At 45.7% G+C, this 144,179-nt stretch overlaps 2 protein-coding genes across 6 annotated transcripts; both read right to left on the reverse strand.

Moving 5' to 3' along the window:
• Nucleotides 1-2,085: 2,085 nt before the first annotated feature.
• LOC129812653 (phosphatidate phosphatase LPIN1-like) lies at nt 2,086-43,069 on the reverse strand. 4 transcript variants are annotated; one of them, XM_055864400.1, is made up of 22 exons: nt 42,875-43,069; nt 38,451-38,651; nt 37,901-37,996; nt 21,994-22,316; nt 18,404-18,520; nt 18,098-18,196; nt 17,506-17,617; nt 16,792-17,125; nt 16,558-16,651; nt 16,265-16,446; nt 14,849-14,942; nt 14,487-14,556; nt 13,963-14,040; nt 13,544-13,636; nt 13,284-13,351; nt 12,849-12,981; nt 11,975-12,123; nt 11,791-11,877; nt 11,045-11,197; nt 5,833-5,947; nt 5,440-5,543; nt 2,086-5,289 (listed from the first exon to the last, which is right to left on the reverse strand). In XM_055864400.1, the coding sequence occupies exons 2-22, from the start codon at nt 38,640-38,642 to the stop codon at nt 4,809-4,811; spliced, it is 3,174 nt and encodes a 1,057-aa protein (XP_055720375.1). In that variant the 5' UTR covers nt 38,643-38,651; nt 42,875-43,069; the 3' UTR covers nt 2,086-4,808. The 4 variants fall into 4 exon arrangements, with proteins under 4 accessions (XP_055720375.1, XP_055720374.1, XP_055720376.1 ...); XM_055864399.1 differs by having other exon boundaries at nt 17,506-17,620; XM_055864401.1 differs by lacking the exon at nt 13,963-14,040 and having other exon boundaries at nt 17,506-17,620.
• Nucleotides 43,070-61,742: 18,673 nt separating this feature from the next.
• On the reverse strand, nt 61,743-119,972 carry greb1 (growth regulating estrogen receptor binding 1). 2 transcript variants are annotated; one of them, XM_055864405.1, is made up of 33 exons: nt 119,730-119,972; nt 97,076-97,236; nt 96,843-96,944; nt 96,377-96,553; nt 95,301-95,483; nt 94,438-94,554; nt 91,514-91,660; nt 90,117-90,239; nt 89,733-89,855; nt 89,141-89,326; nt 88,448-88,819; nt 88,000-88,128; nt 85,944-86,153; nt 85,439-85,636; nt 84,733-84,913; nt 84,447-84,636; nt 84,098-84,234; nt 81,540-81,894; nt 78,072-78,187; nt 77,778-77,992; nt 77,190-77,583; nt 74,921-75,080; nt 74,741-74,843; nt 74,265-74,420; nt 73,798-73,934; nt 73,516-73,677; nt 72,839-73,043; nt 72,400-72,562; nt 72,022-72,258; nt 71,492-71,627; nt 70,880-71,080; nt 67,801-67,939; nt 61,743-64,117 (listed from the first exon to the last, which is right to left on the reverse strand). In XM_055864405.1, exons 2-33 carry the CDS (start codon nt 97,227-97,229, stop codon nt 63,954-63,956), a joined length of 5,772 nt encoding a protein of 1,923 aa, XP_055720380.1. In that variant the 5' UTR covers nt 97,230-97,236; nt 119,730-119,972; the 3' UTR covers nt 61,743-63,953. The 2 variants fall into 2 exon arrangements, with proteins under 2 accessions (XP_055720380.1, XP_055720379.1); XM_055864404.1 differs by having other exon boundaries at nt 96,843-96,947.
• Between the last annotated feature and the right edge of the window lie 24,207 nt (nt 119,973-144,179).

The raw sequence follows: 144,179 nt of genomic DNA on the forward strand, positions 1-144,179 counted from the left end.
ATGATGTAAATTAGCCTATCAGAAGCTTCTAAAGCCATGACATCATTTTCTGGAATTTTCTAAGCTGTTTAAAGGCAGCTTAGAAGTTTTACTTAGTGTATGTAAACTTCTGACCCACTGGAATTGTGATACAGTGAATTATAAGGGAAATAATCTGTCTGTAAACAATTGTTGGAAGAATTACTTCTGTCATGCACAAAGTAGATGTCCTAACTGACTTGCCAAAACTATAGTTTGCTAACAAGAAATGTGTGGAGTGGTTGAAAAATTTGTTTTAATGACTCCAACCTAAGTGTATGTAAACTTCCGACTTCAACTGTACGTGTTATCCAGACAGAAAAGAGAAATAGGCTAAATAACATTTCAATTCAGAGCAATAAAGACATTGAATAATTTGTTTGAGCAAACCAGAAACCTTTCAATATAGAAATTCAAACAATACTTACAATAAATTGGAAGTTTGTGCGGGACTATGGTAAATGAAGTAATCAGTCTATCTTTTCAGACTGTTAAGGGTATTTATCTGGTCAATATGTCAGTGTATTATGTCTGGAACAATGTGTTAAATGTGAAAATGTGATCGTATTATAAATTGTATTTTAATGTTTGAGGACTCTTGGAAGATTAGTCCAAGTGAGGACTAAAAGAGATCCTAATAAAATAAAATAAAGTCAAATATCTTGTCTTTGTATGCTCTATTTGCAAACTTTCAATGCATTTTTTTTTGTAAATAATAGAATTGTTCTGCATTTGGTTTTTAATATAGTGTGTCACTCATTCACATATGCAGTAAATAGATTCAAAGCCGGTTTTATTTGAAGCCAAGATTATGACAGACATTATTTTACCTAACAGTGTGATTAATCCACTGGCAGCCATTGTTGCATGCTCTTCCTCTCCTACTTCCTCACTCCTGCCTGGAACCATCATTCACTCCTGCAGTTGATCGGATAGAACCTCATTTATTTTTTTGTGTCAAAAACACCTTTCTGAGAAAATAGGTGTCCAGCACGTGATCTTTAAGACACAGTTCTTCATAGAATTGATGTTGTCCATACAGGAAAAGAGCCTACAGATTTGTCCTGTCACTTGTCAGTACATGACAGAGAAGAAGGCATAGCATACTGCAGTGGTTCCCAACCAGGGGTGCTAGGACTAATCCACAGGGGGTACTTGGGAAGAATCATGAGACCATAGGCCTACTGGTAAAATGTACATGAGGGGGTACTTCAGGGGTACTCCGAGCAGAGAAATATTCATTTGGTGGTACAGTAACCGAAAAGGGTTGGGAACCACTGGCATACTGTATATGACACAAGGCAGAGTGCTGCATGGAGAGTCTACCTGATGGGGAAATGGCGTCACCTGGCTGTCTTACAGACTAAAACTTACTGGATCAAGACTCAAGGAGCGTAATATAATAATATGATGTTTATGATAAACAGAATTGTCTGTAAATAATCTACTGATTCCCAACAACTATTGAACAAAACTAAAGAAAATAATACTTTACCCTACCGTCTCTCACACGCAGATGTTGTAGATGAGGAAACGAATAATTGGAGGTAAAACCGTTGTTGTGCAGTTCTTTTCTCTGGAGCCCCTCCGGTCCATCCCAAATCATATTTTATTGGTAGCATACACATATTTAGCAGATGTTATTGCGGGTGTAGCAAAAATGCTTGATTCATCTGACTAAACTTCAGACTGGTTTAAATAATATAACCAGTTGTGTTATTGTCATTGTAAAAATCACTTTACATGTGATCCCCGTGAGTATCGGACAGATCTGTCAGTGAGCTGATTACTGTACACGGGTTTTATATGAAAGGTGTTATAAGTATGTATTCCACTAGATGGCAGTATGTATCCAGCCTTCACAAAGCCATGGAGCAACACCATGGTAGACATGGGTAATATGGGTGTTAGTTTTGCTCTGTAGAGTGGAATCATGGTCCTGTTACTTTTCAGTCATGTGGTCAGGAAACACTCTAAAACTCAAGAAATACTACACATGCTCTCTCTGCATCTGGTTTCATATCATGTTCACTACAGGGAGGAGAAATGAGAGACATACACATCCGATCCAGCAACAATCAACTTTGCATTTATTGAGAAACTTATTTTCAATATAGTTATTGTCAGACTGGATTGTTAACCTATACAACATGACACAGTGCTAGAGTAATTGACTCTGTACATCTCAGAAACAAACTAACGAGGGCAGAGACAGCCACGGCATACTGTAAGGTAACAAGCTCATTGTTGATATAGATCTTTCACAGAAAGAATACAGTCATTTAATCTGAATATACAGTAGTACTTTAACATACTTGGAACAAATCTTGTGACAGTAAAGGGAGAACAGAGCACAATGACACAGAGGCGGCGTAAACAAAACACAACAGTGACATCACATGCCTCCATTGCATCATCCCTCCATCCGTTATCCTCCTAATACCAACACACCTCTTCGGTTGGTGGTAAATCCAACATCTCACATTAGTCGCTATGTCACAATTCTCCTGAACCATGTTAATGGATGTTTCAACCATCCCACTGGTAGTCAATTCAACCAAAGTGAATGGAAAGGTTTTGAAAGTAATCAATATGGCATATGACACAGGGACGGTGGGAACCTTCTCTCCTTCATAGTGATGCAATCAGGTTTTATAGTGGTCATCAATATGATCAATAAAAAAAAGAGAGAAATACTGTATCACAGTGTTAGTATTCATTCCGGTAATGCAGGACGTCTTGAATATCCATCCATACTACATACAGGATAACATTGGCAATTGCACAATATACATATGTTGATACACATTCCACGGTAGCCACCCGTAGAGACATACTGCCACCTCTGTTCACAGCAGAGATCTGATGGACAGAGGGACTATGTCGTCAGTGCTTTGTGCTTTAAACCCTCTGAGGAGGTTCAGAACCGTCAAGGTTGTTGTGCATTCTAATTGCTGAAATTACAAGGAACATCAGTTCAATTGAAGCTACGTGTCTAAGTTCTTTGTATCTAAGTAGTAGATTCTAGAATTCAGGAGAATGTTGATTGGTTTACTGTAGAATATCTCAATGGTTTCGCTTCAGTGGCCACTATAGTCTGTCAGTGCAAATTGTTGTTCGCCTTAAGGTCAAACTACTGTAGTCCAGCAGCCAGCCACTTACTGACAATGTTTCTGAATTCGATCGCTAAAAAAGGTTGCACTATATACAAAAGAGAATGAACATCAAAACTCTATTCAGATTTGATCACATAAACACAATATTTCAAATGAAATAAAAACCAAATCCAAGTGCGTTCACAAGCTGCTTGCTTAAAAATGTGAAATGAATTAAACATTTCATACATTTGTAGATTTCTCTCATCTCGCAGTTACACACAGAGATTAAGATGATGGACAACCAAAGCAGAGGACATATGTTTTCTACTGTCTGCACAACATTATCTGTTAACGTTAGCCAAAACAATGACACTGCACACAGAGAGAATCGGATAGGTCATCAAATCAAATTGTTTTTGTCACATGCGCCCCATATATAACAGGTGTAGATCTTACAGTTAAGGTCTACACCTGTTGTATTCAGCGCAGGTGGCAAATGCAATTTGATTTGATAACATATGTGTCACGGTCCGTGGAAACCGTGACGAGTGGAGAAACGAAGACGACTGCTGAAACGGACAACCTGAGTTTTCTTGCACTGCTTACTGTCAGAGTAACGTCAGTTTCACATGAGCCTTTTCTCAGGTGTTTGGTTACACGACCATTTAAGGACTATTGATGACTATGGGCGAGAAGCATCAACGAGAGAGACAGCCCTCCTCTGTGCCTTGTTAATAATAGTGAAGAGCTGCATCGGTTACCTGTTTCAGTTCAGTCGATCACTAACATATCTACACAGAACATGACAAAAAAACCAGAAGAATAAAAACCAAATATAGAATGCTACTTACTAGAACGGAAACGTGCTTTAAAACACATTGATTCAATGTTTTACTTAACTCTATTTCTTGTACTGCACTGTTGGTTAAGGGCTTGGAAGTAAGCATTTCACGGTAAAATTCGGCGCACGTGACAAATAACATTTATTTTGATTATATTGACAAACGTTTGGAGGTCGAACGGGTGAACTGAATTATCGCCATGCGCTATAATATTCCCAGCGCTTGTTGAGCATAATCCTGCTTTGTTCGACATTTATTATATTCGCACTTTATGTGAACGTTAGATCTGAAAGTGTCAATCGAACATGCATTGCGGTTGACTGTACCCACATTTGAGACTAAAAGTGCTAGAATCAATCAGGCAATGTTAATTGGGTGAAAGAGCTGTCATTGACGGGCTGTTCTTCACAGTGATTTCCCCCAGGTTGACTGAATCAGTGCTTCTCGTCGGAGTTGCAGCTACTACAAGTGTATGTATACAAGTAGCACCTTTTACACCTGATGAACAGTAGGTATTGTAGAGCAGAACACTGAGGAGTAGAACATAAATAGGAAAGGTGAGTACATAGAAATACCACTCAGTGCTAACATGCCTGTTGTTGTCGGAGAACACTTCCACTAGTGCATAAGTGTGCACATGGCAACCATGTTGTGTGTTAAGGTCTGCTTATGCATTGCTGTGTGTGTGTGTGTGTGTGTGTGTGTGTGTGTGTGTGTGTGTGTGTGTGTGTTTGTGTGTGTGTGTGTGTGTGTGTGTGACATTAGAGCAGAGACATGCTTCTTCCATTTGCACGGCGTCATCATCATAAAAGTGTCTCTCTCGTTCCTTCCCAGATTGCACACAGGTCACTTATGGGGTGGTCTGGTGTGGAAGTGGGTCTCCACACCTGATGCCCAGAGGATGGTCAGAGGTGTGAACCAAGGGCTGGTCAGGGGTGTGGACCAAGGGCTGGTCAGGGGTGTGAACCAGGGGCTGGTCAGGGGTGTGGACCAAGGGCTGGTCAGGGGTGTGGACCAAGGGCTGGTCAGGGGTGTGGACCAAGGGCTGGTCAGGGGTGTGAACCAGGGGCTGGTCAGGGGTGTGCACCAGGGGCTGGTCAGGGCTGTGGATCTGGGGCTGATCAGGGCTGTGGATCTGGGGCTGATCAGGGCTGTGGATCTGGGGCTGATCAGGGCTGTGGATCTGGGGCTGATCAGGGCTGTGGATCTGGGACAGCTGTTCTCTCCAGTAGGTAAACTGGCTGAAGGTGTCAGGGCAGGAGAAGTCCGAGACGTGACCTCTGATCAACAGGGGGAAGACGTGGTCCACCACCTCACACAGACGACCATACCTGGAAGGGACAGGAACAGAAACATACTTCATTTACTTTCATCGTTCGTTAGACAGAGACAGAGACAGACCGAGCTACTGAGGGAGAGAGAGACATTGACATATGAGGGAGAAAGATGGAGGGATAAAGAGACGGAGAGGTCTGACTTACGATGAGATGTTGGTCCTGGCGTGCTCCTGTATCAGCTCTCCCTTGGGGTTGACTGTGAAGATCCTGTTTAGGGGAACGCCCACCTCCTTATAGGAATACACATCCTAAACAACAACAACAACAACAACTGTAACAGTGACTGACGTACTATCCCAAAAAAACATACACAACCACAACAGAAGCAAACATAATATTCAGTTTGAAAGGAGCCTTTTGGCTGAATCTGTCACATTGGCAAAAAAGTTGATTACTGGCTGTAAGTCAGATAAGATCGTCTGCTAAATGACCAAAATGTAAATGTAAAAGGTATAGAATGTTTAAGGTCCCAGCCAAATGAATCTAAAAAGTATCCAAAGTTAACATGTACAGTGATGGAGGGAGCAGGGCTCTCACCGTGGCTCTGTTGCCGAAGGCTGCGTAGAAAGGCTCAGTGTTGGGGTGGAACAGCTGCTTGATGTCGGTCAGACACTCAATCTTAAACCTCTCAGGCTTCTTCTCTATCACCTCCCTACAGGACAGGACAAGACAGGACAGGAAGGATAGGGCAGGGATGACAGGACAAGATAGGACAGGAAGGATAGGGCAGGGATGACAGGACAAGACAGGACAGGAAGGATAGGGCAGGGATGACAGGACAAGACAGGACAGGAAGGATAGGGCAGAGATGACAGGACAAGACAGGACAGGAAGGATAGGGCAGAGATGACAGGACAAGACAGGACAGGACAGGACGACAGGTTAGGACAGGAAGGACAGGGCAGGGATGACAGGACAAGACAGGACGGATAGGGCAGAGATGACAGGACAAGACAGGACAGGAAGGATAGGGCAGGGATGACAGGACAAGACAGGACGGATAGGGCAGAGATGACAGGACAAGACAGGACGGATAGGGCAGGGATGACAGGACAAGACAGGACGGATAGGGCAGAGATGACAGGACAAGACAGGACGGATAGGGCAGGGATGACAGGACAAGACAGGACAGGAAGGATAGGGCAGGGATGACAGGACAAGACAGGACGGATAGGGCAGAGATGACAGGACAAGACAGGACAGGAAGGATAGGGCAGGGATGACAGGACAAAACAGGACAGGAAGGATAGGGCAGAGATGACAGGACAGGAAGGATAGGGCAGGGATGACAGGACAAGAGAGGACAGGAAGGATAGAGCAGGGATGACAGGACAAGACAGGACAGGAAGGATAGGGCAGGGATGACAGGACAAGACAGGACAGGAAGGATAGGGCAGGGATGACAGGACAAGACAGGACAGGAAGGATAGGGCAGAGATGACAGGACAAGACAGGACAGGAAGGATAGGGCAGAGATGACAGGACAAGACAGGAAGGACAGGACGACAGGAAGGACAAAACAGGAAAGACAGGATGACAAGACAGGACGAAAATATCAGGACAGGAAAGGAAGGACGACAGGACAGGAAGGTCAGAATGATCATTATATAATATAGGGATATCTCTTCTATATAAGCTACTGTCGTCCCGTGTGGCTCAGTTGGTTAAGCATGGTGCTCGCCACGTCAGGGTTGTGGGTTTTATCCCCATGGGGGACCAGTATGAAAATGTATGCTGTGAATAAGAGCGCCTGCTAAAATGTACTGTACATTGTTCTCTATTGTGTTGGACGCCTCTGCTGTGTTTATTTTGACGGTGACTTTTTTATTTGTATTTTTAGTTCACCTTTATTTAACCAGGTAACCTAGTTGAGAACACGTTCTCATTTGCAACTGCGACCTGGCCAAGATAAAGCAAAGCAGTTCGACACATACAACAACACAGAGTTACACATGGAATAAGCAAAACATACAGTCAATAATACAGTAGAAAAATAAGTCTCTATACAATGTGAGCAAATGAGGTGAGATAAGGGAGGTAAAGGCAAAAAAAAGGCCATGGTGGCGAAGTAAATAGAATATAGCAAGTAAAACAATGGAATGGTAGATTTGCAGTGGAAGAATGTGCAAAGTAAATAAATAAATACAGTGGGGGAAGAGGTAGCTGTTTGAGATAAATTATAGATGGGCTATGTACAGGTGCAGTGATCTGTGAGCTGCTCTGACAGCTGGTGCTTAAAGCTAGTGAGGGAGATAAGTGTTTTCAGCTTCAGAGATTTTTGCAGTCCGTTCCAGTCATTGGCAGCAGAGAACTGGAAGGAAAGACGACCAAAGTAGGAATTGGCTTTGGGGGTGACCAGTGAGATATATCTGCTGGAGCACGTGCTACGAGTGGGTGCTGCTATGGTGACCAGTGAGCTGAGATAAGGCAGGGCTTTACCTAGCAGAGACTTGTAGATAACCTGTAGCCAGTGGGTTTGGCGACGTATATGAAGTGAGGGCCAACCAACGAGAGCGTACAGGTCCCATAGTGTATGGGGCTTTGGTGACAAAACGGATGGCACTGTGATAGACTGCATCCAGTTTGTTGAGTAGAGTGTTGGAGGCTATTTTATAGATGACATCACCGAAGTCGAGGATCGGTAGGATGGTCAGTTTTACGAGGGTATGTTTGGCAGCATGAGTGAAGGATGCTTTGTTGCGGAATAGGAAGCCAATTCTAGATTTAACTTTGGATTGGAGATGCTTAATGTGAGTCTGGAAGGAGAGTTTACAGTCTAACCAGACACCTAGGTATTTGTAGTTGTCCACGTATTCTAAGTCAGAACCGCCCAGAGTAGTGATGCTGGACGGGCGAGCAGGTGCGGGCAGTGATCGGTTGAATAGCATGCATTTAGTTTTACTTGCGTTCAAGAGCAGTTGGAGGCCACGGAAGGAGAGTTGTATGGCATTGAAGCTCGTCTGGAGGTTAGTTAACACAGTGTCCAATGAGGGGCCAGAAGTATACAGAATGGTGTCGTCTGCGTAGAGGTGTATCAGAGAATCACCAGCAGCAAGAGCAACATCATTGATTTATACAGAGAAGAGAGTCGGCCCGAGGATTGAACCCTGTGGCACCCCCATAGAGACTGCCAGAGGTCCGGACAACAGGCCCTCCGATTTGACACACTGAACTCTATCAGAGAAGAAGTTGGTAAACCAGGCGAGGCAATCATTTGAGAAACCAAGGCTGTCGAGTCTGCCAATAAGAATGTGGTGATTGACAGAGTTGAAAGCCTTGGCCAGGTCGATGAATATGGCTGCGCAGTAATGTCTCTTATCGATGGCGGTTATGATGTTGTTTAGGACCTTGAGCGTGGCTGAGGTGCACCCATGACCAGCTCTGAAACCAGATTGCATAGCGGAGAAGGTACGGTGGGATTCGAAATGCTCGGTAATCTGTTTGTTAATTTGGCTTTCGAAGACCTTAGAAAGACAGGGTAGGATAGATATAGGTCTGTAGCAGTTTGGGTCTAGAGTGTCACCCCCTTTGAAGAGGGGGATGACCGCGGCAGCTTTCCAAACTTTGGGAATCTCAGACGATACGAAAGAGAGATTGAACAGGCTAGTAATAGGGGTTGCAACAATTTCGGCAGATCATTTTAGAAAGAGAGGGTCCAGATTGTCTAGCCCGGCTGATTTGTAGGGGTCCAGATTTTGCAGCTCTTTCAGAACATCAGCTATCTGGATTTGAGTGAAGGAGAAATGGTGGGGGCTTTGGCGGGTTGCTGTGGAGGGTGCCGGGCAGTTGACCGGGGTAAGGGTAGCCAGGTGGAAAGCATGGCCAGCCGTAGAGAAATGCTTATTGAAATTCTCAATTATAGTGGATTTATCGGTGGTGACAGTGTTTCCTAGCCTCAGAGCAGTGGGCAGCTGGGAGGAGCTGCTCTTATTCTCCATGGACTTTACAGTGTCCCAGAACTTTTTTGGGTTAGTACTACAGGATGCAAATTTCTGTTTGAAAAAGCTAGCCTTAGCTTTCCTAACTACCTGTGTATATTTGTTCCTAACTTCCCTGAAAAGTTGCATATCATGGGGGCTATTCGATGCTAATGCAGAACGCCACAGGATGTTTTTGTGCTGGTCAAGGGCAAACAGGTCTGGAGTGAACCAAGGACTGTATCTATTCCTAGTGCTACATTTCTTGAATGGGGCATGCTTATTTAAGATGGTGAGGAAGGCACTTTTAAAGAATAGCCAGGCATCATCTACTGACGGGATGAGGTCAATGTCATTCCAGGATACCCCGGCCACGTCGATGAGAAAGGCCTGCTCGCAGAAGTGTTTTAGGGAGAGTTTGACAGTGATGAGGGGTGGTCGTTTGGTCGCAGCCCCATTACGTATGCAGGCAATGAGACAGTGATCGCTGAGATCTTGATTGAAAACAGCAGAGGTGTATTTGGAGGGCGAGTTAGTTAGGATGACATCTGTGAGGGTGCCCGTGTTTACGGATTTGGAGTTGTACCTGGTAGGTTCATTGATAATTTGTGTGAGATTGAGGGCATCAAGCTTAGATTGTAGGATGGCCGGGGTGTTAAGCATGTCCCAGTTTAGGTCACCTAGTAGCACGAGCTCAGAAGATAGATGGGGGGCAATCAATTCACATATGGTATCGAGGGCACAGCTGGGGGCAGAGGGAGGTCTATAGCAAGCGGCAACAATGAGAGACTTGTTTCTGGAAAGGTGAATTTTTAAAAGTAGAAGCTCGAATTGTTTGGGTACAGACTTGGATAGTAAGACAGAACTCTGCAGGCTATCTTTGCAGTAGATTGCAACACCGCCCCCTTTGGCAGTTCTATCTTGGCGGAAAATGTTATAGTTAGCGATGGAGATTTCAGGGTTTTTGGTGGTTTCCCTAAGCCAGGATTCAGACACGGCTAAGACATCCGGGTTGGCAGAGTGTGCTAAAGCAGTGAATAAAACAAACTTAGGGAGTAGGCTTCTAATGCTAACATGCATGAAACCAAGGCTTTAAGGTTACAGAAGTCAACAAATGAGAGCACCTGGGGAGTGGGAATGGGGCTAGGCACTGCAGGACCTGGATTAACCTCTACATCACCAGAGGAACAGAGGAGAAGTAGGATAAGGGTACGGCTAAATGCTATACGAACTGGCCGTCTAGCACGTTCGGAACATAGATTAAAAGGAGCAGGTTTCTGGGCACGATAGCATAGATTCAAGGCATAGTGTACAGACAAAGGTAAGGTAGGATGTGAGTACATTGGAGGTAAACCTAGGCATTGAGTAATGATGAGAGAGATATAGTCTCTAGAGACGTTTAAACCAGGTGATGTCATCGCATATGTAGGAGGTGGAACAACATGGTTGGTTAAGGCATATTGAGCAGGGCTAGAGGCTCTACAGTGAAATAAGACAGTAATCACTAACCAGGACAGTAATGGACAAGGCATATTGATATTAGAGAGAGGCATGCGTAGCCAAGTGAACATATGGGTCCAGTGAGTGGTTGGGCTGACTGGGGACACGGCGATTCAGACAGTTAGCAGGCCGATGCTAACAAGCTAACAGTTAGTAGGCCGGGGATAAACAAGCTAGCAGTTAGCAGACCGGGGCTGGCAAGCTAGCAGTTAGCAGACCGGGGCTGGCAAGCTAGCAGTTAGCAGACCGGGGCTAAACAAGCTAGCAGTTAGCAGACCGGGGCTGGCAAGCTAGCAGTTAGCAGACCGTGATGATGTGTGTGCGCTCCTCACCTGTGCAGGGCCGAGAACAGGCTGCTGGGGCTGAGTAGGACAGGTCCTATAGGCAGCATGGTTCCTCTCTCGTTGACCCAGTGGAGATATTCCCTCGTCATATCAGCCATACCTATAGCCCTTGCAGAGCAGTACATGAACTTATAACCGTTCCTGAGAGAGGGAGAGAGAGAGAGAGATTACATTTTTCTACTCTCCTAGTAAGTCCTAAGAGAGAGGGAGGGAGAGGGAGAGGGAGAGGGAGAGGGAGAGGGAGAGGGAGAGGGAGAGGGAGAGAGAGATTACATTTTTCTACTCTCCTAGTAAGTCCTAAGAGAGAGGGAGGGAGAGGGAGAGGGAGAGGGAGAGGGAGAGGGAGAGGGAGAGAGAGATTACATTTTTCTACTCTCCTAGTAAGTCCTACGAGAGAGGGAGGGAGAGGGAGAGGGAGAGAGAGATTACATTTTTCTACTCTCCTAGTAAGTCCTAGGAGGGAGAGGGAGGGAGAGGGAGAGGGAGAGGGAGAGGGAGAGGGAGAGGGAGAGAGAGATTACATTTTTCTACTCTCCTAGTAAGTCCTAAGAGAGAGGGAGGAGACAGGAGTTCAACTAAATGGCTGTTTTCAGGATGGTGCAACGTACTGAACACCATGATTAAAGCTGACATGATTCATTCATCTTACATTGAGACATATTCTGAATGTGACCCCTGTTTCATTACTCTAACGGCCATCTATAGTTATGTAACTCCTGTTGTGGGAGACTCACTGGCTGACTCGGTGGTAGAGGCGGGCAATGCCCTGGTGGGTCCAATCTTTACCCAGCGTTGGCAGGATGTGGCCCAGGGTGTCAGATCTGAATGAGAGGACACGCACACACATGTAATTAGACTATCATTAACAGATATAATGTTATCACATACAACTGCCAATACAAACACACACACACTTACCTGGTGATGGTGCCGTCAATGTCTGAGATGACAATCTTGTCGTCCCAGCTCCAGAGATAGATGGTGCCCTGGCAGCGACAGGTGCCCTGGTACTGAGTGGTCACACTGAACACCACCTCATTAGGACCCTCCTTCAACTGAAGACTGGCCTGAGGACAGAAAGACTACATTACCCATACAGCCTCTACTAACGCTAACCCTGTTACTGAGTGGTTCAACGGCAGACTGGCTCGATGGGAGTTAAGACTACATTACCCATACACCCTCTACTAACTCTAATGGTGCGTTCAAGACAACGCTGCAAACTCTGAGATCCCGACTAGGAAGTCTTTCGACCTCCCACTTCAGTGCGTTCAAGCTGTCAACTCGGAAAAACATGGACACTTGAAGGAATCTTTTGTTTGCAGAGATGCTATATGCCTCTTGCTAAAGTGTTTAAAGAAGAGAGGAAATGCATTAGGTGAGAATACGTATTTTTATTTAAACGATGAAGGCTGCCATGTTTTTTGTTGACGTGATGTCAGGAATCTTCGTGTCGGAGAAGTCGGAGCTCTAGGATGATGCCCGAGTTTCCTACTTGTAATTCCAAGTTGGATGACCGTTCAAATAGATTTTTTAAAGTCGGAGCTCATTTTTTAAGTCGGAGCTCATGTTTAACTGCAGGTTTTCTTGATGGCAGAAAAACTACATTACCCATACAGCCTCTACTAACTCTAACCCTGCTACTGATTGGTTCAACTGAAGACTTGCCTGAGAATACACAGTTCAACATCACCCCATCAAAAGATGTGAGAAGTATTGTGTTTCTCACCAGCAGTTCTGAGATCAGAAGCTATCTTAACAGAGGTTAGGGGAACAGTGTTGAGTCTCTCACCAGCTGCTCTGGGGTCAGTCTGAGGGTCTTCCTGTAGAAGACACTACCAGGCGTGAGAAGAGGCTCGGGCTGGCAGGATTCTTGATTAGACGGTCTGTGTTCCTCATCGCTGGAGGAAGACTCCTCCTTCATTCTGTGTTACATCAACAGATACAACAACAGTTCAGCTATAATGTCTGATTACATGAACAGAATTTAAAAACATGTTTATAAAAAATATAGCCTATAAACCTCTAGGGGCAGTTTCCTGGACTCAAATGAATTAAAATGCTTTTTAGTCCAGGATTAGGCTTAATCTGTGTCCATGAAACCACCCCCTTTTGTGTACTTTATACGAGGATATATAAACTAAGGTATATAAATGTGTACTCAACATAGTTAATTCATATTGCACATATATCGTAAACTGTTCTGGTGTTAGAGAAGTGTCATTACCCATTGACTGAAGCCATGCTGAGAGAGGTCTCTCTCCCGTCTCCAACTCCTATCTCAGACACTGAGTCCTGGGGACAGACAACCAGACACACACTCATACAACAACCAGGACACACTAGCACATATAATATCCCCAGTCCACTAGTCAAATAGGCAAGTGTCCAGCATTGTAACTTCTGCGGAGGTTCCCAAATGGTTATGGAAGTGTGTTCAGGAGGTACGTGTGTTACAGAGGTGTGTGTGTGTGTGTGTGTGTGTACCGATTTGGAGTCGCTGTTCCTGCTGCGCCATGAGAACCACCAGCGGCCTCCTTTCTTGGGCATCTTCTCCTTCATGATGTTCTCCACCGTGGCCTGAAGCAAACGCACACAGTTCCTGACCAAAAACCCAACTCAACAAAACCACTAAAAACGCAAAAAACACAGAGATACAAAAACCCAAACGCAAAAAACGTGAAGCAAGTGTGTCCGTGTGACTGGATGATGGCGATCTAAGGAAGAGAGGCAGCAACAGAGGGAGGGAAACACAGAGACTGGGAGAGAGAGAAGAGAGAGAGAAGTAGAGGAATAACACACAAAGAGAGACAGACAGACAGACAGACATGCTATACCCAACAGACAGACAGACATGTTATATCCAACAGCCAGACAGACAGACAGCTGAAACCAAAGAGACCCACGGGGCTGGAGCCAAACAGACTGGGTAAACAGTAGGAGAAGAGGCCAAAGGCAGAGTACACATAACTCAGGCAGGAGTGCTGAAGACACACAAGACAGGGCCAAATGGGAGGTGAGATGGAGGTAGAACAAATTAAAAAAGGGAAAAACAAGGGGGGAAGAAAGACTCAAGTGTTAGGAGGAGACGTGGTTCAGGAGAACGCTTTTTAGTGTACAGGAAGTCCAAAGCGAGACAGAGGACAGAAGAATTCAGACAAAAACAACACACGTGAAGCCAGACGCAGAACCAGATTTAGCTAGATGGGTTATAGTTGGACTTCTATATTTACATTGCAAAATGATTCGCTTTTTAAGCCTCTCAGGTAAAACCACTCAGGTAGCCAAATAAAGCACACTATTTGACATTAGCACACAGTCTCATCACCAAGTCGAGTAGCCTAGATGCTATGCTAATAGCATGTTGCTAATAGCATGTTGCTAATAGCATGTTGCTAATAGCATGTTGCTAGTGTTACGGAGGTCTTACCATTGGCAGGGGCTTCTGATACACCTGCATAGCCAGCATGAGAGGGGCTGCGGTGGTCCAGTTGTAGTACCTGGAGGAGAATAGACACAAACATAAGATCACTGTTGTATCTTTAGTGTCTGCAGTTCATTTCTTATCGGTAGTACTGCATTTTTACAGTGCGCACAAAGAGTATACAGTACATACATACTTTTCCAATCAGATCAGGACAACATAGAACATCTGGATTTTGGCTAGTGGATAGGTCAGAATCAATGATATACGGAGGATTACGTCAGAAAAGCAGGAATTCCGGATTAATCGGGAACGATCACATCTTTACTGCTATGAGGTTAAAGGTTAGTTAGAGCTATTTTACGTACTTGGTTCCAATCTTGACCACCAGGTTGGGATCGTCGATGATGGAGGGGTTTTCAGTGAACTGCTGGTAAGAGATGGCTCTCTCCTGGAACTGTTCTGTAGAGACACACAGACAGGAGAGGGTTAATAGAACTGTTCTGTAGAGACACAGACAGGAGATGGTTAATATAACTGGTCTGTAGAGACACAGACAGGAGAGGGTTAATAGAACTGTTCTGTAGAGACACACAGACAGGAGAGGGTTAATAGAACTGTTATGTAGAGACACAGACAGGAGAGGGTTAATAGAACTGTTCTGTAGAGACACACAGACAGGAGAGGGTTAATAGAACTGTTATGTAGAGACACAGACAGGAGAGGGTTAATAGAACTGGTCTGTAGAGACACAGACAGGAGAGGGTTAATAGAACTGGTCTGTAGAGACACACAGACAGGAGAGGGTTAATAGAACTGGTCTGTAGAGACACACAGACACGAGAGGGTTAATAGAACTGTTATGTAGAGACACAGACAGGAGAGGGTTAATAGAACTGTTATGTAGAGACACAGACAGGAGAGGGTTAATAGAACTGTTCTGTAGAGACACACAGACAGGAGAGGGTTAATAGAACTGTTCTGTAGAGACACACAGACAGGAGAGGGTTAATAGAACTGTTCTGTAGAGACACACAGACAGGAGAGGGTTAATAGAACTGTTCTCTAGAGACACAGACAGGAGAGGGTTAATAGAACTGTTATGTAGAGACACAGACAGGGGATGGTTAATAGAACTGTTCTGTAGAGACACAGACAGGAGAGGGTTAATAGAACTGTTATGTAGAGACACAGACAGGAGAGGGTTAATAGAACTGTTCTGTAGAGACACACAGACAGGAGAGGGTTAATAGAACTGTTCTGTAGAGACACAGACAGGAGAGGGTTAATAGAACTGTTATGTAGAGACACAGACAGGAGAGGGTTACTAGAACTGTTCTGTAGAGACACACAGATAGGAGAGGGTTAATAGAACTGGTCTGTAGAGACACAGACAGGAGAGGGTTAATAGAACTGTTATGTAGAGACACACAGACAGGAGAGGGTTAATAGAACTGTTCTGTAGAGACACAGACAGGAGAGGGTTAATATAACTGTTATGTAGAGACACACAGACAGGAGAGGTTTAATATAACTGTTATGTAGAGACACAGACAGGAGAGGGTTAATATAACTGTTATGTAGAGACACAGACAGGAGAGGGTTAATAGAATTGGTCTGTAGAAATGAGCTCCCTCTCATCTGATCTCTCACCAGTTAGTGGATCTGAGAGGGCTGGATAGGTGAAAACAATGACAGCAAGTAATGGAGCTACAATATCCAGTTATACCAGTAAATCAAGCTGACAGTATTGAGATGCAGCCCATGTGTTTAACGGCCAGTACCTTTTGTGATCTCTCTGTTGTCAGTGAGACCTCCACACAGGGAGATGGCGATGTTGGGCATGTCTCCCAGCTGGTCAGAGTAGCTGTCCACACCGCTGTCCATCCCACTGCTGCCCACCGACTGAGGTGATTGGTTGGCGCTCCGGGCCCCTGTCTCCGAGCCCCCTCTCACTGAACCGTCACTAAGGAACAGTGTCATAGGTTCAGGAGTGGGGGACGAGTGTTTGTGTAGGACAGAATAGGTGTGTGTGTGTGTGTGTTATAGGTGAGAGTGTGTGTGAGGGCCGTGTTACCTTTTAGGGAAGTACAGAGCAGCCACCTCTGGCTCCAGCTCAGTGATGTCATCCAGGTAGATTCCATCCGAGCCCAGGTGGTGGCTCCTCTTGTCTGCAGGTACAGCGGCACACGTTACCATGGATACAACGATTGACATGGCATTTTCATACATTAACTTGACGTGTAGCTAATGGTGGAGACAATCACATCTACAGACGTGAACGCATGTTGAGTGACAGCTGAAGACGTACCTTTCCTCTTGGATGGGGAGTCTGTGTGTCTGACCGGGCCGCCCCCGTCATCCAGTTCTGGCAGCAACCTGGAGGCCATCAGCCCCTCCACCTCTCTACAGGCTGCCCCTACTAACTCCATGTCCCCTCCAGCCCCGGGCCCAGCCGTGTTGTTCCCAGGCTGGGGCATGTATGGGTTGAGGGATGGGGGGCCATTGTCTGGGTGGCTCTGGGTCTGGCCAGGGGGGCCACAGTCTCCGGGGATGGTCCTGAAGTGTGTGCTGTCACACACAGGGATGGAGACAGGGGACTTCATCCCAGAATCTTGCATCTGGGATGGAGGGAGGTAGGAGGGCTAGAGGTGGAGAAAGGGAAAGAGAGAGAGAGGAGAGAGTAAGGAAGAAGAAAGAAAGCACGCTACAGCAAGGACGCGGGAGGTCGGGTGTCAATAGTAGAGAAGAAGAGACAGGCAGAGAGAAGAGATAGAGGATGTGTGGTTAGCGTGAGCGCTAGGGTAAAAGCATGTCCTCCGCTGCTCTCATGGAAGATGATTAAAGTGGTTAAAGTTCCTCTGCCATCATCAGTGCTGATTCCTGGATCACTGTGTGGACTACAGCTAGACATACTGTCTCTTCCTCTTTGCGCCCCTTCATTCCTGTTCTCTATCTCTGAATCTGTCTCTTCCCCCCCTCCCTCTATGACTCTCTTTTTCTATTTCCCTCCCTCCCTCCGTACCTTGGCAGCTTGTGGCAGCTCCCCCCAGGCCCACAGAATCTCAGGGTTGTCTTTGCTTTGATTGGTCAGCTCCGAGTCACTCTTCGGAGTGGAGGGGCGGGAGCCACCGGGGCTGCTGAGTGACAGACACACAGAGAGATGTGATTGGTTGAGCCAGCACTACACTGACTCATGGACATAAACAATACAGTACAAACCCACTGGGAATTTTCTTATTGAATCAATGTTGTTTCCACGTCATTTCAACCAAACAATTATATGTGATGACGTTGAATTAACGTGGAAAACTGATTTGATTTGCAAAGAGTCATCGACGTAAGAGAATTTCCTATTGTTTTCACCTAACATTTAACCTAAATCCAATGATACGGTAACATATTTGGTTGATTTCACTTTGAATTCACATTAGTTAACAACTCAACCAAATGTGAATCAAAACTATACGTTGAACTGTGCCCAGTGGGAAGACTTTGCTGGTTTCTGTCCCATGGTTTTAGACAATATGTAGTTGGTCCAAAATTAAACGAAGGATAACTTTTAAGGCTTAATTAAGCTATACTGAAAAGTGAAATTGGATGGTGACATGACTTACCTGACAGGAGAAGGGAAGACAGACGTCTGCTGTGGACAGGAGATGGACAGACCACCGCTAGGAGGGATAGACAGAGTACGTGTCTGCTCTATTATAGCACTGGAAGGGGAGAGAAAGAGGGGGGAGGGAGACAGACGTACAGAGAGAACAACTGTCAGCCATACGCAGTTATTTTAATCTACAAAGGCATACGACAAGATGAGTCGAACCAAACTGTGTATTATTCTATTCTATTCTAGTCATGTCTGGTGTGTGTGTGTGTGTCTGTAAGTGTGTGTCTGTGTGTGTTGGGTCATAGTTATGTACCTCTGTGAGCGTGCCCAGTCTGCGTCAGAGTGTGTGTATGTTGTGTTCTGGGTGTAGTTGCTGCTCAACACACTGGCCTTAGGGCCCTGCTCTCCATTGAGCTCCCGAGAAGAGGCCCTGAGACAGCGAGAGAGAGAGAGAGAGAGAGAGAGAGAGAGAGAGAGATAGAGAGAGAGGGAGAGAGAGAGAGGGAGACAGAAAGACGTTAGCAGCAACAACACACATGCACACACAGACACACAGATGTACACACAGAGATATCATGCACAATGTTTTCTCAGGCCTCTTTTGCTGAAGATGTAAAGAAATGTATGTTGGTTTGTGTAGTGAGGTGGGTACTGGCGGCAGAGAAGTCAGGCGCAGGAGAGCGAAAACTGATTTACAGCGGTGCCGTTTAGTTTAGTTTATTAATTCGACCATTTTAAAAAACAAGCACACATAAAACTTAAAAGCCATACATGCACATGAATAAGATCATCGATGATAACACACAATAAAGTCTGGGACCTATTTCCATTGTGGTCCTCTTGAGACAAGATGGCTATACAAGATCGAACACAGTACGGCAGTGAAATAATAAAACAAAAACAGAGAAGAAGAACATCTATCTCATCATTCCAGTTACATCATAGGGGTTATTCATATAGGCACAGAGGACATCAAACATATTTTTACTTTATTTTTAAAACTGTCCAGAGAGGACGTTGTTTTTATGGGCAGAGGCATCTCATTCCATTCTGAGGCTCCAGTATAGAAGAAAGTACCTTTCCCAGCATTACTCCTGAACCTGTATAAGCACACATCAGCAACACCTGATCTGGTGCTGTGATTGTGTGCATCCCTAACACGAGGAAAGTAATCACTTAAATATCTGGGCGCAGGACCATAAATACTCCTGTAAACCAAACCTAGTCTAATCTGGGACAGCCTAGCCTCAACAGGCAGACAGTTTAGTTCCTGAAAGCAGCTCCTGCCTATGTGAGTACGTGGACTCGCCTTCAAAACTACCCTGATCAACTTATTCTGGGCTATCTGGAGCTTCCCCTTCATAAGTTTAGATAAGCCCCCAAACCAGAAAGTACTAGCGTAGTCAAAATGGCATTGAATGAGGGCAGTAGCTAGCACTTTCATGGAGTCCTTCATGGAGTTCAAGCAGCTTGAACTTTCTAGCCAAAAACTTAGTCCTGGCATTAACCTTCCCTAGCACCTTATTGGCCATGCTCACATCTCCCAAGCTTCCATCAAGGATACATCCCAAGTAGCTAACAGAGGTTTTAGTAGTCAGCACATCACCCCCTAACTCCACTCTGATTTCAGACAACCTACACAATTTAGGCCTGGATCCAAAAATAATTGCTTCAGTTTTCCCTAAATGCAGAGATAGCTTATTATCTCCAAGCCATTTGCTAATGTTAGTAAGCTCTGTGCTAAGTATGCTCTCCAACATAGTTTTCCTTTGGTGAGACACCAGAAGTGTAGAGTCATCCGCATAAAGAAAAAGATGGCAAGAACAAGCATCTTTCATATCATTAATATACAATAAAAACAGCAGAGTCCCAAGCACGCTCCCCTGCGGAACGCCACAACTCATTGGTTTTGCCTGAGACAGTGAGCCATTAACCTCTACTACTTGCTCCCTTCCTGATAAATAGGACTTTACCCAGCCTAGAGGGATACTGCTTCACCCCAGTGCCTCCAGTTTGGAGATTAGGAGACAGTGGTTAACTGTATCAAAGGCCTTCTGTAGGTCAAGCAGTACCATTCCACACAGATTTCCCTCATCAATCTCTTTCCCGATGAAGTCAGTCAAGTAAAGTAGACATCGGTGTTAATATCCATAAACCACCGTCAACAGAACAATAATATAAACGGGTCAAACAAAACCCGGTAAATATCAGCATACCGTGCATAAGCACTACAAGAAACAATTACCGACAAGGACATGGGGGGGAACAGAGGGTTAAATACACAACATGTAATTGATGGGATTGGAACCAGGTGTGAAGGAAGATAAGACAAAACCAATGGAAAATGAAAAATGGATCAGTGATGGCTAGAAGGTTGGTGACGTCGACCGCCGAACACCGCCCGAACAAGTAGAGGGACCAACTTCGGCGGAAGTCGCGGTGACAGTTTGATGTGTATGAGGATGTGAATCCAGTTGCAGCACTGGAAGTATTTGTACAAATAGTTTTTATGAGAAATATTAATATCCTAACCCTAAACCTAACCCCTAACCCTAATTGTAACCCTAACCCTAAACCTAACCCCTAACCCTAATTGTAACCCTAACCCTAATTGTAACCCTAACCCTAAACCTAACCCCTAACCCTAATTGTAACCCTAACCCTAATTGTAACCCTAACCCTAAACCTAACCCCGAAACTGAAAATAGCCTTTTTCCTTGTTGGGACCAGCGAAATGTCCCAACTGTCTGAATTGTCCTTTTCTACTATCCTTGTGATGATTTCTGATCCCCACAAGAATAGTAAAACCAAACACACACACACACACACACACACACACACACACACACACACACACACACACACACACACACACACACACACACACACACACACACACACACACACACACAACATCAGATGAATGAGAGAGAATCAAGAGGGACTGAGAGAGGCCCCATTCACCACGGTCATTACTCTACAGAGTCAGAGCGCATTGTGGGAAAAGAACGAGGCACTGGAGCGTCTCCGACACGTGGGACAGAGAGCTGGTATTCACGGAGCCTGAACACAAAAACGCACACACACAGAACACAGATAATTGGGTTCACAAAAGACAGACACTGGCCACTTCAGGCTTGTTTATCCAGTCTCAGTCTCAGCCAGCACCCAACCAGCATATGAACAGACTAACAGACTGAGTGACTGACTGCTATACCCACTGGTGCTTTACTACTCAGGGAGAGGGGCTGTTTGTGAAGTGATTTTGTTGTGAAGTGATTTTGTGTGTGTGTGCGTGCGTGCGTGCGTGCCTGTGTATAGGTGTTTGTCTGTCTGTCTGTCTCAGACCTGCATGGAACGCCTGAGAACAGTCTGCCCCTCCCTGCTGGGTCCCACACACACAGAGAGGAGCTGGCAGTGTTTCGCAGAAACCATTGTGATGCTGATCAAGCTTTTTTTTTTTACCTCTGCAGTGGAGCAAAGCTATTATGGCTCTTAACCAGAGTCTCTCTCTCTCTCTCTCTCTCTCTCACATGCACGCAAAAACACACACGCGTGCACGTTCCCATAAACCACATCTCGGAAGGATCTTTCCTCTACCAAACACACATATGCAGGATCGCAGAAAGACCAAACTGAGAATACCTCAACAAGACAGTGTAATCTTCTCTCTCCTCCCCACACAACCACTTGACTGCAGTCAGTAGCTGCTGACAGACAGCTGTGTGTCGCATAAACAAGCCTCGCCCTGCAATACTGGCAGACCGCTCCAAACAGCCCAAACGTGACCCTGTCTGTTTTCAAATGAGCGTCCTGAGAACTTCACAGGAAGTCACACGCACGCACACACAAACACACACAGCCATGCAGTGTTGATGTAAATACTGTATTTGCTGTCATCACCTGCTACCGTTGTTGTCGTGCTCTCTCTCCTCATCAGTGCTCATGTCGATGGTGAACATGTCCTCATCCTCTGAGTACTCCCCACTCTCCTCCCGTCTCCCTCCTCCGCTTTCCCGTGCCTTCCTCCTCCTTTTCCTCCTCTTCTTCATCATCATCCCTCCTTCCCCTCCTCCTCCTCCTGTGGTCTGCTGGGAGCCCAGGGTCTGGACCTGGAGGGAGGCGGGGTCAGAGAGGCGAGACACACCCCTCCCCAGCTGAGCTTCCATTAGCTCCGCCCCCTGGGACACGATAGGAGACGTCGCCAGGTATGATGGAACCACTTCCTGTTGGAGACAGGAAACAGGAAGTGAGGTCATGATGAAACGTAAATGGATTGTTAAGTAAGAATTAGCCATGGAAATGGCAATCAGGAGAAATACATGTTCATATTTGATATTAAGAATAACATTCATCTTTTCACTCCCTCCTTCTAATCTTCAGGGTACACCAGGTGACTAGGCTCTCTGCAGTAGCAGTGCGTGGGTAAAATCAATGGGGAAGCCAGGGGAAAAAAGCCATATTACAACCTATGCGTTATGATCCTTTAGTTGCTTGCTGCACTATAAGACCCCTTTCCAGTACACGACATACTGACGTCACTCACATATGTGCGCAACTCTTGGCTGCAGTAAGAAACTAATCGCTATCTGCGCCCATTTAACATAGCCTTTATGCTTTACTTCCAAAAAAAGATCACTTTTTGGGGTTCTCAGACACTTACGATGATGTTTTGATTCTTGCTCGAACAGTTGCTAAGATTACATTTGGTTGTGATCTTTGCAAAATAACAATTTTGGATGCAGCAGTTGGTAGCTAGAATGCTAACGCTCATTGACATAGGCTCTAGCCAAAGAGACATTTTACTGGTTTTAGTTGAAGTGTTTTTTAAATATAATGCATTTGCTTTGCAATGATGACACAAACATTATATTAAGCAGAACATTCCTATGAGCCTTAAAATCCAATTATAATAAGTAGTGTGAAATGCACTCGTAAGCAACATGTAAATAGAGGCTTCTTTGCTGGAGTTCTATAAGAACTCTCCCGTGTTCTACCAACTTGTGCTCATCGCCCTCATGCGCCAATCTTTGCGAACACAGAAAGGGTCTATAACCTGTTAGTTCATACGCAACCGTGATAAGCCTGAGACAAGAAGAAGACAACAGTCACAGTCGGCAGAAGACATTCAACCACACATTTGTTTCATCACAAAACCAGACAGGAACATCTGTCCGGTGAAGTCCACAAAGCATATTGCATGTAACAAACATGACCTACAGCATGGTCAAGCAAGTTAATGTTTTGGGTCAAGCAAGTGTAAACACAAACTATTAGAACCACGGAGAGTTACCACAGGTCACAAAAAAACAAGGGCTGCCTCTGCGAACGTCAGTCCAGCACCACTTGGTCTAAGCACCAGCTTGGTCTAATACAGGGACAACTTAAAGATACCAAAAACAATTTAGTCCAATCAATGTAAGCTATTTATCATGTGGCTGTTCGTATGGTACTGATTTCTACGTGTGTGTGTGTGTGTGTGCAAGTAGAAAAAAACATATTGACTCACCCTACTTGCAGAGGAATGCCAATACCTTTCTCCTCTATTTCATGTTGCCAAAACGGTCTACTCCTAGCTACATATTGACCTTCCATCCTCTCAGACCAGGGGCACATTGTATGATTTTATGGTTGGATCAGAATAACTGTTATAATCATTGGCAGGTACACCAAGTCCAAATAACCATCTCTGTCCATGGTGTATTTAGTAAAGAGAAGATTTTAGCCAGCTAGCCACCGGAGGGCAAAGACAACGAGATGGAACAATTGACGTTTTACTTTGGACTTGATGTGATTGGTGTGAAGCCAAATCCAAACTGGCTTCCCTTTACACTTTTTTCGGTGTACCAGGACCATTCACAGTTCAGCTCGCTCAGTTTAGCTCAACCCTGACTGGATATTCTTTGAAAAAATGTATCAAGGGATGCCCTTGCATTCACTGCTAGTGTCGTACTATTTTTGACCAGACAGCATCAGATAGATGCGCTACACATAATGAGACAGAGGGGTGCTGTTTCACTCAGTCTGAAGCTTTCTCCTGTGAGATACATTCAGCCACTTGCGAATTGAAGGACACAGAGAGGCTTAATGAAACACAGAGAGGCTTAATGAAACACAGAGAGGCTTAATGAAACACAGAGAGGATTAATGAAACACAGAGAGGATTAATGAAACACAGAGAGGCTTAATGAAACACAGAGAGGCTTAATGAAACACAGAGAGGCTTAATGAAACACAGAGAGGATTAATGAAACACAGAGAGGATTAATGAAACACAGAGAGGCTTAATGAAACACAGAGAGGCTTAATGAAACACAGAGAGGATTAATGAAACACAGAGAGGCTTAATGAAACACAGAGAAGATTAATGAAACACAGAGAGGCTTAATGAAACACAGAGAGGCTTAATGAAACACAGAGAGGATTAATGAAACACAGAGAGGATTCACTCAGTCTGAAGCTTTCTCCTGTGAGATACATTCAGCCACTTGCGAATTGAAGGACACAGAGAGGCTTAATGAAACACAGAGAGGCTTAATGAAACACAGAGAGGCTTAATGAAACACAGAGAGGATTAATGAAACACAGAGAGGATTAATGAAACACAGAGAGGCTTAATGAAACACAGAGAGGCTTAATGAAACACAGAGAGGCTTAATGAAACACAGAGAGGATTAATGAAACACAGAGAGGATTAATGAAACACAGAGAGGCTTAATGAAACACAGAGAGGCTTAATGAAACACAGAGAGGATTAATGAAACACAGAGAGGCTTAATGAAACACAGAGAAGATTAATGAAACACAGAGAGGCTTAATGAAACACAGAGAGGCTTAATGAAACACAGAGAGGATTAATGAAACACAGAGAGGATTAATGAAACACAGAGAGGCTTAATGAAACACAGAGAAGATTAATGAAACACAGAGAGGCTTAATGAAACACAGAGAGGATTAATGAAACACAGAGAGGCTTAATGAAACACAGAGAGGATTAATGAAACACAGAGAGGATTAATGAAACACAGAGAGGCTTAATGAAACACAGAGAAGATTAATGAAACACAGAGAGGCTTAATGAAACACAGAGAGGCTTAATGAAACACAGAGAGGCTTAATGAAACACAGAGAGGCTTAATGAAACACAGAGAGGCTTAATGAAACACAGAGAAGATTAATGAAACACAGAGAGGCTTAATGAAACACAGAGAGGCTTAATGAAACACAGAGAGGCTTAATGAAACACAGAGAGGCTTAATGAAACACAGAGAGGCTTAATGAAACACAGAGAAGATTAATGAAACACAGAGAGGCTTAATGAAACACAGAGAAGATTAATGAAACACAGAGAGGATTAATGAAACACAGAGAAGATTAATGAAACACAGAGAGGATTAATGAAACACAGAGAAGATTAATGAAACACAGAGAGGATTAATGAAACACAGAGAGGCTTAATGAAACACAGAGAAGATTAATGAAACACAGAGAGGATTAATGAAACACAGAGAAGATTAATGAAACACAGAGAGGATTAATAAATCATTTTACATGTTTTTTTAATTTTTGTATTGGTTCAGTTTTGGGGGAAGCCTGACTTCCCTTGGTATCCATGAATACACACCACTGGCTCTCTGGCCAATTAGTGACATGAATCAGCCAATTAGGTACAGATTAGCAGTTGTAGTAGGCCCTCTACGCGTGTAGTTGAATAGTCCTGATCTGCAGTAAACTAGGTTGCAGCTGCAGCACTCTGTAGTACTATGTATCATTAGAACGTCTAGCCGTGAGAGGGATCTGTGGGTTTGGGTTTAGGAACACATACAGATGGTAAAGATTTCCTCTGCTAAGGAAATACACTAGGAACACAGTGTGTGTCCACAATCTTGCATGTGTGTTTACACTTGCAATTTAAGACCCTAAGGCTACTACAATTAGCACCAAACTAACACTGCCCACAATGCATTCTATCACACACACAAGGCCACGTGCGGTCCAACGCACATGTCCACAGAGAAGCTAACAGCAGACTACATTCATGGCTGTACGGACATGGCTGTACGGACACAGTCGTATTAGCAGCTAGCGCTCTGGGCACAACATGTCAGGTTACATCCATTCCCTTAATACCCTGACCCTGAAACCTACATCACACTCAACTCATCCTACTGGAATACAATCCTGCCTCAACACCACAAAATAAAATATATGAAATAAACACCATTATTTCAACTAAAACTGTATCACGTCTCGGGCCTGTCCAATGTCTATATGGGGATTACTCCTTGGCTTATATAGAAACTTTCAACCAACTCTATATTTACGTTGATTTGATTGAGTTAAGTACATCCACCCAATCTAAACTATAGCACAATCCAAACAGGAACATGTCATTCCAAAAAAAAAAAAATGGTTAGAATATTATTATCATAATATTTTTTTTTAAATAATATAAATTCACACCAAATTCAAACATACACATATGAACAACAACTTACAGACCAGTGGAGGCTGTTGAGGGCAGGACGGCTCATAATAATGGCTGGAATGGAGCGAATGGAATATTTGATACCATTCCATAGATTTTTCTCCAGCCGTTAGCACGTGCCTGTTCTCCCAATAAAGGTGCCACCAACACACACAAACAACGATTACATACTCACACCCCCTAGTGCCTGCGTTGTTCTTTATCGCTTCCCTTAAATTGTACCAATTCGTTTGTCTCGGTCGCTCATACTATTTCAATATTTAAAGATAAATCATTTGATTTTTCCATTTTGTTAATGAAGAAGGATTCATGATTTATTTCCACGTTTTTAGTATAGATTTTTTCAAGATGAGTGATGAGAAGAGAATAGTCCAGCCCATTGGGTCTCATTACACCCACATTTTCCATGTCTTGAAATATGCAGACAAACAGATTAAAAGTAAGTTTACATTGTAATACTTCTGACAGCCAATGTTTTAGCTCTGCCCATAAATGTTGGACTTTATAGCGTTCCCAGAAAACATGGATTATTGAGTCATTGTTAGTTTTACACTTAAGACATGACTCTACCGTTGTGCTGTAGAATGTGTGAATTTTCTCTCTTGTATAATACATTCGATATATTAGTTTATACTGGATTAAGCATACATTTTCGTTATTTGTAATTGTGTTAGTTATGCTCCAACTTTCCTTCCATATTGTGCAAAAGTCAGTTCTTTTTAAGTCCTGGATCTAAAAGTTTATAGTTTTTTCTAAGAGATTGTCAGTTGGATATGCTTTCTGCAAGGTTTTGTAGATCTTCCCGATCATATGAACATCCTTTTCTGACTCAAATAAGATTCTCTCAAGGTTGCTCTGATGCCCAAAAGATTTCAAATCCAAATTTCGTCATATGTAACTTTTAAATTGCATGTATTTGAACATATCTACATTGGTCAATCCAAAATTACTTTCTAATGCTGTTATGGAAATACATGTATTTCCCATTACCAAGTTATTTACGGTTTATATGGCTTTAGTTTTCCATGTGGACCAATTTATCTGTGAATTCTGAAAAGCTATCCAAGGATTGTTCCATAGGGTTGTGTTTTTGGGGAGTGATATTGGTTCTTGTAGAATACGTTTCATTTTCTTCCATATTGTTATAGTGTTCTTAACTAGGAAGTTCCTCATGTTCTTAGCTTTACCCTTTGAAAATAGACACGTAAAAAGACTCGACTATGCGTATCTTCAATACGTATCACAGGAGTTTGGTGACACCTCAATTGGGGAGGATGGGCTCGTGGTAATGGCTGGAGTGGAATCAGTGGAATGGTATCAATTACATTAAATACATGGTTTCCATGTGTTTGATGCCATCCCATATGCTCCGTTCCAGACGTTATTATGAGCCGTCCTCCCCTTAGCAACCTCCACTAATATGTACCCATTGTTCCTCTTTAGTGCATTTACCTATGTGTCCAACTGCACCCATATAGAAACTGATATATATATATATATATATACACAACAGTATGTGGACAGCCCTTCAAATTAGTCGATTCGGTTATTTCAGTCATACCCGCTGCTGACAGGTGTATAAAATCGAGCACACAACCATGCAATCTCCATAGACAAACATAGTAGTAGAATGTCCTTACTGAAGAGCTCAGTGACTTTCAACGTGGCACCGTCATAGGTTGCCACCTTTCCAACAAGTCAGTTCGCCAAATTTCTGCCCTGCTAGAGCTGCCTCGGTCAAGTGCTGTTATTGTGAAGTGGAAACGTCTAGGAGCAACAACGCCTCAGCTGCGAAGTGGTAGGCCACACAAGCTCACAGAACGGGACCGCCGAGTGCTGAATTGTCTGGCCTCGGTTGCAACACTCACTACCGAGTTCCAAACTGCCTCTTGAAGCCATGTCAGCACAAGAACTGTTAGTTGAGAGCTTCATAAAATGGGTTTCCATAGCCGAGCAGCCGAACACAAATCAAAATCACCATGCGCAATGCCAAGCGTCGCCTGGAGTGGTGTAAAGCTCACGGCCATTGGACTCTGGAGTGATGAATCACGCTTCACCATCTGGCAGTCCGACAGACGAATTTGGGTTTGGCTGTTGGCAGGAGAACGCTACCTGCTCGAATGCATAGTGCCAACTGTAAAGTTTGGTGGAGGAGGAATAATGGTCTGGGGCTGTTTTTCATGGTTCGAGTTAGTTCATGGTTCAAACTGCTTTTTTCCCCCAGATAATTATTTTTGCAGTTTTATAATGCTATTCTACACATTTTGTCATAAGGATAATAGAAAATGCTGCAGTTTTAAAGCTTATTTCCTTAAATTCTACACTTTTTGCCATCAGGCAGGGATTTTTTTGTTTTGCTTTTTTATAGCTCATCTCATGCTTTTGTTCACATTTTGCCATGAGGCCGAGAGAAAATTGTGCAGTTTTAAAGCCCATTTTTTGCAATTCTACATATTTTGTCACGAGGCTGAGAGAAAATTGTGCAGTTTTAAAGCTAATGTCCTGCAATTCTACACATTATCATATGTGACCAATATGTCTTTTGGGGGGGGGGGGGGATTGATCAGCAGATAGATTGTGGATAGATTGTGGCTTCCATTAATGTACTTGTGCGCATTATTTCAAACCCAATATATTTTTTTGTAAATATAAACTCCCTTCTCCCTTTTTGTCTTTGAAAGATAATTTGTAAAAATCCAAATAACTTCACAGATATTTACATACTATCAATAAATACTTATTTTCCACCATAATTTGCAAATACATTCATTAAAAATCCTACTGTCACGTTCCTGACCTTATTTCCTTTATTTTGTCTTTGTTTAGTATGGTCAGGGCGTGAGTTGGGGTGGGCATTCTATGTTATGTGTTTCTATGTTGGGTTCAATGTATTAGCCTGATATGGTTCTCAATTAGGGGCAGGTGTTTTACGTTTCCTCTGATTGAGAACCATATTAAGGTAGGCTGTTCTCACTGTTTGTTTGTGGGTGATTGTTGCTGTGTCTGTGTTTGTTGCACCACACGGTACTGTTTCGTTTCGTTCGTTCTTTCCTGTTCATGCGTTCATTGTATTATGTTCTCAAGTTCAGGTCTGTTTACGTCGTTTTGTTGTTTTGTCATTTATCAAGTGTGCTTCGTGTTTGTCTTTCTTTAAATAAATCATTATGTCTTCATACCTCGCTGCATATTGGTCCGATCCTTGCTCCTCTTCAGATGAGGAGAAGAACGAACGTTACACCTACAATGTGATTTTCTGGATTTTTTTTCTCATTTTGTCTGTCATAGTTGAAGTGTACCTATGATGAAAATTACAGGCCTCTCTCATCTTTTTAAGTGGGAGAACTTGCACAATTGGTGGCTGACTAAGTACTTTTTTGCCCCACTGTAGATATTCCATTCAAGTTCAGCCGTTTCCAGCGACAATAGCAATTTACAACATTAACAATGTCTACACTGTATTTCTGATCAATTTGAAATTATTTTAATGAACATTTTCTTTAAATTTTCTTTAAAAAACAAGGACATTTCTAAGTGACCCCAAACTTTTGAACGGTAGTGTATATATATTGAAATATATTTTCCTTTATTATTTCCCCTAACCCTACCGTCCCTACACTAATTGGAGAAAACTAACGGACAACTCTTAGGCTTCTACTTCCAGTTTATACATACTATATACATTTTACAGACGCAGTATTTTTTTAAATAGTTGTCTTTTGTTTGTTTTTAGTCCCATCCTTCAGCTCCACTCAACCACTCCCATCTATCTCTAATTACCATCCAGTTCTATTTGCCATGTATTTTTCAACTGTGCTGTGATTTTGTATATTAATTTTTATATTATTAAACGATTGACTATGACTTGTTATATCACCCAGCAGTGATATTTGCAGAGTTAGCACGATGTAAATGTTGCAATTCTTCAGCTGTTCCTAAACCTGCAACCAAAAACAAGCTACATATGGACAGTACCAAAACAAATGATCTAATGATTCTGTCTCTTCGCAGCAAAATCTGCACAGCTGGGATAGTTGTATCCCCCATATTATAACATTCTATTGGCTGCAAGAATTTTGTAATGCTGCAATTAGTGGGTTGTAATAGCTGCATGTGTGACATAACTCCACCAGTCCTATTTATGACATAATTTACAAAGAGTAAAAAATATTGTTTTTTTTATCAGTTAGTATATTTGAGTTTAACCATAATATTTGTTGTAATAGTTATTCTGTCTTTTCTGATGGATTAAACTGAAATTGCAACCACATTTTTATGGCGATATTTTGGAGATGATTTCATTTTCAAATAACCAAAAGTGAGAGGTTGTAATCTGAATAATGGGAAAAAGGCCATTATGCTTTGGATTACAACTCCTTAACTGCCTTGACTTCCCTTTTGCCTGCCCCTTGTAATATAATCAACTCTGAGAGTCGTACTATCCGGCTCTTGTGTCTGTATCTGGGTCTTAGCCTTGATACATTACAGAACATGGGGTGAGATATTCCTACTAATCTGCTAGAGACCCAGTTCAGATGTAAGTATTAACTTTTGTATGACTGAAGCCTTTAGTGAGAGGTCTAATGCTTTAATATTTAATCATTTCTGCCCTCCGAATTCATATTCATTATATAAATAGGCCCGTTTAATTTTGTCTGGCTTGCCGTTCCAAATAAAATAAAATATTAATTTAAAAAACAAGTTGCTAGGTGTAGGCAAGGCCATAAGCAAATAGGTAAACTGGGATATGACTAAAGAGTTCATCAGGGTGATTTTACCACAAATAGACAGGTATTTACATACTAGCAACAAGTGAAAGTGCCCAGATAGAAATATTGTATAAATATTTTATAATTATTAGATGATGCTTACCCGACACACTTGTCTAAATTGATGGGTCATGTGAAAGAAATGCTATAACCCCCAGCCACATCTAGCTAAGTGGATGGGTCACTATTGTCTAGACATGTACACATGTTCATGAATTACAATAGATGGCTGTAATCATCCCCAGACACAACTGGCTAACTTGATGGGTCATGTAATCATCTGGTGAAGTGGAGTCTTTTGTTTAGACATGTAGCTACCTAGCTAAACAGTTAACCACAATCCGAACCTATACTACTAGCAATACAAAGCGGATCATCATAGATAGCCACCATGCATGAAATGCTGTAGTATGAATCTGCAGGTAGCTAAAGCTAACCAACTAGGTTCAATGTTAGCTAGCTAGCTAACAGTAGGCTATAACTAGCATTTGCAAATGGCTTTCTGATATACAAATAATATTACTACACAGATCATACACGTAACGTTAGCTAGCGAGCCAGCAAGCTAATATTCAATAACTAGCTAAAAGTACGCTTTAACTTGCAATGAAAATGACTTTCTGACTAAATAAAAACGTATCATATCTGAAAATGTAGCTAGACTCTTACCCATATACGATGCCTTAGGAAAGTATTCAGACCCCTTCCTTTTTCCACATTTTGTAACATTACAGCCTTATTCTAGAATGGATTAAATTAAATGTCTTCCTCATCAAGACAATACCCCATAATGACAAAGTGAAAACAGGTTTTTAGAAATTTTAGCAAATGTATAAAATATTAAACCAGAAATACCGTATTTCCATAAGTATTCAGACCCTTTGCTGTGAGACTCGAAAATGAAGTCAGGTGCATCCTGTTTCTGTTCATCATCCTTAAAAAAAAAAAAATTAAACCCTTTTTTTCACCCCAATTTCGTGGTATCCAATTGGTAATAGTTACAGTCTTCTCTCATCGCTGCAACTCCCGTATGGACTCAGGAGAGGCGAAGGTCGAGAGCCATGCGTCCTCCGAAACACAACCCAACCTAGCCGCACTGCTTCTTGACACAATGCACATCCAACCCGGAAGCCAGCCGCACCAATGTGTCGCACCAACACTGTACACCTGGCGACCTGGTCAGCGTGCACTGCGCCCGGCCCGACACAGGAGTCGCTAGTGCGCGATGAGACAAGGATATCCCTGCCCGGCCAAACCCTCCCTAACCCGGATGATGCTGGGCTAATTGTGCGCCGCCCCATGGGCCTCCCGATCGTGGCCGGCTGCGGCAGAGCCTGGGCTCGAACTCAGAGTCTCTGGTGGCACAGGTGGCGCAGTGGTCTAAGGCAGTCCCGGTGCCTTAGACCACTGCGCCACCCGGGAGGCCCCCCCGCTGATCATCATTGAGCTGTTTCTGCAACCTGTGGTAAATTCAGTTGATTGGACATGATTTGGAAAAGCACACACCTGTCTACATAAGGTCCACAGTTGACAGTGCATGTCAGAGCAAAAACCAAGCCATGAGGTCAAAGGAATTGTCTGTAGCGCTCCGATACAGGATTGTGTCGAGGCACAGATCTGGGGAAGGGTACCAAAACAGCATTTCTGCAGCATTGAAGGTCCCCAAGAACATAGTGGCCTCAATCATTCTTAAATGTAAGAAGCCAAATTGAGCAATCGGGGGAGAAGGGCCTTGGTCAGGGAGGTGACCAAGAACTTAATGGTCACTCTGACAGAGCTCCAGAGTTCCTCTGCGGAGATTGGAGAACCTTCCAGAAGGACAACCATCTCTGCAGCACTCCACCAATCAGGCCTTTATGGTAGAGTAGCCAGGTGGAAGCCACACCTCAGTAAAAGGCACATGACAGGAGTTTGCCAAAAGGCACTCAAAGGACACTCAGACCATGAGAAACAAGATTCTCTGGTCTAATGAAACCAAGATTGAACGGTTCGGCCTGAATGCCAAGTGTCACGTCTGGACCAAACCTGGTACTATCCCTACGGTGAAGCATGGTGGTGGCAGCATCATGCTGTGGGAATGTTTTTCAGCGGCAGGGACTGGGAGACTAGTCAGTATCGAGGGAAAGATGAATGGAGCAAAGTACAGAGAGATCCTTCATGAAAACCTGCTCCAGAGCGCTCAGGACCTCAGACTGGAGCAAAGGTTCACCTCCAACAGGACAACGACGCTAAGCACACAGCCAAGACAACACAGGAGTGGCTTCGGGACAAGTCTCTGAATGTCCGTGAGAGGCCCAGGCAGAGCTCTGGAGAGACCTGAAAATAGCTGTGCAGCGATGCTCCCCATCCAACCTGACAGAGCTTGAGAGGATCTGCAGAGAAGAATGGGAGAAACTCCCCAAATACAGGTGTGCAAAGCTTGTAGCGTCACACCCAAGAAGACTCGAGGCTGTAATCGCTGCCAAAGGTGATTCAACAAAGTACTGAGTAAAGTGTCTGAATACTTATGTAAATGTGATATTTCAGTTAATTTTTTTAATAATATTTTTTTCATTGTCATTATGGGTTATTGAGTGTAGATTATTAGGAGACAAAAAAAACGATTTAATCCATTTTAGAATAAGGCTGTAACGTAACAAAATGTGGAAAAAGTCAAGATTTCTGAATATTTTCTGAATGCACTTTACATAGATGAACGATTCACGGCAGACTGGAACCCCTTTAACTCAGTTTTGTTTGTACAGCTTGTTTGGCCAGCGTTGTGTCAAGGTTCACACTGACCGTGTCCAGAAAGTAGTCAATCACAATATTTTCACACTGATCTTTGTCGATAGCCCTTGTTAAATTCAGGGCAGCAATGTTTTTGAGAGCAGTAGCAACACATAGCTAATATTATATCTTTCAAAAAAAGCTGCGGTAGCAAGGATTAGCTATACTGTACATACTGAGCAGCTCCTCTTATAGACAGAAGCATGCTACATGGCAGACCAATCCAAACTCATCTCTCAGCATGTCCAGCCCATCCATTATATCAGCCAATCATGGCTAGCTGGAAGGTTCCTCGCTTTTTCAGTGGCTAAACCAAATAGGCTCATGAGTCAACAACTTTATTCGTATTTACTGATGGCATACACATTTGTTATTAAGGCACATGAAAGTTCACATGTTGCAGAAGGCATTTCTGCCACAAAAAAAAACAAACGCATTTTGATAAAAAAAATGATGTTTACGTTAAAATGCCTCTCCTGTGAAGTAGTGACATGTGACATACGCCTAGCTTCCTGAAACGGGTCACATATGCTATCTGCGGTAAATTTGGCTTGTGGGCCCCCTGATGGTCGAGGGCCCTGGGCACACGCCCTGCGTGCCCATTCGGTAATCCGGCCCTGGAGAGAGGGGGGTAGGAGGGGTAGTTTAGAGCTTGGCTAGGCGCCACTGCCAGTGCAAATGGGTTCTTTGACACTGTTATCGTTGATCCTGCCACGTTCAGATAATCTGAAAACCTAGGAGGGAGAAAGAGTAGGAGAGAGAGATAGAGCCGTACATTGATACCTCAGTGCTCTCCCCTACCACGTATACGGTAGAGACGGGGAATCAGGGGGAGGACAGACTCCTCAGCCATGTATGTGTGTGGACTGTGCATAAATAGAGTTGTTTTTCAGTGGGGCGTTGGAGGGACAGCTAAGTTTAGGAGGGAGATTATTCCCAGAGGGCTAGGAGAAACAAGAGCTTTACAGTCCAACCAAGACACACACTGTAAAATGAAGAGCCAACTGGATGTGGAAAAGATACACAGTCACTGTCAGGAAAATAGAAGCTCTACAGTGATTCTTTGTTATTAAGAAGGAACATGTTTCTGCCTGAAAGAGGGGCATAGACTAGGGCAGAGAGGAGGAGGAGAGAGGAGGGAGGAGAGAGGAGAACAGTGGAGGGAGAAGTGAGGAGGGAGGAGAGAGGAGAATAGTGGAGGGAGAAGTGAGGAGGGGGAGAAAAGAGAGGAGAAGAGTGGAGGGAGAAGTGAGGAGGGGGAGAAAAGAGAGGAGAAGAGTGGAGGGAGAAGTGAGAAGGGGGGAGAAAAGAGAGGAGAAGAGTGGAGGGAGAAGTGAGAAGGGGGGAGAAAAGAGAGGAGAATAGTGGAGGGAGAAGTGAGGAGGGGGAGAAAAGAGAGGAGAAGAGTGGAGGGAGAAGTGAGGAGGGGGAGAAAAGAGAGGAGAATAGTGGAGGGAGAAGTGAGGAGGGGGAGAAAAGAGAGGAGAAGAGTGGAGGGAGAAGTGAGGAAGGGGAGAAAAGAGAGGAGAAGAGTGGAGGGAGAAGTGAGAAGGGGGGAGAAAAGAGAGAAGAAGGGGGAGGGAGACGTGAGGAGGGGGGAGAAAAGAGAGAAGAGTGGATGGAGAAGTGAGGAGAGGGGAGAAAAGAGAGAAGAAGGGGGAGAGAGATGTGAGGAGGGGGGAGAAAAGAGAGAAGAAGGGGGAGGGAGACGTGAGGAGGGGGGAGAAAAGAGAGGAGAAGAGTGGAGGGAGAACTAACAAATGGGAGAAAAGTGAGGAGAAGAGTGGAGGGAGAAGTGAGGAGGGGGAGAAAAGAGAGGAGAAGAGTCGAGGGAGAAACGAGGAGGGGGGAGAAAAGAGAGAAGAGTGGAGGGAGAAGTGAGGAGGGGGGAGAAAACAGAGAAGAGTGGAGGGAGAGGTGAGGAGGGGGAGAAAAGAGAGGAGAAGAGTGGAGGGAGAAGTGAAGAGGGGGGAGAAAATAGAGGAGAAGAGTGGAGGGAGAAGTGAAGAGGGGGGAGAAAAGAGAGGAGAAGACTGGAGGGAGAAGTGAGGAGAAGAGAGGAGAAGAGAGGAGAGAGGAAAGGTTGTAGCAGGGAAAAGTCTGGTGAAGTGAGGAGAGGGGTGGAAAGAGACAGAAGGTGAGGAGAGAGCAGAGAGGAGAGAGGAAAAGACAGAAATAAAGAGAGGTTGTATCAGGAAAGAGGGGTGGAGGGAAATGGGACCATGGTATGGATCGGGAGTCTGACTCAGACAGTCACGACAGCCCAATTAATCTAAACCCCAGATTATGACAGCTCTGTTTTAATCCCCTTACTGGAGAAATATCATCCCTTCATCATTTCCCTCTCCTCCTCTCTCCTGCGTGATGTTATAATTAAAGGCTGGGAGCTGGGTGTAGCAGCTACTCTGAGAGCTCAGAGAGCCACATACTAGACGAATAAATAATTGACAATAAGAACACACATCTGTAGACTGTACTTCAAACAAAACGATTCAGTCTGGCATTTCCCCCTACTAATGGTTACGAATTGACTTTCAATTTGCGGATCGTAGTAAATGTCATCTATTAAAAGATTCTTTCTCTCCTCCTGTTGTCTGTATCTGCATAAGACGGTGCCACAAAGTTCACACTGGCACACTATTTAGTACGCATGGCTTAGTGTGTGTGTGTGTGTGTGTGTGTGTGTGTGTGTGTGTGTGTGTGTGTGTGTGTGTGTGTGTGTGTGTGTGTGTGTGTGTGTGTGTGTAAGCATGACTGTTGCATCACTTCATACTGTGCGAGATCACATCACTGAGATTCTGCCTGAAACCTTTTTGGCATGAACCCGTGACCTTTTCATAGATTCTTCATGGTTCTTGGCCGGGCTGTGTGTGTGGCCTTGGCGGGGCAAGGGGTCCATTCTGTTCCCGTCCTGTCTAGGATCCAGTTACAGCATGTGTCCTCACGGTTTGTTTCCAAAAAGCACCGTTCACATTAGTGAACACGCACCAAGTCAGTCTAACAGGGTTGGATATGTTTCCTCATGCCACTGCTATATTTCTGTATTTCTATTGGTTGGTTCGAGTCAGGTGTCAATAAGGTGTTATGTGATTGGCTACGCTTGCAGCTAGGGGGAGATTGCGAACGTCAATTCTTCCCTGTTTGATATTGACATGAAAGCGGTGGGTCACGTTCCTGATATAGGAAATGTAAATAGTGAACTCGTACACATTGTAAATACGTAAATAGAATGCACTATTTCAGAAACTGACCCACCGCTTGCATATATATATATATATTATTTGCATGCTAAAAAATGAATCACCAATCTACAGCCTTCAGCATACTGTTGTCCTGCACCTCTAATGTGTTTCCTTGTGTCTTTCATCAGAATAAACACCAATCAATCGGGATCGCTGGCTGTACAGTCCTTTCTTTAAAAACACAACGCTAGAGAGTTAAGAAGTACGATCACATGTTACATCAATTCACTAAGCTACTTCTTCCACTCTCTCTCTCTCTCTCTCCCTTTCTTTCTTTCTTTCTTTCACTCTCTCTCTCTCTCTCCCTTTCTTTCTTTCACTCTCTCTCTCTCTCTCTCCCTTTCTTTCTTTCACTCTCTCTCTCGCTCTCTCTCTCTCCCTTTCTTTCTCTCTCTCTTGGTTTTGTCCTGAGTGACATTTAGCACATGTTGTCCTGTAAACAATATGGGTGCTGTTTCTAGCCATGGTTCTGTGTGTGTATGTGTGTGTGTGTGTGTGTGTGTGTGTGTGTGTGTGTGTGTGTGTGCATGTCACACGGTACGTACCTGTGTGTTCTCTGTCTCCTTGACGAAGAAGGCTTCTCCGTTCTCCCCCAGCTTCATTTGTAGACTCACAGGCTCTCCATTGATCTCTATGTCCACCTGATACACAGAGGAAACCAGCCATCACTATAGCTCTCTATCCCACTCTATCTCTCTCTCTCTCTTTCCTCCGCTCCACCCTCGATCACTTTCTTTCCTCTGCTCTACATTTCATGTCTCTGTATTCCCCATCTCCATCGTCATCTAAAAACGTTCTCTGTTTCCCGGCATTTATCTCTGTCTCTCCACCATCTCTCCCATCCAACTCTCCTTCTATCTTTTACATTTTTTTAAATTGATCTATTTTCTATATTTTCTATCTTTCTCTCATCCTCCTATTCTGTCTCTGGTAATTTCCATTTCAAGCTGAGCCAGGATGACCCCCCCCCTCCCCCCTCCCTCTTGCCAGTACTGTTAACACCCATCACTCTCTATTACACTATGTCCTCTGCCCCAGTGCCCCTTTACCCAGAACCCCCCCCCCCCCCCCCCCCCCATTCCCTTATCCTCTCACCACTTTCTCACGGGAGCGCAGCACGCCCATCTTGCCAAAGCGGACGTGGAAGGGCGAGCACTGCAGGGTGCCGTCGGGCTGCCGTACCACGATGACATCGATGCAGCCTGAAAGAGTGGCCGGGTTCAGGCCCCGGTACAGCTCCTTCACCTGCACAAACACCTGGCCCGCCAACTGGCCCACGTAGTTCATGGTCTGAGACTGAGGGAGGGTGGAGGGGGAGAGAGGAAGAGAGAAATACATCAAATCTCTCATTTCCCAAACTGCCTGACGCTGATTCTTGATGATCCTGTCAAGTAATATCATGATATACCAGAGTGACGTTAATGCCTTGGGAAATATGGCTGGATCAGCTGGGTTATGTTTCCCCGACTCTCTAACTGTGATTCACATTCCACTCTGACCCACCATCCTCATTCCCCTCACATCAGGTCATGGCTTTTAACTGATGCATTTGTCACAATAATGCTGAAAAGCAACCAACCGTGCCTCAAAAGCCCTCTGCCGAGTCCCCCGGCCCTGCGCAGAAGAAGCAGCAGAATAGAGCTGGAGTTGCATTGTAATGGAAAGCTATATTCAGCAGACAACTCTGACTAAACCGAGGCTATATGGCTGAAAGGCTGAAGGGGGTTGAGATCCTATCTCCTACCCTCCAAATAAACCCACTGATGTTCTCATTGAAACACGTGCCTGTACTCTGCATATCACACGCAGACACGCACTGACACACACATGCACTTGGGGCACAGTGCCCTCTGCTGCACTGGCATCTGGCAGGAGATTAATCAGTATGCCAGTGTCTCAGTCACAGGCGGGCAGCAACACTAATGTCCTCTATTACCAACAGGGCCCTGGGGAGGGAGAGGAAACGATTTCACTGGAGGCCCAATGTGAACGAAGTTAGGATTCAGACCGAATTATTCATGTAGGATGGACAAAAGACGATTCGCTAACAGTGAAAAAAGACAGAGACAACATGTTCTGTAGAAGTCTTAGCCACACACCTACAATTATTTTGGTGCAAATCTCACTTTTACATGTGTGCATGGTTTACGTGGAAGTCAAAGTTAAAGATGCACGCCAGGATCTTAAGCACAACAAATGTGTAACATATAGTACGAACTGGATTCGTAACATATCGTACCAATTGCAAAAAAAAAAATTCTAATATGTTTTGCAGGAGGTAACATATCACACCAAATGGATGACGTAGTACACAATTTGATGACATGGTACACAAAAAAACGGGGACCACTTTTGGCTGATCAGAGACCACTTTCAAAACTACTGGGGTTTGATAGCACATCTATAAGTAAGTGGGTTTCAAGATCGATTTTGTCCCTAAAAGTGCAAGAGAGAGAACGACATCTCTTCTCACTAAACAGTGAGTTGACTTTGTTGGCTATAAACTCTCTTATTATCCCGACTCAGTTTCTGCTGAGTCAAGTCTAGCACGCGCACACACACGTGCCTTCTGGACAGATGACTTAATATCCTGGCAGATCTCCTGACCCATGATCATTATTTCGTAACACCTCTCAATTACCAGGCTCTCAGAGAGGGCTATCTATCTAATAGACTGTACAGACATCATCAACCACAGAGAGACTACTATGTGTTTTCTTCATGCCTGGGCACCTGATACTCTATGTTCAAGGGCGAATAGAACAGGCAAAGATAAATAGACGTTGGAGAAGAGTTATCTTGAGGTATAGTATAGCTGTTTGAGTCTCTGAATCCTGTTTTTCACGTTGTTGTCATTTTCTGAAAACGGTTTTGAATTAACTTCTGAAACTAACAGGTCTAATCTTTGCACTCGATCAAACAGTAAATCTTAGACTACGATACCTTAAACAGTACTCAAACAATGGAAGCATAAGGTCTCTATCTCCTCACGCCCCCCCCCACACACACACACACTTCTCTCTCCCTCAGTGTGTCAACTGACAAGACTCCCCCCAAAATGACGTTTTTATTGTCACATACACCAGGTAGGTGCAGTGAAATGTGTTGTTTTACAGGGTCAGGGCCTTGCTCAAAGGCACATCAACAGATTTTTCACCTTGTCGGCTCGGGTATTCAAACAAGCAACCTTTCGATTACTGGCCCAAAACTCTAAACGCTAGGCTACCTGCCACCCTAAACCCAGTATCAGTGGCATTTCAGGAAAATGACATGATTACCCAACCCCCATACATTCTGCCATCCCCACTAATACAAACACAGGGGAACAGGGGAACTCATTCAGCTCAAGAGTTTCCTCCACTTCCCCCTCAAGGACATGAACCTGCTTCCTGGTTTCCAACCAATCAAAAGACACACAGTATTGGCCCAGGGTATTACCCACAGTAAAATACACTACACTCACAATACCAGCTCTGGGTAGAAGTACAGGCACATAGGATCAACTCATACCTTCTGCAAATCATGAAGGTGGGACCACAAACCCGAGATCAGGAGTAACTTAGTCCTACTCCACAATGTAACACACATTTCATATTAGTATAACCCAGAGAAACTCAGAGTTGCAGAAAGACCGATTTTTACCATGTCAGCTCAGGGATTCGATCCAGCAACCATTCAGTTACAGCCCCAACGCTCTAACCACTAGGCTACCTGTCTCCACTTGATAAACTAGGTGCAGTTAATGGAGCTAGTTAACATCTTATCTCACTTTACAGACAGCACACATGCACAAAAGCATGCACGCACAAACACAGGACGGAATCAAACACACAAACACCACAGATCAACAACAGTCCCATTGGCAGAGGATCTTATTTATATCCAGTGGTGGGAAAAGTACTCAATTGACATTGACTTGAGTAAAAGTTAAAATACCTTAATAGAGAATGACTCAAGTAAAAGTGAAAGTCACCCAGTACTTGAGTAAAAGTCTAAAAGTATTTGGTTTTAAATATACTTAAGTATCAAAAGTAAAAGTATAAATTATTTCAAATTCCTTGTATTAAGCAAACCAGACAATGTTTGTTCTTGTTTTTTTAATTTACAGAATTTGACCATTTTCCTGTCCTGCTAAGCATTCAAAATGTAATGAGTACTTTGGGGTGTCAGGGAAAATGTTTGGAGTAAAAAGTACAGTATTTTCTTTAGGAATGTAGTGAAGCAAAAGAAAAAGCTGTCAAAAATATAAATAGTAAAGTACAGATATCAACAACAAAAAATACGTAAGTAGTACTTTAAAGTAGGACTATTTTTAATTTAAGGAAAACTATTATTGTTCATTAGTCCACTGTTGATACAGTCCCAAAATGTTTTCCTGTCAAGTTTTCTAGATATTGGATTTTAAAGAAGCAAATTGCCACTTGCCACATCACCATGATAATGCAAAATACTTTTTTCCTTCTTGAATGTTAAGTACTTTACTCCTAGTGGTTAGAGCATTGGGCCAGTAACCGAAAGGCTGCTGGATCAAATCCCCGATCTGACAAGGTAAACATCTGTTGTTCTGCCCATCAACAAGGCAGTTAACCCACTGTACCCCAGGCGCCGAAGACGTGGGTGGCGATTAACTCAGCACCCCGCACCTCTCTGATTCAGAGGGGTTGGGTTAAATGCGGGAAGATGCATTCAGTTGTACAACTGACTAGGTATCCCTTTTCCCACGGAGTAGAAGTCATGTGACTTCCCATCCAAAGATGTCTGGCAGTCAAGGTTTCCAAATAAAATGGCCATGAACTGGGTAGAGAACATATTCAGGTGGCCAATTTTTGTCCAACACTGGTCCTCATCAACTGAAAGTATTTAAAATATGTTTACAAATATATTAAATATATTCTAGGTTAATTGCGAGATATGCTGATGCATATGTAACCGATGTGAAATGGCTAACTAGATAGCGGTGGTGCGCGATAATAGTGTTTCAATCGGTGACGTCACTCGCTCTGAGACCTGAAGTAGTTGTTCCCCTTGCTCTGCAAGGGCCGTGGCTTTTGATGCGCGATGGGTAACGATGCTTGGTGGGTGTCAGTTGTCTATGTGTGCAGAGGGTCCCTGGTTCAAGGCGAGGAGAGGGACGCAAGCTATACTGTTACACATAATACAGCTACTGTAGCAGACGACAAGCATGACCTAACACAAACAGCTGTTTATATAAAACACCGCGGACACAGGATCCATTCCGACCAGTTTAGAATGCGTAAATAGATACTTTGTGAAAATGAGCCGTTGTTTATGACCATAGCCTATTTCAATCTCCATTGCACCAACGCAATTATGAACGCAATTATGAAGTGTAGGTTATATGTGCTTGCCTGGCAATTGATTCATATAAAAAAGGAAACAATAATAACACATGCAGAGATGATCTGGGTGCAGCTATCTGTCGATAAGAAATTACACAGAAATTAGAAGAAAATCATAGATATTCATAGCCTAGGATTCACAATCATATTCATACGTACATTATTGACGACGAATTGTCGGTTCAGAGTATTTTAGCCATTCAAATGTCTTCCGCTGTATCGGTAAATCTGCGTTTCTTATTCCAATTCAACTATTACATTGTAATAGCGAACGGAACCTTTCCGTCATTTGATCTTCCGCTCGGCGGAGTGCTAAAGTGCTGTGCAGATACTCCTCTTGTCACTGGAGAGAAAAACAACCCTCCCATATAGTCGGCTGGTGACGTAGCACGGCGTAAAACCCTCCATGGGAACCAATGGTAGAACCCCGCAGCCCACACATAACAGTACTGGCCCACTAGCTACAAAGTAGCACGTGTATTGGACAGTGTCGTTTTTAAAGCTCAGAACAGTAGGCTAACCCATATAGGCTATAATTTCTTCAGTTGAAGAGGTGAATTCACATATTTTCCGAATGTTAAAAGCAAGGTGGGGGCGAGGGGGGTGTAGTCCAGACTAAAAGTCATTGTGTAATGTCCTCCACAGATGTAAGAAGATATTCATATAAGTGTAAATATCACCAGGGTTATGGAGAAGACAGCTGTTGGTGAGGTGACTCCTTCATCCAATAGCAAAGCTTCTTTGCTTACATACTATGTCTTGTCAGCAATGACATGATATAACCTGCTACAGAAGCCAGCCTGTATATATGGTTGCATGCCTGGCAGGGTTGGGTAGGTTACTTTCTAAATGTAATCTGTTACAGTTACTAGCTACCTGTCCAAAATTGTAAATCAATAACATCATTTCTGGATCAGCCAAACTCAGTAATGTAATCTGTTTACTTTCCGCTACTTTTTGATTACTTTCCCCATCAAACACATTTGGTGTGTCATCATAGTGGTCTCTGACTTGTGGTCAGACTCACTCAGGTGGAACAAACTTAAACCTGCACCTATTTTCAATGCTGAATTGAATGTCATTGAGAAAACAGAAAGGTGTCATAATGTATTTTTTGCAAACATCCTTTCTGAATTTAAAAGTCATCCAAGAAGTAATCCTCTAGTTTTTCAAAAGTATCTGTTATCTGTTTACAGTATTTTTGCTAGTAACGTAACTGATTACAGATACAGTTTTTGCTGTAATCGTTTACTCCTCAAACCCTGATGCCTGGCAATGCATCCATTGCCCTGTCACCAACTATGCCATAAACAATTTTCTATAGAATCTAACAGGCCTATAGGTGAGAATTCCCAGAAATGCAATACATAGCAATACAGTGTTTACAATAGGAACTAGGACTGGGTAGGGCAGGCCAAGTGGCATATTTACAGTAACTGTAATGACAGTATTTCAAGCCAGTGACCGTGCCTCTTTTCCTTTCTTCTACTCATAAACTGACACACTGAAAACGCACCAGTGCCTGTAATCAGGGCAGGGCCTGGTTTGTTGCAGGTGCCTATAGGCTCTACGGGCAGCAGAGTGAGAGTAATAAGTGACTAAAAAGACTGAGGGTGGAAGAGCCCTGAAGCTTGTTTCAATAAGCAATGTGATTTAGTACAGCCATAACTTGTGCGAGTCCTCAGGGAAACTCTGGTGACTAAAGTTGCAAGTACCGGCACAGGGACATGTTTGAGTGTACCTCAAAAAACACACATACACTCTGGCATTCACACACACCCCCGCACACACACAAACACATGAGAAGGAGTGAGTGAGTATGTATACTGTATATAGGAAAAATGGTATGTTACAATTGCGAAAGTTGCATTTGATTGACAGCACCTTTTTGTTCCCATAGCAATCCCTTTCTCTCTCAGTATGCAAATCCAGCCAACAACAAAACTGAAGTAATTTACTTTCTAAAAACGTTAATATTTGTCACACCCTGGCCTTAGTTATCTTTGTTTTCATTATTATTTTAGGTAGGTCAGGGTGTGACATGGGGAAGTTTGTGTGTTTTTGTATTGTCTAGGGTGTTGTATGGTTTAGGGGGTTAAATAGAGTAGATGGGTTAGTGTTCAGTGTAGGTGTCTAGAAGAGTCTATGGTTGCCTGAATTGTTTCTCAATCAGAGACAGCTGGTTATTGTTGTCTCTGATTGGGAGCCATATTTAAGGCAGCCATAGGATTTAGCTGTTTGTGGGTAATTGTCTATGTTGAACGTTTGTAGCTTGTGTGTGCACTAACGTTTGTAGCTTCACGGTCGTTTGTTGTTTTGTTTCTGTTTATGTATAGTGTTCGTTTCGTTTTGTCTTCATCTCCAATAAAAGAAGATGTCTTCATTTCCCGTTGCGCCTTGGTCCTCTCTCTCACCCACTTATTATGACGATCGTGACAGAATTACCCACCAACAAAGGATCAAGCAGCGGTGTAACGGGAGAAAACAACAGGACCCACCTACACAGGATTTCTGGACATGGGAGGAAATACGGGACGGTAAAGGGCCATGGGCTCAACATGGAGAATATCGCCGCCCTCGTGAAGAGCTGGAGGCAGCTAAAGCAGAGAGGCGGCGGTATGAGGAGGCAGCACGGCGAAACGGTAGGAAGCCCTCGAGGAAATGCCAAAAATTTCTTGATGAGGGGCTCATGGGGAGTGTGGCGAGTCCAGATAGAAGATCTGCGTCAACTTCCCGTGCTACCTGTGAGGACCCTAAGAAGGAACCTGAGCCAGTCGGGCTCATATTGGAGGTGAGCAATGGGAATGATACAGAGACTGTTAAGGATTTATTGGGGAGGTTGGAGGAGAGTGAAATGAGGGAGCTGCTGTGTTGGTGCGTGAGGCACAAAATCCACCCGACAGAGCGTGTGCGGGAACTGATGTTACCTGAGTCAGCTCTCCTTGCTCATCCTGAGGTGCGTGCTAACCGTCTGGGAATGACAGTCCCACGAACCAGGCCTCCTGTACGCCTCCCTAGTCCTGCACCTCCTGTAGCAGCCCCACGTACTAACTCTCCTGTGGCAGCCCCTCGTACCAGTCCTCCAGTTCCGGCACCACGCACCAAGCCTTTTGTGCGTCTCCAGAGTCCAGTACGTCCTGTTTCTCCTCCGCGCACTAGCCCTGAGATGCGTGTCCCCAGCCCGGTACCACCAGTTCCGGCACCACGCACTAGGCCTAATGTGCGTTTCCAGGGTCCAGTATGCCCTGTTTCTCCTCCCCGCACTAGCCCTGAGATTCGTGTCCCCAGCCCGGTACCACCAGTTCCGGCACCACGCACTAGGCCTAATGTGCGTCTCCAGGGTCCAGTATGCCATGTTCCTCCTCCACGCACTCTCCCTATGGTGCGTGTCTTCAGCCCAGTGCCTCCAGTTCCGGCACCACGCACTAAGCCACCTGTGCGTCTCCAGAGCCCTGTACATACTGTTCCTTCTCCCCGTACTCGTCCTGATGTGCGTGCCCTCAGCCCGGTGCCACCAGTGCCGGTACCACGCACCAGGTCCATAGTGCGTTTGGGGAATCCAGTGTGCCCTGTCCCTGCTCCCCGCACTAGCCTGAAGGTGCGTGTCCTTAGCCCGGTGCCTCCAGTTCCGGCACCACGCACCAGGCCTACAGTGCACCTCATCCGGCCAGAGCCATCCGTCTGCCCAGTGCCATCTGAGCCATCCGTCTCCCCAGCGCCATCTGAGCCATCCGTATCCCCAGCGCCATCTGAGCCATCCGTCTCCCCAGCGTCGTCTGAGCCATCCGTCTCCCCAGCGTCGTCTGAGCCATCCGTCTCCCCAGCGCCGTCTGAGCCATCCGTCTCCCCAGCGCCGTCTGAGCCATCCGTCTGCCCAGTGCCGTCTGAGCCATCAGTCTGTCCCGAGCCGTCAGAGCCGTTAGTCAGTCAGGAGCCGATAGAGCCATTCGTCAGTAAGGATCGGCCAGAGCCGCCAACCAGACAGGATCTGCCAGAGCCGCCAACCAGACAGGATCTGCCAGAGCCACCAACCAGACAGGATCTGCCAGAGCCGCCAACCAGCCATGAGCAGCCAGATCCGTCAGCCAGCCATGAGCAGCCAGATTCGTCAGCCAGCCATGAGCAGCCAGATCCGTCAGCCAGCCATGAGCAGCCAGATCCGTCAGCCAGCCAGGATCCGCCAGAGCCGTCATCCTGCCAGGATCCGCCAGAGCCGTCATCCTGCCAGGATCCGCCAGAGCCGTCATCCAGCCAGGATCCGCCAGAGCCGTCATCCAGCCAGGATCCGCCAGAGCCAGCCAGCCAGGATCCGCCAGCCAGCCAGGATCCACCAGAGCCAGCCAGCCAGGATCCGCCATCCAGCCAGGATCCGTCCCTCAGTCCGGAGCTGCCCCTTATCCTGGTGCTGCCCCTTATCCTGGTGCTGCCCCTTAGTCCGGTGCTGCCCCTTAGTCCGGTGCTGCCCCTTAGTCCGGTGCTGCCCCTTAGTCCGGTGCTGCCCCTTAGTCCGGTGCTGCCCCTCAGTCCGGTGCTGCCCCTTAATCCAGTGGGGTTAATGTGTTGAGGGTGGCCATTTGGAGGAGGCTACGAAAGCGGGTAGTGACTATGGTGGGGTGGGGACCACGACCATTGCCAGAGCCGCCACCGTGGACAGACGCCCACCCAGACCCTCCCCTAGACTTTATGCTGGTGCGCCCGGAGTTCGCACCTTAAGGGTCACACCTTGGCCTTAGTTATCTTTGTTTTCATTATTATTTTAGGTAGGTCAGGGTGTGACATGGGGAAGTTTGTGTGTTTTTGTATTGTCTAGGGTGTTGTATGGTTTAGGGGGTTAAATAGAGTAGATGGGTTAGTGTTCAGTGTAGGTGTCTAGAAGAGTCTATGATTGCCTGAATTGGTTCTCAATCAGAGACAGCTGGTTATTGTTGTCTCTGATTGGGAGCCATATTTAAGGCAGCCATAGGCTTTAGCTGTTTGTGGGTAATTGTCTATGTTGAACGTTTGTAGCTTGTGTGTGCACTAACGTTTGTAGCTTCACGGTCGTTTGTTGTTTTGTTTCTGTTTATGTATAGTGTTCGTTTCGTTTTGTCTTCATCTCCAATAAAAGAAGATGTCTTCATTTCCCGCTGCGCCTTGGTCCTCTCTCTCACCCACTTATTATGACGATCGTGACAATATTGGTATGCAACTGTTTTGGCGTACTCTTGGCATGCCCCACATTGATTTCAGACACAGATTGATTTATGCACTAGGAGTATCAAGTCCTCATCCTGTCCAAACACAGCAAGCTACTTTGTTGCTGCTCAGAATTCCAAGAACACGCCAGAATTCCACTCATTATGACATGACAGCACGTCTTCCCTCCACCGAAACGCTGAGTAACCCTGGGCATTGTGAGTGCTGGGCTGCCAGAGGGGAAATAAGGCTCTGGGCCTGATTACATAAAGCATCTTAGGTTAATTTCCCTCTCATCTTTCCCTTGAAGTTTCCTTAGCTTTAAGTCAGTTGCACAAAATATTTTAAGGTGAATTTCCCCCTGACATTAAGTGAAAAAGTTAAGGGTGTCCATGAGGTCCCTTAAGTGCTTCATTTAGTATGTATTGAGTAGCTAGGATGATTTAGTATGTATTGAGTATGTATTGAGTACATGCTTCCTTTAGTATGTATTGAGTAGCTTGGATGAAAGGTGCACAGAGGTGCCCATAGTAAACTGCCTGCTCCTCAGTCCCAGTTGCTAATATATGCACATTATTATTCGTATTGGATAGAAAACACTCTGAAGTTTCTAAAACTGTTTGAATGATGTCTGTGGGTATAACAGAACTCACATGGCAGGCAAAAACCTGAGAAAAAATCCAAACAGGAAGTGGGAATTCTGAGGCTGGTCAATTTTCAACCAAGATCCTATTGAATTCACAGCGAGATATGGATGAGTTTGCACTTCCCAAGGCTTCCACTAGATGTCAACAGTCTGTAGAACCTTGTCTGCTGCCTCTACTGTGAAGGGGGGGCCGAATGAGAGGGGAATTAGTCAGGTCTGCCATGAACTGACCATGCTCTGACCATGCGCGTTCACATGAGAGGGAGCTCTGTTCCATCGCTCATCTGAAGTCAATGTAATTCTCCGGTTGGAACGTTACTGAAGATTTATGTTAAAAACATTCTAAAGATTGATTCAATACATCATTTGACATGTTTCTACTGACTGTTACAGAACTTTTGGACATTTCGCCAGCTTTTAGTGAACGCGCTTCCTGACGTTGGATTTGTTTACCAACCACGCTACAAAAATAGCTATTTGGACATAAATGATGGACATTACCGAACAAAACGAACATTTCTTGTGGAAGTGGTAGTCCTTGGAGTGCATTCCGACGAAGACCAGCAAAGGTAAGTGAAGATTTATAATGCTTTTTATGAGTTTTGTTGACTGCACAATTTGGCGGGTAACTGTATGACTTGCTTTTGTGGCTGAACGCTGTTTTCAGATTTTAATATTGTGTTTTGCCGTAAAGCTTTTTGAAATCTGACACAGCGGTTGCATTAAGAACAAGTGTATCTGTAATTCTATGTAAAATATGTATCTCTCATAAAAGTTTATGATGAGTATTTATGTTATTTGACGTGGCTCTCTGCAATTTCTCCGAATATTTTGGAGGCATTTCTGAACAGGGCGCCAATGTAAACTGAGGTTTTTGGATATAAATATTAACTTTATCGAACAAAACATATATGTATTGTGTAACATGAAGTCCTATGAGTGTCATCTGATGAAGATCATCAAAGGTTAGTGATTAATTTTATCTCTATTTCTGCTTTTTGTGACTCTTGTCTTTGGCTGGAAAAATGACTGTGTTTGTCTGTGATTTTGCGGTGACCAATTGGTACACTCTGATTTGCCACCCCAAGATGTTCCTGAGCAACGTCTATTTGCGCCCCTACAGGATGGAAATTATAAGTGTAGTGGCTGTGCTCAATGCAATGGCACTTATAAATGCAGATCCTTCAAACATCCACAAACAGGGAAATCGATCCCAATCAAAGGTATTATTACGTGCTCCACTAAGGCAGTTATTTATCTTATAACTTGTCCTTGTGGTAAAAATGATGTGGGTAAAACAAAGCGTGAATTAAAAGTACGTATCTCAGAGCATCGTAGCACCACTAGGTGCCAAAACTTGACCTACCCAGTTGCGGCCCACTTTTTGGAGGCAGGCCACTCGATTTCGTCTCTGCGTTATATTGGCATCGAACATGTCACCCTCCCTAGGAGAGGGGGTGACCTTGATAATTTATTGTTAAAACGAGAGGCTGCCTGTATCTTTAACTTAAAGACCCTTGCTCCCTTCGGTCTTAACGTGGACTTTGATCTGAAGCCATTCTTGTGAGTGTTGTGATTGTTGTGACTTTGCCATTGTGGTTGTTTGTAGGCTTGTGTGGTCTTAAGTGAGTCTATGATCGTATGCTATCCATTTGTATTTATTGTATGCTGCTCTTTCTATGCCATTTTAATATTTGAGAAATTAACCAATGATATTAGGCCACTCTTGGCCATGATTACAGACACCTGTGTGTCTTGAGACCATATATAAACGAGTCATCCCGCAGTGTTTGTGATTGTACCCTGATGAAGGCAGCTTGCCTGTCGAAACGTTGGTAAATAAATATTTTTGCATCTGAGCTCCTAGAGTGTGCGGCTCTCCTTTATTTTTAAATTTTGCGGTGACTAACATAATCGTTTGTGGTGCTTTCGCTGAAAAGCCTATTTGAAATCGGACACTTTGGTGGGATCAACAACAAGATTACCTTTAAAATGGTATAAAATACATGTATGTTTGAGGAATTTTAATTATGAGATTTCTGTTGTTTGAATTTGGCGCCCTGCACGTTCACTGGCTGTTGTCATATCGATCCCGTTAACGGGATTGCAGCCATTAAACACTTTGAAATTCGACGTCTGAGAAACATGGGTGAACGTCTAATTCTGACGTGAGACTGTGAGAGCTTGTAGAGCTAGCTACCTCCACTGTAAATTTGCTTGACATGCTAGAAAGTAATAGAAACAAAAAAAGTAACTAAAAGAAACACGTTTTATTATTTTCCGTATCAATTTGTTTCTCCTGTCTTGAATGTAGAAGTTCTAAATTTCGACCTCCCCAAATAAATGCGCTCTCTTTCATTAGAATTTCAGTCAGTGAATCAGGTCGTCTCCATAGTAACCAGAGACTCTTTCTGCCACACGGTCCTTCAAACTACCGTAAAACCCTTAAATGACGCCCTTAGCTAATGAAATGTTTGAGGGGCTCTATGCAACACCCTTAAACAATTCCCATAGCTAAGGGAAAACTATTCCTTAAGGTAAAAAAAATAACTTAAGGGAAATACTCACAGAAGTAGTAGCAGTTGCTGCAGGAATTGGGGCCCAATGTAAAGGATAACTCAGGGGTGGGCTGTGTGTGTGTGTGTGCACGTGCATGCATGTGTGTGTGTGTGCATGCAGCCCCTGACTCCCGATTATGAAACAGACATTTATTACGAAACAGCCAACAGTCATTTATCTGGCAACAAAAGAGCCCGCGGGACATGGGTTGGAACAGAATACACATGTGCAGTGTTTCTAGGAACTATTAGAATGGTCGGTCATTGTGTGATAGCCAAGAGGGAGGAGAATCGAATGTCCCCTGGCCTCCCCAGAATGCATATATGACTCCTGAGGGAGGTATAGGATAGATAGGGGTCAGGTCAGGGGTTAGGGTCAAATAGGGAGAGCAGCTCTGACTGAGAGACTCTTAGTTGTGCTTTTAACATTCAACTAATGGATCCAACTAATTGACCACTAGAAAGAGCTTTTGAGAGTTCAAACAGCTTTTCCACACCAAATAGAGCTGTACTTCACATGACAATATTTTCAAATACGGCTTATACAATTGTGTTAAGAGCTATTTACAAATCAACCTAACCATTTGACTGTTGATGTTGTGATTGTTGACCAGGCACATGATGTGTGTTTAAACTTTCCTCACCTGAAGCTGTTCATTTCCTTCCTCAGTCAGCCGCCATGTGAGAGAAAGAAGAGAGAGGGGGGAAGAGAGAGAGAGTGAGAGAGAGAGTGAGAGGGGGGAAGAGAGGGAGAGAGAGAGGGGGGAATCAAGAGAGAGAGAGTGAGAGGGGGTAAGAGAGGGAGAGGGGTGGGAATCAAGAGAAAGAGAGAAAGTGAGAGGGGGTAAGAGAGAGAGAGAGAGTGAGAGGGGGGAAGAGAGGGAGAGAGAGAGGGGGGAAGAGAGAGAGTGAGAGAGAGAGTGAGAGGGGGGAAGAGAGGGAGAGAGAGAGGGGAAGAGAGGGAGAGAGAGAGGGGGGAAGAGAAGGAGAGAGAGAGAGTGAGGGGGGAAGAGAGAGAGTGAGACGGAGGAAGAGAGGGGGGAAGAGAGGGAGAGAGAGAGGGGGGAAGAGAGGGAGAGAGAGTGAGAGGGGGAAGAGAGGGAGAGAGAGAGGGGGAAGAGAGGGAGAGAGAGAGAGAGAGAGAGGGGGAAGAGAGGGAGAGAGTGAGAGGGGGGAAGAGAGGGAGAGAGAGAGTGAGAGGGGGGAAGATAGGGAGAGAGTGAGAGGGGGAAGAGAGGGAGAGAAAGAGGGGGGGGAAGAGAGGGAGAGAGAGAGTGAGAGGGGGAAGAGAGGGAAAGAGAGAGGGGGGGAAGAGAGGGAGAGAGATAGGGGGGAAGAGAGGGAGAGAGAGAGGGGGAAGAGAGGGAGAGAGAGAGAGGGGGAAGAGAGGGAGAGAGAGAGTGAGAGGGGGGAAGAGAGGGAGAGAGAGAGAGGGGGGGAAGAGAGGGAGAGAGATAGGGGGGAAGAGAGGGAGAGAGAGAGGGGGAAGAGAGGGAGAGAGAGAGAGGGGGAAGAGAGGGAGAGAGAGAGGGTGGGGAGAGAGGGAAGGAGAGAGAGGGTGGGGAGAGAGGGAGAGAGAGAGGGGGGGAAGAGAGGGAGAGAGAGACGGGGGCAAGAGAGGGAGAGAGAGACGGGGGAAGATAGGGAGAGAGAGAGGGGGGAAGAGAGGGAGAGAGTGAGGGGGGGAAGATAGGGAGAGAGAAAGGGGGAAGATAGGGAGAGAGAAAGGGGGGAAGAGAGGGAGAGAGTGAGAGGGGGGAAGAGAGGGAGAGAGTGAGAGGGGGGAAGAGAGGGAGAGAGAGAGTGAGAGGGGGGAAGAGAGGGAGAGAGAGAGGGGGGGAAGAGAGGGAGAGAGAGAGGGGGGGAAGAGAGGGAGAGAGAGAGGTGGGAAGAGAGGGAGAGAGAGAGGGGGAAGAGAGGGAGAGAGAGGGGGGGAAGAGAGGGAGAGAGAGAGGGGGGGAAGAGAGGGAGAGAGAGAGGGGGAGAGAGGGAGAGAGGGAGAGGGAGACGGAGAGAGAGAGGGGGGAAGAGAGGGGGGAAGAGAGGGAGAGAGAGAGTGAGAGGCGGGAAGAGAGGGAGAGAGAAGGGGGAAGAGAGGGAGAGAGAGAGGGGGAGAGAGAAGAGAGGGAGAGAGAGAGGGGGGGGGAGAGGGAGAGAGAGGGGGGGGGGGGAGAGAGAGAGAGGGGGGAAGAGAGGGAGAGAGAGAGAGAGGGGGGAAGAGAGGTAGAGAGAGAGAGGGGGGAAGAGAGGGAGGGAGAGAGAGAGAGAGAGGGGGTAAGAGAGGGAGAGAGAGGGGGGAATAGAGAGAGAGAGAGGGAGAGAGGGAGAGAGGGAGAGAGGGAGAGGGAGAGGGAGAGGGAGAGGGAGCGTTGCAGCCTAATCTCTTCCAGGAACTCTGGGTCAAGAATGCATTCACACTGTTGTCACGGAGACGGGGGAGTCTCCTGGGATGGGTTTTGTGGGCCAATCAGAGAGCTGCTGAGGCACGCATAATGAGTGAACTCTCAACCTGCCCCTGTGTGGGGTATTTACGAGCCATGAGACATTCCTGAGTGGTGGGAGATTCCATTGTTTACTACTATACTGCCTTTGTTGCTGAAAGGGCCGGCACAGGCTGTTCCGACCCTGGGAGTAGTCAATAAATATCCCACTGTCGCAATGTGACTGACACACGTACGCACGCACTCCGAACGCACACACACAAACACAACCCACTAATCCTGTGATATAATTCCATTGGGGGATTCACCTTTAAGAGAATTTCTCATAAAGTAGCCTTTAGCTACATGAGTCCCTATCACCTTGACCTGTTCGTTATCTCTCCCACTAAATACAGTGTCAGCTGTGCTGTGTGTGTTCTTCTGAAAGAACAGGCAGTGTCCTGGAACAGATAACACAGGCTGGGGCTGATAAAGCCGATGTTCAGTGACTTCCATATATAGTCCAGATAGATCCATATGGTATTGATTTCAGCGCGTGGCTGTAGGGTATTACATTGGGGTCAATAGTGGGTTTCCCTGTTGTTAACATGACATAACAGGATGTGCTGTCTGGGCAATGACCTTAAATAATATCCAAGCCCGGACCATCTACCCTGCAGCCATATAGGGAGATTTAAACCCACATCGAAAGAACAGGTGTCTTTGTAACAGAGGTGGTTGGGTGAACCATGCTCACGTCATGAGTCACCTTGCCTGAAACCTGAGTACTCAGAAGCCTGATTCACACTATAGGGCCAAACTGATCCAATCTGATCTGGACTGGTTACGCACCCATCATAGTTGCTGGAACCATACGGGACAGGACAATGTGAAAATATAATATAAACTGTGTGAATCAGGTCTCAGATGGGCTTTAGCCCCCCTAGTTTATGCCTAGACTTTAGCTCAGCGGGCTACCACAGTCTTGTGGCACACAGACGACCCAGGTTCAAACCCATTCAGTCACACTTTCAGCACCACCAGTACAATATAAGAATGCTATTTAATATGCATTAGGGTAGAATCACTGAGGGCCATTACATGATCATGTTGACCTTTCAGGGAAATGCAGAAGGAAGATGTGATCTGCAGCAAAAATGACTGTATTACTACCCATAACCATTATCCTGCTGCTCCTTTCCTGATTTATTTCATTTATGAAAAGCCTTTAATAATTATGAAACCGTTAGTAAAAAAATCAAATCCATCTCCATTGCCTCTACTGTACTGTACATGGTCAGAGAAGTCCAACTCCACGCCATAAACAATGTGTTCATCACAGCTAATGGAATGCAGCATTTTACTGTCTCTGCACAAGATGAAGGATCTTAATTTGACCACTCTTAGAAATGCAAACTTGTAGTGTATTCAAGTGTAATTTTCACTTTCAAATGTCAGACTTGATTTCCCCTAACAAAAAATGTATCAACCCCTACAACAACAAAAAAAATCCATAAATTATAATCCACATTATAATTCACATTTTCTGTTGCTGCAAAATTATTTTCCTGTTGTAGCAAACTGCCTCAAAGATCCTACCTTTCAGATTAAACTCAAGATTGTGAGTGCTACAGCTGTACAGTACACATGGCCATGTTATTTCACTTTACAGAGAGTTTCTGAAGAGTGTACCGTTTTAGTGCCCACCAGTGTGTGTGTGTGTGTGTGTGTGTGGGGGGGGGGGGGGGGCAAGTCTGTCCAAGGAAGCCTTTTGAGTGCACAGCGCAATCTGAGACGTTCCCACAGCTCCCCCCCTAAATCAAATCAAATTGTATTTGTCACATCCTTCGTAAACAACAGGTGTGGGCTAACAGTGACATGCTTATTTACGGGCCCTTCCCAGCAACGCAGAGAGAAAGAAAATAGAGAAATAATAGAAAAGTAATAACACATTATTATAAAAGTTATATTAAATACACAATGGGTAATGATAACTTGGCTATATACATGGGGTACTAGTACAGAGTCCATGTGCAGGGGTACGAGGTCATTGAGGTAGATATGTACATATAACTAGGAAGAAAGTGACAGATAATAAACAATAGCAGCAGCGTGTGCGATGAATCAAAAAAAGTTTGTGCCAAAAGGGTCAATGCAGATAGTTAAATAGTTAACCAAGTACTGTAGCTACCCTCACAAATTCTTTAGCAGTCTTATGGCTTGGGGTTAGAAGCTGTTCAGGATCGGTCTTGTTGGTTCCAGATTTGGTGCATCAGCACTGCTTGCCGTACGATAGCAGAGAAAACAGCCTGTGACTTGGGTGGCTGGGTCTTTGGCACTTTTTAGAGCCTTCCTCTGACAAAGGAATACCCTCCCTCATTCCTCTCTCTCCCTCTCCCCCCTCCCCCACTCTATCCCTCGCTTTCTCCTCCCCTACTCCCTCTCTCCCTCAATGGAAAAAGAATACAGTCAACATTCACCAATTTCTAAAATATAACCAAAACACAAGCAAACCCCGCTGCAAATGCATCCAACAAGTTTGTAGCGTTACACATTTGATGTAGTCATTGCGTGCTAGAAATATCCATCCCTCAACAGCAGCAGAACTAACCAGCACTGTACCATCCATGTGTGGACATGACATTTAGCTTATTAAGATTGGATAACTATCCACCAAAAGTACAGGAACAAGCTTCTACCAGCCTACATTTTCAGTACCTTTCTTCTCTCTTTCTCTCTTTCATCTCGCCCTCTTTCCCTTTCCCCTCTATCTCCCTCTCTCTCGGACAGGCAGACAGACAGACAGACAGGCCACCCTACCCAAAACCAGTTGGGACTGGCGTCGTTGCAGAATCCTTCCAGATGTTCCTCTGGGGTCATGGTTCCATGGCACGGCTCGATCCCCACTCAGGCGTAGGATCTTCAACTTGTGTGTCTGTGTTAGACACTTGGTGATCCAACTGACATGTGTGTGTGTGTTAGACACTTGGTGATCCGACGGACGTGTGTGTGTGTGTTAGACACTTGGTGATCCGACGGACGTGTGTATTCAGGTGCAAGAAACCCGGTAGTCCGACGTGTGTGTTCAGACGTTAAAAACAAGGAGTGATCTTTGCGATTCTCTGTAAGACTGTTATACTGTGTGTCCTCACCGGTCGAACTGTCTATATAGTGTTTCTGGAGATGTTTAATTTTACCGAGCGTGTTCTGAGAACCACGTTCCAAGACGAAACCTGAGAGGACAGACCAGATCCCATCCCAGCTCCTTTAGATGGTGCTGCTGACACCCAGGACAACACACGCACACACACATGCGCACACACACACGCACACTTTACCAGTGTTCATGTGTACATGAGCATTTACACACATAGACATAGAATACACAAACACATGCATTAATTGCATACACACTGTCATGACATAAATGCATGCACACTTTGATGGTTCAAACACAAACAAACACACACGTATGCAGGCAGGCATGCACACACACAAACACACACACACACCATAAGTAAAACATCTCTATGGGCAATAACTCCTGGAACTGGTTTGCTACCCAACTCTCAGCTCCCTAGGTGACGTGATCACAGCCATTTGGGACAGGGACCTGGTGTCCACTAAGTTCTGACCGCTGCTCTACCCCCCCCTACCCCAGGGGCTGCAAGACGAGTAGGTCAGCTCAACATGCTCTTACAACCCAGGGTACACGGCTCAGTTGAATGTCCCTGTCTGCCCCCTCGCACCTCTGGGTTGGACCCCTGAGCTGCGGCTCAGAGTATTCTTTCTTCATCATATGCAATGTATTCTCTGTAAATTTGGTGTGTTTTTCCCCCCCCTGTTCAGAGAAATGTGTCATTGAATTTGTTAGGTTAATGTCCCATCCCATCCTACATCACAGCCAGCTATGACCAGATTGGCTGTGACTTTAGTGAATTCTATACATCTGAGAAACAGTGTGCAGCTCGATTCTTTCTTAGAGTGCTGAAACTAGGCTCGGGGTACATGGGTGGATGGTTTTCAGTCAGGAGACTGAGTGTTGAACACAAGTACCGATTTAGTTGATTTAGCCCAGGCACAGACTCCTGGCTTTTACCATGGCAGGAATCCTAGCATTATTGTTAACACAGAACTCCTCTGTCAATAAAACACTAAATGATGAACCTGGGCCTTAGGTGTTTCTACCAATAGACCAGTGCTGACACCACCAATTACCACCACTCTCACAGATAAACCCTAGTCAAAAGATCCTATAGGATTCCAATAAAACATTTTTTATTAGAATCCAAAAGGATCTTCTTTTGGATTCTAATAGGATTTTTTTTCATTGGGATCCTAAATGATTTTTTTGGACTAGGGTCAAATATACACTGCTCAAAAAAATAAAGGGAACACTTAAACAACACAATGTAACTCCAAGTCAATCACACTTCTGTGAAATCAAACTGTCCACTTAGGAAGCAACACTGATTGACAATAAATTCCACATGCTGTTGTGCAAATGGAATAGACAAAGGTGGAAATTATAGGCAATTTGCAAGACACCCCCCAAAACAGGAGTGATTCTGCAGGTGGTGACCACAGACCACTTCTCAGTTCCTATGCTTCCTGGCTGATGTTTTGGTCACTTTTGAATGCTGGCGGTGCTCTCACTCTAGTGGTAGAATGAGACGGAGTCTACAACCCACACAAGTGGCTCAGGTAGTGCAGTTCATTCAGGATGGCACATCAATGCGAACTGTGGCAAAAAGGTTTGCTGTGTCTGTCAGCGTAGTGTCCAGAGCATGCAGGTGCTACCAGGAGACAGGCCAGTACATCAGGAGACGTGGAGGAGGCCGTAGGAGGGCAACAACCCAGCAGAAGGACCACTACCTCCGCCTTTGTGCAAGGAGGTGCACTGCCAGAGCCCTGCAAAATGACCTCCAGCAGGCCACAAATGTGCATGTGTCAGCATATGGTCTCACAAGGGGTCTGAGGATCTCATCTCGGTACCTAATGGCAGTCAGGCTACCTCTGGCGAGCACATGGAGGGCTGTGCGGCCCCACAAAGAAATGCCACCCCACACCATGACTGACCCACCGCCAAACTGGTCATGCTGGAGGATGTTGCAGGCAGCAGAACATTCTCCACGGCGTCTCCAGACTCTGTCACGTCTGTCACATGTGCTCATGTGCTCAGTGTGAACCTGCCTTCATCTGTGAAGAGCACAGGGCGCCAGTGGCGAATTTGCCAATCTTGGTGTTCTCTGGCAAATGCGAAACGTCCTGCACGGTGTTGGGTTGTAAGCACAACCCCCACCTGTGGACGTCGGGCCCTCATACCACCCTCATGGAGTCTGTTTCTGACCGTTTGAGCAGACACATGCACATTTGTGGCCTGCTGGAGGTCATTTTGCAGGGCTCTGGCAGTGCACCTCCTTGCACTAAGGCGGAGGTAGCGGTCCTTCTGCTGGGTTGTTGCCCTCCTACGGCCTCCTCCACGTCTCCTGATGTACTGGCCTGTCTCCTGGTAGCGCCTGCATGCTCTGGACACTACGCTGACAGACACAGCAAACCTTTTTGCCACAGTTCGCATTGATGTGCCATCCTGGATGAACTGCACTACCTGAGCCACTTGTGTGGGTTGTAGACTCCGTCTCATGCTACCACTAGAGTGAGAGCACCGCTAGCATTCAAAAGTGACCAAAACATCAGCCAGGAAGCATAGGAACTGAGAAGTGGTCTGTGGTCACCACCTGCAGAATCACTCCTGTTTTGGGGGGTGTCTTGCTAATTGCTCATAATTTCCACCTTTTGTCTATTCCAGTTGCACAGCAGCATGTGAAATGTATTGTCAATCAGTGTTGCTTCCTAAGTGGACAGTTTGATTTCACAGAAGTGTGATTGACTTGGAGTTACATTGTGTTGTTTAAGTGTTCCCTTTATTTTTTTGAGCAGTGTATTATTTAAGGAGATGTGAGTTTTTGATTCCAGGACAGATGTTAATACAGAGGGTGAGGAAAGAGACAGCTGGCCAAGGATGCATATGCGGTCTAGAGTCAGGAGCTTAGACCACGACACCAGACATCAGCACACTGATAAAGGGTTTCTTTAAGATATCCGTATAGAAATTATACAAGGCTGCTTCCAAAATCTGATAGGATTTTTCTATTGGATTCGCACTGGATCCAAGGATTTCATAGATTTTTTCTCCTATAGGATTTCTATTAATTTTGTCAACGGGAATTGTATAGATATTTACATGACCTTTTAAAGGATTTCTCCTCAAATCTTGGCTATGCACTATAGTTAACCTGGCTGCTTAAAATATTGAGCACCCACCCGCCAAATCTCTTGAGCCTAGTGGCAATAGCTTCCGCTGACTGTCAGTCATGTAAACTTATAGTGTGTGCGGCCCTCTGCTGGCCATAGATAGGGTTCAGTCTCTTGTGTGCAGCAAACAGAATGTGAAGAAAGGGAATAAAGAGGGAGACACCGCCCCCTAGAGGTGAGAAACTAGAGTTGCTGTGAGAGATTTGTGAAGTGAATCAACGTTTAGAGTAGGGTTGTGTAGGCTTTTGCTCCCAGTTGTCGTGAATGAGCCTAGTCAATATGACCCGAGGACTACTCCAGTCCCCAGACAGAACTCCATGTAACAGTGAAACAAGAAAGATGAAGAAGAAGCTGAAGAAGAACAGGAAGAGGCCTCAATCACAAGCAGCTAGAGAGCATCAACACCCAGTCAAGTGCAGGGAGGAAGTGACAGGTGAAGGTAGACTGTATGCAGATGTTCCTCTGCTGGGGGGCAGAGGTTAATCTAATATGTTGACATACCCATCGAACTCGAGCCCTGGGATGGAGCTGGTGGAGTTGCCTGATGGCACATGGGTCGTGAAGCAGATGACACCACAGATCTTCTATGTAGATATCCCGGGTGAACGAGACAATTTGTTATGTAACTTTGCTTAGATGTCACGTGTAAGGGGGATGACGTGTTGTGTGGCTGTAGTCAAAGGAGGCATGAGCTTGGGCAAAAAGTGTATAAAAACCAATGTAAAAGATGGGGAAAGGTGAGATTCTGGGGAAGACAGGAGCTGATTGATGTATAGAACACTTTGGTGCAAGGTAAGAACTGAATTTAATTTATATTGTTAGAAGCTACTGCATTAAAATAGCTAAATAAAAAAATTATAAAATCAGGTGTGAAGCTGTGGAACCAAAATATAAGTGTTACTGGTTTTCATTAACTAGTTAATTTATTGGTTGAATAAATAGTCAGGAATTAGAGTAACATAACAACTAAGTTTAGGGGTTCACCTTAGGTAGCCTGCGGCCAGACCATATTGTGGGCTTGAGCAGGAAACCAAAGGGGGAGGCTTGAAGGTAACTGTGTAAAAAGCACACTAAAGGAGCACTGGGTGTCTTTAGTTTGTCCTCTACCCAAACGAAGTGCAGCTAGTTTTAGCTTAAACCCTATACCCGGGACTTAGCTGGTGTGACTCACCCATGTGGGTGCTGTCCAGTCAATTAGATAGGGAGGACCAGCCGCTAGCAGGAGTGTCTGACATTATTCCGGAATTCTAATAGTTTAACCCCGTGGCGGAACATATCCATGCAGTAAGAGCCGCACCACGTAATCAAGTAGTACAGAGTGGACTATAAATAATTATTGGATCAGTCGTTGGTGTTGAACACAAAAATAGCCCCGCTGACGCGTAGTATACCGAGTCACAAACTACCCGTGAAGTGTAATCAGTAGGAAGGAGTGAGCTAACCTCTGTGGCAAGCAGGGCTAGACCAAGAGGGGTGACCCGGGTTGATCAAGTGAAACTCAGGGCTCCACTGCTAACTCAGCTCAGGGTAGGAGGACAGGAAGTCCCCCATCACCTCGAAAGAGGCTCATAACAACACACGGTGGGAGTTGACCCAACCTGTGAGGCCAAGAGAAGATCCACAGGTGTAAGTGAAGCTAGTAGGGCCATCAGGGAGGCACCAGTCACCTCAACACCCCCCAGCACTAACTAATCCAGGTCCAGACTGAAGCCTGTGATTAGTTGATTATTAGAAACAGGGGTTTTGGTGCTGGGCTGGCTCCCCAGGGCATGAGGTGGAGAGGCCTTGTTTACAGCCCCGTTCAACTGTGTAACTCCCCCCAAGAAGTAGATCACAGAAAAACAGATACATCATTCAGAATGTACACAAACCTGGACTGGTGTATAACCAATAGAAGGCAGCAGAGATTGAGGTCGTTTTCAAAATACGTACATTTACACATTCAGTACATAAAATATGGATTCAAGTTTCTCAACATAGTGATCATCAGAAGGCTACAAACACCGAGCGGCAGAAGTGACAACCACATACACATACACGTAACGCTTTCGTAATGAACATTGTTACGAAGACACTAAAGAAAACATGACATAGATAGGCACTTTTTACATGACACAAAGCTGTCCAAATATATGCAAAATATTTCATCACAAAAGCCCAGGCAAAAACAAAGGTCTACAAAAATACTATTTGTACAAAATACACTAGTCATAAATATCATACACTACAATATGAACGGCGGCAGACACTGTGGAATGATTGCTTTTTAACACATCACAACAGAGAGGTGGAGGGTTAATAGGAGTATCGTAGTAAATTGTAGTTGATACTAAATTAATACTATGGTGAACAGAGCCATACCATCCCCAGACTCATACAGTTGAAGTGGGAAGTTTACATACACCTTAGCCAAATACATTTAAACTCAGTTTTTCACAATTACTGACATTTAATCCTAGTAAAAATTCCCTGACTTAGGTCAGGTAGGATCACCACTTTATTTTAAGAATGTGAAATGTCAGAATTATAGTAGAGAGAATTATTTATTTCAGCTTTCATTTCTTTCATCACATTCCCAGTGGGTCAGAAGTTTACATACACTCAATTAGTATTTGGTAGCATTGCCTTTAAATTGTTTAACTTGAGTCAAACGTTTCTGGTAGCCTTCCACAAGCTTGGGTGAATTTTGGCCCATTCCTTCTGACAGAGCTGGTATAACTGAGTCAGGTTTGTAGGCCTCCTTGCTCCCCCACGCTTTTTCAGTTCTGCCCACAAATTGTCTACAGGATTGAGGTCAGGGCTTTGTGATGGACACTCCAATACCTTGACTTTGTTGTCCTTAAGCCATTTTGCCACAACTTTGGAAGTATGCTTGGGGTCATTGTCCATTTGGAAGACCCATTTGCGACCAAGCATTAATTTCCTGACTGTTGTCTTGAGATGTTGCTTCAATATATCCACATAATTTTACTGCCTCATGATGCCATGTATTCTGTGAAGTGCACCAGTCCCTCCTGCAGCAAAGCACCCCCACAACATGATGCTGCCATCCCCGTGCTTCACGGTTGGGATGGTGATCTTCGGCTTGCAAGCATCCCCCTTTTTTCTCCAAACATAACGATGGTCATTATGGCCAAGCAGTTCTATTTCTGTTTCATCAGACCAGAGGACATTTCTCAAAAAAGTATGATCTTTGTCCCCATGTGCAGTTGCAAACCATAGGCTGGCTTTTTTTATGGCGGCTTTGGAGCAGTGGCTTCTTCCTTGCTGAGCGGCCTTTCAGGTTATGTTGCTATAGGACTCGTTTTACTGTGGATATAGACACTTTTGTACCGGTTTCCTCCAGCATCTTCACAAGGTCCTTTGCTGTTGTTCTGGGATTGATTTGCACTTTTTGCACTAAAGTACGTACATCTCTAGGAGACAGAACACTTCTCCTTCCTGAGCGGTATGACGGATGCGTGGTCCCATGGTGTTTATACTTGCGTACTATTGTTTGTACAGATGAACGTGGTACCTTCAGGCATTTGGAAATTCCTCCCAAGGATGAACCAGACTTGGAGGTCTACAATTTTTTTCTGAGGTCTTGGCTGATTTCTTTTGATTTTCCCATGATGTCAAGCAAAGAGGCACTGAGTTTGAAGGTAGGCCTTGAAATACATCCACAGCTACACCACCAATTGCCTCAAATGATGTCAATTAGCCTATCAGAAGCTTCTAAAGCCATGACATAATTTCCTGGAATTTTCCAAGCTGTTTAAAGGCACAGTCAACTTAGTGTATGTAAATTTCTGACCCATTGGAATTGTGATACAGTTAATTATAAGTGAAATAATCTGTCTGTAAACAATTGTTGGAAAAATTACTTGCGTCATGCACAAAGTAGGTGTCCTAACTGACTTGCCAAAACTATAGTTTGTTAACAAGACATTTGTGGAGTGGTTGAAAAACAAGGTTTAATGACTCCAACCTAAGTCTATGTAAACTTCTGACTTCAACTGTAGCTATATTCACTACCAACTACTGTCTATGGGTTATTGGCTTGATCCACCAGAAGAATACTGGCAGTTTTTGGCTTTCTGTTTTGACCCCACTGCAGGGCTCACGGTGAGGGGTACGGCAGTTCATATATGTTTCCCTGTGAGGAAGAAGAGGGGACGGTCCTCTTTAGCGTTGGCTGTCTGGAACTCGTCACTCAGCCGGAACCTCCACTCGTCCTCGAGCTCCAGCCTCACCACCGTCTGTCTCAGAGAGCTGCGGTCAGCACATATCACACACAGAATCGCACCTGGACGATGGAAGAGAGAATACTTATGAGGATGTGATGGCTTTTGTTTGCGTGTGTGTATATGTGTCACACCCTGGTCAGTTTCACTTGTCTTTGTGCTAGTCTCCACCCCCCACTAGGTGTCTCCCATCTCCCCTCATTATCCCCTGTGTATTTATACCTGTGTTCTTTGTTTGTCTATTGACATTTCGTTTTGTTCGTCAAGCCTACCAGCGTTTTTCCACTTGCTCCTGCCTTTTCTAAAGTACCTGTTTTCTAGTTTTCCCGGTTTTGACCATTCTGCCTGCCCTGACCCTGAGCCTGCCTGCCGTCCTGTACCTTGTCCCACCACACTGGATTATTGACCTCTGCCTGCCCTGACTCTGACTGCCTGCCGTTCTGTAGCTTTTGGACTCTGATCTGGATTACTGACCTCTGCCTGCCCTTGACCTGTCATTTTGCCTGCCCCCTGTTCTAGTAATACACTTTTGTTACTTCGACATTGTCTGCATCTGGGTCTTTCCTAAAATGTGATAGTACGAACTGGCCCTGGCAGATCTAGCAGACTCAGACCAGCTGCACAATGCTGTATCCTTGCAAGGAGCCACCATTGGACGACACAAGGAGTTACTGTAATGTCTTATGGAGGGACTCCATACCCTGGCAGAACGCCATGACCAGACGTTCGAGACTTTGCTGGAGCAATTCCGCGGATTGCCCACTGGGCAGCAGGTCACACCCGTAATCTCCCAGCCTACCCCAGTGTCCCGAGAACCCTGCTTACCTCCTCCGGAGCCTTATGCTGGAGATTCCGGAACCTGCCGGGCTTTTCTCCCCCAGTGCTCCCTCATTTTCGAGCTGCAGCCTTCTTCGTTCCCCTCGGACCGCTCGAGGATAGGGCTACATCATAACGCTGATGTCTGGGAGGGCAACCCGCCTGGGCTACGGCGGTGTGGGAGCAACAGTCCACCGTCTGCCTCAGTGTAGAGGATTTTGTGGCGGAAGTTCGGAAGGTGTTTGATTCTTCGTTGTCCGGGAGAGAGGCTGCTAGTAAGCTGCTCCAGCTACATCAAGACTCCAGTAGTGTGGCAGACTTACGCAATGGCTTTTCGCACGTTGGCGGCTGAGAGTGCCTGGAACCCGGAAGTATTGACCATCTGGATCGATGGGTGGCTTCGAGAATGTAGGAGAGAGAGGGAATCTGTGCCCTGTCGCCCTCGATTCCCACCTCGCCTCCAAAGAATCCCGGAGACCCCCGAAGTCTACATGTCCGAGTGAACCCGACGTCACACGAGTTCTGTCGGGAATCACAGAGGGCTGCTGACTCACCTCCTTTGGAATCCAGGCACCTGGGCAGGGCTAGATTAACACTTACGTCGACTCCACACACAGAGCTGTCTATATTGTGGAACTACGGGACATTTCGTAGCTACCTGCCCATTAAAAAAAAAAACACGCTCCTCAAGGGGGGAGTACTCTGGTGGGCCTTTTGGAGAACTTTTCCTCTCCCCTTACTCGCACTCCTTTTCATGCCATCCTGCTGTGGGGGAACCAGTATAAATCTCTCTGGGTACTCATCGACTCTGGGGCCAATGAGAGTTTTTTTGGACGCTACCCTGGTGTCCGAGCTGGGCATCCCCACTCAGCCCCTCTCCATTCCCATGGATGTTAGAGTGCTGGACGGGCGCTCTATAGGCCGGGTCACTTACAATACCACTCCCATGGTATTGTGAGAGTTGCTACAGCGAGGCAATCCAATTTATGCTGATTAAGTCTCCTCAGGTTCCCGTGGTATTGGGATTCTCTTGGCTCCAGCGACACAATCCAATCATAGACTTGACTCCTGGTGCCATTATGGGCTGGAGCCAGTTCTGCCACACACATTGTCTGAAGTCAGCGCAACATGCCCCAGGACGTCTTCCTATGAGCTCAGAAGTTGCCCCGGACCGTTCCACCATTCCCACGGAGTACCAGGACCTCCGGGAGGTGTTCAGTAAGGCCCGGGCCACTTCGCTTCTGCCGCACCGACCCTATGACTGCAGGATTGACCTTCTCCCAGGCACCACTCCACCCCAGGGACAACTGTACTCTCTGTCGGGTCCGGAGACCAAGGCCATGGAGACCTACATTGAGAACTCCCTAAAGGCAGGGTTCACCCGTCCTTCTGCCTCCTCCGCCGGCAAAACCCTGCGCCCGTGCATCAACTACCGGGGCCTCAACGACATCATGGTGAAGAACCACTACCCGCTACCACTCATCTCCTCTGCCTTCCAGCCGCTCCAGGGGGCCACCGTGTTCTCCAATCTGGACCTACGGAATGCCTACAATCTGGTACGGATACGGGAAGGGGACAAGTGGAAGACCGCCTTCAACACGGCCGGCGGTCACTACGAGTATCTGGTCATGCCATTTGGCCTTACCAACGCCCCAGCTGTATTCCAGGCTCTGGTTAATGATGTTCTCCGCAACATGTTGAACCGGTTAGTCTTCGTCTACCTCAACGACGTCCTCATCTTCTCCCGCTCCGCCCAAGAACACGCGCTCCACGTCCGACAGGTTCTTCAGCTTTTTGTGAAAGCGGAGATGTGTGAATTCCATCACTCCACCATCCCCTTCCTGGGTTACATCATCGCTGCAGGGAGTGTACAGATGGATCCCAGGAAGGTGAGAGCAGTGGTGGATTGGCCCCAGCCTACGTCCAGGGTACAGCTACAATGTTTCCTGGGATTCTGCAACTTTTATCGCCGCTATATCAGGCGTTACAACACCCTGGCTTCCCCCCTGTCTGCACTCACCTTTCCCAAGGTTCCATTCACGTGGTCCCCAAATGCTGACCGGGTGGTCCGGGATCTCAAACACCATTTCACCACAGCTCCCATTTTGGTTCATTCCGACCCGTCTCGCCAGTTTGTGGTGGAGGCCGATGCTTTGGATGTCGGAGTGGGGGCTGTCCTGTCCCAGCGTTCTGCCCTGGACCTAAAGTTACATCCCTGCTCCTTCTTCTCCCATCGCCACGGAGAGGAACTACGATGTGGTGAATCGTGAGCTTCTCGCGTTGAAGATGGCGTTGGAGGAGTGGAGGCACTGGCTGGAGGGGGCGGAACATCCGTTCATTGTGTGGGCTGACCACAAGAACCTGGAATATCTCTACACCGCCAAGAGTCTCAAGTCCAGGCAAGCTAGGTGGGCCTTGCTCTTACCCCGGTTCAACTTCTCCCTCTCTTACCGACCAGGATCCAAGAACATCAAGCCGGATGTGCTGTCACGCCGCTATAGCCCCGTGGCTACATCCTCCGAGTATCGTCTCGGACAGAAGGTATGGCTGTCCACCCGGTATCTGCCCCTCCAGGTGGAGTCCCACAAACTTTCCCCAACTGTTTTGCTGTTCGTCTTCTGTTGCCCCGTACCCTCCATATATATACACCACTTTTCATGTGTCTAAAATCAAACCCATGTCTCACAGCCCTTTGTCTCCTGTTTCCACCACACTGGATTATTGACTCTGCATGCCCTGACCCCGAGACTGCCTGCCATTCCTTTTGGACTCTGATCTGGATTACTGACCTCTGCCTGCCCTTGACCTGTCATTTTGCCTGCCCCCTGTTCTAGTAATACACTTTTGTTACTTCGACACCGTCTGCATCTGGGCCTTCCCAAAAACGTGATAATATGTGGTGTGCCTGCATTGGTCTTTGTGCGTGTACCTTTGAGGAAGTGAAACTTCTTAAGAAAGCCTGGTGTGACGAAGGAATCGCAGAAGCAGAGCAGCAGGCCGCTGAACAGCAGCTCTGCAGTACTGATGTTGATGGAGTGAGGTCTGGAACTCACAAAACACACCGTCACCTAGAGGGAGACGCACCGTTGAGTGATCTGACATCGAAACAATCACATATGTATTTGTGTGTGTGTGTGCGTGCCTCAGGCCCCAGGTTGAGGTAGCAGTCTACAGACAGAATGGGGTGTGTGTGTACCTCAGGCACCAGGTTGAGGTAGCAGTCTACAGACAGAATGGGGTGTGTGTGTACCTCAGGCCCCAGGTTGAGGTAGCAGTCTACAGACAGAATGGGGTGTGTGTGTACCTCAGGCCCCAGGTTGAGGTAGCAGTCTACAGACAGAATGGGGTGTGTGTGTACCTCAGGCCCCAGGTTGAGGTAGCAGTCTACAGACAGAATGGGGTGTGTGTGTACCTCAGGCCCCAGGTTGAGGTAGCAGTCTACAGACAGAATGGGGTGTGTGTGTACCTCAGGCCCCAGGTTGAGGTAGCAGTCTACAGACAGAATGGGGTGTGTGTGTACCTCAGGCCCCAGGTTGAGGTAGCAGTCTACAGACAGAATGGGATGTGTGTGTACCTCAGGCCCCAGGTTGAGGTAGCAGTCTACAGACAGAATGGGGTGTGTGTGTACCTCAGGCCCCAGGTTGAGGTAGCAGTCTACAGACAGAATGGGATGTGTGTGTACCTCAGGCCCCAGGTTGAGGTAGCAGTCTACAGACAGAATGGGGTGTGTGTGTACCTCAGGCTCCAGGTTGAGGTAGCAGTCTACAGACAGAATGGGGGGTGTGTGTACCTCAGGCGCCAGGTTGAGGTAGCAGTCTACAGACAGAATGGGGGGTGTGTGTACCTCAGGCCCCAGGTTGAGGTAGCAGTCTACAGACAGAATGGGATGTGTGTGTACCTCAGGCCCCAGGTTGAGGTAGCAGTCTACAGACAGAATGGGGTGTGTGTGTACCTCAGGCCCCAGGTTGAGGTAGCAGTCTACAGACAGAATGGGATGTGTGTGTACCTCAGGCCCCAGGTTGAGGTAGCAGTCTACAGACAGAATGGGGTGTGTGTGTACCTCAGGCCCCAGGTTGAGGTAGCAGTCTACAGACAGAATGGGGTGTGTGTGTACCTCAGGCCCCAGGTTGAGGTAGCAGTCTACAGACAGAATGGGATGTGTGTGTACCTCAGGCCCCAGGTTGAGGTAGCAGTCTACAGACAGAATGGGGTGTGTGTGTACCTCAGGCTCCAGGTTGAGGTAGCAGTCTACAGACAGAATGGGGGGTGTGTGTACCTCAGGCGCCAGGTTGAGGTAGCAGTCTACAGACAGAATGGGGGGTGTGTGTACCTCAGGCCCCAGGTTGAGGTAGCAGTCTACAGACAGAATGGGATGTGTGTGTACCTCAGGCCCCAGGTTGAGGTAGCAGTCTACAGACAGAATGGGGTGTGTGTGTACCTCAGGCCCCAGGTTGAGGTAGCAGTCTACAGACAGAATGGGATGTGTGTGTACCTCAGGCCCCAGGTTGAGGTAGCAGTCTACAGACAGAATGGGGTGTGTGTGTACCTCAGGCCCCAGGTTGAGGTAGCAGTCTACAGACAGAATGGGGTGTGTGTGTACCTCAGGCCCCAGGTTGAGGTAGCAGTCTACAGACAGAATGGGGTGTGTGTGTACCTCAGGCCCCAGGTTGAGGTAGCAGTCTACAGACAGAATGGGGTGTGTGTGTACCTCAGGCCCCAGGTTGAGGTAGCAGTCTACAGACAGAATGGGGTGTGTGTGTACCTCAGGCCCCAGGTTGAGGTAGCAGTCTACAGACAGAATGGGGTGTGTGTGTACCTCAGGCCCCAGGTTGAGGTAGCAGTCTACAGACAGAATGGGGTGTGTGTGTACCTCAGGCCCCAGGTTGAGGTAGCAGTCTACAGACAGAATGGGGTGTGTGTGTACCTCAGGCCCCAGGTTGAGGTAGCAGTCTACAGACAGAATGGGGTGTGTGTGTACCTCAGGCCCCAGGTTGAGGTAGCAGTCTACAGACAGAATGGGGTGTGTGTGTACCTCAGGCCCCAGGTTGAGGTAGCAGTCTACAGACAGAATGGGGTGTGTGTGTACCTCAGGCCCCAGGTTGAGGTAGCAGTCTACAGACAGAATGGGGTTTGTGTGTGTACCTCAGGCCCCAGGTTGAGGTGGCAGTCTACAGACAGAATGGGGTTTGTGTGTGTACCTCAGGCCCCAGGTTGAGGTAGCAGTCTACAGACAGAATGGGATGTGTGTGTACCTCAGGCCCCAGGTTGAGGTAGCAGTCTACAGACAGAATGGGGTGTGTGTGTACCTCAGGCCCTAGGTTGAGGTAGCAGTCTACAGACAGAATGGGGTGTGTGTGTACCTCAGGCCCCAGGTTGAGGTAGCAGTCTACAGACAGAATGGGGTGTGTGTGTACCTCAGGCCCCAGGTTGAGGTAGCAGTCTACAGACAGAATGGGGTGTGTGTGTACCTCAGGCCCCAGGTTGAGGTAGCAGTCTACAGACAGAATGGGGTGTGTGTGTACCTCAGGCCCCAGGTTGAGGTAGCAGTCTACAGACAGAATGGGATGTGTGTGTACCTCAGGCCCCAGGTTGAGGTAGCAGTCTACAGACAGAATGGGGTGTGTGTGTACCTCAGTCCCCAGGTTGAGGTAGCAGTCTACAGACAGAATGGGGTGTGTGTGTACCTCAGGCCCCAGGTTGAGGTAGCAGTCTACAGACAGAATGGGATGTGTGTGTACCTCAGGCCCCAGGTTGAGGTAGCAGTCTACAGACAGAATGGGGTGTGTGTGTACCTCAGGCCCCAGGTTGAGGTAGCAGTCTACAGACAGAATGGTGTGTGTGTGTACCTCAGGCCCCAGGTTGAGGTAGCAGTCTACAGACAGAATGGGGTGTGTGTGTACCTCAGGCCCCAGGTTGAGGTAGCAGTCTACAGACAGAATGGGGTGTGTGTGTACCTCAGGCCCCAGGTTGAGGTAGCAGTCTACAGACAGAATGGGGTGTGTGTGTACCTCAGGCCCCAGGTTGAGGTAGCAGTCTACAGACAGAATGGGGTGTGTGTAGTTGCGTGCGCTGAGGGGGAACAGGCGTTGGCTGGTGTGTTGCAGGTATCTCTCCAGCAGTAGCTGTGCAGGCGTGGCCAGGAATGGATGCTTGCTGTCCGGGGCACAGATGTACTGTGACGGCTGGATGGAGGTGGGGACGTCAGTTATCTGAAACCACACATTACATCAACATTACAATGGTCAAAGCATGAACAACAGACCAAATTAGCGACTGGATTCAATACATATCGCTGAAGTTCCGCCTTACAGCGCGATATACATTTCAAGGTAATGTTGATTACTGGATTCACGGTACACGCCACTGGCTCAATCAGAAATGACCTAAAAATGTCAATCCCGCTATAACGCGGAACTTCAGCAATACGGATTGACTCGAGTCCCAGGACTGAGGTATTACATTAGAGAGGGATATGAATCGATCCCATCGGAACACTACATTTGATCTTAAGTCGAGTGACACGATGAGGAAGGTGGTGATGTGTGGTGTTGTGTATGTCTGCGTATTTGATTGTATGTTTGCGTGTGGTTTTGTGTATGTGAGTGTGTGTAAGCCTGTACCTTGGTCTTGATGATGAAGGTACGGTATCCTCCGATAGCGATCTGTTTCTTCATCACACTGAAGTTGTTGAAACGACAGATGAGCAGACCAGCACTGTGGGCTCGCAGGTTGAAGTCCACATCATCACACATGAACCTGAGGGGGAAGAAGAGGAGAGGGGGACCAGAGGAAGAGAGGAAGAGAGTGATGGTTCAGTGAAGTTTTTTTCACCAGAGATGTGATGTGTTTCACATAGAAAACACTTCAACCTAGCAGCCACACTCTTACCATAACAATGACTTGTGTAAAGTGGCTGTCCTCTCTCATCCATTCTGGTTGTATTGTATTCCATTCTTTCATATTCGGTAGCATGTAGCCTAGCGTTCAAGAGCGTTGGGCCAGTAACTAAAAGGTTTCTGGTTCAAATCCCTGAGCTGACTAGGTGAAAAATCTGTTGTTGTACCCTTTAGCATGGCACTGTACCTTAGTTAATCTGAATAAGAGCGTCTACTATAATGTGATAATATTTTACTCTATTCTACTGTCTCACCTGTTCTCGTTGTATTGGACGTCCTGGGTCAGGTCCACATTGAGAAGCAGGAAGTCGTGGAGGTGTCCTCTGGAGAACGGTTCCTTGTGACGGGCTCCTCCCCCCTTCCCCTGACCCGGGGAGCAACTGCCCCACTTCCTGATCCCACAGAGGCCGTACTGGGTGAGGTCGGGACACGCCTCCATGTGCTGCAGCACCTGCTTCAGAGACACGTTCCTCTCTACAGGCCCTGTGGCACTGGAGGGGAGAGAGAGAAAAAGACAGAGTCATGATTACAGAGCTCCGCGAGGACAATACTTTCAAAACATCAATATGAAAAAAATTATGTGTGTGTAGCTGAGACTTGTTCCTTGTATGTGTGTGTGTGTGTGTGTATGCCTGTGTGAGTCCAGGTCCACGGCGTTCCACATGACGCAGGAGTCATCAGAGACTATGATGAAGGGCCAGACGTCGGCCGGCGGCCCCCCTCCTTCCAGCCTGTGCCTGCGCTCCAGCCCCAGGTTGTGATAGGACAGCTCCTTGATCAGGAAGTGGGCAGCACCTTGGGGGAGGGGCCAGAGGTCAGAGAGGGAGACATCGGGAAACACTGTTGTTATATTTCTGTGTTAGTGCGTCTCATGTTGTTAGATAGTCTGTCTGGTGTGTGTATTCTCTCCTCCACTCACTCACTCACTCACTCACTCACTCACTCACTCACTCACTCACTCACTCACTCACTCACTCACTCACTCCACAACGGGGGAGAGGGTGAGAAATAGACAAAGAGAGGGAGAGAGAGTGAGAGGTATGGGAAAGAGAGTGGAGGTAGTTAGCGTACCGATGCCGGCTCCATTGAAGACAGTGGGCAGCACCAGCATGATGTGGTTGGGCCAGTACTTCTTATAGACAGCCATCTCGTACTCCTTGATGACCAGGATGTGGAGGTGGGCCGCCCCGTCCATGGCATGGTACAGGTTAAACAGGCCGTGCTCATGACGACCCGTTGTCGGGGTGAAGATGGGGCTCTTGATGCAGTCTGGGTTCTGATGGGGGGGAAAGGAGAAACATGCAGCGGTATATAAAAGTCTGAGTGGGTTCTGCAAAGATTTGATGATCTTAGGGCGTCTACACTTTGTGGGTCTGTATATAGAGGAGGTTTCAGATAGGGAAGGCATACAGAAAAGAAAGAAAGAAAGCAAGCGAGAAAGAGAGAAACAAAGAAAGGCTGGCAGATGAGGAAAACGGGAAGTTGGGTGGGGAAATTAGGCAGTGCATTCTGCAGGGGTTAATGTAAATGTTTAGAGTATGGCTGTGCTCTGACTCTCTACTCTTCTCCTTGACTTGTGCACTTGCTCATCCCCCGTAGCAGATTGAAAGGCACCGGATTGCTGTAAGGAAGTTTGTACCACATTTCTTACATCCATAAATAGGAGTGAACGAGTGCACCCTCGAGGAAGAAGGGTAGAGAATGGGTATTACGGTTAGTAGTAGGGGTAAGGGGCTTAGTTAGCGTACCCAATCGGAGGTGAGGGGCAGTCTCATGCTCTCCAGCTGGCCTCCTGGTTGGCTGAAGCTGAAGTGGTGTTGCTTAGACTTGGGGATGATGAAGTAGAGCTGGATCTCCTCACCCAGCAGCAGGTGGGAGAAGGTGAAGCCATGCAGCAGCGATTCATACATCTACATGGTGGAACACATTATCTATCTGCAGGTCTAGAATACATTATTACACATACAGTAGACCAACTGAGCAATGATTGGTAAAAGTAAGAATAAACCGTGTGTGTGTTCTCTGCTCACCTGGTATCCGGGGTTGAAGCCTGTGTACTGGTGACACTGTTCACAGTGGTGGTAGGTGTTGTAGGCTGCGTATTTGGACAGTTTGGTCCTGGTCGTACGCCTCCGCAGATACACGTCCTCCTTACGTCTGGGGTTCCCTGGGGGACAGAGCAGGGGCTGGGGGTTAGTTAACCTGGCAAACGCCAGTCTAGAACCATGGAACATCTCTGATAACCACAGTCACGTACATATAGCTACACTCTTGGAATAAAATGTGCTTATCTAGAACCCAAAATGGTTCTACCTGGAACATAAAAGGGTTCTCCTATGGGGACAGTAGAATAAGCCTTTTTTTCCCTTCTAAGAGTGTACAGAGATCAGCCAAGCTAGAAACAGTAGAAAAAGAGATCCGGATGTCCATGACATCATCTAGTAAATCTCACAATCATAATGATAACCGAGAGAGATGCCCCACTCCCCTATCCTACCGTCAGTGTTGGGGTAGTAGTCAGGGCAATAGACAGTGCTGATGTCTTCATATTTGGGGTTGTGGATGGTGTAGTCGAAGGGCATGCCCCTCAGTGTGTCTATTATCGGCCAGGGGGCACAGGCTGGGTGGTACTGGACACACTCCAGCTGGTCACCTATCACACACACACACACACGCGTGTTTACATTCATAATACATTCACAACAGCTCATGGGTCCTTAATAAACATCTATACATGCATGGAAACCTATAGGATTCATTCATAATGCATTACACATGTACACATACAACACACAGACATCTCTACCAGCAAGTAGCTACTTAAAATAACCTCTTCGTGGAAGCTATATACTGTACTGTAATTCATTCAAAGTGTATTACACACACGTGATGCATATTATTAAGACTAGTGCAGAGTGGAGGGTGGTGGTAGTTATGGAGCCGAGGCCAGGGTGTATTGTCATGGTAACTCACTGGTGTTAATCTCTTCCTCATCATAGATGTCCACCTCCATCAGCCTGATCAGCATACGAGACAGGATGCCCAGAAACTGGAGGTACGCCCCTGTCTTCCCCACCTGAACAGGTTCCAGTAGTTAGAATAGTGTGTGTGTGTGAGTCTGTCACCAGTGTGTGTGTGTGTGTGTGTGTGTACCTGTGGGGGCCCGCTGAGCAGCAGTCTGCGGGGATGGAAGTTGTCCGTGCGTCCCTCTGCGGGGCGGTTGCTGCTGTCCATGTGGCAAGGCCTTGGGATGGTCCACTGGCGGTAATACAGAGACTGTTCTGTACACGTCATCATCTTACTCAGCAGAGGTCTGACACAGTGGAAAGGAACGCAAAGGAAACATTAATATAGAGCATCATCTTACTCACCAGTGTGTGTGGAGCCGGCCCAGGCTACAGACAGGTGAGGTGTGTGTGTTTGTCCCTACCTGAAGGAGCCGGCCCAGACTACAGACAGGTGAGGTGTGTGTGTTTGTCCCTACCTGAAGGAGCTGGCCCAGGCTACAGACAGGTGAGGTGTGTGTGTTTGTCCCTACTTGAAGGAGCCGGCCCAGGCTACAGACAGGTGAGGTGTGTGTGTTTGTCCCTACCTGAAGGAGCTGGCCCAGGCTACAGACAGGTGAGGTGTGTGTGTTTGTCCCTACCTGAAGGAGCCGGCCCAGACTACAGACAGGTGAGGTGTGTGTGTCCCTACCTGAAGGAGCCGGCCCAGACTACAGACAGGTGAGGTGTGTGTGTCCCTACCTGAAGGAGCTGGCCCAGGCTACAGACAGGTGAGGTGTGTGTGTTTGTCCCTACCTGAAGGAGCTGGCCCAGACTACAGACAGGTGAGGTGTGTGTGTTTGTCCCTACCTGAAGGAGCTGGCCCAGGCTACAGACAGGTGAGGTGTGTGTGTTTGTCCCTACCTGAAGGAGCTGGCCCAGGCTACAGACAGGTGAGGTGTGTGTGTTTGTCCCTACCTGAAGGAGCTGGCCCAGGCTACAGACAGGTGAGGTGTGTGTGTGTGTCCCTACCTGAAGGAGCTGGCCCAGGCTACAGACAGGTGAGGTGTGTGTGTTTGTCCCTACCTGAAGGAGCTGGCCCAGGCTACAGACAGGTGAGGTGTGTGTGTCCCTACCTGAAGGAGCCGGCCCAGACTACAGACAGGTGAGGTGTGTGTGTCCCTACCTGAAGGAGCTGGCCCAGGCTACAGACAGGTGAGGTGTGTGTGTTTGTCCCTACCTGAAGGAGCTGGCCCAGACTACAGACAGGTGAGGTGTGTGTGTTTGTCCCTACCTGAAGGAGCTGGCCCAGGCTACAGACAGGTGAGGTGTGTGTGTTTGTCCCTACCTGAAGGAGCTGGCCCAGGCTACAGACAGGTGAGGTGTGTGTGTTTGTCCCTACCTGAAGGAGCCGGCCCAGACTACAGACAGGTGAGGTGTGTGTGTTTGTCCCTACCTGAAGGAGCTGGCCCAGGCTACAGACAGGTGAGGTGTGTGTGTTTGTCCCTACCTGAAGGAGCTGGCCCAGGCTACAGACAGGTGAGGTGTGTGTGTTTGTCCCTACTTGAAGGAGCTGGCCCAGGCTACAGACAGGTGAGGTGTGTGTGTTTGTCCCTACCTGAAGGAGCCGGCCCAGACTACAGACAGGTGAGGTGTGTGTGTTTGTCCCTACCTGAAGGAGCCGGCCCAGACTACAGACAGGTGAGGTGTGTGTGTTTGTCCCTACTTGAAGGAGCCGGCCCAGACTACAGACAGGTGAGGTGTGTGTGTTTGTCCCTACCTGAAGGAGCCGGCCCAGACTACAGACAGGTGAGGTGTGTGTTTGTCCCTACCTGATGGAGCTGGCCCAGGCTACAGACAGATGAGGTGTGTGTGTGTCCCTACCTGAAGGAGCTGGCCCAGGCTACAGACAGGTGAGATGTGTGTGTCCCTACCTGAAGGAGCTGGCCCAGACTACAGACAGGTGAGGTGTGTGTGTCCCTACCTGAAGGAGCTGGCCCAGACTACAGACAGGTGAGGTGTGTGTGTTTGTCCCTACCTGAAGGAGCTGGCCCAGGCTACAGACAGGTGAGGTGTGTGTGTCCCTACCTGAAGGAGCTGGCCCAGACTACAGACAGGTGAGGTGTGTGTGTCCCTACCTGAAGGAGCTGGCCCAGACTACAGACAGGTGAGATGTGTGTGTCCCTACCTGAAGGAGCTGGCCCAGACTATAGACAGGTGAGGTGTGTGTGTCCCTACCTGAAGGAGCTGGCCCAGACTACAGACAGGTGAGGTGTGTGTGTCCCTACCTGAAGGAGCTGGCCCAGACTACAGACAGGTGAGATGTGTGTGTCCCTACCTGAAGGAGCTGGCCCAGACTACAGGCAGGTGAGGTGTGTGTGTCCCTCCCTGAAGGAGCTGGCCCAGGCTACAGACAGGTGAGGTGTGTGTGTCCCTACCTGAAGGAGCTGGCCCAGGCTACAGACAGGTGCGGCAGGAAGGAGGTGCAGCGAGGCAGTCCGCTCTCGTCGAACGGCGTGATAATGTCATAGAGTGCCCGGGGCAGCAGCACGGAGGGGGGGCGACTCACCCCTCGCGCCCAGGAGCAGCTCTGAAGGGAGGAGGGGGGAAGGGTGGAGGAGGAGTCAGAGGAGGTTGACTTGGAGGGCCAGCGCTGGGTGTCGGAGGGGTTAGGGTTTGGACTTTGGGAGGAGTGCAGGGGGTCAGGGGGGGTGGTGTGGAGATGGAGATTGGCTGCAGCACTGCTGTCGGAGAAGGGTCGGAGGGTTTGGGGGGCTGAGTGAGGGTGGGGGGGAGGGAAATGACCCAAACCTGGGAGCTCCGACTTCAGAGCTAGAGGGAAGACAGGAGAGGAAGAATAGAGTAAGGGATGTATACAGAGATGAGTTTACTGTTATAAACCGTCAAATGTGTTGTTTAAGGTTATAAACACCCATATTGAAAGTATAGTGTCTTATTGAATAGCTAGAATTGTGTTGTATTTCATTGAATTGAATTTGGCCAGTGGATGGCGCTCCATCACTCACCGTTCTCTCTCCCCTCCTCCTCGTTGTCGGTACTGCTGTGTTTGTCCCGGTCGCTCTCTGATAGGTCGCTACCGGGGCCGGGGACGTGTCTGAGGGGTTGTGACCCCTGGGACTCCACCCTCATCAGGTAGGCAGCCAATCCCAGCTCCTCCTCCAATGACGTGCGCTGCAGGTAGGAGGAGCTTATCACACGCAGGTCACAGTACTTCAGTGATCTGGTTGGAGGAGAGAGAAAATACATCAATCAACCAGTCAACCAATCAGGATAAATATACAGGTACTATGTGTGTGTACCTGGGTAGGGACTCTCCCAGGGGGTCTGCCCCAGAGAGGATGAGGATGCAGGGCAGGGCCTCTAGCTCCAGGTAGGTACGGGGAACCCAGTCTGTCTCCTGGATCTTCAGCCATGTCTGGACACACACACACACACACACACACACACACACACACACACACACACACACACACACACACACACACACACACACACTTTAACCAGGTGCTAGAACAATAACAGATCAAATAATATAGGAAATTCCGCCCATTCACATTGACTGACATTCCCACCAACCAGTCCCATCCGCTTCCTGTTGCAGAGGCAGGACTTCTGTCACACCCACTGACTCTTTAAATTGACTCACCTGAAGGCAATCAGTGGCTACCTAATGGACTGGAACATGACCAGGGAATGTGTAGCGTTAGAATGTTTGATTCGTAATGTATAGCTCTTCAACCTTGGTGTTTACCTGGAAGTTTTGTTTAAAAAAATATATATGTGTTACCATCCCACCTATATTCATGGTAGCCCATACCAACACCAGCAATCCAACCGAATATAGTCTTTTCAGCCTACCAGTTTTTACATGGTCCTTCAAGCCGGATCAGGCTATCGCGGTGGAAATGGAGAACAGATCACCAGCCGACAGAGCGTTCACCTTCCGGGAGAAAATTAGGGCAATAAAGGGGAAAATCGAGTGTATGGACAACAAGAGATGTCCAGCCTACCAACAACCGTATAACCTGCCTCTACCCAGTCCCCACTTATGTCAGTCCCTCTCGAAGTCCCTTATCAAAAAGTTCCCAGTCCCATATTCTCTCTCTCTCTCCCAGGATCCGGTATTGTACCTTCTGCAATCCCAGATCCTAAGTCATTCCCATGTTGTCAGGTCTGCACCAGTCCGAGTCCAAGCGACCAGCCTGGTCCCCAAGAACACCCTGGCTTCCATTGTGCCCACGAGTCCATTCCAGTGGCCATTCAACAGCATCAGTGTTCTGCTCCGCCCCCCTCCAGAGCAACTTCCTGTGGTATTCCATGGGCGTTACCCAAGCTATTCCACCACCTGCTGATGGGTAGCTCCGAGACCATCTTCCTACCCCTACAGCCCCCCAACCACTTACAGTAGCACATTTAATGGACATATGTTCCTGTAATTAAAATATGTAGCATATTTAAGGTGGTTCAGCCCACTCATATTGACTGACTTTCCCACCAACCAATCCCATCCACTTCCTGTCCCAGAGGCAGATCTTCTGCCACACCCACTCAACCTTTAAATGTTTGTCACTAGTTATCACAGCCACAAAGTTAGAATTGGCTATATACACTGTAAAAATCCATGAAAACAAACGTTTGATTTTTGGTTTTAATTCAGGTTAGGGTTAGGCATATGGTTAACAGTGTGGTCAGATGGAAATTTCAAAGAAATTCTACTTCATATTCATCATCTCAAGCACCAACCCAACATCATAGCCGTGCAGTATTACTCCCTATTCAACCTGACAGCGCTTGAGAGGATCTGCAGAGAAGAATGGGAGAAACTCCTCAAATACAGGTGTGCCAAGCTTATACCCAAAAAGACTCGATACTGTAATCGCTGCCAAAGTTGCTTCAACAAAGTCCTTAGTAAAGGGTCTTAATACTTATGTAAATGTGATATTAAATGTATTTATTGTCACGTTCTGACCTTAGTTCCTTTTTTTATGTCTTTGTGTTAGTTTGGTCAGGGCGTGAGTTGGGGAGGGAAGTCCATGTTCTTTTTTCAATGTTATTGTATTTCTGTGTTTGGCCTGATATGGTTCTCAATCAGAGGCAGCTGTCGATCATTCTCTGATTGAGAATCATACTTAGGTAGCCTGTTTTCCCCATTTTGGTTGTGGGTGTTTATTTTCCGTTTCAGTGTTTGCGCCATACGGGACTGTTTCGGTTTTCATTTATTCTCTTGTTCTGTTTTTGTATTTTGTATTCATTCTCGATTAAACGGTATTATGGATACATACCACGCTGCATTTTGGTCCTCCACTCCTTCCACCAACGAAAGCCTTTACATTTATATATATATACATTTGATACTGTAATCGCTGCCAGTTGCTTCAACAAAGTACTGAGTAAAGGGTCTTAATACTTATGTAAATGTGATATTAAATGTATTTATATTGTATACATTTGCAAAAAAAAAAAAACAGTTTTTGCTTTGGCATTGTGAGGTATTGTGTGTAGATTGATGAGGGGAAAAAACTATTTCATCCAATTTAGAATAAGGCTGTAACTTAACAAAATGTGGAAAAAGTGATGTGGTCTGAATACTTACTGTGACAATGGCACATTTCTATGTTATGTAGAAAAAAAGATAGTGTAGTGTTTCCAATGACGACATCAACCAATTAGTAGACAATTAGTAGGCAATGCCAACTCACAATTGGTCGAAATCACACGACGCGCACCGATGATGTCATTGGAAACACTTATTTTCCTATATTTTTTACTACAAAACATAAACATGCCATTATCACATATGTTGATGTTGGGGTGGTGCTGGAGATGATGAATATGAAGTTGAACGATTGTGAAGTTTCCCTTTTAAGATTAGGGTTCAAATCAGATTTCAAGAAGATCAAATATTCGAAATAGGTGGGGTTTAGACATAATTATGACTTTGTGGCTGTGGTAACTAGTGACGATCCCTTTAAAATGGACTCACCTGAAGGCAATCAGTGGCTACCTAATGGACTGGAAGAATGACTAGGGAAATGTGTAGAGTTAGTCGAATGTTAGATATGTTGGCGTTTACCTGGATGTTTTATTGAACAGAAAAAACATCTGTTACCATCCCACCTACAGTACCAGTCAAACTTTCATTCAAGGGTTTTTCTTTATTTTTACTATTTTCTACATTGTAGAATAATAGTGAAGACATCAAAAGTATGAAATAACACATATGGAATCATGTAGTAACCAAAAAAAGTGTTAAACAAATCAAAATATATGTTATATTTGAGATTCTTTAAAGAAGCCAACCTTTGCCTTGATGACAGCTTTGCACACTCTTGGCATTCTCTCAACCAGAAATAAAGAAAAACCCTGGAATGAGTAGGTGTGTCCAAACATTTGACTGGTACTGTATATTCCCTTAACCATTTCACCGGGTTAGCCCTTTTAATCTGTACTCCTGCCCCTGTGTTCTTAATAACAGCACACCACCATGGTAGCCCATACCAACACCAGCAATCCAACCTAATATAGTCTTTTCATCCTACCAGTTTTTATAAATAATGTTATAATATATGTAACCTTCCCCAAATTGAGATTGTTTATCTGTCATGTTGCTAACCAGGATCTGTATGTATCAAGTGTCTCAGATTAGAGACCTGATCCAGGATCAGGTCCCTGTCCATGTAATCTTATTCATTGTGATCTAAAAGCCAACGGCACACTGATCTTAAATCAGAACTCTTCATCCAGTTGTCCAGTGGTTTATCCCCTACCTTGATGCGCTCAGTGAAGCTCTGTCCTATGCTGAGGGCTTGGCTGGGGTTTCCCAGGATGATCTCAAAGCGCTCCCCCAGCCCCAGTCTCTGTCTGACCCACGCCAGTCGCTGGTGAGCCCAACCTGCCAGAGCCAATGAGGGGATCCGTAGCAGCACCATGTGACCGTGGTGGGTGGGGCATCGCTGGGCAGAGCTGAGCAGACTCTGGACAATCTCCAGCGTCTCGACGGAGGTGTGTTTATGTATGCTCCGCCCCCCTGAGCCAGGCCGACCTGACACGGCCATCAGAGCCACACAGTAGTGCTGGACCAGAACCTGAGTCCGGATCACTGCACTGTGTAGCTTGGGGAACCTGGGACAGGGGATTGATACATTTTGTTATTTGCTACATTCTTGTGTCATTTCGATAAATCAAATGTGATTCTCTCAGTGATGTAGTCGAGTCACTAAACCTTAAATCCGAGTTGAGTCCCAAGTACCCTGTGCTCGAGACCAAGTCTGTGTCACCAATGGGGTGGCAGGTAGCCTAGTGGTTAGAGCATTGGGCCAGTAACTGAAAGGTTGCTGGATCGAATCCCAAGCTGACAAGGTAAAAATCTGTCGTTCGGCCCCTAACAAGGCAGTTAACCCACTGTTCCCCAGTAGGCTGTCATTGTAAATACGAATTTGTTCTTAACTGACTTGCCTAGTTAAATAAGTGGTCGAGTCCCAGTGCTTGAGTCCTGGTCGTGTTGGATTCACAGGTTCACATTAACTCAAAATAAAGTTATTTACCCAGTTAGATATAGCATAGTGGCAAGAGGATTTATTTAGTCAATAAATTGTTTGCTATCCCCTTTCTTTTTTTTCTGAGCCACCAAATGTTTGCATTCGGGTATAGGCTACTGGTAAAGTTACCAGGTTGTTAGCTAGCTAGCTAGCTAATTAGGTAAATTGGCTGAACAAATTTTAGCCTAAACAAATGGTTAGCGGTACAGTCCGCAAGTCACCTACTTTTAGAAGGGCCTGCGATATGGTTTATGCATGTAAAATGTGGCCCGCCAATGTATGCGAGAAGGGAAAAAAATGTAGCATCGGTCATATGGGTCCTAACTTTTTGAATGGTGAGAAACAAGCCGTACTGTCTGTAGAAAAGAGGGAGACTTGTCAGAACCTGGCTATGGGACGCAGTGGGGAAAGTGGAAGGGAGCGAGAAGACAAATTCAAATACAGCCTACTTTCTATACTCAAAGGGGAGATGGACAAAACAAAGCCAGACGGTTGTTTTACTCATGGACTCGTGTCCTGTGTTTCTGAACGGTTTACTGCAGTGGGCTAAAACAGGGTCACACAGAGTGTTTCTTGGTAGTCTTAAACAAATCTACGTCGAAACAAACGTATAGACCTCACACACACGTTTATGGGCTTAGAAAAGGAGACAGCATGTCAGACATAGACTTAATGTGTACAATGTTGAGTTTGCATCCCAATACTACACTTTATATACATCACAAAAGACTGAAATATAACAAAACTGTTTGACATAGAAACACAACATCTTCGTCAATTAAAAACAATTATTAATAACATTCCACCCATGAGGCCAAAGAGGACGCTTTTGGTCATTGGCTGCAGGGTAGCTAACTAGAAGGCTGGTGACTGGTTAGCTACAGGGAAGCAAGAGAGTCACCTGAGCAATGTGCAATGGTCGGAGGCGGAGCCGGAGCGGAGCCTGCCTGCCCTTACTGCCCTTACTCATCGCTTGCTCCCCCGCAGCTCACCAGCTGATGTAGGCTGTGTGCCGGCCGGATGTGGCTTGTCCCTCCCACTGCGGAACAGGACAAGACCCTCGCTGCGCTGCGCATCTAGTGCTGCTAATATTCTGCTTATCATAGCCTATCCAGTCCAAGTGCAAATACAAGTCACGAGAAGGCGAGGCCAGGTCGGAGTCACAATCAGGAAAATCCTGGACTCGAGTACTACAACACTGGCGTCTCCATTTACTGTATATTTGCATATACAGTTAATTGTGTGTATTTTCTGTACCTGTGTGATTGTGTGTGAGCATGCATGTGTGTTTGTGTGAGTATGTGTGTGTGTACAGTATGTATGATGAGTGTGTGTGTGTCTGTACAGTATTCATGATGAGTCTGTGTGTGTGTGTACAGTATGCATGATGAGTCTGTGTGTGTACAGTATGTATGATGAGTCTGTGTGTGTGTGCGTACAGTATGCACGATGAGTCTGTGTGTGTGTGTGTACAGTATGCATGATGAGTGTGTGTGTGTACAGTATGCATGATGAGTCTGTGTGTGTGTGTACAGTATGTATGATGAGTCTGTGTGTGTGTGTGTACAGTATGCATGATGAGTGTGTGTGTGTACAGTATGCATGATGAGTCTGTGTGTGTGTGTACAGTATGTATGATGAGTCTGTGTGTGTGTGTGATGAGTGTGTGTTTGTACAGTATGCATGATGAGTGTGTGTGTGTACAGTATGCATGATGAGTGTGTGTGTGTACAGTATGCATGATGAGTGTGTGTGTGTACAGTATGTATGATGAGTGTGTGTGTTACCTCTCCTCCAGGACAGAGGCCATGCTTTCGAAGGAGCTGTCGTAGCGAAGGAGAGGCAGACCGCTGCCTGAACGAGTCGAGTCCAGCAGCTCAGACACACCAAAGTACCGCGTCTTCTCATGGTACAGATCCATGTCCTGACACACACACACACACACACACACACACACACACACACACACACACACACACACACACACACACACACACACACACACACACACACACACACACACACACACACACACACACAGCTTGAGACAACAGTGTGTGTCTTTTTGTGACTGTGTGTGTGTGTGTCTGTGTCAGTGTGGGTGTGTGTGTGTGTGTGTGTGTGTGAATATCTTACATTATTGAAAGCAGAGGGCCAGTGTATCTCGTTGTAAGGGCTGATACGTGTGTGTTGTGTCTGCAGGGCAAAGGGGAACGAGGTGACGTGGAGAGTCAGGATGTTGGTGGCATCTCTGATCTGAAGGGAGTTGAGCAGGCTGTCCACCAACCCACCGCCGGAGTCACCACCGCTGGCACCGTACGGCCCACTGGGAGACAGGGAGTATATATATACTGTACGGTATGGTCACGTTATAAACACGCAGACACACGCAAGCAAAAAAAGCACACAAACGCACACACACCTGCTGATGTCCCAGTGTGCGTGGTCGTGGACCAGGATGTAGAGTGTGTTAGAGTTCCTGTGTGCTTCCTGTATGAGGTCATCAATGCGCGCCCTCGCCTCCTGGTCCATCTTGACCACGTAGTGCTCAGCTTCTCTCTGAGACAGACACTCCTGCTCCAACCCCAGCTGCTGGAGGACACCTACACGCACAGACAGGGATTAAGCACACACAAAAGCTCGGACGCACACGTGCACATACACACGTGCACATACACACACACACACACACACACACACACACACACACACACACACACACACACACACACACACACACACACACACACACACACACACACACACACACACACACACACACACACACAACACCGATTTGTTTCAGTTGAAGGTTTGAGTAAAGCAAGTGAACACGTTTCTCAAGAATTCTACAAAACACCAGCACGGGGCTCTATACAACACAGACATCGGCTAGAGGAGGACGAGACCTGAAGACAACTTCCTGGAAGACACCTCAGAGGGATTGAGGTGAAGGAGGGAAGGAGGAGAAAGGGGAGGGGCAGAGAAGGGGAAGATGAAGAGGAGAGTCTGTTGAACTGTGAGATGAAAGTGGAGGAGAAAGACGCAGAGAAAGAGGAGCGGGAGAAGGAAGAAGAGGAGGAGGAAGAAGAGGAGGAAGAATAGGAGGAAGAGAGGAGGGATCTTACCTGAGTTCCAGAGATGCAGTACAGTCTGTTGGAAGGTGACCTCAGATGGAGGGACACAGATGAGGAAGTGGACCCTGTCGAAGGAGCCCAGGTCCAGGTTCTGAGTGCTGGAGTCAGCGATGGCACACACATGGGACAGCAGCTTCCTGGCTACCGCCAACTGGATGGGCCGCACCTCCCGCCACTCCACACAGTACTCTACACACACATGGAAACACATACACGTTAGATGCAAAAGTACACACACACACACACACACACACACATGGAAACACACATTTTAGACACCACACAAATTTATAAACACAATGTACACACACACACACACACGCACAGATTTTGGACAGACTACACATATCATGGACAAAGTCATAAACTCAATACACATACACACAAAACGTATTACAAACACATCTTGCCACTTCACATGAAACTCTACAGCATGTAGCTTGGTCAAACTACACACATTTCATGATGTTCTCTCCACACAGATTGCATTTCTCACCTGAGCAGGAGTCCTTGTGGCTCTCAGCTCTGTCTTTGGGGCTGCCTGTGTGTCTGTCTGTGGCTGGCTCTTTGGGGCTGCATGTAGCTCTGTCCGTCTGTCTAACTCTAGGGCTGCTGTCTCCTGTGGACTCCTGACTGCTGGACAGGGGGGGCGGATGGCTCCTGCTCTCCCTAGCAACACTCCCCAGCAACACATCTACATCACCATCTGACACACACATACAATATGGTGAGATACATACAGTTGAAGTCGGAAGTTTACATACACCTTAGCCAAATACATTTAAACTCAGTTTTACAATTCCTGACGTTTAATCCTAGTAAAAATCCCGTCTTATGTCAGTTAGGATCACCACTTTATTTTAAGAATGTAAAATGTCAGAATAATAGTAGAGAGAATTATTTATTTCAGCTTTCATTTCTTTCATCACATTCCCAGTGGGTCAGAAGTTTACATACACTCAATTAGTATTTGGTAGCATTGCCTTTAAATTATTTAACTTGGGTCAAACAAGTTAAATAGCCTTCCAAAAGTTTCCCACAATAAGTTGGATGAATTTGGGCCATTCCTCCTGACGGAGCTGGTGTAACCCACAAATTGTCTATAGGATTGAGGTCAGGACTTTGTGATGGCCATTTCAATACCTTGACTTTGTTGTCCTTAAGCCATTTTGCCACAACTTTGGAAGTATGCTTGGGGTCATTGTCCATTAAGAAGACCCATTTGTGACCAAGCTTTAACTTCCTGACTGATGTCTTGAGATGTTGCTTCAATATATCCACACTTTCCCTCCTCATGATGCCATCTATTTTGTCAATTGCACCAGTCCCTCTTGCAGCAAAGCACCCCCACAGCATGATGCTGCCACCACTGTGCTTCACGTTTGGGATGGTGTTCTTCGGCTTGCAAGCATCCCCCTTTTCCCTACAAACACTACGATGGTCATTATGGCCAAACAGTTCTTTTTCTGTTTCATCAGACCAGAGGAAATTTCTCCAAAAAGTACAATCTTTGTCCCCATGTGCAGTTGCAAACCGTAGTCTGGCTTTTTTATGGCGGTTTTGGAGCAGTGGCTTCTTCCTTGCTGAGCGGATTTTCAGGTTATGTCGATATAGGACTCGTTTAACTGTGGATATAGATACTTTTGTACCTGTTTCCTCCAGCATCTTCACAAGGTCCTTTGCTGTTGTTCTGGGAATGATTTTCACTTTTCGTAACAAAGTACGTTCATCTCCAGGAGAAAGAACACGTCTCCTTCCTGAGCAGTATGACAGCTGTGTGGTCCCATGGTGTTTATACTTGCGTACTATTGTTTGTACAGATGAACGAGGTACTTTCAGGCGTTTGGAAATTGCTCCCAAGGATGAACCAGACTTGTGGAGGTCTACAATTATTTTTCGGAGGTCTTGGTTGATTTCTTTTGATTTTCCCATGATGTCAAGCAAAGAGGCACTGAGTTTGAAGGTAGGCCTTGAAATACATCCACAGGTACACCTCCAATTGACTCAAATGATGTCAATTAGCCTATCAGAAGCTTGGAATTTTTCAAGCACAGTCAACTTAGTGTATGTAAACTTCTGACCCACTTGAATTTGAATAATTTGTCTGTAAACAATTGTTGGAAAAATGACTTGTGTCATGCACAAAGTAGATGTCCTAACCGACTTGCCAAAACTATAGTTTGTTAAGAAGAAATTTGTGGAGTGGTTGAAAAACGAGTTTTAATGACTCCAACATGTGTATGTTGTGTATGTGTGTATGTAAGTGTACGTAAACTTCCGACTTCAACTGTACATACAATAAACAGTGTACAGTGTAAATACCTCAGAGCACTTAGAAAATATGTATATGAAACCAATCCATTAAATTTCGGTTGGGTAAATTCCCCCCCCCCCCCCCCCCCACACACACACACTTTCTCAGCATCAAGGTGGGTTGTGTAAAAATGAATAAAATAATTCTAATCCACATAATAATTCTAATTTCCTGTTATTGCAGGACTATTTCCCTGCTGCAGTAAACTGTCTCAAATGAAGATCAGTAGCAGTCTTACCAGGTCCCAGAGAGTTGCAGAAGGCAGTGAGCTCCTGGGTCATGCCAGAGGACAGCTGTTGACTGATCTCTCTCAGACTATCAGTGGGACTGAACATCCCCTCAACCAGGATACGACACTGGTGTTTACCTACAACACACACACACACATAGTATACACCAGTTATTACATACACGCATGCATGCACCAAAACGTCTGCAACTCCCCTTAAGTCGATGTGTAAACACACACACAGCAAATTTAAGACACAGGTAGGCACCCACACACAATAAGATTACACCCCCCTCCCCACCCCACCCCTCACACACACACACACACACACACACACACACACACACACACACACACACACACACACACACACACACACACACACACACACACACACACACACACACACACACACACACACACACACACACACACACACACACACACACACACACACCTGTCACCACCACACAGGACTCAGTCTCCCGTCCCTTGGCTGTACAGATGATGACCACATAGTTGGTATGAGCCAGCCGTCCCTCCATCAGCCTAGTGAAGGTGCCAGCCAGTCCCAGAGCCATCGAGGCCTTCTCCTCCAGCACCACCACACCCTCCCCACATGACGAGGCTGCCAGCTGGGCCAGCCAGGGCAGCTGGGAGGGGGTGAGGGCCTGGGCCTGTGGCAGCCCCGGCAGTGTAGAGGAAGCCTGGGGGAGGGAGAGGCCAGACTGGGGCTGCTGGTGCTGGCGAATCTCACGGAGGTGGGACTCTCTCCAGGAGCGCATGAAGATCTGCTCCAGGTCCTGGATCAGTGGGACCTGGTCTGGGCCTGGAGGGACACGTCAATAACCAGTTATTACACACTAGGTTTTTAATGATTGCCTCAATGTAATAGTACATTCTGCACAATTCAGCCTTTTTAACCGAGGCAGCGTAGTGGTTAAGGGGCTAGGGCCAGTAACCGAAAGGTCGCTGGTTCGAATCCCCGAGCCAACGGAAAAATCGGTCAATGTGCCCTTGAGCAAGGCACTCAATGCTTATTGCTCCTGTAAATCACTCTTGATAAGAGCATCTGCTAAATGACTACAATGTCAAATGTAACTGTGAGCATGACTAAAATGTAAAAAATGAAATCAACCATCGCTCTCACCTAGTTGCACCAGGTAGTATACAGTGAGTAGTATCTGCATCTCTACAGACAGGGGCTGTATGGGAGAGGGGCCGTAGTGTTGGTAGACCCTGGGCAGGGCCTGGCTGTTCTGGTAGCAGCTCTGGAGCAGGGAGCTGACCTGCACATCACACACCTTACCACTCAGCTGCGGTAGGCTGCCGTGACCTGGGGACCAGAGACACACACACACACCAGATGCTATTGCACAGGATCAGGTTGTGGGAAAATGGACAGTGAGCTAATGGATACTCCCAGGGGATGGAGGGATGAGGGGGAGGGGTGGCATGTTGAGAAGTGAGAGAGAGCAGAGGACATTATGATCTTTCCATTGCTTAGCTAAGAAGCGTTGCTAAGAAGCGTAGCTAAGCAATGGACACTGGGATCAGACTCCGGGCCTCAGTGTCTGCTGAGGTTTGTGGCACTCTTATGTTTAATGCCACTGAGGAATAGAACACCACACACACACACACACACACACACACACACACACACACACACACACACACACACACACACACACACACACACACACACACACACACACACACACACACACACACACACTTCTGACCTCTGAAGATGACGGGTTGGAGTCTGCAGGTGTGCAGCAGTTGATCAGGCACTGTGACAGACGGCCCGGGGGGAGAGTGGGGGTTGGAGGACCCCTGGGACACACTCTCTGGGGGAGCATGGTCTGTGGGTAAAGAGAAAACACACACACACACAGCAGGGAGCAGACATAAAACAGTGGTAACTAACTGTACCCACAAAGAAAAGAGCAGCCTTGTATGCCATTTCTCTCTCTCTCTCTCTCTCTCTCTCTCTCTCTCTCTCTCTCTCTCTCTCTCTCTCTCTCTCTCTCTCTCTCTCTCTCTCTCTCTCTCTCTCTCTCTCTCTCTGTCTCTCTCTCTCTCTCGCTCCCTCGCTCTCTCGCTCTCTCGCTCTGAGCTCCTACCTGGTTTGGCAACATTGGTGAGCGATGAGGAAGAGGTGGAGGAAGCTGGGGGGGTCTTCACAGCAGAAGACTCTGGAGACCAGCCTTTGTGTCTCTTTTTAGGTGGTCCCGCATTGAGTGTTCCTGACAGGACAAGAAACACACTGTTATGTATTGTATGTCTCAGGGGTGATGATTCTGGATGTGCAGGCAACTTCAAAATACAGAATATACAGAATCATTTCTTCTTGAGGGACAACATTCATTCATTCATAAGACACCCTAAAAACAGTGCATTCTAGTTCATTTGCTTGCTTGTCCATCAATTCATTGATTCATGCCAGCCAGCAAGTCAGCCAGTCAACCAGCTAACTAACCAGCCAGCCAGTTACCCAACCAGCCTGCCTACCTGCCAGCCAGCTAACCAACCAGCCAGCCAGCAAGCCAGCCAGTCAACCAGCTGACCAGCTAACTAACCAGCCAGCCAGCTAACCAACCAGCCAGCAAGCCAGCCAGCCAGCCAGCTAACCAGCCAGCTAACCAGCCAGCCAGCCAGCAAGCCAGCCAGTCAACCAGCTGGGCAGCTAACTAACCGGCCAGCCATCAAACCAACCAGCCAGCCAGCAAGCCAGCCAGCCAGTCAGCCAGCCAGCCAGCCAGCCAGCCAGCAAGTCAACCAGCTGGCCAGCTAACTAACCAGCCAGCCATCTAACCAGCCAGCCAGCCAGCCAGCCAGCTAACTAACATGCCAGCCAGTTAACCAACCAGCCAGCAGGCAGTATAACCGTAGCTCACTATTGATGATAAAGATAGCACAGTCTTTGTTACATGAATCATCTCCTTTGTCATTCCCCTCTACACATGTTGTCTTCCCTCTCCTCTCTGCCTGCTCTCTTCTTATGTAGCAACAGAGACAAAGACCAAAGGGCCCACGTGTTGAAACACCCCAATCAAAACCCAGACTGGCAGGAAGAAGGCCTTCCACTTTACAACTAAACCCACTGAGAATGAGACAGACAGAGAGAGAGGGAGAGAGGGAAAGAGAAATGGAGAAACTTTTTACTGTGCTACTTTTATTGAGATAACAGTCTGAGGGAGATAGAGGGAGGGAGGGAGAGGGAGAGAAAGGAGAGAGTTGCTGAATGAAAGGGGGTCGTAACAATGGGGGCCCACACACACAATACGGCCGGCTCCTACTGGGCACTTTAGACTGTTAAAACACAGGAGCTCTCTCTTTCAGGGGGAGGTGTGAAGATGGGGGGGGCTACAATGTCATCACACATTTAAAGCCATGCCTCTTACCCCATAGAGATGCTATAATGCATATGTCATTCTATGTCATACCCCTTTATAATAAACAAACAAACACGCGCACACACACAAATAGAAACACACACACACACGCGCACACACGTTACCTATAACTGTGGGTCTCCCTGGTCCATTGGACAGTACGGCCGTATGGGGCAAAGGATTCTGGGATAGGGGTGTGTGGCTCCCATTGGTCAGAGGAGGGCGAAGGTCGGCCAGGTAAGGCTGGCCGATGGGACCTACAGGGGCGCCGGCTGGATTGATGGAAAACAACAACAGCAACCAAGGTCATCTAGTGTGGGGTCATGTCTGTGAGTGTACTGTCTGTGAGTGTACTGTCTGTGAGTGTACTGTCTGAGTGTGTGAGAGTACTGGGTGTGGGTGTACTGTCTGTGACTGTACTGTGTGTGAGTGTACTGTGTTTGAGAGTACTGTGTGTGAGTGTACTGTCTGTGAGTGTACTGTGTGTGAGTGTACTGTGTGTGAGTGTACTGTGTGTGAGTGTACTGTCTGTGAGTGTACTGTATGTGAGTGTACTGTGTGTGAGTGTACTCTGTGTGAGTGTACTGTGTTTGAGAGTACTGTGTGTGAGAGTACTGTCTGTGAGTGTACTGTCTGTGAGTGTACTGTCTGTGAGTGTACTGTGTGTGAGTGTACTGTGTGTGAGTGTACTGTGTGTGAGTGTACTGTCTGTGAGTGTACTGTATGTGAGTGTACTGTCTGTGAGTGTACTGTCTGTGTGTATACTGTCTGTGAGTGTACTGTCTGTGAGTGTACTGTCTGAGTGTGTGAGAGTACTGGGTGTGGGTGTACTGTCTGTGACTGTACTGTGTGTGAGTGTACTGTGTTTGAGAGTACTGTGTGTGAGTGTACTGTCTGTGAGTGTACTGTCTGTGAGTGTACTGTGTGTGAGTGTACTGTGTTTGAGAGTACTGTGTGTGAGTGTACTGTCTGTGAGTGTACTGGGTGTGAGTGTACTGGGTGTGAGTGTACTGTGTGTGAGTGTACTGTCTGTGAGTGTACTGTCTGTGAGTGTACTGTGTGTGAGCGTACTGTATGTGAGTGTACTGGGTGTGAGTGTACTGTCTGTGAGTGTACTGTGCGTGAGTGTACTGTCTGTGAGTGTACTGTCTGTGAGTGTACTGTGTGTGAGTGTACTGGGTGTGAGTGTACTGGGTGTGGGTGTACTGTCTGTGAGTGTACTGGGTGTGAGTGTACTGTGTGTGAATGTACTGTGTGTGAGTGTACTGTCTGTGAGTGTACTGTCTGTGAGTGTACTGTCTGTGAGTGTACTGTCTGTGAGTGTTCTGTCTGTGAGTATACTGTGTGTGAGTATACTGTCTGTGAGTATACTGTGTGTGAGTATACTGTCTGTGAGTGTACTGTCTGTGAGTGTACTGGGTGTCAGTGTACTGGGTGTGATTGTACTGGGTGTGAGTGTACTGTCTGTGAGTATGCTGTCTGTGAGTATACTGTCTGTGAGTATACTGTCTGTGAGTGTACTGTCTGTGAGTGTACTGGGTGTGAGTGTACTGTCTGTGAGTGTGCTGTCTGTGAGTGTACTGTCTGTGAGTGTACTGTGTGTGAGTGTACTATGTGTGAGTGTACTATGTGTGAGTGTACTGTGTGTGAGTGTACTGTCTGTGAGTGTACTGTGTGTGAGTGTACTGTCTGTGAGTGTACTGTCTGTGAGTGTACTGTCTGAGTGTACTGTGTGTGAGTGTACTGTGTGTGTGTGTGTGTGTGTGTACTGTGTGTGTGTGTACTGTCTGTGAGTGTACTGTGTGTGAGTGTACTGTGTGTGAGTGTACTGTGTGTGAGTGTACTGTCTGTGAGTGTACTGTCTGTGAGTATACTGTGTTTGAGAGTACTGGGTGTGAGTGTACTGGGTGTGAGTGTACTGTCTGTGAGTGTACTGTCTGTGAGTGTACTGTCTGTGAGTGTACTGTGTGTGAGTGTACTGTGTGTGAGTGTTTTGTGTGTGTGTGTGTGTGTGTACTGTGTGTGAGTGTACTGTGTGTGAGTGTACTGGGTGTGAGTGTACTGTGTGTGAGTGTACTGTCTGTGAGTGTACTGTCTGTGAGTGTACTGTCTGAGTGTACTGTGTGTGAGTGTACTGTGTGTGTGTGTGTGTGTGTGTACTGTGTGTGTGTGTACTGTCTGTGAGTGTACTGTGTGTGAGTGTACTGTGTGTGAGTGTACTGTGTGTGAGTGTACTGTCTGTGAGTGTACTGTCTGTGAGTATACTGTGTTTGAGAGTACTGGGTGTGAGTGTACTGGGTGTGAGTGTACTGTCTGTGAGTGTACTGTCTGTGAGTGTACTGTCTGTGAGTGTACTGTGTGTGAGTGTACTGTGTGTGAGTGTTTTGTGTGTGTGTGTGTGTGTGTACTGTGTGTGAGTGTACTGTGTGTGAGTGTACTGGGTGTGAGTGTACTGTGTGTGAGTGTACTGTCTGTGAGTGTACTGTCTGTGAGTGTACTGGTGTGAGTGTACTGTGTGTACTGTCTGTGAGTGTACTGGGTGTGAGTGTACTGGGTGTGAGTGTACTGTGTGTGAGTGTACTGTCTGTGAGTGTACTGGTGTGAGTGTACTGTGTGTGAGTGTACTGTGTGTGAGTGTACTGTGTGTGAGTGTACTGTGTGTGAGTGTACTGTCTGTGAGTGTACTGGTGTGAGTGTACTGTGTGTGAGTGTACTGGGTGTGAGTGTACTGTGTGTGAGTGTACTGTCTGTGAGTGTACTGGTGTGAGTGTACTGTGTGTGAGTGTACTGGGTGTGAGTGTACTGGGTGTGAGTGTACTGGGTGTGAGTGTACTGGGTGTGAGTGTACTGTGTGTGAGTGTACTGGGTGTGAGTGTACTGGGTGTGAGTGTACTGGGTGTGAGTGTACTGGGTGTGAGTGTACTGTCTGTGAGTGTACTGGGTGTGAGTGTACTGTCTGTGAGTGTACTGGGTGTGAGTGTACTGTCTGTGAGTGTACTGGGTGTGAGTGTACTGTCTGTGAGTGTACTGGGTGTGAGTGTGTGTGTACCAGTGTAGCTGCCGGGTGGGTGTCCAGGGTGAGCGGTGACTGCTGGATTGAGGAGGTGCTCGTCTGAGATCACATGACTGTCAGAGGTGTTGGGCGCTGTCTGTCTCCCTCTAGTCTCTGAAAAGACAACGCACACAGTCAGATTAGCATTTGGCTACACACACAAACACAGCCAGACCGGCATACAGAAACCTACACAGTCAAAACCATCGAAACACAGTCAATGCTCCTGTACTTACACAGTGTGTGTGTGTGTGTACTAATTTGAGAGAACAGATGGATATTTTCTGTGAAAGCATTAGAGTCACTCAAGTGATTATGTTAGTGTTGGCTTAATTTACATTTGAATGTAAACTCTACTCTAGTTACTGTAGGTCTGAAACTCATCCTTCTTCCTAATCTGTGTGGATTAGACTTGATTTACAGTCTCTCCGCCTCATAAACTGTATACCACAGGCATGGTCAGTTACACAGTAACAGTCTAGCCACAGGCTTCGACCCTTCTTCACCCTGACCCCAGTCCTGACCTCTCACCCCAGGCCTCTGTCCTCCACACCTGGACAGACAGGTCGGGTCACAGACCCCTCCTCGCCTACAAACTCCAACTTTGACCCCAGACGAGCCCCCTGTCCACAGAACGACAGCAGAGATACACAGAAGGAGAGACTGACCCACTGGCCTGACACCCCCCCCCCCCCTCTACCTCGCTCCCTTTCTCTCCCCCCCCCACCTCTACCTCGCTCGCTCTCTTTCTCAATTCAATATACTTTATTGACATGGAACGTTACAACACTTACACTGTCATGGAAAGATCACACATGAAAACATCCCCCAATCCCCTCTACTCCCACTGCTTGTGTTACCGAGGCCCTTCCAGCAGATAGCAGCCCCTCTGACAAGCAGTCCCTGGCTGTCCTTGTACAGATGGTACTTCAAGTGCTTCTGTTTCTTGGGCTGGGTGCTCAGCTTCAGGTTGATGTGGTTGGAGAACTCAGTGAAGTAGCGAAAGCCCTTCTCTCCACAGCCCATACAGTTCCCAGAGAACCCTGAGGACAACCACACAAACACTAGTTCAGTGTGTGTGTGTGTGTGTGTGTGTGTGTGTGTGTGTGTGTGTGTGTGTGTGTGTGTGTGTGTGTGTGTGTGTGTGTGTGTGTGTGTGTGTGTGTGTGTGTGTGTGTGTGTGTGTGGTTGGGAGACTCAGTGAAACAATAATAAGCCCTTTCTCCCATTGTGAGAGAAAGAGTGTGTGAGCAATGATGTTTCCATGGTTACAGGTCAGCTGGGTTTTGAGATGGTGTGTGTGTGTTGTGCTTGTGTGTGTGTGTCTAGCAGAGCCCAGGTTGAGGGACTAATAACGTGTGTATGTGTCTGCAATCAGGATACCCTGACTGTTCTCTATAGCCTCTCTCTGTCAGTCTCTCTCTGTCAGTCTCTCTCTCTGTCAGTCTCTCTCTCTGTCAGTCTCTCTCTCGGTCAGTCTCTCTCTCGGTCAGTCTCTCTCTTGGTCAGTCTCTCTCTCTGTTAGTCTCTCTCTCTGTTAGTCTCTCTCTGTTAGTCTCTCTCTGTCAGTCTCTCTCTCTGTCAGTCTCTCTCTCTGTCAGTCTCTCTCTCTGTCATTCTCTCTCTCTGTCATTCTCTCTCTCTGTCATTCTCTCTCTCTATCATTCTCTCTCTCTCTCTGTCATTCTCTCTCTCTCTCTGTCATTCTCTCTCTCTATCCTTCTCTCTCTCTGTCATTCTCTCTCTCTGTCATTCTCTCGGTCATTCTCTCTCTCTGTCATTCTCTCTCTCTGTCATTCTCTCTCTCTGTCATTCTCTCTCTCTGTCAGTCTCTCTCTCTGTCAGTCTCTCTCTCTCTGTCATTCTCTCTCTCTCTGTCATTCTCTCTCTCTCTGTCATGTCTGTGTGTCTGTGTGTATCTGTATGTGTATCTCACCCAGCAGTGCGTTGCGTCCTCGTTCGTCGGGCAGGAACCTGCAGTCGACAGCACACACCAGCAGTGTGTCTGGTGCACTGGGGGACTTGGCCCCTACCAGCAGGAAACCTGGGGCCACGTTTAGAGGCTCTGACGCCAGGGAGGCAAGACGCAGGTCTCTACCGGCCTGGCAGAACCCTGAGGGACACACAAACACACACACGCACGCACGCACGCACGCACGCACGCACGCACACACACACACACACACACACACACACACACACACACACACACACACACACACACACACACACACACACACACACACACACACACACACACACACACACACACACACACACACACACACTGTTACCCTAACCAAACAGACAGAGATCTCTTGCCACCAGACAGAAGCCTAAGACAGGAGACAATGTATACAGTGAGGGGGGCAGCCCTGAGGGAACCGTGTGTGTGTTCATACCATCTGTGGTGCAGCATCCTTCTGGCGGGGGCTTCATCTGGTATGGAATAAGGGGGCTGTTGGACTCGGAGCCATCTTCCTCCTCCTCATTCTCCACCCGGCCTGCTGACATACATTCTCATTACAGAGTGTCAAAACACAAACAAGAGCACACATACACGCACACAGGTGCAGACACACACCCACACGCACTCAAACACACACGCAGCACACACACACACACACACACACACCACTGTGCAAGGGTGGCTGCTCTGCCTCCAGGTAGAGCTGTGAGAAGACAGGGCGTGGCACCACAGTGTTGGAGCGGAGAGAAGCCTCGATGGAGTTATGAAGGACCTCCTCAAAACGCGTGGTCCTCAACTGGCCAGCATACGAGTTCCCCATCGCACACCTAGACACACAGGAATGCAAACACACACAGAAGTTCAACAAGACCGTGTACATTACCTCACAGTTTACCATAACCCGCCTACACACACACACACACACACACACACACACACACACACACACACACACACACACACACACACACACACACACACACACACACACACACACACACACACACACACAACATGGCCGCACCCATCCAGAGTCATATCTCTCTCTCTTTCTCTCAATAATATATATGGCTCTGTTGTCACTTCATCTGTCACACAACCTGGACACTCGCAATAACATCTGGGAAATATGGGTATGTGACCAATAAAAAAATGTGATTTGACTTGATGCTTACCCCAAATCATTCCTTAGACAGGGTGAACAGTAGCGCTCGAAAAACTCTAGGTGGCAGTCTGCCCTCCCCCGACTGTTTTCAGTCATTAGCTTCGCTCAGGTGAACTACAATCCCGACTCGGTGTTTAAACGTTTCGAAACGGCACGGCTACACTGTAGATCTGGCCATGTGGGAACGCTACCAATGTTGACAATGTTGTGAATAAAAATGGACTTGCAGTACAGTTTGTTTGGCCTAAATGAGAAGAGGTCAGATAAAAGGTAACTCCAGGACGGCGCTGTGTCCCCTGCCTGGGGCAGTTGACCTCAGAAAGCGACAGCTGATTGTCTCTTCCTGTGTTTTACTGAGGCAACCAAACTACTCAGACTTGTTGGGAGATTCTCAAATTGGACAAAAGTCCATCCTCTCTTCGACTCCTCCGTCCTCCTCTCCTCTCCTCTCCGCCAAACCAACAATTGGCAGAGTGATCGAGGAGAGTGTTCATTCGTTAGTAGGCGAACGAAGGAATCTGCTCCCCTCCTCGATTACCTACTTTGTTAGAGTATCCTCATGCACACATTTAAAAACAATACGCTACTTATCCATTTAGCTATAAAATAATGAATTGCACAATTAGCTACATTTGTTTTGATCACTTGACACATCCATTTTGGGATTCACACTTGATGACGCGAGTGGAGGAGAGTCTCATTTCATACAAGTGCATCGCTCCCTGATTACCTTTGAACTTTTTGTCAAAACGAGGCAAAGAGAGGACAGAGGAGAACAAAACTTATTGAGATTTTCCCCATAGTTCGTCCCATATTACGTAACACAAACGAGAATGAGGGGGGAGGGAGACAGAGAGAGAGGTGGGGAGAGAGAAAATTGGGGGAAAAAAGCAAGAAGAATATTGCGATACAGAAAGAGAAAATGAAGTAGTGCATCGTGTTGTGAACAGCAGACATTCGCTAACTAGCCTGTTCTTTACCCTGACCTTAGCCTGTTCTTTACACTGACTCTGACACACACACACACACACACATACACACACACACACACAGGCGCAGAGGCTGACCAATCTCCACCTGCACAAAAACAATCAGCTGCACAGAGTCAGGTCGCCCTGACCTATACAGCCTGCTCGCCTCAGCTCGCCCCCCCCCCCCCCCCCCCCCCCCAAGCCCCCCCGCCCCCCCACTCACAAACACACATTGGTGGCTCAGCTCAGCAGCATGGGTAAACAAAGCACTCATGAGTGAGTCACACAGCACGGCCAGCACTCAGTCATTATTACAGACTACTACAATGCAGTACACTACAGTGCATTTAGAAAGTATTCAGACCCCTTGACTTTTTTCACATTTTGTTCCGTTACATTCCTTATTCTAAAATTGATTAAAATGTTTTTATTCCTCATCGATTCACACACAATACCCCATAATGACGAAGCAAAAACAGCTTTTAGATTTTTTTTGCAAATGTATCAAATAAAAAAACAGAAATATTACATTTACATAAGTATTCAGTCCCTTTACTCAGTATGATGCACCTTTGGCAGCAACTAAAGCCTGGAGTCTTCTTGGGTATGACGCTACAAGCTTGGCACACTGTCAGGTTGGATGGGGAGCGTCACTGCATAGCTATTTTCAGGTCTCTCCAGAGATGTTTGATAGGGTTCAAGTCCGGCCTCTGGCTCGGCCACTCAAGGACATTCAGAGACTTGTCCCGAAGCCACTCCTGCATTTTCTTGGCTGTTGGATGGTGAGCATACGCTGTCTGAGGTCCTGAGCGCTCTGGAGAAGGTTTTCATCAATGATCTCTCTGTACTTTGCTCCGTTCATCTGTCCCTCATCCGGACTAGTCTCCCAATCCCTGCCGCTGAAAAATATCTCCACAGCATGATGCTGCCACCCCCATGCTTTACCGTTGGAATGGTGCCAGGTTTGCTCCAGACATGACGCTTGGCATTCAGGCCAAAGAGTTCAATCTTGGTTTCATCAGACCAGAGAATCTTGTTTCTCATGGTTTGCGAGTCCTTTAGGTGCCTCAATACAATCCTGTCTCGGAGCTCTATGGACAATTCCTTCAACCTTTTTGCTCTGACATGCACTGTCAACTGTGGGACCTTATATAGACAGGTGTGTGCCTTTCCAAATCATGTCCAATCAATTGAATTTACCACTGATGGACTCCAATCAAGTTGTAGAAACATCTCAAAGATGATCAATGGAAACAGGATGCACCTGAGCTCAACTTCGAGTCTCACAGCAAAGGGTCTGAATACCTATGTAAATAAGGTATTTCTGTTTTTTATTTGCAATAATTTCTAACAACCTGTTTTTATTGTCATTATGGGGTGTTGTGATGTCATTATAGGGTATTGTGATGTCAATCTGGGGTATTGTGTGCAGATTGCTGTGGATCATTTTTTTTTATATCCATTTTAGAATAAGGCTGTAGCAAGCAACATTTTCCGAAGTAACATTGACTCTACACACCAAGCCTATACAACATACGCTCACTATTACAGAGTAACACACACACCTTCACTAAGTCACATACTCCTGATGAAGGCACAAGACAAAACGTAGGCCGCAGGGTACCATCTCTGAAGGACAATACTTTTTACATTTTAGTCATTCAGCAGACGCTCTTATCCAGAGCGACGTACAGTTAGTGCATTCATCTTAAGATAGCTAGGTGGGACAACTACACAGTCATAGTAAGTACTTTTTTTCCTCAATAAAGAAGTAAGAAAAGTCAGTGCTAGTAGGAAGAGACAAAAGCAGACCCCCCCCCCAAAAAAATGTCATAAGGTCTTATTTAAGTTACTCTTTGAAGAGGTAGGGTTTCAGATGTTTTTGGGAAGATGGGCTCTGCTTTCCTGGCGTTATGGGGAAGCTTGTTCCACAATTGGGGTGCCAGGATAGAGAAGGGTTTTGTCTGGGCTGAGCAGGAGCTGACCCCCGTAGGGGTGGAGGGCTGGGAGGGCTCCCTGGCTGGGTGGAGGGCTGGGAGGGCTCCCTGGCTGGGTGGAGGGCTGGGAGGGCTCCCTGGCTGGGTGGGAGGGCTCCCTGGCTGGGTGGAGGGCTGGGAGGGCTCCCTGGCTGGGTGGAGGGCTGGGAGGGCTCCCTAGCTGGGTGGAGGGCTGGGAGGGCTCCCTGGCTGGGTGGAGGGCTGGGAGGGCTCCCTGGCTGGGTGGGAGTGCTGGGAGGGCTCCCTGGCTGGGTGGAGGGCTGGGAGGGCTCCCTGGCTGGGTGGGAGGGCTGGGAGGGCTCCCTGGCTGGGTGGGAGGGCTGGGAGGGCTCCCTGGCTGGGTGGAGGGCTGGGAGGGCTCCCTGGCTGGGTGGGAGGGCTGGGAGGGCTCCCTGGCTGGGTGGAGGGCTGGGAGGGCTCCCTGGCTGGGTGGGAGGGCCCCCTGCCTGGGGCAGTTGACCTCAGAAAGTGACAGCTGATTGGTTTCTTTAGTAAAACACAGGAAGACCGTTTGGGAGATTCTCAATTGGGCAAAAGTCTATCCTCTCCTCGACTCCTCCGTGACCCGGAAACCAATAAGTGTCAGAGTGATTGAGGAGAGTGTCAATTCGTTAGTCAAACGAAGGAGTCTGCTCCCCTCCTTGGTTACCTCACGCGGAAGTGTTTTCAAATCTCCCACCCCCCCCTTTGAATCAGCTGTTCTTTTCTCAAAGGAGAAAAGCATGCACACATTTAAAAACAACGCTACTTATCCATTTAGCTATAAGATAATGAATTGCACAACTAGCTACATTTGTTTTGATCACTTGACACATCCATTTTGGGATTCACACTTGATGACGCGAGTGTAGGAGAGTCTCATTTCATACAAGTGCTTTTTGTTTTCACGTTTCCTCTCCCCTCCGCTTCTCGATTACCGAAGAGAAACCGAGGACAGAGGGGAGCAAAACTTATTGAGATTCCTCCACAGTTCCCCTATCAGTGAATATGATTAGGTAACACAAACAAGAGAGGGGGGAGGAGGGAGAAAGAGAGAGATTTTATTCGATTTTAGATTGATTAGGATCCCCATTAGCCAATGCCAGCAGCGACAGCTAGTTTTATTGGGGTCCGACACATAACGAAAAAGACATTACAGACAAAATACTTTACAGTTTACATACATTTAAAAACATTAATAGGTAGTGTGTGTGTGTGTGTGTGTGTGTGTGTGTGTGTGTGTCTATCAGTTCCACATACATGTCAGTACATAAACAGAACAAATAGGTCACATGAGGGAGAGTTGTTGTGCCGTGAGGTGTTGCTTTATTTGTTTTTTGAAACCAAGTTTGCTGTTGAATCATGGCTCTGTATAATACTATACTCTGTACAATACTGTGTGTTTTCTTGAACTTGTTCTGGACCTGGGGACTGTGAAAAGACCCCTGGTGGCATGTCTGGTGGGGTAAGTGTGTGTGTCAGTGCTGTGTGATTAGGGGACTGTGAAAAGACCCCTGGTGGCATGTCTGGTGGGGTAAGTGTGTGTGTCAGTGCTGTGTGATTAGGGGACTGTGAAAAGACCCCTGGTGGCATGTCCGGTGGGGTAAGTGTGTGTGTCAGTGCTGTGTGTACAGTAAGTTGACAGTGCAAACGATTAGGAATTTAGCTAAGAGAGACTGGCATGCATAGTATTAATATTAGCCCTCTGATTACAATGAAGAGCAAGACGTGCTGTTCTGTTCTGGTCCAGCTGCAGCGGTCTAAGGCACTGCATCTCAGTGCTAGAGGCATCACTACAGACCCTGGTTAGATTCCAGACTGTATCACAACCGGCCGTGATTGGGAGTCCCATAGGGCGGCACACAATTGGCTCAGCGTCGTCCGGGTTTGGGGTGGGTTTGGCCGGGGTAGGCCGTCATTCTAAATTAGAATTTGTTCTTAACTGACTTGCCTAGTTAAATAAAGATTAAATAAAAATATATACAACATTTACTTGGTCTTTCTTTGCAGCACTTGACAATATGACTTGACAATAATCAAGATAGGATCAAACTACAGTCTGCAGGACTTGCTTTCTGGAGTGTGGTGTCAAAAAAGCAGAGCATCTCTTTATTACGGACAGACCTCTCCCAATCTTTACAACCGTTGAATCTAGATGTTTTGACTATGACAGTTTACAATCTAAGGTAACATCAAGTAATTTAGTCTCCTCAACTTGTTCAACAGCCACACCATTCATTACCAGAGTCAGCTGATGTCTAGAACTTAGGGAATGATTTGTACCACGCTCTTTGTTTTAGAGATGTGCAGGACCAGTTTATTACTGGCCACCCATTCCAAAACAGACTGCAACTCTTTGTTAAAGGTTTAAGGTACTTCATTAGATGTGGTTGTTAATGAGTACATTGTTGAATCAACATTCATGGACACACATGTTTGTTAAATGCTAGTGGCAGATCATTGGTAAAAATAGAAAAGAGTAGAGGGCCTAGAGAGCTGCCCTGCGGTACACCACACTTTACATGTTTGATATTAGAGAAGCTTCCATTAATGAAAACCCTCTTCTATTTGTTCTATTAGATAGATAGCTCTGAATCCACAATATGGCAGAGGTTGAAAAGCCATAACACATACGTTTTCTCAACAACAGGTTACGGTCAATAATATCAAAGGCTGCACTGAAATATAACAATACAGCTCCCACAATGTTTTTATTATCAATTTCTTTCAACCAATCATCAGTCATCTATGTCAGTGCAGTACATGTTGAGTGACCTTCTCTACAAGCATGCTGAAAATCTGTTAATTTGTTTACAGAGAAATAGCATTGTATTTGGTCGAACACTATTTTTTCTAACAGTTTGCTAAGAGCTGGCAGCAAGTTAACAGGTCTGCTGTTAGAACCAGTAAAGACCGCTTTACCACTCTTGGGTAGCGGAATGACTTTGGCTTCCCTCCAGGCCTGAGGACAAAGACTTTCCTCTAGGCTCAGATTAAAGATATGACAGATAGGATGGTAGCTGACTCTATAGCCACTCCTCAGTAGCTTTCCATCTAAGTTATCAATGCCAGGAGGTTTGTCATTGTCACGTTGTATAAATGATTGGAGACAGGGGCAGGAATTCATAATAGGCAGGTTTAATACTCCACCCAAAATATACAACCTGCCATGAAAAGGCACGGGGACGAAGCCCAAAACAAACACCTATACAAAAACAAAGGGACGTAACCCAAACAAAAGAGCGAGGTTAAACCTCTAATGAATACATAGGACGAGACCCGCAATACACTACATGGGGCGAGACCCGTAATAACAAATGTACAACAATACACAGGACGAGACCCGTAATAACAAGTGCACAATACACGCAGCACGAAAGACGAAACCACAAAGCACAGGTACTCACAGACCAACGGACATGGGAACAATAACCGACAAGACAATGGTGAACAGAGGGCACATATATACAATTACTAATCAGGGGAATTGGTGTGTGTACTGAGACAGTTCAGTGACGCCTAGAGGCTGGTGACGTAGACCTCCGGAACTGGTGCACGGAATGAGCAGCAGTACTGGGGGAATCCGTGACAATCATTATTGATCGAGAACAATTTTTCCACCTCTCTTACACTAACTTTACAAAATTCAAACTCACAATGCTTTTCTTTTGCCAAATCTATGCTGCCTGTTCGTTTTTTGGCATTTCCTGCCTAAGTTTGTATATTTTATATATCATTGATCTTGGCTTCATAATACAGTTTCTTCATCTTTTTTATTGCGTTTAGTCACATCATTTCTCAATTTGCAGTAAGTCAGCCAGTCAGATACGCAGCCAGACCTATTAGCCACTCTTTTTGCCCCATCTCGTTCAACCATAACATTTTAAAATTCTTTATCAATCCATGGAGCCTTAAGCCTTAAGAAACTGACTGTTAGAACTGTTAACAGGTACATGTTTATCAATAATTAGAAGAAGCAATTTCATAAATTCATCAAATGCAGTGTCTGGATGCGCCTTATTAATCACATCTGACAAACACCTATTTTTAACATCATCCACATAAAAGTCACAGCAAAATCTTTATGATCTCTTATACACTATTTTAGGCCCGAATTTTGGAACTTTGGCTTTCCTGGATATACCCACTATACTGGGATCACTGCATCCAATGGGTACAGCTTTAGAACAAGGTTCTACAGTATTAGTACAAATTTGATCAATACATGTGAGTGATCTTGTTCCTGTAGTGTTTGTAAACACCCTGGTAGGTTGATTAATAACCTGAACCAGATTACAGGCGCTGGTTCCAGTAAGAAGTTTCCTCTTGAGCGGACAGCTTGATGAAAACCAGTCAATATTCAGGTCCCCAAGAAAGTAAACCTCTCTGTTTACATCACATACACTATCAAGCATTTTACACATATTATTTAGATACTGACTGTTAGCACTTGGTGGCCTATAGCAACACCCCAAAATAAAAGGCTTTAGGTGTGCCAAGTGAACCTGCAACCACAACAACACTTGACATTACAGGTATACGGCTCTGAATATATACAGCAACACCTCCCCCATAAGCATTCCTGTCCCTTCTATAGATGTTATATCCTTGTCTTGCTACTGTTCTATCATCAAATGGATTTTCTAAGTGCGTTTCAGAAATGGCTAATATGTTAATGTTATCTGATGTTATAAATAAGTCTCATGAAATCAATAACTTGCTAAGGCTACATATATTAATTATACATATATTAATATGGGCTATTTTCAGCCCTTTCCTGGGTAGCTTATCAGACATCGACATAATGTGGAAAAAGCAAACAAAGCAAGAAACATAATATACATTCAGCAGTCCATCGTTCATTGAATCAGATGGTGTGCGTAAGTGTTTGTGTGTGTGCTGCGGGGTTGAAGCTATGAACCAATAGGCTTGGTTCTCTCATCCCTTCCAGACTTCTGGGAGGGAGGATGGACAATGAGCCTGTCATAGCAGATGTAAGCAATGTCCCCACGCGCTCTGGCAGCTTTCATGGCTGGGATCAGTTCTTTCCTCTTCTAGCACACAGCTTCAGGATATTCCTCGTTGAGGAAGATTTACGTTCCTCTCTAGTTCTCGACTCTTTCCAGAACAGCTAGCTTGTCCTTGAACCTCAGGAACTTGACCACTATCGGCCTGAGCCTATCACCTGGGCCCGGTGGTGGGTTTTCCAGTTCTGTGGGTGTGCTACACCTCAATCTTCCTGTGGTCCATCTTCAGTTTCTCCAAGATCATTTCCCTCACTTTGTCCTCAGACTCCGTCTAGGTCTCAGGTGGAGATTCTGCAGTGTTGTTCCACCTTAATTGTCCCTCAAGATAATCAGATTTCTCCGTCATTGTTATCATGGATTCACATACAGAACTGATGTCCTCTCAATGATTTACAGATCACAGTCATCTTGCCGTTCTCCTGTTTGAACTGTTCTTCAGGTCCTGGACCTCTCTGGTCAGGTCGTGTATTGTTTTATTAGTTGACTCCACCAGTATTTGGACAACACACATAAAACTATTTTCTTGTTACTTGTAGAACAACTTTTTTGTGTCTGTTTAAAAGATCCTTCACCTGTGATGGAGAGACACAACTGTCCTCAGCGGTACTCCCGCCGGCTTTGGTCGTTGTCATGGTAGCAATGTAGGTTACGCTGTTACTCCTCGCAGTTCCAGACAGGGAACGTTGCAGGGAAGATAGAGACATGGGGAGAGAGAAAACGGGGGGGGGGAAGCAAGAAAAATAGTGCGATACAGAAAGAGAAAATGAAGTAGTGTATCTTGTTGTGAACAGCAGATATTCGCTAACTAGCCTGTTCTTTACACTGACTCTGGCACACACACACACACACACACACACACACACACACCTACACATACAGCAGTGACGGCAGACTCCGGCGCGATGGCCATCCAATCTCCCCCTCCATAAAACAATCAGCTATACAGTCACAAAGTTAGGTCGCCCTGACCTAAACAGCCTGCTCAGCTCAGCTCGCACCCACCACACACACACAAAGGTGGCTCAGCTCAGCAGCGTGTGTAAACACAGCAAGGCCAGCACTCACAGTCACTATTACAGTACACTACAATTCATTACACACTACACCATACACACACTAACATTGGCCATACATACTAATCCTATACAACATACGCTCACTATTACAGAGTAACACACACACCTTCACTATCTGACATACTCCTGATGAAGGCACAAGACAAAACGTAGGCCGCAGGGTACCATCTCTGAAGGCTAATACGTTTACATTTAAGTCATTTATCAGACGCTCTTATCCCTAGCGACTTACAGTTAGTGCATTAATCTTAAGATAGCTAGGTGGGACAACCACACATCACAGTAGTAAGTACAAGTTTCCTCAATAAAGAAGTCAGTGCTAGTAGGAAGAGACAAAGGCAGATTTTCCCCACAATTTTGAAGAGGTGGGGTTTCAGATGTTTTAGAAAGATGGGCAGGGACTCCGCTGTCCTGGCGTTTTGGGGAGGCTTGTTCCATAATTGGAGTGCCAGAACAGAGAAGGATTTTGTCTGGGCTGAGCCGGAGCTGAGGGCCAAGAGACCAGAGGTGGCAAACGTAGTGCTCGGGTTGGGTGTAGGGTTTGAGCATAGCCTGAAGGTAGAGGGGCAGTTCCTCTTGCTGCTCCGTAGTCAGGCACCAGGGTCTTGAAGCCGACGCAAGTTTTCATCGTAAGTAAAATCATTTGGGTGAACTATCCTTGTAGTCACCCCGCTAACACGAGGAAACAATATAGACAGAGGAGTGTGTATAATAGAGGTATTCCCATTAAGACGCATTGAGGCCTTGGTCTATAGAGGGCTGTGTGAATTGAAGCCTTGGCAAGCCGCCCAGTCGTGTGAGTGTGACTGAGTGCGAATCTGCTCTCTAAATAGTCAGGCTGTCTGAGAGAGAAACACACATCACAACACTAGGTCAATCCCACCTAATCCCACTACTCTAAACCCCCTGATCAGTCCATATGCGGCCTACACACACACACACACACACACACACACACACACGCAAAAAAAAAAAAAACCAGACACACTCATCATCTCAGCACAGTTCTTTAGCCCTTTATCTGAAAGGCGAGCCGTTTCATTAACAGACCACCAACTGCTAGAGGAATCCCACCCTAGCCACCAATGCTAACTGGTAATGCTACCACTACTGCTAAGGCTAACGCTAGCCTACCTTTCACTCTTACAGCAACGACAGTCAGGGGTCAATCCTTACTTCAGATCATCTTCGAGACTGCTGCCTAAATCAGTGTTTCTCAACTATTGTTGTGCCTGGGACTTGCAAGCTATGATATCAATACAAGGACCACTTGTATTGATATCAATGGAATGTTCCATGCAAGGGTGCAACTTTGGTTTTAGTGGGGGGGGCAATATTATTATTATATATATTTTTAATAAATATATAAACACTACAAACAGCCTACCGGACCGATCGGAGGCGTCCGCATGGTCCTAAAGCACACTGTTGCCTCGTTTTGTCATGGAGCAAGGTGTGGGGAAAGCACAAGATGAAAGACTACAACAGGGTTCCCCCAACTGGCGGCCATGTTTTCTGAGCAATTAAAAAAATATAGATAGATATTTTGGGGAATTTTCAAACACCAGGAAAGTGATTTTAATTTTGGAAATCTGTGGCCAAGCATTACCACACATAATAGAGAGACACGTGATCGTTTTGAATTATTATGTTTTTATTCAAATATTATATCTGTTTGTATTTGTATTTATTATGGATCCCCTTCTCTTCCTGGTATTATATCTGTTTGTATTTGTATTTATTATGGATCCCCATTCTCTTCCTGATATTATATCTGTTTGTATTTGTATTTATTAGGGATCCCCTTCTCTTCCTGATATTATATCTGTTTGTATTTGTATTTATTATGGATCCCCATTCTCTTCCTGATATTATATCTGTTTGTATTTGTATTTATTATGGATCCCCATTCTCTTCCTGATATTATATCTGTTTGTATTTGTATTTATTATGGATCCCCTTCTCTTCCTGATTTTATATCTGTTTGTATTTGTATTTATTATGGATCCCCATTCTCTTCCTGATATTATATCTGTTTGTATTTGTATTTATTATGGATCCCCATTCTCTTCCTGATATTATATCTGTTTGTATTTGTATTTATTATGGATCCCCATTCTCTTCCTGATATTATATCTGTTTGTATTTGTATTTATTATGGATCCCCATTCTCTTCCTGATATTATATCTGTTTGTATTTGTATTTATTAGGGATCCCCTTCTCTTCCTGATATTATATCTGTTTGTATTTGTATTTATTATGGATCCCCATTCTCTTCCTGATATTATATCTGTTTGTATTTGTATTTATTATGGATCCCATTCTCTTCCTGATATTATATCTGTTTGTATTTGTATTTATTATGGATCCCCATTCTCTTCCTGGGGTCCAGCAAAATGAAGGCAGTTTATACCATTTTAAAAACATTACAATACATTCACAGATTTCACAACACACGGTGTGCCCTTAGGCCCCAACTCCACCACTACCACATACTGTATCTACAGTACAAAATCCATGTGTATGTATAGTGTGTATGTTATTGTGTGTGTGTGTGTGTGTGTGTGTGTGTGTGTGTGTGTGTGTGTGTGTGTGTGTGTGTGTGTGTGTGTGTGTGTGTGTGTGTGTGTGTGTGTGTGTGTGTGTGTGTGTGTGTGTCAGTATGCATGCATGTGTCAGTGCCAATGTTTGTGTTGCTTCACAGTCCCTGCTGTTCCATAAGGTTTTTTTAATCTGTTTTTTAAATCTAATTGTACTGCGTCAGTTACTTGATGTGGAATAGAGTTCCATGTAGTCATGGCTCTATGTAGTACTGTGTGCCTCCCATAGTCTGTTCTGGACTTGGGGACTGTGAAGAGACCTCTTGTGGCATGTCTTGTGGGGTATGCATGGGTGTCTAAGCTGCTATTTCGGTGCATTCAATATGTCAATACCTCTCATAAATACAAGTAGTGATGAAGTCCATCTCTACTCCACTTTCATCCAGGAGAGATTGACATGCATATTATTAATATTAGCTCTCTGTGTACATCCAAGGGCCAGCTGTACTGCCCTGTTCTGAGCCAATTGCAATTTTCCTAAGTCCCTTTTTTGTGGCACCTGACTACACGACTGAACTTTATTTTTTAATTTTTAATTTATCCGTTATTTTACCAGGTAAGTTGACTGAGAACACGTTCTCATTTACAGCAACGACCTGGGGAATAGTTACAGGGGAGAGGTGGGGGATGAATGAGCCAATCGTAAACTGGGGATTATTAGGTGAGCGTGATGGTTTGAGGGCCAGATTGGGAATTTAGCCAGGACACCGGGGTTAAGAGTGGTCAAGGTGCGACTAGGGCCTGTAGGACCTGCCTTGTTGATAGTGTTGTTAAGAAGGCAGAGCATTGCTTTATTATAGACAGACTTCTCCCCATCTTAGCTACTACTGCATCAATATGTTTTGACCTTGACAGTTTACAATCTAGGGTTACACCAAGCAGTTTAGTCATCTCAACGTGCTCAATTTCCACATGATTTATTACAATATTTTGTTGAGGTTTAGGGTTTCGTGAGTGTTTTGTTCCAAATACAATGCTTTTAGTTTTAGAAATATTTAGGGGTAACTTATTCCTTGCCACCCACTCTGAAACTAACTGCAGCTCTTTGTTGAGTGTTGCAGTCATTTCAGTCGCTGTAGTAGCTGACGTGTATAGTGGTGAGTCATCTGCATACATAGACACTCTGGCTTTACTCAAAGCAAGGGGCCTAACCAGCTACCCTGAGGAATTCCTGATTCTAACTGGATTATATTTGAGAGGCTTCCATTAAAGAACACCCTCTGTTTTCTGTTAGACAAGTAACTCTTTATCCACATTATAACAGGGGGTGTAAGGCCATAACACATACGTTTTTCCAGCAGCAGACTATGATCGATAATGTCAAAAGCTGCACTGAAGTCTAACAAGACAGCCCCCACAATAATTTGATCATCAATTCATCTCAGCCAATCATTAGTCATCTGTGTAAGTGCTGTGCTTGTTGAGTGTCCTTCCATATAAGTGTGCTGAAATTGTTTACTGTGAAATAGCATTGTATCTGGTCAAACATAATTTTGTTCCGGAAGTTTACTAAGGGTTGGTAACAGGCTGAGTGGTCGGCTATTTGAGCCAGTAAAGGGGGCTTTACTATTCTTGGGCAGCGGAATGACTTTAGCTTCCCTCCAGGCCTGAGGGCACACACTCCCTAGTAGGTTTAAATTGAAGATGTGGCAAATAGGAGTGGCAATATCGTCTGCTATTATACTCAGTCATTTTCCATCCAGATTGTCAGACCCTGGTGGCTTGTCATTGTTGATAGACAACAATAATTTTTTTCACCTCTTCCACACTGACTTTACGGAATTCAAAAGTACAATTCTTGTCTTTCATAATTTGGTCCGATAGACATGGATGTGTAGTGTCAGCATTTGTTGCTGGCATGTCATCCCTAAGTTTGCTTATCTTGCCAATGAAAAAGTCATTAAAGTAGTTATCAATATCAGTGGGCTTTGTGATGAATGAGCCATCTGATTCAATGAATGAAGGAGCCGAGTTGGCTTTTTTCCCAACATTTCATTTAAGGTACCCCAAAGCATTTTACTATCATTCTTTATATACTTAATCTTTGTTTCATAGTGTAGTTTCTTTTTCCTTTTCTTTAGTTTAGTCACATTATTTCATGTTTGGGCATCTTTCTGTCAATTTGCAGTCTACAAATAATTTTTGTGAATAATTTGAATCTAGTTTGTTTTAATTTTATATTTAACCTTGTATTTAACTATGCAAGTCAGTAAAGAACAAATTCTTATTTACAATGACGTCCTACCCCAGCCAAACCCTCCCCTAATCTGGACGACGCTGGGCCAATTGTGCGCCGCCCTATGGGACTCCCAATCATGGCCGGTTGTGATACAGCCCGGGATCAAACCCGAGTGGGTATTGATGCCTCAAGCGCTGCGATGCAGTGTCTTAAACCGCTGCACCACTTGGGAGGCCATCGCCACTTGTTGATGATCCCTGGTCTATACACACACAAACACACACGCAGTGATACACACAGGCACAGACACAAACACACACGCATGCACACACAGTGATACACACAGACACAGACACACACGCATGCACACACAGTGATACACACAGACACAGACGCATGCACACACAGTGATAGACACAGACACACACGCACGCACACACACACACACACACACACACACACACACACACACACACACACACACACACACACACACACACACACACACACACACACACACACACACACACACACACACACACACACACACACACACACACACACACACACACACACACACAAAATGCTAGTTTCTGGGCCAGTTAATACACTGATGCAGTTTATGAGGAAAGGAAGAGACAGAAGACAAAACATCGTAATGACCAGAGACAAGTCATCATCACACCTCTAAAATCACAGATTGGAGGGCTTTTAAAAGGAGAGGAAGAGAGGAGAGCAGAGGAGAGGGAGGGAAGGAGATAAAAGTAGAGGTGCACTGATGGCACTTTGGGGTCTTAAGAAGCCCCACACTCCCCCCTTCCTCACCCCCTGACAGGGAGGTGGCACTTTCTTTCATCCTCCCCTCCTCCCCATCGCCTCCCTCTCTTCCCCTCCTTTCTTTTCCCAGGGGAGAGCAGCAGCACTATTGTGTCTGTTCATGACCCCCCCCCCCCCACACTCTCTGTCACACACACTTCAGTCTTGTATTTAGGAGCCTCTACACCCCCCCACGTCAAACAGCGCTTAGAAAGATGCTTTTCCACTGTCCTCACCTCACACCCCAGAGTAGAGGTGCAGCCAATCAATAGTAGCGACTTGAATACTGACGGACCTTCATAAAACCCTCTCCATGGTAGATGTGAAAATCACAGTTAGTTAAAACATGGGTAGCACTCTTAATGCTTCGCTACCATTACATTCATAAGAAAGTCAAATGCATGTTCTGTTGTTGGTCCTCTGTGCCACATAAACTGTAAGGAATTAGTGTTGAAAAGTGTTATTATGGTAAACCCATTTAAATATCCCCCCATGAGCATTCTAAAATGCCAACTAAGAGGCTGCTAGAAAAAGAGACATGAAGAGGAACCATGTGGCTTATGCTTGTTTCTTGACCGCGGCCTCTGATCACAGTGTTTTGGCTAGACGGCATGCAGTGTGCCCACAGAGATTTCCAAAAAACGAGGCGCAACATCGCGATACTTCCAGGAAGGCGTCGTAAAGCAGACTCGACAGACCAGACCAGGGTTTGGGGTTCGGCAAGTCAATTGGGAGAAGTGACAAATGTGTCCTTAGTTGTTAATTTTCTCAAATTCTAAAAGGCAAAACCTTGATTCAAAGCCAATGTGTTAAGTAGCTGAACTGGTCATTACTACAACTACGTAAAAGTGACAAACTGACACGTTTTCATTTCTGTCAAAAACAGTTTTATATCATAAAAAGTGCCTTTTGTTTGACGGCCTGCACATGCGCAGTTCGTCGCGACACGACCGTTAGAGCCGATGAAGTGTTTCTGCCAGCTAATATCGCCATGACACCGCCTACAAGTGTGATCGGGGATTTCTATTGGAGAAGCAGATTCTGCATATCTTCATACTGTACTGCCTTTGCTATGACAGGTTCTGTTTTATACTAGAGCTGCTTTCTTGGTCAGGGCCCGTATGCAGATAGTGTCTTAGAATAGTGCTGATCTAGAATCAGTTTAGCCTTTTAGATCATTATGAATCGAATCAAATCAATTGTTATTTGTTACAGGCACCAAATACAACAGGTGTAGACCTTACTGTGAAATGCTTACTTACAAGCCCTTAACCAACAAGGCAGTTCAAGAAATAGAGTTTTTTTTTTAAAAGGACTCAATAAACTACAGTAAAAAATGCAATGATTCCCGGGTGGGGCAGTGGTCTAGGGCACTGCATCGCAGTGCTAACTGCGCCACCAGAGTCTCTGGGTTCGCCCCCAGGCTCTGTCGCAGCCGGCCGCGACCGGGAGGTCCGTGGGGCGACGCACAATTGGGCTAGCGTCGTCCGGGTTAGGGAGGGTTTGGCCGGTAGGGATTTCCTTGTCTCATCGCGCTCCAGCGACTCCTGTGGCGGGCTGTGGCGCAGTGCGCGCTAACCAAGGGGGCCAGGTACACGGTGTTTCCTCCGACACATTGGTGCGGCTGGCTTCCGGGTTGGAGGCGCGCTGTGTTAAAGAAGCAGTGCGGCTTGGTTGGGTTGTGCTTCAGAGGACGCATGACTTTCGACCTTCGTCTCTCCCGAGCCCGTACGGGAGTTGTAGCGATGAGACAAGATAGTAATTACTAGCGATTGGATACCACGAAAATTGGGGAGAAAAGGGGATAAAATTTAATGTAAATTTTTTTTTACAAAAATAATAAAATGTAATGAAAAGTAACACGATAAAATAACAATAACAAGGCTATATACAGGGAGTACAGGTTAGTCGAGGCCATTTGTACATGTAGGTAAGGGCAAAGTGACTATTTAGATAATAAGATACTAGATGATTAGCAGCGAGTAGCAGCAGTGTAAAAACAAAAGGGGGGAGGGGGGGGGTCAATGTAAACAGTCCGATGGCCATTTGATTAATTGTTCAGCAGTCTTATAGTTTCGGGGTAGAAGCTGTTAAGGAGCCTTTTGGACCTAGACTTGGCGCTCCGGTATGCTTGCCGTGCGATAGCAGAGAGAACAGTCTATGACCGAATAAGATTATATGGACAGATCCTAGATCAGCCATCCTACTCTAAGATGCTTAGTGGATATGGACCCAGATGTCCCTTGGAAAAGAGTTATCCAATGCCCTCAATGGGACATCCTGGTTTAAATAAAGGCTAAGAATGCAGCATATAGATGAGAGTAGACCGGGCCAGGGTGGGATCTCTGTCCTGTGAGTGTTCTCACATAACAACCACAGAGACCAGGCACTTTCATTGACCCTCTAAAGAGCAGAGGGGAGGAGGAAAAGAGCATTAGAGGCTTTTAGCCCTGAGGTGTGTGTGTGTGGGGAGAGGGGGGGGGGGTTCTTTTATCCTTGTGGGGACCTAAAATCCCCAAAAGTCCCCACAAGAATAGTAAAACAAGGAGAATTCTCCCTCCCTAGAATTATAGTTAGGGTAAGAATTAGGGTTAAGGTAAGGGGCTAGTGGTTAGGTTTAGGGTTAGGAGTTAGGTTTAGGGTAAGAATTAGGGTTAAGGTAAGGGGCTAGTGGTTAGGTTTAGGGTTAGGAGTTAGGTTTAGGGTTAGAATTAGGGTTAAGGTAAGGGGCTAGTGGTTAGGTTTAGGGTTAGGAGTTAGGTTTAGGGTAAGAATTAGGGTTAAGGTAAGGGGCTAGTGGTTAGGTTTAGGGTTAGGAGTTAGGTTTAGGGTTAGAATTAGGGTTAGGGTAAGGGGCTAGTGGTTAGGTTTAAGGTTAGGAGTTAGGTTTAGGGTTAGAATTAGGGTTAGGGTAAGGGGCTAGTGGTTAGGTTTAGGGTTAGGAGTTAGGTTTAGGGTTAGAATTAGGGTTAGGGTAAGGGGCTAGGGTTAGGTTTAAGGTTAGGAGTTAGGTTTAGGGTTAGAATTAGGGTTAGGGTAAGGGGTTAGTGGTTAGGTTTAGGGTTAGAATTAGGGTTAGGGTAAGGGGCTAGTGGTTAGGTTTAAGGTTAGGAGTTAGGTTTAGGGTTAGAATTAGGGTTAGGGTAAGGGGCTAGTGGTTAAGTTTAAGGTTAGAGGTTAGGATAGAAGGCAAATAGATTTTAGGTCCCCACAAGAATAGAAGAACATGTGTGTGTGTGTGTGTGTGTGTGTGTGTGTGTGTGTGTGTGTGTGTGTGTGTGTGTGTGTGTGTGTGTGTGTGTGTGTGTGTGTGTGTGTGTGTGTGTGTGTGTGTGTGTGTGTGTGTGTTTATTTAGACACCCAGTAAACCAGTGCTATCTGACTGGTGGTGTGGGAGGGAGAAGTTCAGAAGAGCAAACACAAACATTATCCATCTACAGGGGGAGAGCAGGGCCTACATCACATACACACACACACACAAAGACCTCCCACAAGGTTCATCTCAAGACAAGAGGTCAAAGGGTGAGTCCAGATAACAATGTTTGGGCAGGGCTTTGATGGGACCCCAAAACCCCTCCACACACACACACACACACACACACACACACACACACACACACACACACACACACACACACACACACACACACACACACACACACACACACACACACACACACGAGTATGCATGCACGTACGCACACATGCACGTGCGCTCTGCTGTCCTGTCGGCTCAGTGGATACAAAAGGCCTCTTCCAGGGGTCATGGGTAGAAGGTCAAGGGTCAGAGAGATAGCCAGTGGTTGTTCTCTCAGGACTGGCCCACATACCACCAACCCATTCTCCTCTAACCTCTAACCTCTAACCCCTGCACGCTCGCTGACACTCACACACAGTCCTAACCTCTCACTACAGGACCACATTACCGGCACAGCCAGATGCATTCAGAGCTGCTCCCTCTGTGTGTTTCTTTGTGTGTGTGCATTGGTGTGTGTGTGTGTGTGTGTTTCTTTGTGTGTATGTGTTTCTTTGTGTGTTTGTGTGTGCACGTGCGCGTGTGTTTTTTTTGTTGCTGAGCGAGAGAGGTGTCAGCAGTGTGAATGGTGAATGTGGCAGCAGGCAGTTCTTTGAAACGGAGCTGAATGCTCTGAAGCCAACCCCTCAGTGCGATGGGAATGGGAGTCCAGTTTAGCAGATGCTACAACTTTACTGATCAATGACTGTAAATAAACACTGTCTTTCACCATCTCCTCAATAGCTACATGGATCAATGTGCCTATCCAGGGACACAAGCTGCCCGGGGTGGGTATGGATATGGAATAGGGAATACAAGACAAGGAATTTGGGATAGAGGGCTGGAACACGAGATTCTGTTCCCGGGCTCTCTCTGAGCTACCTGTTTGTATCTTGAAAGAAATCAAACCGTAATGATACTTACTATGTAATTACCAGGTCATGGAATCTTTGCTACAGCTCATTAGTCCTAGAATGGTACATTGCTTCCTTGCTATCTCCCTCTCTCAGACTCAAACTTTCCCTGGTCTTTCTTCCCCCTCTTTCTCTCCTTTCTGTCTTCTTGCTCTCTTTTCACTGCCGCTTCTCTCCCCGTCCTCTCTCTTCCCTTTCGTACCATCTTGCCCCCTCCCTCCATTTTCCTACTCTCTCTCTCTCTCTCTAGCTCTCCCATCCCCCGATGAGGGTTTGTAATCTCACTCTAGTGTAAATAGGACTCGTTGCGCCTCAGTGACAATCATACTGCAAAATACATAATGACTGCTAGACTATTACAATTCTACCACTATCTCACAAAAGCTCTGTCTCATCCTGCGCTCTCAAAATTAATGGTGACTCGAGGAACCCTGGAGTTCATCAAGGAACCATTGCTAGTCAATGGTTCATATTGACACCTTCAGTTAGTTGAGGGGTTCATGAAGGAACCTTTAATAGTTCAATGTAGCAACCGGTTCCTGGAGGAACCCTGGAGGAACCCTGGAGTGGAGGCGTGGCTTAGTAGGGGCGTAGTTTTAAGATCGGTTTTGTTTTCACCACCCGTGAGAGTAAATGTCCTTCCTTTTCATGTGTTCTGTTGTATTGTTATCACATGTTAAGATTGAACACTGACTGTTGTGTAGCTTCAGTGAGGCTAACAGAGGTGTATGAGTACCTCAGGAGCCTATTCAAATCCCAATGTATGAATAGTCACCCCTTTAGGACACACTTTATTTGGATAGTCTGGACTGTCTATCTGTAGATGCTCTACCGATGGTCATATTATCAACAAACTATCTGTTTATAAGCAACTGTTTGCTATGGTTAGGGTTAAGTTTAGAATAAGGGTTAGGGTAAAGGTTAGGGTAAGGGTTAAATTTAGGGTTAGAGCTAGGGTTAGTAGATAGTTGAAATGTTACTGATAGTCTGTGGAGCATCTACAGATGGACTATCCACGTAAAGTGTTACCCCCACTTTATGACTATATGTCATCAGACATGTTAATATTATTCATATTATATTAGAATATGTAAAATGTATTTGATTTCTTTTTTAGTTCACCTTTATTTAACCAGGTAAGCCAGTTGAGAACAAGTTCTCATTTACAACTGCGACCTGGCCAAGATAAAGCAAAGCAGTGCGACAAAAACAACAGCGTTACACATGGGATAAACAATCATACAGTCAATAGCACAATAGAAAAACAAAACAATTATGGGGATGAGGTAGGTAGTTGGTTGGATTGGCTATTTACAGATGGGCTGTGTACAGCTGCAGCGATCGGTAAGCTGCTCTGACAGATGACGCCTAAAGTTAGTGAGGGAGATATGAGTCTCCGACTTCAGTGATTTTTTCAATTCGTTCCAGTCATTGGCAGCAGAGAACTGGAAGGAAAGGCGGCCAAAGGAGGTGTTGGCTTTGGGGATGACCAGTGAAATATACCTGCTGGAGCACGTGCTACGGGTGGGTGTTGCAATGGTAACCAGTGAGCGAAGATAAGGCGGAGCTTTACCTAGCAAAGACTTATAGAATACCTGGAGCCAGTGGGTTTGGCGACAAATATGTAGCGAGGACCAGCCTATGAGCGCATACAGGTCACAGTGGTGGGTAGTATATGGGGCTTTGGTGACAAAACGGATGGCACTGTGATAGACTACATCCAGTTTGCTGAGTAGAGTGTTTGGAGGCTATGTGTCGGAGGCTAAAATGTGTTGGAGGCTAAAATGAGGGCCCTGCCGAGTGGCGCAACACTCTAAAGGCACTGCATCGAAGTGCTAGAGGCGTTACTACAGACCCGGGTTAATTCCCTGGCTGTGTCACAACTGGCTGTGGCTGGGAGTCTCATAGGACGGCACACAATTGGCCCAGCGTAGTCCGGGTTGCTGAGGGTTTTGCCAGTGGGGCTTTACTTAGCTCATCGCACTCTAGTGGGCCGGGTGCCTGCGTGCTGACCCCGGTCGGCAGTTAGACAGTGTTTCCTCCGACACATTGGTGCGGCTGGCTTCCGGGTTAAGCTGGCGGGTGTGAATTAAGGAGCGCGGTTAGGCGGGTCATGTTTAGGACACATGACTCAACCTTCGCCTCTCCCAAGCCCGTTGGGGAGTTTCAGTGATGAGACAAGATAAAAAGTTGGGGAGTAATAATAATATGTAAAATGCTATCAATATTCAAGGACATTTTTAATTTGCTGTGTACAAACTTAACACGAACCGTAATGACATTTACCCTAACGGTGTCCAAAAAGGACAATCTGAAAGCCATGCCTCCAATAAGCCACGAGTCCAATCTGAAAGGCTCTACAATATATTATTAAAAAGGTTGAAAATTTAACCCTTCCCATCACAAAAAGGTTCCGGTTTTAACCTTTACACACGGGTCCCCGAAGACCCTTTTCCGAGGGGTTCATCAAGGAACCTTTCTGAACTAGAAAGGTTCCGCTGGTGTGGCGACCCAAAAGGTTCTTCCAGACACCTTTCCTTCTCAGAGTGTAGCCTGTCTGCGACACAGCCCATAGTAAAGTGAGGTTTAAAAAACAAACAAATAGGCAAAACCATCAAACACAACCCAGTCTTTACCGGGATCCGAGAGGGTAGCCATAACCCATCAGAAAAGTGTGTCCACTCCAGACTGACCATTTTGGAATGACCGATAAATACCAACAACAAACACTAGAACAAACACAGATGATGTACTGATCTAAGCACAGAAACATTACTTGTTAAATCTCTCGAGGATTCAAAGCATCCTACTTTCTTTGGCACCTAATATTCTCATGTAACTGGATGGTTCCCTTCCTAGCATGGTGAAAACAGACCTCGTCTCCCTGTTACTGTATGGATTCTGTTTCTGGCAGCAACAGCTCTGTCCATAGAACAATGATGGAGATACAAGACTCTGGCCTTGAGAACAGTCTAGGAGATTAACAAGGACCTTGTGTATTGGGAGTCAGAGAAGACCCGCATTTGTAACGCGAGTCGACGTGTTCAACATAAACACTAATAATAGATCAAGTCAACTTACCTGTGAATTAAACTGATAATGCTGGTAAAAAAAAAATACAATAGCGACTTGTTGCGATAGCATTAAATTATTAGGTCCATATCTCTGCGAGTAGCCGTACGCGCGGAGGTCACTGATCAGTACGGTGGTCGTCTGGTCAGTAAACCAAGTACCGGGCAAGAGAAATCTGGCCAGCGAGATAAACTACGAGGGAAACTGGGTGACGCTTCTCATCCCCTGATCCCCTGAATGAAATGTTCATACCCCTTTCACACGGACAGTGGTATCTTCCAAGACAGGAGCCATTCGTAATCTGGACTAAACCACTTTGAATCAAGTAAGATTTTTTGAAGGCAAGATTTCAGTCTAATATTTACACAGAACGATTCACGGAAGTAGTCTACAACGAACTCAACGCATGCACCATATACTAATTTACAATATATAGGCTACATATACGCCTATGTTATATGTTATGGGTACTTGTTGACCAACGTGTATTGGTAGATATTCAATAAGAAGCTAATTATAGGCTACATTTTGGAAGATTATGAGGTAGGCTAACCTATGCAATAGCCTAGCCCATGTTACTGCCATAGTCAGAGGTGAAGAGTAGATGCAAAACATATGGGTACCATAATAATGCCTAGTCTACCTCTCACTCACCTGTTGTAAGTAATAGGTGGTATTTTCTCTATGTGATGCGATCCCTCCATCTGCTGGATGTCAGTCGGAACTACAAGCACCCCCTCATACATGTAGGCCCACATAGGCTTTAATAGCACATGGCTGAAATGTTTTCAATCTCGATCAAACCGTTTTTGCGTTGTTTTTTTCACCATTTTCATTTTAAACAGAATTGATGGTCCAATGCAGCCATTTCTATCTCAATATCAAATAATTTCTGGGTAACAATTAAGTACCTTACTGGGATTGTTTTGAATTATAATGGTCAAAAATTAACAAAAATAGCTACTTGGCAAAATGTAATTTCTCAAGCAAGAATTTTGCTAGGACTGTCATGGAGTGGTCTAAGAGAGGGGCCTAATGGGAGGGATGTGTAACCTGAAAACTAGCTGTTATAGGCAGAGAGGAGGGCAAACTCTCTTTGTTATTGGTCTATTAACATATTAAAAACAAAAAAACTACTTTTTTAGTGAGAACTAGACATTGGAAAATGCATGAGCAACACAGTGCCGACTCAGCCCATGCTCTACCAAGGTTTTCTAGCACACAGCTTTGACCTACTAGAATAGCTATCTTGGTCTATTGTACTTCAAACAATGTGTTTGCAGGTTGCTTAGGACTCAAACCTTGTCAAACAGCCTACCCATCTTTCATCAATATTTTTAATGAATCTGATTTGTTATGTGAATAAAGAATTTTTAAAGTGTAAAAATTCTGCATTTTGAAATTCCCCTCTGTGCACCCTCTGTGACTTCTCTGAAGAATTTAACCCAATTAACCCCAAAATGTCTCCATGTTTTCACCATCATTGTAAAGCTCTAGTTATGTTGTTGCTTTGACAAAGTCATATTTGAAGATTATGATTTACTTCATGTGATTAGTGATTCATTTAAAGGAAAAATAACAACCTGTCCCTAATTTTATGGTCAACACTGTTACGTGAACTAAACTCTCATTTTCATATGGTGAAACTGTTCCTTTCCCCCCCAACTAATAGTCAAATCAAAGTGTAAAAGCAGGTGAACTGGTTGTACTCTTTTTGGCAATTTTCTGGTGTTTTGTGGTGTAAAACTGAGTGGGTCGAGCATAACACATCAACCCTCTTACCCATAGATAGACAGACTAGAAATGTTTCAACATAAAACATTTTTTGAATCTTGTGTAGCACATGGGGAAGTGTGATACTTACTCCTCAGCCTAAAGTGTCCCCATTTGTGCCAGCAAATAGCTAGCTTTGCACATGGCACTGACTGCTAAGATGCTTCAGCAGATCAGTCATATGTGATAACAAGGCAGAGGTCCAAAGTTTGCGCTAGGTATGGGTCAAATTTGGAGGAAATGGTACTCGCTAAGCAAGCAGCACAATGTCCTTCAGGGTGGTGCCTAGTGACTCAAAACTAAAGTTGTGCTCAGTTCAAAACTGGGGGCGATGTTGAGTAAATTTGAGAAGTGAATGTAGCACATGGGGATGTGTGAAATGTTGTCCTCAGCCTGAAGTGTCCCCACTTGCGCCAGCAGATACCTATAGACCTCAATCCTATAGAAAATCTGTGGGCAGAACTGAAAAAGCGTGTACGAGCAAGAAGGCCTACAAACCTGACTCAGTTACACCAGCTCTGTCAGAAGGAATGGGCCAAAATTCACCCAACTTATTGTGGGAAACTTGTGGAAGGCTACCTGAAACGTTTGACCCAAGTTAAACAATTTAAAGGCAATGCTACCAAATACTAATTGAGTGTATGTAAACTTCTGACCCACTGGGAATGTGATGAAAGAAATATAAACTGAAATAAATCATTCTCTCTACTATTATTCGGACATTTCACTTTCTTAAAATAAAGTGGTGATCCTAACTGATCTAAGACAGGGCATTTTTACTAGGATTAAATGTCAGGAATTGTGAAAACCTGAGTTTAAATGTATTTGGCTAAGGTGTATGTAAACTTCCCACTTCAACTGTATTATAATCTGATGATCCCATATATCCATTGGAAACATAATAAAAAACAGTTGTCTGTCCAGAGCTCACTGACATTTGAAACTCGGAGGGCCTGGAATAGCCTATTTTATGCAACCTTTGCTGTTAATTGTCACGCCTGCTCCCGCTCTTCCCTAGGCTGCCCTGCATTACGCACTTCTGCCGCCATCATTTACGCACACCTGCCTCCCCTCGTCACACGTTTCAGCGATATTGGACTCACTCAATCACCTGTTTATTACCTCACCTATATTTGTCAGTTCCCCAGCTCTGTTCCCCGCTGCTGCATTGTTTGTCATGTGTCCGTGTTACCCGTGTGCTGACGCTGTTCCTGTCTTGTTCTATGTCTTTTCCCGAATAAATGTCTGACTCCCTGTACCTGCTTCTGCTGTCCGGCGGCGGTCCTTACATTCATAGACCGCAGAGCAGCATACTGAGCATACTGAGCTAAACGTTTAAAATGACAAGTAAAACTCAAGAGCAAGTGCGCTCTTTAGCTCACATCTCAAGGCTAGGGGGGCATTTAGGACATCTTCTACTGCGGATCGATAAAATATCCCAATGATTATGATCACACTTCCTCGATTCAAATATTATGAAGACACTATACCAAAGAGGGTTTGGTATGGTTTAGAGAGACTGGAGTTCTCTAGTAATACTAGTCCCGTGCGACTAGGGTTCAAGCGCTCTTTTCTTTAGCCGCCCATGGACCACAGTGTATCACTGTGTCCATATGGCAGTGGCTGGTTCCCTCGCCTTAGCTGAATTTGAACTTTTAGATATTTTTACGTTTAACATCTTTTTAAATGTTTTATTATTATTGAAATGAAATTGTTCAACGAAATTGGCAATATAAAAATAATCATAACTGCCACGCAGATCAGTAGAAATTATAGGCAAAATTGTAAGCTTCCCTATTCCCTTTACTATAACACCCGCGTGCACGCAGGAGATTCCCGTGAAAAAACGTGCCCGCCTGTGGAAACCAAAGGCCCGTCTAACGGATTCGTTCTGGCGCTGGCCCTGGTTTAATTTAGATATTGGTTTTAGTTCATAAACCATTTGTTTGTTGCGCCGTGTATATTTAGGCTACTCTTTCTGATCATCCCGGTCGTCATTAAATTGTACCAATACAAATGTTTTGATAATTAGATCGCCCTTTATACATTAAGACATTTTCTTCCAAGCTCGGGTGTGTCAACCTGAGCAGCGAGCGTTCGGGAGCGCAAATTATCCTGTGTGTTTGGGTGATGCAATGTTGCTAAATTCCAAGGTGGAGAGAAATGGGTACCTGGTATATTTAAGCAATAAAGCACGAGGGGGTGTGGTATATGGCCAATATACCACGGGCTAAGGGATGTTCTTATTCCCGACGCATTGCGGAGTGCCTCGATACAGCCCTTAGCCGTGGTATTGACCATATTCCACAAACCCCCGGTGCCTTATTGCTATTATAAACTGATAACCAACATAATTAGAGAAGTAAAAATACATTTTTTGTCATACCCATGGTATATCAGACCGTATACCACGGGTATGACAAAACATGTCTTTTTACTTCTCTAATTATGTTGGTTATCAGTTTATAATAGCAATAAGGCACGTGGTTTGTAATCAGCATTCAGGGCTCGAACCACCCAGTTTATAATGCTTCTTAATGCAGGGTTGTACACTAATAATTGCAGTGTGTATGCATTTAGGAATATATTGATATGTGCCTTTATATATTGTATGCCTTTATTTATGACCATTCATTTCTGATTGGTTAGAAATGGTATCTCGAGGGAAAGCTATTCATCCTCTGTCACTCTTGCTATGGCCAGACAGAGTCTTTCTCTTGCTCCATAACTGTGACAAATCTAAAGAATAAGAGATGGATAGAAAAAAAGGAGCTTTCCTACACAGATCAAGCTACTGCTGCTACTGCTACTACTACTACTACTACTACTACTACTACTACTACTACTACTACTACTACTACTAAATTTGTTACCTGTCCAGTCAACTTCCTGTTATTTAAATAAACACCCTCGTCTTGAGTTTTACAACACTTCTACCATGCCTCGTTCATAACATTTTTTGTCATTTAGCAGACACTCTTATCCAGAGCAAATTACAGGAACAATTAGGGTTAAGGGCCTTGCTCAAGGGCACAACGACAGCTTTTTCACCTAGTTGACTCAGGGATTTGAACCAGCAACCTACCTGTCTAGACCCATTACCCAGTCCATAGGCTTGTAAGGGCCTCTGTGGATTAATAGAGATCAAAGGACCGAGTTTGGGAAACCCTGACGCAGACAGTTCTAGCTAAATTCTTGCATGAGAAATAGCTTTTTCGCTAAACAGCTATTTTTGTTTCTTTTTTTACAATTTTAATTGAAAACTATCACAGTAAGGTACTTAATTGTTACCCAGAAATTAATTGATATTAAGATAAAAATAGCTGCATGGGGAGGGAAGATTCGGAGCTGGGTTTTAACCAGGATCCCTGCAGGTAAGCCTAGTTCACTATAGGACTACCACCTGTGCCATAAAGATCCAGAGATCTTGAATGTCCAGGCCTCTTGATAGGGCCGTATTGTCCCTTATGCAGGGAAGCTAAAGTACACTCATCACTGTGAAGTGGCCAGGGAAAGGAACCTTGATGGCTCTGTGATAATTCTATAAGTAGAAATATGAACATGGCTAGGACGGGACATTATTCAGTCCAACATTTTTTCCCCCATATATTTCCCTCTCATCTCCCACATGATGGAATTATTAAAATGACACGCACACATCACATGCTGTCACCCGGCGGGGCAGCCACGAAGCGCAAACGTTCATTTCTCATTTTCTCTCCTTGGTCCCCCCTTCTCCCAGGCAATCTGTCTTCCTGACGGGCGCGGTCCCCCGCTAAGTGCCCACGGGCGCGACAGACAGCCGCCGGTGACTGGAGCACTCTGGCGTTGTCACGCTCTGATGGTAAAGTTTCCCCCGCTACACCGGGAACGAGTGGATTCATCTTCATCTGCCTCTCAGTGATGACTCGCCTTGTGCGGCTAACCGTCGCTGTGTCGAACACAGAAGGTAAATTAAAATAACACCTCTTTCACCTCTTGCCAGCGCTCACTTCAACTCCCCTATTCCCCCCCCCCCTCTCTCTCTCTCTCTCTCTCTCTCTCTCTCTCTCTCTCTCTCTCTCTCTATAACACACACGTACCACACATCTACACACACCACAAAAGGAAACTCTGCGAACAATTTTCCCGGCAGACAAGCCTTAAATTAGGTGTTTCGCTTGGTACTGTGCTGCCACACTGTGTGTGGTGGTGGCGGCTGGCGGGCAGCAGACCTGTAATCCTAGTGGTGAATTATGGTGTGTAGAGGAGGAGGGGAGGGGATGCTGGCTGGACTGGAACAGGTGTTGGTGCTTGTCCAGCAGAGCGGAGAGAGGGGACCAGGGGTGAGGAGAGGGGAGAGAGGGAGATGGGTGACAAGATAGGTGAGGGGAGTTAGCAGCTGATGGGCGATGATCGGGTGGGGCTATACCCATTTCCCCCCGGCCCGAGGGAGAATGATCAAGCCATTTACAAGAGCTGTCAGACAGTGGGAAAGAGACACACAGACATCAGGACAGAGCCCTCAAAGGAGATGGCCACACCATGTCTTAGAGCCACAAGACCATTCAGCTCAATGCAAGACAACACAAGACAACACAACACAAGACAACTTAACTCAACACAAGACAAGACAACACAAGACGGCACAATTCAACACAACTCAACACAATGCAAGATAACTCAACAGAAGACAACACAAGACAACTCACCTCAACACAATGCAAGATACCTCAACAGAAGACAACACAAGACAACTCAGCACAACACGACACAAGACAACTTAACTCAACACAACATTAGACAACACAAGACAACACCGCATTTCCCAATACAGAACTATCATTGGAAAGACCTATCGGTGTTATGCTCAGAACCGTCCCTCACCACTTTTAGTGTACCTTGCCTTGGAGGCATCCAGCTGCTTTTGTCCTGTCTTAACTTTGTCTTTTGTTACTCCAGATGCCATAGAGCTACAACGGGAAAGGGATTTAAAGGGATGAGTCAATATATCGCCATAGAAAAATAAAGGCAGCTTCAACTTATGGACAATGTGAAAAACTGACTGGCATTGCAATAGCATTTGCTCCAACTAGGGTGTCAACGCTATCAACGTCCCATGGTACCATGCATCTTAAATGTACAACACCTCCAACATTAAAGTGACATATAAAATAGGCAGGGTGCAAAATAGACAGACGCACATGTCCCTTCAAACGTGTGCACAAGAAGAAACTGTTTTTCTAATTTAGACGTAATGATGGTCAAAGTCATTTGGATGAGAATGATAGCGGTTTTGCAAGCTGTAAAGCATATCATGACCATTAGGCTTTTACACACTGCCCTGGCCTGGCATAACTGGAGATATGCTCTGCAAACTACTCATCCCCTCTAACGTCATTAAATCCCTTTAAAAAGAGCCTCATTTGAGGAGCAATAAAAAGAAAAAAAAACATTTTATTACCAAAAGAGTATTTAACAAGTTGCTAATGAAATGCCAAAGGCAGGTTAGCTACGTTTAACCTTCAGAAAGAAAACCATGGATCACCGTCTTTGCCTCACGGCATTGTGGGACAGAAAAGTCATCCTCCATTATCCTCCACACCTGAAGTGGCACATTGCCCCTCTCACTATGTCACACACACATGTACGCACACATGCACACACACACTCCACGAGAGGGGGGTGAAAAAATTTGGTGATTCAATTAATGGATGTTCTTTATGCGTGGGGAGAGGGCGCAGCTGCACATGTCTTTATGCATGGGGCGGGCGACACACGCACGCACGCACGCACGCACGCACGCACACACACACACACACACACACACACACACACACACACACACACACACACATGCCTCACACTGTGCGAAACTTCTGACGGGACACTAGTGGAGAAAGAGACACTAGCTCGCTCTCACACAGTCTGCGCACACACACACACACACACGGGCTGTTCACCACGGCACTACAGCGGCCGCTCCACTGGAGCTCTCTACGGGTCAATTAATGGGAAAATGAGGCACTCTCAGTCTGTCACCATAAAAGAGGGATACCGCTCATATACCGTTAAACTACCTGCCTGGGTGTGTGTGTGTGTGTGCTGTTTCTAGTCCCTCTTGCTCCATGGTGTGTGTGTGTCAAGGTTATTATAGTTTTATATTTTTATTCGTTTTTTTATTTTTATTTGGAATTCAGTTTAGTTTCAGTTAGTTTTTCACCGGAGTTGCTAGTTTTTATTCAGTTTAAGTTGTATACAAATATTTCTATTTCATTTTTATATTATCTCGTTTTAGTGTTAGGGACAGAAAGCGTGGGTCGTGGGAGGCGAGGGTCCCTTTGTGTTGTATCGTTTTAGTGTGTGTTTTTTGGATGTCACTTCTTGCAGCTGGGGGGCCATAATACATAACGTGATGGGTCAGGTCATAGGTTAGGTTAGGTCTAATCTCAATGTGACTTGGATTTAAAAAGAGTAGCGCTGAGACTGGTGCAAAACATTTGGTGAAAGGAAACTCTCTCGCCCATGTTTAAACCAATCAATGTTTTTTCATCTCAGTAGGACATGTAAGAAGAACCAAATTAGCTACCTAGCCGATTTTTTACCTGCCAGATTTACCCACCAGATTGAGTAGCATGAAAACCCCCCAAAAGCAGATCTGAATGCGACTGCTGCAGTAGAGAGAGAGATATTTTATAATTTATGCTGCTGCTCTTGCTTTTCATGAGAGTGGAGCATGGTGTGTGTAGCTTGTTGTTGACCAGTCATACAGTAAGTCATCAAGCGGCAATAAGCTACGGTCATAGAGCCTCGCTCTGTGTGCGGCAAAAGTTAGGCATTATCTAATCAATAGATGATTAACATTCTGAATGGAATTGTTGTTATTCGCAACTGTAGGATGAGATGATAAATAACCCAGCTATGGCAACTACTAGTCTACTATAGCGTGAATCGGCTTGGTTGGTTTCTGTCTCTCGTCTCTCCCTCCCTCCTCCCTGTTCCCTGTGTCACTCGATCACAGTTCGGTCCCTCCCCCTACCTGCTAGAGTGACACCTCTATCCCTCCTCTAGAGCTTTCTCAGCTCCGGTTTATGAAGTAGCTTCAAAAAAATAATTTTCTGCTGCTTCCCTCACTCAGAACGGACCGGGTCTGGATCCGACCAGGTATATACGGAATGGGTCGAGTTGTCCTCGGGTCCATTCGGGAACGTGTCTCTATATTTATAACAATTATTTATCAGGTCCTGGTGTGAACGGGTCCAACTTTTTGGACCCGTGTAGACCTCTACTATGCAATGCATGTTTCCAGGAGGATGCACAGCCAACTGGTTTGCATGCCCTGGCGAAGGACCCTATCATGCGGACTAGGACGTTGGAGTTCGTTGGTCCCCAGTGGTGGTGAGTATACCGGTAGCTAGAACATAGACTGCTGGTTATGTATCTGGCTATGTATATTTTGATAATCATTATGACAATCATCGCTAGCATAGCTGACGTTAGCCAGCTAGCTAGCTACCCTAACTAGCTAAATAACATTAACTTACCTCAATACAACTCAGATTTGGCTTGGAAACATGATAACATGATTGCGATGTCACCAGATTGACTTTAGATGTAGTATAACTTTAGCCAGCTAACTAAGATTGAGTGGACCACTGTATTTTAGCTAGCTTACATTATTATTGCTAGCTATTTTATTTTTTTTTACACATTTTGCTAGTAACAGTAATGGCAACATTGTCATCTCTCTAAAGTAAATTTGACAACATCATAATATGGCAAAGTTGTTTCCTACAAATTATTTGCCTACTTTAGCCATTTCATCGTATTTCCATGCCACTCTAAGTTAGTGCAATTTAGACGAAACAGTCAAATTAGTCTCAGAGGTGTAACCTCAGTCTAGGGAACAAATAAATATGGGATGCTTCTATGGTGGTAGGAACTAACTCATGTCTGACTGAAACAGTGTACTAACTAGCAGCAACAAGTTCTCCTGAGTGGTGCAGCGGTCTAAGGCACTGCATCTACTGCCACTACAGACCCTGGTTTGATTACAGGCTGTATCACAACCGGCCGTGATTGGGAGTCCCATAGGGCGGCGCACAATTGGCCCAGCGCCGTTTGGCCGAGGTAGGCCGTGATTGTAAATAAGAATTTGTTCTTAACTGACTTGCCTAGTGAAATAAAAAATAATAAAACAGTGGCAAAGCAAAACATGTCACAGTTGGATGCGTAGTGTAACGGTGTCCCCGGATCTGAAACGAATCCAATCTGAAGCCACTTAGTCTACATCTGTAAAGTATAGAATTAGCGTCCAAACGAGATGACGTTATTTCTCAAGCTATTTTTAAATTTGAGGGATGATGACAGTCGTCGAATCGGATGCCGGAACCTACCAGAAGGAGCGAAGGTGGGTATAATAACATGTCCAGCAATGTGATTGCAATGATTTAGCGACCTCCAAAAATAATTGTATTCACTGCTCACTTGCTATTTTCACAGCTTGTCAGGGAAGACTTCAGAATAAACGTGTGACATACGACACAACTATCCTCGTGACACCTCCTCCGTTGTTGCCAGTCTCCCTTGACTCCTATGAAAAGAACACGCCATCTTGAGGCCTCTGATTGTGACCCGAGTTACTGCACTGAACACACAGACGGCTTCATCGACAACACACGTGAAATATGAAGAGTTGGATTCAAAAATACCCGGCTTGATAAACTATTAGGCTAATTCCCCAGCCAAGCAGATACTAGTAGAGTCATTTCGGTTGTGAAGTGCGTTAGCAATAAGCTTTGTCTTTTCTTTAGAACAAAATGCAATTGACCACTTGCCTGTCTATTATATAACCCTGTCACAGGCCCTCCCAATCAACACCACCTCATAATATTGCCTGCTGCAGTTTTGGAGAGATGTCCAGTTAGCAGCCGAACATGCAGCATAGAGAAGACCAGCAAGGGGGCCCTCATCAGCATCATGCAGACATGCCCTCACTGTGAGCATTCCTGTGAATGGAAGAGTCGGCCACATGTTGGCCAGCAACCTTCACCTGTCAGCGGCAACAGCTTTCACAGGCTCATCATTTGTACAAATAGAGAAGGTAACCCACTTCATTACTTTGATACATTTGAAAACCCAATTGTGAAACATAATTTATGTAAACTGACATTATTTGTTGCTTATTTTCTACTTCTTGGATGCATATAATGTCCAGGGTGTAACCTAGCCTGGTGGAACCAGCCTGATCGCTGAGTTCACCGTTCTATTTCACTTCGCATGTTATGATATCTGAAGTGAAATAGAAAGGGGAACACAGAGATCAGGCTGGTTCCACCAGGCTAATCATAACCACTATTGATCATGTAATCAGTGCTCTGTGTGTGTGTGTATTTGTGTGTGACCAACCAGTATCTTTGATGAGGGGGATGAGGCTCAAGCAAAGACCTCACCTCCAGCCTCCCCTCTTGCCTGCTGACCAACGGTCGTCGATGGGGAGAACAGAATCAGGTAGGTTTAGTCTGACCTGTTCAGAATTCAACATAGTGTATGTTTGTGTGTCACATCACCCATCCCTAACTGCCATTGGTAATAGAACAGTGACTGTGTGTTCACAGATGCATGAGATGCAGAGAGACCCGGCACTCAACACATCCACTCAACACATCCACAACGAGGTGATGAGTAATAATATAGTACAGCGCAAATGTCCAGTATTGGCAGCATCCTTTCCATTCCATGTGTCACTGATGGACTCTGCCTCAACTCTGCCTATTTGTACAGATGGACTGGAGGTGCTTTTGCCAGACGGCAGCCTCAGTCGTTGGATGGGAAGACCGTAATTGGCTAGGTTTTATCTGACCTGTTCAAACTTCAACATTGTACCTGTTTGTGGGCACCTATCCTAAAAGCCATTGGTAATAGAACAGTGATATGTGTGTATGTGTTCACAGAAACATGTATGGAGCCAGCACATGGAGACTTGCGAGATGACAAAATGCTGATAGGCACAGTATCTGTATCAGCTGGGAATGACAATGAAAGATGAAAGGTGCACATTGTTATATTAGCAGACCACTGCTTCTATGGTAGTATGTAAAGGGTTGTTAATTTTACGTGGACCTGTTACGGCATTTGAAAGTTATCAAAACACTTAGTTTAGAATATCTACATAAATGTAGCAATTGCATTCTTCTCATATTACTCTGTAAGCTACTGATCTATTCAAAGCTTCCTCCGGCATCTCACCATACACCTCTGCCTGTAGTTATTGAACTCATCCTGCAGGAGGTATGTTTGTTGTGATTGAGTGGGGGGGAAACAGATGCAAGGTTCTGACAGATGGGTGTGTCTTGGTGGTGGCAAGGACACACCCAAGAAACACCCACATCAAACCACACCCCCAAGCCAACTCACATTTGGCTTCTGCCATGTCCGCCAGAATTCCTTGAGGAGCAAGCCAAAAAACCAAAGGCAAATCAGCGGGTGCAGTTCCCCTTGAACCGCTAGTCCAGCGTTTCCCAAACTCGGTCCTCGGGACCCCAAGGGGTGCACGTTTTGGTTTTTGCCCTAGCACTACACAGCTGATTCAAATAATAAACTAATCATCAAGCTTTGATCATTTGAATCAGCGGTGTAGTGTTAGGGCAAAGCCAAAACGTTCACCTCTTGGGGTCCTGAGGACCGAGTTTGGGAAACGCAGCGTTAGGCTTCCTGCCGCCCAGTTAGTTCTGGAGTCAAAGATAATAGTTGTAGTTTTTCAAATGGGTTTGTTAATTATTTTATTTCAGTTTACTAAATCTTTTTTTCATGATTCGTTTTAGGTTCAGTTTTAGTTTACTATAATAACCTTGACTGTGTGTGTATTCATGTGTGTATGTGTATGTGTACGTGTGTGTGTTTATGTGAGACATATTTCTGGTGAAGTAATTGTCAAGTCCTTAAGGGGCAGATATACACCGAGGTCCTCTTGTAGTGCCCAGAATTGTCCATACATTACCGCCGAGCCACAGCTCCTTTGAAGCACAGAAATAATTTATGACCAATAACAAAAATACTCTATTTCCAATAGCTAGTTCTCTCTCCGGTCTGAGGGAAGGCCCCTCAAAGTTAATTGAAAAGAGTCCGGGCTTCATTTGCATAAGAAACACATTGTAACATTGAAAAATGATAAATAAATAGGTGGCCAGGTGTGAAATATGGCTTTTGGCTGGTTGGTCGTTTATAACTATAGGTTTAATTATCTGACGTGTGTGTGCATGCTTTCTTACTTGCATGCCGCTGTCTACAGTATGTGTGTGTGTGTGTATGTGGGTTGTGTGTGTGGTCTGGCTGGACCTTAATGAGAAATACTGTGATGGAGAGGAGGGAGAAGGAGGACAGAGAGGGACAAGGAAACCCTCAGGACTGTTCTCTGTTTACCAAAGGCTGGTAACAGACACTTTTACAGCATACAGAGGTGGTGTAGTGATCTATGCTAGCTTGTTGAGGAACTTTGGTTTAACAACTCAAAAACTAAAAACATTAATTAAAAAAATGCAATTTTGGAGCAAATGGCAGGCTTTAGCTCAGTGGGCTAATATAGTCTTGTGGTGAGCAGAGTAGCCATAGTGAATACGTCACATTATGACTGATACGTGGCTACTGGCTCACTTGGTTCATATCAGACTTCTCGTTTCCACCTCTCTCTCTCTCTCTCTAAATTCAATTCAATGGGCTTTATTGGCATGGGGAACATATGTCTACATTTCCAAAGCAAATAGAATAGACAATACACAAAAGGGAAATAAACAATCAGTAAACATTATACTCACAAACGAATATAGACATTTCAAAGGTTATATTATTGGCTATGTACAGTATTGTAGCAATGTGCAAATAGTTGATAAAAATGACCAGATAATTACGGGTTGTATTTACAATGCTGTTTGTGCTCCTCTGGTTGCCCCTTCCTCATGGCAACGGGCTACAAATCTTGCAGCTGTGCAAGACAGATATAGGACAGATATAGGAGTTTATGAATGTTTCATTTGTTTTCTAATTCTTTGTTTGTCTGTGTGATCTGTGGGGAATATGTGCCTCTAATGTGGTCATACATTTGGCAGGAGGTTAGGAAGGGTAGCTCAGTTTGCACCTCATTTTGTGGGCAGTGGGCACATAGCCAGGTCTGCCTATGGCGGCCTCTTTCTCTCTTCCTCTTCAATCTCTCTCTCTCTCTCTCTCTCTCTCTCTCTCTCTCTCTCTCTCTCTCTCTCTCTCTCCCTCTCCCTCTGGTTACCATAGTTTGCCAGTCTGACTTCCATTGTAACAAGGTTGATTATGGTTTCTTTCTTTTTCTTTCGCTCTCTCTCTCTCTTGCAGTGCATGCTGGGCGTGTTTGGTAGTTGAGAGGCTGTTTTCTTGAATTTCTTCTTGGTGTTTTCTTTCAATTGTTATTTTCTATGGTGGAGGGTTAGCACACTGTTAGTTTAGCGGTACCCACTGGTTTTTCTGTTCAAAGTTAGGGAGGAAGAGGACAGAGTTTTAGTTTCCTGGGGATTGGAAAGTGTGGTGTGCGCGATGGCCTCGCAGCCTAGCGCGGAGGAGATGCTGTGGTTACGGCATGGATTCAGGTGTGTTCCTGAGAATGCAATTACGGTGGAAGAGGTTCTGCTCGCCATCAGCGAACAGGTAGGAGCTGAATTTATACATTCTGCATCTAGAATGAACAAAGCTGTGGTTGCGTTCATGAAAAGAGTGAATTTGGTGGGTAGGCTGATCGAGTCCTTCGACTAGAGTGGTATTCGCTAATTTGCCTCCGTTTATTACGGATGATTAAATCCGGAAAGAATTGAGTCGGTTTGTTAAGTTTGCCTTCGGGTTTTGTGAACTGTTGGCAGGTTTTCAGGCAGATGCCGTTAAGCACGTTGTTTCGTTCCGGAGGCAAGTGTTCATGTCGCTGAATAACAATGAGAAACAGCTTAAAGTGAGGCATGGGGAGGGTTTCTATGCTGGGTTTCCCAGCACAGAGTCTACCTTGCTTTGAGGGTGGGGATTTGGGGCATAAGAGCTTTGTGTGCCCACATAAAGGTTGTAAACAAGGTGAGGGTACAAGCGCCAGTGGGGGAAATCGAGGTCAACGTGCAGGGGGCAATGAGACGCAGGCAGCAGAGGCTGGGCCTAATCATGCCATGGATGGTGGTATAGATGAGGCTGGGCCTAGTCAGGCTAGATATGGTGGGGTAGTCAGGCTACAGATGGAGGTGTAGATGAGACTGGGCCTAGTCAGGCTACAGATGGTGGTGTAGCTGAGGTTGGGTCTAGTCATGTTATGGATAGTGGTGTAGATGAGGCTGGGCCTATTCAGGCTATAGATGGTGGTGTAGATGAGGCTGAGTCTAGTCATGCTACAGATGGTGGTGTAGATGAGGCTGAGTCTAGTCAGGTTATGGATGGTGGTGTAGATGAGGCTGAGTCTAGTCAGGTTATGGATGGTGGTGTAGATGAGGCTGAGTCTAGTCAGGTTATGCTAGTGGATGAGAAGAGTATAGTAGGGAAGTGTCTAGTGGGGGGGGGTGGAGGAGGGTGTCATGCGGAAGAGGAAAAAGGGGGAGAAGAAAGGAAGTGGGAGGAGAGAGGCTGGGGTAGTCAAAGGAACCAAAGAACCTTTGCCTGGTGCTCGGGGGGAGAGGAGGGGCAGGTGGTCAGGATGGGAGATGGAGACTAGGAGGAGGAAGTTGAGTCTGAGGAAGAGGATGATGAGGAGGCCTTTTTTTTCAGACTCCTCCTCAGTAGGTCCAGAGCTGACAGCCAGTCAAGCAGAGGGGTGAAAGTACACGGTGAGGGAACTGTCAAGGTTCCTGAATGAGACTAAGGGGCAAAAAGTTCATCTTCAAGCTTTTCTTTTTTGATCCGGGAAAGTTTGTAAGATCAGTACAACACGCTATGAAAAATGAGGAGCATGATGTCCTCTTACCCAGGAAACGGTTTACGTTGAGGAAGTGGGTCACAACTGTGCGTAAAGGTCTACCTTCAGACGCTGTTTAGATGTAGTTTCATTCTGGCACTGGGGCTTTTTGAGCTTTGTTAATTGGTCTCTTTCTTTGCTGGCTTTTCTCCCACTTATGGAGACTTTTCAGGTAGACTCGTTTAATATAAATGGCGCCAGAGATGCGGGAAAGAGGAGTGTGTTGGGTGAATATGTAAAACAAAACAAAAAATACAGGTGTTGTTTCTGCAGGAGACGCATAGTGATGTGGTAAATGAAGTCTATAGGCTCTGGTGGAAAGGTGCAAGTGTGTTGAGCGATGGAACAAATTTTAGTGCAGGGGTGGCAGTCCTTTTTGCTCCTCAAAGGAGGTGTGTAGGGCTAGACTGCTTGTAGTAAAAGCAGAAATTAACAACATTTTGTATTTATAAATGTGTATGTGCCTAACACAGGGAGAGAGAGGGAACTTGGGCGCTACCATTCTCCTGGTGGGTTTTTCAGAGCACCACATAACCATGGCTCGGCTGTCTATTTGACCAGGGCCTCGACATGCATCCTATTGGAAGTTTAATGTAAAGCTCTTACAAGATGCAACTTTTTGCTCAGCTTTCCAGATTTTTTGGGACAGGTGGGGGCAGCGAAGAGAGGAGTATGAGTCTCTAAGTCAATGGTGCGATGTGGGGAAAGTCCAAATTCGGCTTTTCTGTCAACAGTATACAGCTCTCTCATCCTCAGACGCTAGGAGAGTATTGGGAGAACTCGAGCGTAGTATTAGTGAGATGGAAGTAGAGATAGTGAGGCAAGGCAATGTAGGCCTCCAGGCTAATTTAGCTGAATTACGTAGCGACCTGGGCAGTTTTTTCCAGGTTAAAGCAAAGGGAGCACTTGTAAGAGCTAGGTTCTCCATGCTCAAGGAGATGGATGCTCCCAGCTCCTAGTTCTTTGGTTTGGAAAGACAGAGCGGTGAAGCCAAGGGTATGCATTGTCTACGGCTGTCTGATAGGTGGGTGACCTCTGTGGTGGGCGAGATGCGGGAGCGGACTATGGAGTTTTATACTGAGTTTTATAGGGCAGAACTGTGTGATCCTGTTTGCTCAGGTTTTGTTTGCACAACTCCCTATGCTCTCTCTGGCACAGAGGGATGAAATGGACATTTCCCTGTTGTTCCATGAACTGGCAGAGGCTGTAACCCAGATTTCCCCCGGCCGTGCACACTCCAGTGGAGTTTTCAAAACAATTCTGGAGATAATTGGACTGGACTTCTTTTGCTTGTTGCGTGAATGCGTTGGGGTAGGAGAGTTGCCGATGAGCTGCCGTCGGGCGGCTCTGACTCTCCTGCTCAAAAAAGGGGACTTGTGTGAACTTAAGAACTGGAGGCCTGTGGCATTGCTCTGTGCGGACTACAAGATATTGCCAAGGTCCTCACTAACAGACTGAAATCCCATCTGGACTCTATAGTATACAAGGACCAGACATATTGTGTACCGCTCAATCACGGACAACTTGTTCTTAATCATGGACATGTTGGACTTGTCGAGAGGTTCTAAAGTGAACTTTGGACTGGTCTCTCTAGTATCTGTTTAACGTGATGTCTGTGTTTGGGTTTGGGGAAAGGTTTTTGACCAGTGTGAAGATGTTGTATGCTGGAGCGTCATGTATAGTCAAGGTGGGAGGGGGGCTCAGTAAGCCAGTCTGGGTGAGGCGGGGCATTAGACAAGGATGCCCTCTATCAGGGCAGTTATATACACTAGCCATTGAGTCGTTTTGGGGCATCCTACACAGGAGACTGCAGGAAGTGTGCTGGACAGTCATGGGTGTGTTGAGTGTCGGCGTATGCAGATTACATTTCTGTGAGGGTCAGGGATGGGCAGGATATGCAGGCACTAGAGACTAGTCTGAAGGTGTACAAAGGAGCTTTGTTAGCTAAGGTGACCTGGGGCAAGAGCAAAGCTCTGTTATGTGGGGCATGGAGGGATTTGGTTGTAAACGGCTTAACATTTTGGGGGTGTACCTGGCCTCGGAGAGGTGGGTCAGGAAGAACTGGGAGTGGCTGCCACAGGCTGTGGGAGGAGCCTATCATCGACAACCCAGCCATCCCTGGCAAGGTGGTCTGGAGGACTTGTTAGATTTTAACACTCCGAGTCTGGGGGAGTTTGAGGGGGTGGGAGGTGAAGCTCTCTACAACCTCTGCATTAAGGTAACAAACATTAGGAGCCTAACAGGAGTGAAGGCACATCAGTGGCAGGGTGTATGTGGGGAGGAGAGTATGGTGGGTTTTAGATGGAGGGGGCTCTACAAACTCCCAGTACTAAAGAGGTCAGGGGACCTCCAGCGGAGGGTTCTACATGGAGCCCTGGCTACTAATAGCTGGTTGGCACGGGTCGACCCGGGAGTCGGACAGGGGTGTCCTTTCTGTTTCATGAGTGAAACTGTGCATCATGTGTTTTCTGTGTTCGCCAGGTGAATGCCATTAATGTCTCTGTTGGAATGTCTATTAGAGACGTTGGGGTCACTGTCAGAATGTTTATAATGGGGTACAGGTATTTAAATAAGAAGAAGGCCAAATGTGTGTTGTTGAATGTTCTGTTTGCTCAGGTAAAGTTGTCTATTTGGCTAACAAGGAGGAACAGGGTCAAAGGTGGAGGATAACAGATCCTTCACTATTATTTAATGGGATGGTCTCTGTGCACTTTAGGGTGGAATTTGAGTTCTATAAAATGATAAAAAGTGTGGAGATGTTTCAGGAGATATGGTGTGTCGGGGGGGGTGGTCTGTACAGCTGGGGAAGATGGGTTGGAAATACGGTTGTTAAAGTGGTGAGATTTTTGGTTATTGTGATGTGTGGTTTTGTATCGTGGTGAAGATGGCAAGATAAGTATGGTATGCAGTACTGCAGTACAGGAGATCATTTGTCTTTGGGGGGGTTTGTGTGATGAGAACGTGAGAACGTTTCATTAAAGAAAGACAAAAAGTCAAAATTCTCTCTCTCTCTCTCTCTCTCTCTCTCTCTCTCTCTCTCTCTGGTTTTCATAGTTTACCAGTCTGACTTCCACTGTAACATGGTTGATTATGGTTTCTTTTTCTATTGTCTCTTTTCAATGTTATTGTGTGTGTATGCCCTGTTATGGCCCAGAAAAAGAAAGCCCTGTTGCAGGCAATGAAACAGTGTACTTCATATACCACTCAGGCCATGGTGATTATATATTCTATGCGGCTTTCTGGGTTGAATACATTCTGTAACACTTCTCGTGGGCTGAAGGAAGAGTGGACCAAGGTGCAGCGTTTAAAGTGTTCATGATTAATCCAAAAAACCCAATTAACAAAAACAACAAACAGGAGAACGAAAGTGAAACAGTTCTGTCTGGTGCAGACACAAAACAGAAAACAACTACCCACAAAACACAGGTGGGAAAAAGCTACCTAAGTATGGTTCTCAATCAGACAGCTAGACAAACATAGAATGACCACCCCAACTCACGCCCTGACCAAACCAAAATAGAGACATAAAAAGGATCGTGACACATTCTCTGTTTTCTGATTGAAATTAGGTTGTTGAGTTAAATATATTTAACATTCAACGCTCTTCTGTGGTTTGAAACCCCTGAGTAAGATGTCTCTATTTTACCATCGGCCTCATACTCCGGTTAGAGTGCTCATGGCATGCTTCGGTACAGATTAAGAGCTCATTTGAGCAGGAGGGCCCGACAGGCAGGAACGTCTCCCCGTGCAGACAGATGACACGAGGCCACCTCTGTCTCCACTCCCCCTCTCTTCTCCCTGTCTATTCTTCCTCCGCCCTTTCTTTCTCTCCTCTTTTATGCATAAAGTAAACAGCTTGTGTTGCCCTGCAGGTAGAGCGCCTGGCTTTCACCTTCACTCCATCTCTCCGGTCACTTCCCCGTAGTGCTTGCGCCCTAGCAGCAACTCCCGGGGTGTTTTTTCTTTTCTTTTGTCGGAGTAGATGGAGGGAGGCAGTAGCAGCAGCGGTGCATGGCACTCCCTGCTCAGCCTTATTAAAGTGGAGGAAGGTGGTATATAGGGTAATGTGGGGTAACTAGCCCCCGTAAGAACAATGGATGAGGAGAGTATAGTGGATGAGGAGAGTGGATGATGGTCATGCTTAGGCCAACAAACTATGAAGGGAAGTAAGTGGCTACAGTTGACACTTTTCTTGTCATTTAATGAAATTATGCTTTCACCAAGTACCAGGGTAAATGGAAAAATGTTATGAGCGAGGAAAGAATTGCTGTATTTCGAATGGTACTGTAATTCCACCCCACAGAATACAGTACTGTACCATGTCTTTGGAGTGCTATTAGGTGCATGATATTGTTGTTTCTGACTCATTAATACACTGCTCAAAAAAATAAAGGGAACACTTAAACAACACAATGTAACTCCAAATCAATCATACGTCTGTGAAATCAAACTGTCCACTTAGGAAGCAACACTGATTGACAATAAATTTCACATGCTGTTGTGCAAATGGAATAGACAAAAAGCTGGAAATTATAGGCAATTAGCAAGACACCCCCAATAAAGGAGTGGTTCTGCAGGTGGTGACCACAGACCACTTCTCAGTTCCTATGCTTCCTGGCTGATGTTTTGGTCACTTTTGAATGCTGGCGGTGCTTTCACTCTAGTGGTAGCATGAGACGGAGTCTACAACCCACACAAGTGGCTCAGGTAGTGCAGCTCATCCAGGATGGCACATCAATGCGAGCTGTGGCAAGAAGGTTTGCTGTATCTGTCAGCGTAGTGTCCAGAGCATGGAGGCGCTACCAGGAGACAGGCCAGTACATCAAGAGACGTGGAGGAGGCCGTAGGAGGGCAACAACCCAGCAGCAGGACCGCTACCTGCACCTCCACCTCACCAACAGAAAATATTCATTGATATGCTGTAATGTTTGTAAACACTTTACCTAGCAGCCAACCTGCTTGCACTAATCCCTTGTAATTACAGTAAAATATTGTGAAATACAAACCCCACCGATCAACGAATTTCATTCATTCATCTATTCATTCCGATTACGCTATAACCACATAGGAGTTAAATCGTCATTACACAGTACTTGTCATTACACTGTACTTGCTTTGATACCCTATTTATATTACAGTAGGTGTACTGTAATATGAAATACAGAATTTTACTTGCCACGAGCTGCTTGTTAGCTACTGTCAAAATCCCGGTAACCCCTTTACAGTGTACCATTGACTTACATTGGACTGCCAGGGGGGCCAGTTGCCCCACTGGAGGGTTGCCAGTTGCTCCCGACACACTCACCTTCATTTTACTGCTTTATCACCCCCCAGCCCAGAAATACACCCAGATAGACAAGCTAGCACAGCTTATCCTAGGAATGAAATGAGCAGGCGTGGTGGCAGGGCCGGTGCAGTGCTGCTGGATAATGAAGGAGGGCGAGGCAGCTACAGGCCCGCCGTCCACCGGGATAATTACGCACGGCTCCGGGCTGTCTGTCTGTCGGTCTGTCTGTCTGTCTGTCGGCTCAGGACACCATTTTTGATGTCTCTATTTCAATGGGGAGGTTCTGCCTGAGCTTGAAATGCATAGTAAAAGCTATTAAAATTGAAATTGAAATTGTTCTAGGGCGGGGAGAGGGGGGGTGTAGGGGGGAGGGAGCGTGACCCTATCAGAGGATGTTTAATAAGGTGCGAGTCGAGCGAGGCACTCCGTGCGGCGAGGGTGGCGGTCGATTCTCGTGGGTGGCGGCGAACCGAGGGCACGCGCTGCGAGCACGTCGTTGACTACTGCCTCGTGTGCCCGCCACTTGTCTCTCTCTTCCTCTCGTTCTCTTTTTCTTCATCTCTCTCTCTTTGTCCTCTGAACTCCTCTCACAGAGGTCAAACAGATTCATATTCCAAAACTGACTACAGACACCCAGACCATAGAGGTTTTTCACCTAGAAGTAGGATCATCATTTTCAAAAACATTTTCCAAATACATTGTTGTGTTGTGAATTTATGAAATAAAAACATTTTAAAAAAAGAAGGAAAAATAACGAGCTATTTAATTCACAATTCAAAATGGAATACATTATGCCTAACAGTATTTAAATACACTCTCAGTGGCAGTGCATAGGCCTAAATTATCATCAATGCATTTTATGGTTGTGATATACATGTTAACATTTTTGTGTTGTTTGTGGTGTGTAGGTAAGTGAGTGAGAATATGCATTATGTGTGTGTCCAGTGCGGAGGAGCCTAGTCCAGGCCAGAAGAGGGATGGAGAGGAGAGAAGGAGGGGGTGAGGGAGGTGAATGTGGCAGAAAGCTCTGACCAGCACACTCACCCCTCTCCAGGGAAACAATGACTTTGAGAATGTGAGAGCACAGCCTGGCACACACACACACACACACACACACACACACACACACTGGGAGAAGAATGGAGCGGGCAAACTCATTCATCACCTCAGCAAATATATCAGCCTATTGTTGGCCCTCACAAAATGGAGGACACGCTTACGCCTGCATTCACAGGAATGGACACAGACTGGAAGTGCAAAGTCATATGTGCACAGCCTGGCACACACACACACCCACACACACCCACCCACCCACCCACCCACCCACCCACCCACACACACACACACACACACACACACACACACACACACACACACACACACACACACACACACACACACACACACACACACACACACACACAATATGTTTTTCTATCCTTGTGGGTACCTACAATATATTACCATTGAATATCCAATATTCCCTAATTTACTGTACTCCATGTAATATATTGTGTTATGTTTATATATTTGTATGCTGACATAACAAAATTAGTTTCCGTGTAGAGTATATCGTATCATATCGCAACCCCTAACCCTAAACCTCACCCTAACTCTTACCATAACCCTAATTCTAACCCTGAATCTAATTGTAACCATAACCCGAAACCTAACCCCGAAGCTTGAAATAGCATTCGTCCTCGTGGGGACGTGATTTTTCCTTGTTTTACTATTCTTGTGGGGACTTTTGGGGACTCACGAGGATAATACCCACGAGGATAATATTACAAGCCCGCCGACCTACACACACACACACACACACACCCCATATGTCTACTTCTGTCTTGGTGAGAACCATGTAGTCCATGTCCCCTTCTCCTCTCCCTGCCTGGCACAAACCCTCTTTAACCTCTCTGGTTCTGTTCTCATTGTTACAAAACTGTGTGCCTGCCTTCGTTCCAACCTAGCTCCAACACACCTTATTCAAAAAAATCTTGGTCTACATTTAAGACCATGATTTAGTTGAATGTTTGAACGTTAATGTGATAGTACTAGGCTTGGACAAGTGGACGTATACCTGCACACACTGCAGCGCTCCGGGACCTACACCTGAGTTGGCTACACCTGGGTCATATTCATTAAGTCGCACCGTAGACATTTAAAAAAAACAAAAAAACATTGTGCAATGGAAAATGAAAATGTGCATTTCTTATTGGACAAATTCAAAAAGTATCTCCCCGTATCTTATCTCTCCGTGCCTAGTGAATACGACCCCAGACCAACCCTTCAGTCAATCCCCTCGTTCACTTAGTGTTAGTCCCTCTCCTCCGACCAGCAGATGGCAATGTTTACCATGAAATGAGACCTAATAGCTTACCCTGAGTAACTGAACGGACCGGCCTCTGCTCAGCCAGCACCCTGAAAGAGAGAGGGAGGGAAAGGAAGACAGAGGGGAGGGCGAGAGAGAGACGGATGTAGAGGTGTTCTTTCTGTAGGGAGATGAGTTCTGGCACAGTAAGTCATTGAGGCTAATGATCATCACCTTCCTTGCCTTTGAAAGAGGAGTCCTTCGGCGCAACAATACGTAGATCAGCACAGTGCATATGGCCAGACGTCAACATTAACACAATCCGTGTAATAGATACACTACTGTACATTACTCAGACAGGACATGGAAGAAGGTTAGACACGCATTGTATCCGTTGGGGACTGTTGTTACATGTGTTCTTATGAATGTAGTCAAAACCTGCAGAATAATCTCACCTATAATCATCTCTGTCTTTAGTGTAAAAGAAAAAGAAAGAGTGTCTTTAAAGAAAGAAAGGATCTCGGTTGAAGACTGTGACTGTAGTTTGGTGGTGACACTTAGCGAGCGAGGGTTAGAGTGTGTATGTGTGTGTGTGTGTTAATGCAGACGCACTTCTTTGGATCTTGGTGTAGCTGTGTGTGTTTGCATGTATTTGTGAGTATGTGAAACAGTGCCGACCAAGGTATACTTTTGAAGGTATAAACTGTACAGTATTTCTTTACACTTCTCAAGCTCCTTTCAACTTAATCAAATGTCTCCCGTCTTCAAACTAATCCTATTTATACAGGCACCTGCGCTAAATCCTTATTTTTTTCTATTTTTAAATGATTAAAAAAAAAAAAAACTTTAAGTAGCTACATTGTTTCACGGAAACCAATAGAACTATGGCCCACTATTTATCTTTAAGCTATCTATCTACAATTAATTCCCAAAACACATCAACATGCATAGCTAAAATGTAGATGGCTTTCTGTGTTTGCATGTTTAGATGAAGCACCAACTGAGGCACAAACTGAAAAATGCACAAGCACAAAGCTCATGGTGAATTAGAGTACGTGTCAATATCTATGGACAATAATAGCTTAATAATATAAACAACCACTGATCAAATGTTGTGATTTAGAATCCCACTCTAAAATTTGAAGAATAGATTAGCAGTTACTCTAA

The sequence above is a fragment of the Salvelinus fontinalis genome, chromosome 16, assembly GCF_029448725.1.
Source record: "Salvelinus fontinalis isolate EN_2023a chromosome 16, ASM2944872v1, whole genome shotgun sequence".
NCBI classification, from domain to species: domain Eukaryota; kingdom Metazoa; phylum Chordata; class Actinopteri; order Salmoniformes; family Salmonidae; genus Salvelinus; species Salvelinus fontinalis.

Excerpts from the sequence above, each read along its gene's own strand:
- greb1 (XM_055864404.1), bottom strand. The coding sequence starts at position 97,229 with ATGGGGAACTCGTATGCTGGCCAGTTGAGGACCACGCGTTTTGAGGAG. Across the intron at positions 85,637-85,943 it reads CCACAAGGACTCCTGCTCAG|AGTACTGTGTGGAGTGGCGG; the intron begins GTGAGAAATGCA and ends ATGTGTGTGTAG. Across the intron at positions 78,188-81,539 it reads GCTTCACTGAGCGCATCAAG|ACATGGCTGAAGATCCAGGA; the intron begins GTAGGGGATAAA and ends GTGTGTGTCCAG.
- LOC129812653 (XM_055864399.1), bottom strand. The coding sequence starts at position 38,642 with ATGAACTACGTGGGCCAGTTGGCGGGCCAGGTGTTTGTGCAGGTGAAG. Across the intron at positions 37,997-38,450 it reads TGCGCTCCCGTGAGAAAGTG|GTGGACATAGAGATCAATGG; the intron begins GTGAGAGGATAA and ends TCTGTGTATCAG. Across the intron at positions 13,637-13,962 it reads GTCTGTTTGGCTCCAGCCCC|GCCACGGTGGAGAACATCAT; the intron begins GTGGGTCTCTTT and ends CGTTTGCTTCAG.